The 121,563-nt window shown below is 43.6% G+C and overlaps 1 protein-coding gene across 1 annotated transcript; it reads left to right on the top strand.

Moving 5' to 3' along the window:
* Positions 1-38,865: 38,865 nt before the first annotated feature.
* Positions 38,866-119,327, top strand: LOC140721476 (uncharacterized). Its single transcript, XM_073036302.1, has 18 exons — positions 38,866-38,977; positions 46,381-46,671; positions 54,996-55,256; positions 57,946-58,062; positions 60,974-61,075; positions 63,953-64,066; positions 78,319-78,420; positions 79,158-79,315; positions 83,145-83,208; positions 85,729-85,839; positions 88,234-88,305; positions 94,017-94,115; positions 97,289-97,381; positions 104,777-104,884; positions 106,399-106,491; positions 109,974-110,069; positions 117,037-117,080; positions 117,588-119,327. The coding sequence occupies exons 1-18, from the start codon at positions 38,866-38,868 to the stop codon at positions 117,663-117,665; spliced, it is 2,115 nt and encodes a 704-aa protein (XP_072892403.1). The 3' UTR covers positions 117,666-119,327.
* The last annotated feature ends 2,236 nt before the right edge of the window (positions 119,328-121,563 follow it).

The following is a 121,563-nucleotide window of genomic DNA, read 5'->3' as shown; positions in this document are numbered from 1 at the left end:
TTTCTCCAGAGCCTTGCAGAGACTTGGTCAACGAGTTCATATGAAGAAAAATGTTTGCTAAGTAGGCCAGCTTCTGCAGCCATTCTTCACTGAGCAAGATGAGTCTATTTTCACAGTTTTTATTTTAATAAAGGGAACCATAGGAAGACATGAAGGGTAGGTTGGCTGTGACAGGTTGGGAAAGTACTTCAAATGAATGTCAATGTAGGCAGAAAATGGCTCAAACTCAAAGAAATGATACATAATTTGACACAAATATACCTGTGTTAGGGCAGAAATATTGGTTCAATTTGAATTACAGGAGACATTAAAGATGGATCTGGAACAAAGGAAAGGTAGTAAATCTGGTGATTGGGAACATTAGAATTTATGGAGTCATAGAGCACTACAGCACAGAAACAGGCCCTTCAGCCCATCTCGTCTATGCCAAACTATTAATCTGCCGAGTCCATTGACCTGCACCAGACCACAGCCCCCCCTTACCCCTCTCATCCATGTACCTATCCAATTGTCTCTTAGTTGTCGAAATTGACCCTGCATCCACCACTGGCAGTTCATTCCACACTCTCATCACCCTCTGAGTGAAGAAGTTTCCCATCATGATCCTTTTAGACATTTCACCTTTCACTCTTAACCCATGACCTCTAGTTGTCATCTCACCCAACCTTGTATTCACCTTATCTATGCACATTCTTCATAATTTTGTATATCTTTATCAAATGTTCACTCAATCTTCTACATTCTAGGAAATAAAGTACTAACCTATTCAACCTTTCCCTATAACTCAGATCCGTGATATCCAGAAACATCCTTATAAATCTCCTCGGCACTCTTTCAATCTTCTTTACATCTTTACTGAAGATAGGTGATGAAAACTGTACACAATAATCCAAATTAGACCTCACCAGTGTCTAATACAATTTCAACATAACATCCCAACTCCTCTATTGATTTATGAAGGACAATGTGTCAAAGGGTTTTTCACAAACCTAAAACCCTAACTATCTGTGATGTCACTTCCAAGGAATTATGGATCTGTAGACTGAGACCCCTCTGTTCTACCACAGTGCACTACTGCTCACCGTGTAAGACCTACCCTGGTTGGTCCTCCCAAACTGCAACAACTTGTACTTCTCTGCATTAAATTCCATTTGCCATTTTCCAGATCCCACTGCAAACTTTGATAGTCTTCCTCACTGTCCACTACACCCCCAAACTTAGAGTAAACCCTAAATTTGCTGATCCAGTTTACCACATTAACATCCAGATCATTGACATAGATGACAAACAACAATGGACAAAGCACTGATCCCTGTGGCATTCCCCTGTTCACAGGCTTCCAGTCTGAGAGACAACCATCTACTACCACACTCTTGCTTCTCCCACAAAGCCATCTAATCCAATTTACTACCTAATCTTGAATGTCGAGCAACTGAAACTTCTTGACCAACCTCCCATGTGGCAGCTTGCCAAAGGCTTTGCTAACATCCATGAAAACAAAACCCACTGCCTTGCTGTCATCAGCTTTCCTGGTAACTTACTCAAAAACTCTATAGATTGGTTAGGCACAAATTACCACACACAAAGTCATGTTGACTGGACATAATCAGTCCCTGTCCATCCAAATATATCTGGTCCCTTAGAATATCTTCCAATAATTTTCCCAATATTGATGTCAGACTCACCAGCCTATGGTTTCCTATCATTTTCATAGAGCTTTTCTTAAGCAACAGAACAACGTTACCTATCGCCCAATCCTCCAGCACGTAAGGATGTTTTAAATATCTCTGCTGAGGCCCTTGCAGTTTCTGTACTAGCCTCTCACAGGGTCCGAGGGGACACATTATTAACCCTGGGATTTATCCACCTTAGTTTGCCTAAAGACAGCAAACACTTCCTCCTCTGTAATCTGTGTAGGGTCCATTAACTCACTGCTGCATTGCCTCACATGTGTAGACTCTGTGCCTCGCGTCCATCTCCCAAAACAGATGGAAAAAAATCCATTTAAGATTTCCTCCATCTCCTTTGGCTCCTCAAATAGGTGACCACTCTGATGTCCCAGAGGACCAATTTTGTGTCTTTCTATCCATTTTCTCTTAACATATCTGTAGAATACCTTAGGATTCTCATTCATCATGTCTACTAGAGCAACCTCATGTCTTCTTTTAGCCCTGCTGATTATCTTATTCAGTGTTCTCTTGCATTTCCTATACTGCTCAAGTACCTCATCTGTTCCTGGTCCTATACTTGCTATGCACCTCCTCCTTTTTCTTAACCAGGGCTTCAATATCTCTTGATATTACCAAGGTTCCTAAACCTGTTGTCCTTGCCTTTTATTCTTATAGGAAGATACAAACATTGTACTCTCAAAATTTCACTTTTGAAGGCCTCTCTCTTACCAAGTACATCTTTGCTAGAAAGCAACCTGTCCCAATTCACGTTGGCCAGATCCTTTCTAACACCATCAAAACTGGCCTTTCTCTAATTTAGAATCTCAACCCAAAGACCAGATCTGTCCTTGTCTATAGTTACCTTGAAACTAATGTCATTGTGATCACTAGATGTAATGAACTTCTGCCACCAGCCTTGTCTCATTCCATAATAGTAGATCTCGTACCACATTCTCTCTAGTTGGGACTTCTGTGTATTCATGAAGGAAACTTCCCTAAACATATTTGATAAGCTCTTTCCCATCTAGTTCTTTCACAGCATGGGAGTCCCAGTTAAAACGTGGCAAATTAAAATCACCTACTATCACAACCTTATGTTTCTTGCAAAAGTCTGCGAATTCCCTACAAATTTGCTCCTGTAAATCCCGCAAACTGCTGGGTGGTCTATAATATAATCCCATTATCGTGGTCATACATTTTTATTCCCAGTTCTACCCACAGAGCCTCACTGGACGAGCTCTCCTGTCTGTCCTGACTGAGCACTGTTGTGACATTTTCCCTCACGAGTAAAGCCACACCTCCCACTTTATTCCCTCCTGCTCTTTCACATCTAAAACAATGGAACCCCAGAACATTGAGCTTGTCCCTTCTGCAAACAAGTCTCACTAAAGGTTACAATGTCATAATTCCACATGCTGATCCATGCCCTAAGCTCATCTGCCTTTCTTACAATACTCCTGGCATAGAAATATACGCAGCTCAGGATATTAGTCACTCCATGGTCCTCTAGACTTAACAACTTCCTTCTCCACAACCACTCCACTATCTGTTCTGGTGCTGTGGTTCCCATCCCCCCTGCAACTCGAGCTTAACCCCTCCTGTGCAGCACCATCAAATCTTCCTGTGAGGATATTAATCCCCCTCCAGTGCAGGGGCAAACCGTTCCTCCTGTACAGGTCCAACCTTCCCCAGAAGAGAACCCAATTTTCCAAAAGGGTCAATTCCTTAAAGGATCAGCAAAAAATTGATAAAGAGAATATTTAGTGAGTGTAAATCAGCTTGAGGCAGAACAGGCTGACTCGATATGTGAAAAGGAAGAGAGTGGACGGCAGACATACATCACACACACACACACACACACACACACACACACACACACACACACACACACACACACACACACACACACACACACACACACACACACACACACACACACACACACACACACACACGTACATACTGTACCTTGCACTCAATAGCCACTTTATTAAGTACAGCAGTGGAACCTGGTGGGGTATTCTGCTGCTGTTACCATTCACTTTAAGTTACGACGTGTTCTGCATTCAGAGATGCTCTTCTGCACAGTACTGCTGTAATGTGTGGTTATTCGAGTTACTGTCAGCTTGAACCAGTCTGGACATTCTCCTTTGACCTCTCTCATTAACAAGGCATTTCACCCAGAATCTCAGCTCACTGGATGTTTTATTTTTCTTCCCACCATTCTCAGTAAACTCCAGAGACTGTTGTGAGTGAAAATCCCAGAAGATCAGCAGTTGCTGAGATACTCAAACCACCCCATCTGGCACCAACGATCATTCTATGATAGAAGTCACTTTGATCAAATTTTCTTCCCCTTTCTGATGTTTGAACTGAACTGATTGACCATGTCTGTTATGAATTGAGTTGCAGGCACAAGATTGGCTGATTCGATATTCGCATTAATGAGCAGGTGTAGAGGTGTATCTAATGTTGTGGCCACTGAGTGTATCATGAGGAAGCAGAAAAGGACACATTGATTCAAACAAAGGCTTTCTGTCCATCTACATGAAAGAGAAAAGTCTCAAATAGCAAACTGAGGATCGTCTGATGGAGAAATAGGTATCAATACTGAAGAAGTTAATGAGAGTAAAACTTGTCAAAACCCATTGGGTACATGAACTACAATCAAAGGTTTGAAAGTGCTGGATAACTGAGATAGTGGATCCTCTGGGGATCATCTTAAATAAACATATTCTAATATGTCTTCTGTAGATGGATGCAGGTAAACGTGGCCCATTTCAAAAAGGAGCAAGATAGAAAATATGGAAGTTCTAAATCTGTTAACCTGAAATCAGTATTTGGGGAAAATCCTGGAATATTATACAATATTATGTTGCTTAGAAAACAATCAGCATTGAAATGGGATTCCTGAAAGGGAATCGTGCTGTGATGTAAAAATTCCAACAATAGGTGAGTGAACAAGATTCTCCCACTTAGTATTGTGGGATGGCATATATCAGTGAAGATTCAGAGATGAATGTTGTTACTTTTGTTTCTCAAACACCTCTCAGTCCAGTAAAAATGAACAAACTCTTCAACATAAGAATGGAAATTTTCTTCACTCAGAGGACTGTAAACATTTGGAATCCTCTGTCCTGGTAATTTATTGCATTAGAAATTGTGAATAATTAAACATAAGATGTTTTATGAAAAGGTGGAATCTTGAACTCATAATCTACCTTGCTGTGACCTTTCACCTTGCTATCTACATTGCACTTTCTCTGTAACACTTTATTCTGACACTGTTATTGTAACACCTCAGTGCACAGTGTAATTAATTGATCTGTACAAACAGTATATGAGAAAAGTCCTTTACTTTATTTGTGACACTAATAAACTAATTTACCAGCTTTCGGTGAGGATGGTTGGAACTTCAGCCATGATCTTGTGGACTGACACAGCAGGTTCCAATGTCATAAACTACCCTTATTCCTCAATACATTGTTCAGTTCCATAATCAGACTGAGTCTACCTTCCTTTCATTTTCACAGGTAGCTGAACCACTCCCTGGTTCAATGTTCAACGTTTATGATTGGAAGCTGTTGTCGATTTTACTCTCCACACATCCCCCAGTCTCAGTGTTCAGAGTCTAAAGTCCATAAATCTGAGTCTGGAAATTTCCCTGAATTGTCAGGAAACTTCGGCTCCGCTCAGTGCTCGGATATGTTGTTGCTCGCTCTTCTCTTCACGCTGGGAGTGTTTAACACAGGAGGTAAGGAGATTGTTTACACTCAGTCAGGACACAGGAATGGTTTAGACAGATATCCAGATGGGACATCCCCACTCCGGCACTCAATACCACAGCCCCACCCAGGGACAAGATGGCATCCGCCCGTCATCTCCTCAATAGACTATCCAGGCAGCCTCCTCCTGTACTGTCATGTGGAGGCTAGACACAGATCAGAGGTACAGCACCTCTTATTATTAGAACATTGGAAAGTTTTTGACAAGAACAGGCCATTCTACCAGCTTACCAAATTCCTATTCACACAGTGCGTTGAACTACTATCAACTACATAACTAGGTAGTTTGTTCAATGTGTCTGCAACTCACTGTAGAGAAAAATGCTTCCTGATGTTAGTCTGAAATCTCCCTTTAACTGGTCTCCACCTCGTCCTCACTGATGGATTAATTTTGAAGTAGCAGCTGGCATCCACCTTATTTACACCCTTAATGATCTTGAACACTTCGATCATGTCTCCTCTCATTCTACATCTACTTCGGCTAAAACAATTTAGTTCCTTCAATCTTTCTTCATAGTTCATACCCTGCAGACCTGGAACGAGTCTCGTTGCCCATCTCTAAACTCTCTCCTGTGCCTTCACATCCCTCACAGTACATGGAGACCAAAATCGTTCTCCATACTCAAGGTGTCGCCTCATAAGCACATTATACAGCTAAAGGAGAACGTCTCTAGACTTGAACTCCACTGAGCGCATTATATAGGCCAACGTTCTGTAAGCCTTCCTAATCACTTCTGTTTATTGTCTAGATGTGGATAATGATGAGTCTACCAGGAAGCCCAAATCCTCTCATACAGTGCACTTTCTAACTCAAGGCCCCCATTGTATGTTCATATCTATCATTTCCACTCCCTATATATTTTACATTTATTTACAATAAATTTCATCTGCTGTTTATCTACCCACATCTGGATTTCTACATCTGTCTATCACCCACTCATTCCTCTGTCTGCTTTCCCTCCTCACCTCCTTCCATTGATTCTGTCCTGTCCAATCAGATTATTCATCCTTTCCTCTGTTCAACCTATTACCTCCCTGCCTCTTACACCATTCCCACTTTTTATCCTCCTTCACCTGTTGATCATTCCCCCCATACCTGGATCTACTCTCACCTACCAGATTTTATTCCACCCTTCCCATCCCACATTTTATAGCTCACTCTCCGCACTTTCTTTCCACTCCTAATGAAGGGTCTCAACCTGAAATGTCAACTGTCTATTTCCCTCCAGAGATGTAGCCTGACTCCAGGTGATGGGTACATCACATCAAACCATGGGGATTTATCAACCTTAATGTTCTTCAAGAGACCCAATTTTTTCTTTATCTGAAAATGCCCCGGTATATTAGCCCACTCCACACTGATCTTGCTGTCCTCCTCATCCTTCTCCTTGGTACATGCTCCATCCTTTATCCTTACGAAGATGTTTTCCTGGCAGCTTACAAAACCAATAGATATTGCTTTTTATGAACTACCATTGCTGGTATCTGCCACCTATGATTTCTCTTTAAGAAACATGCTTTTGAACTGTCTAAACAAACTGGTAATTTTACTATCTCCTGAAGGATTCTTAGTTGCTTAGCTTAATTCCATCACCCCTACTGGGGCGTAGCTCACCAAAGTCCTCTGTCCTGGGCCAGTGATTCAAGTATTCCCCAGGTGTAGCCCATATGATGTTTTTCTCTCCCAGGGATAAGGTCTTTGGAGCTTTTGTTGCGGTGTCTGTAGCTCTGGGTTTTTAATGGGATGGGGCTGCTGGCCTGATGCCAAACCCCTCCTTTCTCAGCCCGAGCTTGGGACCATCCACGGCAGTTTCCCAAAGGATTCGGCTCACATTGATTGATTGGTTCATTGATTTATCCATTGATCAATTCATCAATTGATTGATTAATTAAATTTGCACCTTTTGCTTATTGTTGCACATTGGTTGTTTGTCAGTGTTGGGTTTTGTGCATTTTTCATTGATTCTATCGTTATTTCATTGTTCTACTGTGAATGCCTGCAAGAAAATGAATCTTAGGGCACAAACTAGTTTCGGGGCTGACTTTGGTTTATTTCTTATAATTTTCATGTTTGTTCTTGTAAAAGTTATGTTCATGTTTAATATATTTTCTCCTTGTGAACACTGCTTATATTATGTATCAGTGTTGGTGCTGCAAGTAAGTTTCTCATTGCGGCCGTGCACAGATGTACATGCACAGTGACGGTCGAATGGGTGGGAGCTCAGAGAGTGGGTGAAGATATGAAACAGAAAATGGCTGAAAGCATTGATAAGGACATGAGAAAACAGGAGCTGTTAAGGACAGAAAAAAAATAATAGGAACTGTAGTTGGCCATCCAGCCCATGAAACTTACCATCATTTAATCTGACCATGGCTGATAGGCCCCAGGCTTTATCTGACATTTCTTTAATTTGCATATTCTTTAATTCCCTAATCATCCAGAAAATCATCTATTTCCTCTTTAAAAGGCAGCGTCTCCATTACCCTTTGGGGTCGAGTATTCCAGTGAGTCTCTGCCTTCTCTGAGAAGAAATTCCTGTGTACATCAGTTTTAAATCAGTGGCCCCTAACCTGCCTGGCCTGCTGAGTTCCTCCAGCATTTTGTGTGTGTTGCTTGGATTTCCAGTATCTGCAGATTTTCTCTTGTTTGTGATTTTAACAGTGTCACTCTGTTTGAGATTCTGTCAGTACAGGAAATATCTTAACATCTTCCTTGACATGCCCAGTTCTTCTACCTGCAAAGAGCATATAAGCTCTGTCCACAACCGGTAGGAATTCTGGATGGCCAGCCATTTTAATTCCACTCCCCATTCCCATTCTGACATGTCAGTCCGAGGCCTCCTGTACTGCCATGATGAGGTCACTCTCCGGTTGGAGGAGCAATATACCTTGGGGCAGCACGATAGAGCAGTGGCTAGCACAATGTTTTACAGTACAGGCGACACAGGTTCAGTTCCTGCCACTGCCTGTAAGGAGTCTGTACGTTCTACCGGTGACTACATGGGGTTCCTCTGGGTCCTCTGGTTTCCGCCCACAGTCCACAGATGTGCTGGTTGGTAGGTTAATAGGTCATTGTAAATTGTCCCGTGATTGGACTAGAATTAAATCAGGGGATTGCTGGGTAGTGTGTCTCGAAGGGCCAATTCCACGTTATAGCTCACTAAATAAGTAAATAAACCTTTCGGATATTGGTAACATGTATTAATTATATAGAATCCTGCAGGCCAGAAGCCTTGAAAGTTTTGTAGTTCATGTCAGAGGAAGCCTGGATCACCTTTTTGGTTCAGAATGTTGGAAGTTTAAGGTTTACGGGACAAACACAGGCAAGTAGTATTAGCTTTAGATCGGCAACGTCTGGAGATGGGCCAATATGGAGGATGGATTTTTGTTAGGTAGACAAGATTGTTTATGAACTTAAAGCATTTCTGTCAATCTTCACAGAGATTACAAGAAGCTAAGGGAGTGAATCACTGAATGGAATTTGTATTAATAAATAAAAACAGACTGGAAATGTAGAAATAGCAATCGCTGTAAAGAACTGGTACCGGCAAAACTAATGGGATTGAAAGGTGATAAATCTTAAGACTCGATGACCTAAATTCAATAGTTTGAGAAAGGTAATTATGAAAAAGGTGGATTGTGTTTCTGGTTTTCCAGACTTCCATGAATTCTGGATGGCTCCTGTGGATTGGAGGGTGGCAAATGTGAACGCACTAAGAAAGACGGGAGACAGAAAGCAGGAAATGATAGAGGTGTTGACAACAGTAGAAGGAAAACGTTGGAATTTGTGACAAAGGATGTGAACCATTTGGAAAAGTACAAAAACAGAGAATGTTGGTAACATATGAGACCAAGTAGGTTAATGGGACAGTTAAAACAGATTCTGCCTCTCTGTCTGTGTTATGTGTCACTAATCACAGGGCTAAGGCATATCATGACCACCTGACCAGGCTGTTCCAATGGAGTCTGGAGAACAGAGCCAAATCATAGACTGGTGGAAATGGCCAGTCCTGATACAGCCAGGAACAAGTTACCAAACATTGGGGAATTCAATATTGAGACCGGAAGGTTGCACTGTGTAACACTGTGCACTCATTGTAACAGGGCAGGAGGCTGTAGACATTGAGGTGAAAGTGGATGAAGTACTGAAGTGGCAGGCAATAGAGAATGGCTGCTCTCTGTGGACTGAACACCGGGGATCCTAAAGGGATCACACAATGTGCCTTTGATTTTCCCAGTGTCGAGCGCTGAATGCAGTCACTCGATTGGGGGAGGTGCAAGTGAATCACTGATCACCTGAAAGACTGCTTGTGCCTCTGAATGATGGGGATGGAAGTGGGGAAAATATACACTGCATACCCTGAGGGTGCAGAAGAAAATGCCACAAGATGGCAAGTGGTTGGTGAGATAAAAAAGCAGAAAATGCTTGAAATACTCAGCAAGTCAGGCAGCATCTCCAGGAAGAGAAAGTTTCAGTTTGAAGACTGACTATTTCAAGCATTGTTTTAAAGATTTCCAGCATCCGCAGTACTGTAGTATTTAAATGGTTAGTGTGGACAGAGATAAGCCAAGGAGTCAGAGAGGGACCAATATTTCTGAACTGCTGAAAGGAGGAAGGGAGGATGTGCCTGATGGAATTTTGCTGGAGCTGGTGGGAATTGTGAAGGATGTCGAGACCAATGGGGCAGAAGATGAGGAGCAGGATAGTTTCTGTAGCTGCTGTCTTCATGGGTCAAGTAATATTACACAGAGACCCAACTGTTTTCAGGCCAGAGGTGATTATAGGCAATTAATTTTTATTTATGGTTTTAACAACTGTATCTATGAAAGTTGCAGCAAGGGAAGGGTTAAGATGAGGTGCTGACAGAACAGTGTGCAGACATTGTTCAGTTACTGAGCTGAACATGGTTCCCCAAACAAAACTCAATCCCTGAGAGCCCAGCTCCTCTTTGCTCAGCTTCTTTGCCACACTGGGACCCAAGGCCACCGGGCATACCAAGACAAGATAAGAATGTAAACGAAGGCACACTAGCAATTGGACAGTGATTTTACTAATTCTAATGCATGATTGGCCTTTAACTCATACATTTTACTGGATATTAGTACCTGAAAAATGTATTATGATTGGAACATAAATATGCAAATAACGGGATTCAGAAGTACATTAGCTTTTTATTGGATCAATATCTGGATAAATTTGGCAATTTTGAGCTGAAACTTCACAACAGTTTAATGACCCTGACTGAGCTCTTGTTCTTGTGCACAAGTAAATAAAGTGTGATTGACAAACGAGTGCAAGTTGTAAAATAACTGTCCAATAGCCCGGGTGCGGATGTCTGAATGAATTTGACATGGGATGTGTAATCAGACAATCGTTCATTATTGTCTACTCCTCAATGTAAATATTACATGTTATTTGTAAATCAATGAGAGATTTTGTCGTTGTGTTTATTTCCTGTTTCACTGTCGGATATGAACATTTCATTGGAACTGATTTTTCTTTTTGCCAAAATAAATGCAGTGTTTCACACAGACCCAATCAGAACATTGCACAGTTGTAGCAAGACCACTCTACTTTCATACTCCTTTCTTACATTAAAGGTCATAATCATTTTGCTTTTTTTATTGTTGTATTTGAAAATTCACTTTGTGTTTTGTTTCTGAGGGTGTCTGATCTCCCTCATCCTGAATATTCATTAGCCTCACTCCATTTTAAATTCCAATGTGGCTGTTTTTCGATCATATTCCAATTACTATATGGTCCTCACTCTGTAACCATTCTTTATCCTGCCTTAGGATTCTTTTGTCTTCTTGCAATTTATTTTCCAACCTACATCCTTTCATTGTGGTCATTCATACAACTCTAACCAAGACTAACTGGAAACACAAGAGATTCAGCAGTTGCTGGAAATCCAGAGCACACACAGAAAACACTGGAGGAACTCAACAGGTCAGGCAGCATCTGCAGACATAAACAGTCAAGGTTGGGGAAGAGATCGTTCATCAGGACAAATTGTGCCCCTTTACTCGTTCTTCATCTAGCAAAACTATAAAATGATGAATTATATGGTTTCCCTGTTCTTGCACAGTAACAAATCTTCTGTCTATGCTAATACATTTTTCTCAATTGGATGAGTTTATGGTGTGTGATTTTTCCTTAATGGGGTCTCCATCCCTCTGGAGATAATGAGAAGAGGACGTGTTCCAGCTGGTGAGGATCCTGTCAGGGACGGGGACAGGATTGGACCCAAGTGCAGGACGCTGGCACTGAAGACCAGGGGTAGGACCGGAGGGGGATGCCATGGCATGGAAGGGGTAATGATGGGGTTCACGCAGACAGAGAGTCTTAGACAGACAGGCAGAGCAGGATCCCAGATTTCAGTCAGGCAGGGCAGGATCCCAGAGTTCAGTCAGGCAGAGCAGGATCCCAGAGTTCAGTCAGGCAGAGCAGGATCCCAGATTTCAGTCAGGCAGGGCAGGATCCCAGAGTTCAGGCAGGCAAAGCAGGATCCCAGAGTTCAGTCAGGCAGAGCAGGATCCCAGATTTCAGTCAGGCAGAGCAGGATCCCAGAGTTCAGTCAGGCAGAGCAGGATCCCAGATTTCAGTCAGGCAGAGCAGGATCCCAGATTTCAGTCAGGCAGGGCAGGATCCCAGAGTTCAGTCAGGCAGAGCAGGATCCCAGAGTTCAGTCAGGCCGAGCAGGATCCCAGGGTTCAGTCAGGCAGAGCAGGATCCCAGAGTTCAGTCAGGCAGGGCAGGATCCCAGAGTTCAGTCAGGCAGGGCAGGATCCCAGATTTCAGGCAGGCAGAGCAGGATTCCAGAGGTCGGGCAGAAGGCAGGTCTAGAGGTACATTGCTTGGCTGGAGGAGAGCCTGCCCCCGTGCGGGTCGCATATGTCCCGGGTAGGGCCGCCTCCCAGGCGGAAACACGGAGGCCTGGGCAAGACGCGGACTCCTAGGCAGGTGCGGGGCACAACCCATCGGAAGCGTGAGGGGAAGGGGCAGAACCCCCGCCGGGCAGCGGCAGTCCAGCCAGACCTGCCTGACGGAGGCAAAGGGGTAGAACAGGGATTAGGTCCAGGATGACCAGCAGGACAGCCATGATCCCAGGTAACTCGGGAGAGGCAGACAGACAGCGCGACAGTGCGAGCAAGGCAAAACGGGCGGAGTAGCGGGACCAGCGCATGCGAGAAAAAGCAGGGGAACAGGACCAACCTGGACAGAACAAATACAGAGCAGGTCGGAACCCAGTCAGGGTAAACAGGGTGCGGAGCAGATCAGAACCCAGTCAGGGTAAACAGGGTGCGGAGCAGATCAGAACCCGGGCAGGGTAAACAGGGTGCGGAGCAGGTCGGAACCCAGTCAGGGTAAACTGGGTGCGGAGCAGATCAGAACCCGGGCAGGGTAAACAGGGTGCGGAGCAGGTCAGAACCCGGGCAGGGTAAACAGGGTGCGGAGCAGGTCAGCACCCAGTCAGGGTAAACAGGGTGCGGAGCAGGTTGGAACCCGGGCAGGGTAAACAGGGTGCGGAGCAGATCAGAACCCAGTCAGGGTAAACAGGGTGCGGAGCAGATCAGAGCCCAGTCAGGGTAAACAGGGTGCGGAGCAGATCAGAACCCGGTCAGGGTAAACAGGGCGCGGAGCAGATCAGAACCCGGTCAGGGTAAACAGGGTGCGGAGCAGGTCGGAACCCAGTCAGGGTAAACAGGGTGCGGAGCAGATCACAACCCAGTCAGGGTAAACAGGGCGCGGAGCAGATCAGAACCCAGTCACGGTAAACAGGGTGCGGAGCAGATCAACACCCGGGCAGGGTAAACAGGGTAAGGAGCAGATCAGAACCCGGGCAGGGTAAACAGGGTGCGGAGCAGGTCAGAACCCGGGCAGGGTAAACAGGGTGAGGAGCAGATCAGAACCCGGGCAGGGTAAACAGGGTGAGGAGCAGATCAGAATCCAGTCAGGGTAAACAGGGTGCGGCGCAGGTCAGAACCCGGGCACGGTAAACAGGGTGCGGAGCAGATCAGAACCCGGGCGGGGTAAACAGGGTGTGGAGCAGATCAGAACCCAGTCAGGGTAAACAGGGTGCGGAGCAGATCAGAACCCAGTCAAGGTAAACAGGGTGGGGAGCAGATCAGAACCCAGTCAGGGTAAACAGGGTGCGGAGCAGATCAGAACCCAGTCAAGGTAAACAGGGTGGGGAGCAGATCAGAACCCGGGCAGGGTAAACAGGGTGCGGAGCAGATCAGAGCCCGGGCAGGGTAAACAGGATACGGAGCAGAGTACAGAGCCAGCAGAAAGCAGGAGACAGAACAAAACGACCACCCACCTGGTCTCAGTCCCAAGGCCCCTTATAAGCACCTGCAGCTGAATTGGCCACGGGCATGTCTCCTTAAACCAGGAGGATCCTAACTGGCTCAAGGGTTACTGGAGGGCCAGCTGCAAGACTCGGAGTCCGGAGCCTGTGGACCGGATCAAGACCCGGAACGCGGGCTTCGGACCGGACCGGACCCCGACAGATCCTTAATGATGGGTATCACATTCTTGAGGCACTGCCTTTGGAAGTTGTCCTCGATGGTGTGGAGAGCTGTGTCCGTGATGGATCTGATTGAGTCTACAACTCTCTGCAGTCTCTTTCCGCTCATTCCCACTCACTGTTCCCATGCCTTCCCTGATATTCATAAGTTCCTGGCTGGCATTTTACCTTTGTACCACTCTCCTGCACTAATCCCATCATTCTCTTCATATTTAAAATCTTTCTCTTTCTGTTTTGAATAGATTATACTCAATGATGAAGCCCGTGTATGAAGAAACTTGTCATTTCTGTACTGAGTAGCCAACTCCTTATTATGAGGCTGTGGACACCCTTGAAAACGTAATCCTATTTTTAGCAGATTTAGTAAATCTTATTTGGATTATATTTTGTTGTTTAAAACTCTGGCAAGTACAGACCCATTCTGGTTAACCTCTCCCCGTTCAACAAGCTTGAAAGAACTTTCAAAAGAATGCACTCCAAAACTCAAACCAACTGTCATAGTTTCACAACTGGTTTTTGAAACTTAAAAATAAATTTTCATAATACAACATATATACAAAAAGATTTGTTGCAAAAAGAGTATTGTGATTTATTTTTAAATGCTTAGTATCATCTATTCAATGCATTCAGTAGTTTTAACTTCTCTTAAACAATAGCACCATCACACCTGATGTGGCCCTCTAAGGTGATGGTCAATGTTCGAGGGGCTTCCCCACCCAACTCTGCCCCTCCACATGTGGTGGCAGAAGGAGCTTAGACTGTGATCTTTCCCCACAGAGCCTTTGCATTGTCTGCACTGAGCCTCAGCACAAACTCCCACAGCCTGGAATGTGTCAGTCAGAACCATTCCCACATGGAAGCATTGCTGAGAATCCCTACCACCCATCCCACAATCTCTTTGACCCATTACTGTCTGGAAGGAGGTGTAAAAGCATCAGGACTAGGACTGCCCGACTGGATTAACAGTTCTGTGGAGGAAAATTATGCTTGAGAACTAAGGGTTAACAGAATCATGGGGATAACAGAATAAGAAACAGAATGGGTGGAACTTCCTTGTACTAACTAACAATAGATCATGTCATCAGTGAGGCACCGATCGGATTGGTGCTAATTGTCTGAGAGACAACGTGATTACCGGTGTTTTTGGTACTCTGGTCAATGAGAAACCGATTGGATAGGTGCTCATTTTGTGTTATTTTGTGGTGCTGGAGACCAACGTATTCCGTGCAGACCAAAGACAAGGATCCTTGCGTGGGTTTCTATATCACAGTCGTTACAGAGGTGGACGGCCATCTCTTCCCCACCACAGCTGTTCTGAGGGCAGTGTCCCATGGGATTTAGATTTCATGTACTAGCCAAGCGGTGTCTCAGTACGTGGGGAGTTCTTGTGATGAGGCATTCTGTGAGATGGTGCTTGGGAAACCGACCCACAAATCCCTGCCCTGTAGTGTCTAGGACATTCCATACTGACCACCGCCTGATGGACTTGTGCTCAGAAGTGTTTCCCTGGAAGAACTCTTTCACAAAGGACAGGCCGTGCGGCACCGTCCAGCGGACTGTGACGTTGTACGTCAACGGGACCAGACCAGTTCTCTGCAACATTATGGACGAATAAAACCTCTGTACCTGGTGTCCATGTACTTTGCTTCTACACGCACCCTGATGCAGCCACAGAAGGGAACAGGTTACACCTCTGCCAAGTACCACAGAGCTGACAGAACATCTGACGCTGAAGGCTAATTTCTTTGAAGTTACTGACAGAGAACGCCATTTCCACAAAGACCGTTTTTGTTTTACCGTCCCAGTCTGCTCCAGCCATTTTTGTTACATGCTTCAGACACTCCAAACAAGATGTCCGGCTCCTTCAGGTCATTATACCTGATGGTGATTGTGACATTAGATCGGTCCAGTGACCTCGCTCTGACCAATGATGGTGATTCAGATGGTCATAGATGCCGATGAGTCTGTGAACTGACCATGGATCTGAGCACAATACAGTGACATTATGCATGTTGAATGAGGTTTAGACCTGGGTACCTCCATCGCCTGACAACACCACCTCTCTTTTCCCTTTGTTCTTCCTGATGGTTTGCTAAAGGTTTCTACACAGCACACAAACAGGGGAGAGTGAGCACCCGTGTCTGAGACCAGAATCGATCGGGAAGCTCTCTGTTTCCCACCGATTGATTTGGACTGCACTACAGATGTCCATGTGGGGCAGTTTGATGCTCTGGAGGATGAACACGTGGCTGAGGAACTGGTGTAGGGGGTAGGGTTTCAGATTTCAGGATCATTGGGACCCTTTCTGGGCCAGGTGGGAACTGTACAAGAAAGACGAGTTACACCTGAACTGCAGGGGGACCAATATCCTTGCAGGGATGTTTGTTAGTGCTATTGGGGGGGGGGGAGGGAGGAGTTTAAACTAGATTTGCAGTGGGATGGGAACCAGAGTACCAGAGCAGACAGTGGAGTGGGGCTGAAAATAAATGATGTTAAAGTTTCATGCAAAGTCACAAATAGAAGGGTTGTGTGTGGTGGTAATAATCTTCTGAGGTGTGTCATTTCAATGCGAGCATTGTGGGGAAGGCTGATGAGCTGAGGGCATGGATTGGCACGTGGAATTATGACATTGTAGCCATTAGTGAAACTTGGCTACAGGAGGGACAGGACTGGCAGCTTAATGTTCTGGGGTTCTGATGTTTCAGACGTGATAGAGGCAGAGGGATGAAGGGTGGGGGGTGTGGCTTTGCTAGTCAGGGAAAATATTACAGCAGTGCTCAGGCAGGACAGATTAGAGGGCTTGTCTACCGCGGCCATATGGGTGGAACTGAGAGACAGGAAAGGTATGACCAGATTAATGGGGTTGTATTATAGACCACCCAATAGTCAGTGAGAATTGGAGGAGCAAATCTGCAGAGAGATAGCAGACAACTGCAGGAAACATAAAGTTGTGATAGTAGGGGATTTTAATTTCCCATGTATTCATTGGGACTCCCATAATGTTAAAGGTCTAGAGGGGTTAGAGTTTGTAAAATGTGTTCAGGAAAGTTTTCTAAATCAATATATAGAGGTACCGACTAGAGAGGATGCAATATTAGATCTCCTATTAGGAAACGAGTTAGGACAGGTGACGGAAGTGTGTGTAGGGGAACACTTTGGTTCCAGTGATCATATCACCATTCGTTTCAACTTGGTCATGGATAAAGATAGATCTGGTCCTCTGGTTGAGGTTCTAAACTGGAAAAAGGCCAAATTTGAAGAAATGAGAAATGATCTAAAAGGCGTGGATTGGGACAGGTTGTTCTCTGGCAAGGATGTGATTGGTAAGTGGGAGACCTTCAAAGGAGAAATTCTAAGAGTGTAGAGTTTGTATGTTCCTGTCAGGGTTAAAGGCAAAGTGAATAAGAATAAGGAACCTTGGTTCTCTCGGGATACTGGAACTCTGATAAAGAAGTAGAGAGAGATGTATGACATGTATAGGAAACAGGGAGCGAATAAGGTACTTGAGGAGTATAAAAAGTGTAAAAAAATCTTAAGAAAGTCATCAGGAGAGCGAAAAGAAGACATGAGTTAGTTTTGGCAGTCAGAGTGAAGGATAGTCCAAAGAACTTCTACAGGTATATTAAGAGCAAAAGGGTAGTAAGGGATAAAGTTGGTCCTCCTGAAGATCAGAGTGTTCGATTATGTATGGAACCAAAAGAAATGGGGGAGATCTTAAATGGGTTTCTTGCATCTGTATTTACTAAGGAAATTGCCATGGAATCAATGGAAATAAGGCAAACAGATAGTGAGGTCATGGAACCTATACAGATTGAAGAGAAAGAGGTGCTTCCTATCTTGGGGCAAATCAGAGTAGATAAATCCCCAGGACCTGACAGGGTATTCCCTTGGAACTTGAAGGAGACTAGTGTTGAAATTGCAGGGGCCCTGACAGATATACTTAAAATGTCGGTATCTACTGATGAGGTGCTGGAGGATTGGAGGATAGCTTATGTTGTTCCATTGTTTAAAAAATGCTCTAAAAGTAATCTGGGAAATTATAGGCCAGTAAGTTTGACGTCGGTAGTAGGTAAATTATTGGAAGGAGTACTAAGTGATAGGATCTACAAGTATTTAGATAGACAGGCACTTATTAGGGAGAGTCAACACAAAGCTGTGGTAGGTCATGTCTAACAAATCTATTAGAGTTTTTCGAGGAGGTTACAAGGAAAGTGAATGAAGGAAATGCAGTGGATGTTGTCTACATGGACTTTGACAAGGTCCCGCATGGGAGGTTAGTTAGGAAGATTCAGTTGCTAGGTATACATGGTGAGGTAGTAAATTGGATTAGACATTGGCTGAGGCTAGGGGAGAAAAAACCAGAGGACATGGGTTAAGGGTGGAAAAGTTTAAAGGGAACATTGGGGGGGGGGGCTTCTTCACATAGAGAGTGGTGGGAGTGTGGAATGATTTGCCAGATGAAGTAGTAAATGCGGGCTCACTTTTAACATTTAAGAAAAACTTGGACAGTTTGTAAATTGTATTCAATTTTGTATGAAAGATGTCCAGTCAAAATCATTTTTGGTCTTATCAAAGGGCACTGAACGTATCTTCATAATTATATTATAAAGTTTTGATATAAGCCCTTTTTGAAAAGGGTTTAATTCAAACAAACTCTCCAAAATATCTGAAGACACAAAATTTGGGAACGTAGGAAGTACCGTGCTTAAAAAATGCCTAACCTGTAAGTATCTAAAAAAATGAAATCTAGGCAAATTATATTTATTAGATAATTGCTCAAAAGACATAAAACAGTTGTCCAAAAATAAGTCGGAAAATCTTAATAAACCCTTAGTTTTCCAAGCCAAAAAAGCTTGATCTATAATTGAGGGGTGGAAAAAACAATTAGATACAATAGGACTATTTAAGACGAATTGAGTCAACCCGAAAAATTTCCGAAATTGAAACCATATACGTAAGGTATATTTAACTATCGGGTTGTCAATTCGATTCGGCAATTTAGAAAGAGCAAAAGGGAGAGATGTCCCTAAAATAGAACCCAGAGCATAACCAGGTACCGATTTAGTTTCCAAACTCACCCAATGAGGGCCAAAAGGACCATCCCATTCTTTCAACCAACATATCAAATATCTAATATTAACTGCCCAATAATAAAATCTGAAATTAGGTAATACCAACCCACCTTCCTTCTTTGTCTTCTGTAAGTATGTTTTACCTAACCTGGGATTTTTATTCTGCCATATATATGAGGAAATTTTTGAATCGACATTAGTAAAAAAAGGATTTCGGAATAAAAATTGGTACCGCTTGAAAAATATATAAAAATTTAGGTAAAATAACCATCTTAATAGCATTAATCCTACCTATCAGAGATAAAGATAATGGTGACCACTTAGTAAACAAGCCTTTAATCTGATCAATTAAGGGTAGAAAATTAAACCTAAATAATTCTTTATGGTTTTTTGTGATTTTAATCCCTAAATAAGTAAAAGAGTCATTAACTAATTTAAAAGGTAAAATACCATAGCTTAGGACCTGTCTATTCAAAGGAAACAATTCACTCTTATTAAGATTTAACTTATACCCAGAAAACTCACTAAATTGAGCCAACATTGATAAGACTGCTGGAATAGATTTCTCAGGGTTAGAGATGAATAATAATAAATCATCTGCATACAAAGATACCTTATGAATATCTGTTCCACGATTAATACCCAAAATATCCTGTGATTCTCTGATGGCAATTGCCAAAGGTTCTAAAGCGATGTTAAATAGTAATGGACTAAGAGGACAACCTTGTCTAGTGCCCCGAAATAAATGAAAAAATGGAGATCTTTGATTATTAGTAAACACCGAGGCTACTGGAGTTTGATAAATCAGTTTAATCCAAGAAATAAAGGTCGGACTGAAATTAAACTTCTCCAGCACATAAAATAAGTAAGGCCATTCAACTCTATCAAATGCTTTCTCCGCATCTAATGAAATAACACATTCTGAAGTGTTGTGTGAAGGAGTATAAACAATATTCAGTAATCTCTTAACATTGAAAAAAGAATAGCGATTTTTAATAAAACCAGTTTGATCTTCCGAAATAATTTGGGGTAATACCTTCTCCAGCCTGGAAGCCAGTAACTTGGAAAAGATCTTAGAATCCACATTCAATAAAGATATTGGTCTATAAGATGCACAATCAGTAGGGTCTTTATCTTTCTTCAGTATTAAGGAAATGGAAGCTCTATAAAAAGATTGTGGCAAATTCCCCAATCTAATTGCTTCTTCAAAAACCTTGCATAGCCAAGGAGAGAGAGTAGCAGAAAAACATTTAAAAAATTCTACTGTATACCCATCTGGACCTGGTGCTTTCCCAGAATTCATTGAGGAAATAACCCCTTTAATTTCCGCATCCGTGAACGGAGTATCTAATACTGAAAGATCATCGGATGATAATTTTGGAAAATTCAATTTCCCGAGAAAATCACACATGGTATTATGATCCTGAGGGAATTCAGATTGATACAGGGAGGTATAAAAGTCTTGAAAAGACTTATTTATCTCATCATGGTTAACTGTCAAATCCCCATTCTGCTGACGAACCTTAGTGATTTGACGTTTAACCCAAACATTCTTCAGCTGACTAGCTAACAGTTTTCCCGATTTATCACTATGTATATAGAAATCAGATCTGGTTTTCATTAATTGATTTTCAATCGGAGATGTAAGTAATAAACTATGTTCCATTTGAAGTACAACCCTTTGTTTGTAAAGCTCCCTACTAGGAGTAGCCGAATATTTCTTGTCAATCTCTTTAATTTTATCAACCAATAAAAGAGTTTCCTTCTTAATGCGTTTTCTCAGACCAGCAGAGTAAGAGATAATCTGTCCACGTATATACGCTTTAAAGGTGTCCCAAAGTATTCCGCAAGAGATATCTTCCGTGGGATTAGTTGAAAAGAAGAAATCGATCTGCTCCTTCATAAATTTAATAAAGTCCGGCTCTTGCAATAAGGTAGAGTCAAATCGCCATTGTCTAGCACTTAAAGCTGTATCCATAAAATTAATAGAAAGTTTTAATGGAGCATGGTCAGAAATAGCTATAATATCTTAATTACAACCAATTACCGATGGAATAAAACAAGAGTCAATAAAAAAATAATCAATTCTCGAATAGGAGTGATAAACATGTGAGAAAAAAGAAAACTCTTTGTCATTAGGATGACGAAATCTCCAAATATCAAAAATTCCATTATCAGTCAAAAAGGAGTTAATACAAGTGGCCGACTTATTGGGTAAAGTCTGAATAGATGTAGATTTGTCCATCAAAGGATTTAGACAACAATTAAAGTCACCACCCATTATTAACTTAGATCATTTTTACTTTGATGCTCAGTTTGTATTAACTTTCAAGCTGATTTATTTATTCAGTGATACAGTGTGGATTAGGCAACAACCAGTGCCCGTGGGTGGGCTTGTTAAAAATAAAAGTCGTTGGGTGATTAAAAATGAGTGTATGTTTGTGTTCTGTTGCTGATATCGCCAATCCACCACTAGGTTTGATGTGTTGTGCTCTCTGAGATGCTCTTCTGCATACTGCTGTTGTCACAAGCGGTTATTTGAGTTACTGTCGCATTCTCGTCAGCGTGAACCAGTCTGGCCATTCTCCTCTGACCTCTCTCATTAACCCACAGAAATGCAACTCACTGGATATTTTTGTTTTTCACACCATTCTCTGTAAACTCCAGAGACTGTTGTACATGAGAAAACAGGAGATCAGCAGTTTCTGAGATAATCAAACCATCCTATCTGGCACCAACAATCATTTTACAGTCAAAGTCACTGAAATGATATTTATATTATATTGAATTATATTTCTTCCCCATTCTGGTGTTAAGTTTGAACAAGGACTGAATGTCTGCATGCTTTTATGCATTGAGTTGCTGTCACGTGATTGTCTAATCAGATATTTGTATGAATGATCGGGTTTAGGGGTCTATCTGATAAACGGCCGCTGAGTGTGTTAGACAAGATGGATTTCAGTAATCAGTGAAATATCGGAAAGATATTCTTCACAATTCGTTCTTCAGAAGTATCCTCATTACTGTACTTGGTCAGGGATGACAGATAACAGGGATGAAAAGTTGGAGTAAAAACTAAATGATAAAAGAATGATAGAAATAAAATATTTAACATAATCAGTCCCACAAGCTGAGCTTTTGAAGAAATATGCATGAACAGTAGAAAGCAGAAAACCCTGAAGGGAGGCAGAGATAGAAAAACAGCAGCTGAAAGTACACTCGACCAAAACTTTATGAAACTAGATGCATGCTAAAGAAATGTTTACAGAATCAGGAGCTCATCTAACCAGCCCTACCTCTGGGAAAGAAAACCTATTGATTCACTGCTTTCACCAGAATGGAAAGGGAATGAATCATCCCCCTTGTCTGATTTCACACTCTCCAAAACATTCCTACCTGGGGCGAGGTGGGAATTCCCCTGAGTGTGGCACAGGATGTACTGGTTGGTAAACAAAGTGTAGAAAGACACAAATGCCATAGTATGAGTAATAAATGTTTCAAAGTTATCATTTGTACCAAAACTATGTTCAAAGTCAGGAAAACAGACCCTTTTAAAATGTTCCACAGATGGATGATCTGTGAAGTGGACAAGTGTAGTTAAGTGGATAAGTGTAGATGGGTGGGGTAGTAAGTTTATAGTAAATTAACGACTTGTAATGTTGTGGGTAGCATAGAAGACCGTCAGAAATTACAATGGGACATATATCATTTGCAGATATAGGCACAGAAATAGCAGATGGAGTTTAACCCGGCCAGATGTGAAGTGTTGTGCCTTGGTAGATCAAATGTAAAGAGACAGTATGCTGTTACTGGCAAGATCCTTAACAGTGTTGATGAACAGAGAGATCTCAGGGTCCAAGTTCATAACTCATTGAGAATGGCCACACAGTTTGATGGGACGATTAAGAAGGCATTTGGCATACTTGCCTTTATTATTCAAGGCATTGAGACCAGAGTCAGGAGTTATGTTGCCACTTTACGTAATACTCCAGATGCGGCCTAACTAGAGTTTTTCAGAGTTCTGGTTGCTCTTGTAAAGAGAAAGGTCTCTGCTTCCACATTGTTCATGGGTGGTCTCATAAATAAAATCATGGGTGATTTAAAATTGAGCAAACGAATCAGTAAGGGAACGAGACTGATCGTACACTGTGATACTGGTGATACCTAATGAACCTCATAAAGGGGGTGCTGTGTGTGTGTTTGTGGTCTTCTGCTGCTATAGACAATCTGCTGCTAGGTTTCACGTGTTGTGCTTTCTGAGATGCTCTTGCACACCACTATTGTACGTGTGGTTATTTGTGTTACTGTTGCCTTCCTGTCAGTTTTAACCAGTCTGACCATTCTCCACTGACCGCTCTCATTAACAAGGTGTTTTCACCCACAGAACTGCCGTCCACTGGATGTTTTTGTTGTTCACACCATTCTCTGTAAACTCGAGAGATGCTGTGCATGAAAAAAACAGGAGATCAGCAGTTTCTGAGATCCTCTCATCATCACCAGTGATTATTCCAGTCAAAGTCACTATGTTTCTTCCCCATTCTGAAGTTGGGTCTGGACAACCAGTCAACCTCTTGACCATGTCTGCATGCTTTTGTGCATTGAGTTGCTGCCACATGATTGGCTGATCAGATTTTTGCATTAATGGTCAGGTATAGGGGTCTATCTACTAAAGTGCCTGATGTGTGAATAAGAGAAGACAGCAGAGATTAAAAAGTACACTCTACGAAAAGTGTGTGAAACTAGATGCATACTAAATAAATGTTTGCAAAATTCAGGAGCGTATCTAACCAACCCCACCTTTAGAAAAAGAAAACCTGCTGATCCACTGCTTTTTGCCAGAATGGAACGGAAACAAATCATCTCCCCTATCTGATTTCACATTCTCCAGAGCATTCCTACCTGGGGCAGGTGGAGGTAGGGGGTAGGGGGGGAATGCCCCTGAGTTCAGGGTCGGACGTACTGGCTGGAAAAGAAGTGTAGGAACACATAAATTCCATAGTATGAGTAACAAATGTTTCAAAGGTATCGTTTGTACCAAAACTATACGGGAGATGTTCAGAGTCAGGAAAACAGACCCCTTTTAAAATGTTCCACAGATGGATGAACTGTGAAGTGGATAAGTGACCGGGATGAAAGTGTAGATGGGTGGGTTAATAAGTTTGCTGATGATACAAAGACTAATACTACTGTGGGTAGTGTAGAAAACTGTCAGAGGGACATAGAGCAGTTGCAGTTATGGGCAGTGAAATGGCAGATGGAGCTTAACCCAGCCAAGTGTGAAGTGTTGTACTTTGGTAGATCAAATGTAAAGAGACAGTATACCGTTAAGGACAAGATCCTTGACATTTTTGATGAGCAGAGGGATCTTGGAGTCCAAGTTCATAGCTCATTGAAAATGGCTCGACAGGTTGGTGGGTGGTTAAGAAGGTGTGTGGCATGCTTGCCTTTATTAGTCGAGGCATTGAGTTCAAAAGTCAGGAAGTTATGTTGCAGCTTTATAAAACTCTAGTTAGGCCGCATCTGGAGTAATGGAAATAGTTCTATAGGAAGGAAGTCCAGGCTTTGGAGACGGTACAGAGGAGGTTTACCGGGACGCTGTCTGGATTAGAGGGCATCTGCTGTAACGAGCGGCTGGTTAAACTTGGGTTGTTTTCTCTGGAGCAATGGAGGCCGAGGGGAAATCTGTTAGAGTTTATAAGAATATCAGAGGCATAGATAGAGTAAACAGAGAGTATATGTTCCCCAGGGTAGGAATGTCTAATACCAGAGGGCATGGATTTAAGGTGCAAGGGGATCATTTCAAAGGAGATGAAAGGGCAGGTTTTTACACAGAATGGTGGCTGCCTGGGATGGTGGTAGAGGCAGAAACATTAAAGACTTTGAAGGGACATTTCGATAGGCTCATGAATGTGAGGAAAATGGAAGGATATGGACAGTGTATGGAGATTAGTTTATTGTGGGCCGAAGGGCCTGTTCCTGTACTGTACTGTTCTATTTTCTATGGATCATCCACGGTGGAAGTTGAGAGGAAAACGGGGTTCAGTGTTTCTCTTGAGGATTTTTTATTAGCGTGTCGCACCAGACAGTCAGCCGTTCTTGTCTGGCGTGTGGTGTCAGGATTGGTCTCCTTTCGGATTAACCAGGTGCTGTTTATTCTTCCAGTCAATAAAAGCCGATATCTCGCTTCCTAAGTCTCAGCGTGAGTTATTGATGGTGCATCAATTTTATTGACTGGAAGTTAAAACATGGAAACCGTTTTACACCCAGAACGCTTAGATTTGGACCCCCAAGACCCTGAAGCAGCTCTTGCCTTTGAACACTGGCTTGTCTGCTTCCAATCATACTTGGAGGAGGTTCGTGCCACTGACTCAGCTGTTAGGCTCAGACTTCTCCTCTCGAGGGTCGCCCCAAAAGTTTATTCATTCATCAGGGACCTCTCGACCTACGAGGGGGCGCTTGACGCCCTCAAAAGACAGTACCTGCGGCCGGTGAACGCAGTTTATGCCCGGCATCGCTTGGCAACACGAAAACAGTGGCCTACGGAGTCGACTGCTGAATTTCTCCGAGCTCTACAGGCACTCGTGCGGACTTGTGACTGCCAAACGCTCACAGCGGAACAGCATATGGAACTCTTGGTCCGAGACGCTTTTGTGACTGGAGTCAGGTCAGTGTATTTGCGCCAGCGGCTGCTGGAAAAAGCTGATCTTACCTTACGCTCAGCGATAGAGACGGCTGATACATTGGAGGCTGCGCAGCTGTACGCCGAAGCGGTCCAGCCGCGCAATTCCCCGGTTCCGAGCGAATTCGCTAACGCCGCTGCCAGTCGCGGTATCACGAACTCCTCGAATTCGCCGGACATAAAACTGTTACTTTTGTGGGCTTCAGAAACATTCCAGAAACAGCTGCCCGGCTCGCGAAGCGACTTGTTCCAGCTGCGGGAAGAAGGGCCATTTCGCCAAGGTCTGTAAATCTAAACCGTGCCCGGGGTCGAGCAGCGCTGCGTCTGAGACCTGGGGGCCGCCATTTTGCATGCCCAGATGTGGACAACCATCTTTGCTGGCGTCACCATGCCCCGCCCCTACCTACCCGTGTGCGACCTGGGAGCCGCCATCTTGCATGCCCGGATGTGAGCGGCCATCTTTGCCGGCGTCACCAGGCCCCGCCCCCGACTCACCATCTCGCATGCCCGGATGTGAGCGGCCATCTTTGCCGGCGTCACCAGGCCCCGCCCCCGACTCACCCCGTTCAACGCTGGCTTCCGTGACCCTCGATCAAAGCGCTCCGCACCAGCTCGCAAGGTCGATGATGGACATCCTGGTGGAGGGGCACAGGACTAGCTGCCTGTTTGACACGGGCAGCACTGAGAGTTTTATTGACCCGGCCACAGTGAAACGCTGTGGACTCATGACACGGCCGGCATGTCAGAAGATCACCTTGGCTTCTGGGTCGCATTCCACAGACATCCGGGTGGGTTGTGTAGCGACATTGGTGGTGCAGGGCACAGAATATCGGAACTTTTGGTCCGAGACGCTTTTGTGACTGGAGTCAGGTCAGTGTATTTGTGCCAGCGGCTGCTGGAAAAAGCTGATCTTACCTTACGCTCAGCGATAGAGACGGCTGATACGTTGGAGGCTGCGCAGCTGTACGCCGAGGCGGTCCAGCCGCGCGATTCCCCGGGCGCGGTTATTTATTGACTGGAAGAATAAACAGCACTACATCCTGGGGAAAATGAGGGAGAGCAGCAGCCCACAATTGCCTTTATACAGGGGTCTGTGGGACGAGCCACAGGAGCAGTCAGCGGGGGGTCTGTGGGAGGAGTCACAGGAGCAGTCAGCAGGGGTCTGTGGGAGGAGCCACAGGAGCAGTCAGACAGGTATATCTAGTTCACCACACCAGGTCAATCTATGAACGTTCCTGACTCGACCCTTTTTTCTTTAACAAGGCCGAGTGGCTAGCTCGACGCTCACCGGCACGGATGGAAACCGTGCTCGGGGGGGGTGGCCCGACTAGGATTCGAACTCGGGAGTCTTCGCTCTGGAGTCCGGCGCTAATGCCATTGAGGCTGTGAGGACAGACAGGCAAACGATAGGGCAAAATTGCAGTCAGTGGGAAGAGTTAAATTGTAACAGGGGGCCAGAAACAAAAAGGGTGATGAAGGTGTTATATTTCAATGTGCACAGTAGATGGAATAAGGGAGTTGATCCTGTGGCTCAGTTAGAGATTGGCAGGTATGATGTTGTGGGCATCTGAGTTGTGGCTGAAAGAAGATTAGAGTTGGGTGCTTAATATCCAAGTGTACACATGTATGGAAAAGATAGGCAGGTTGGCAGAGGAGTTGGGGTGGCTCTATTGGTAAATATTCAATTAAATCCTTGGAAAGAGATCGACATCAGAAGATGTAGAAACCTTGTGGGTAGAGTTAAGAAACTACAAGGGTAAAAAGATCCTGATGGGAATTATATACAGGCCTCCAAACAGTAGCCAGAATGGGGGCTGCAAATTACAAAGGGAAATAGAACAGGCATGTAAAAAGGGCAATATTTTGATAATTATGCGGCATTTAACTATGCAGGGAGATTGGGAAAATCTGATTGAAAGTTAGGTTTCAGCAGAGTGGACATTGTGTGAGTGGGCCAGTGTTAGAGTGGGATTTGAGGCTTTGCCTCATCGAGGCTTAGGGGAGGATTAGTCCGTAGGTAGATTTTTTTTTGCCATTTATTCTTTCATTCTTTTTTTTTAATTTAGAGCAGTGGGGGTGCCAGACAGGGCAGTGGAATGCTCTTCTTGCAGGATGTGGGAAGGCAGGGAGACCTTCAGTGTCCCTGACGACAAAACCTACAAGAAGTTTATCCAGCTGCAGCTTCTAATAGACTGTGTGAAGGAGTTGGAGCTGGAACTGGATGAACTCTGGATCATTCAGGAGGCTGAGATCATTTGATAGACAGCACACACAGTCAGGTAGTTCCACACACTGTGCAGGACACGGGTAAATGGGTGACTGTCAGGTGGAGAAGGTGAGAGGCAGCCAGTGCAGAGTACCCCTGTGGCCTTTCCCCTCAACAGCAGGTAGGATGTGTTTGATACTGTTGAGGCGGGGTATCACCTAGCAGAGGAAAGCCACAGCAGTCGGGTATCTGGTACTGAGTCTGGCTCTGTGCCTCAGAAGGGAAGAGGGAGAAAAGGCAAGCGGCAGTGACAGGGGATTCAGATTGATGAGGGTAACAGAAAGGAGCTTCTGTGGCTGAGAGTGAGATTCCCAGATGATATGTTGCCTCCTGGGTGCCAGGATCAGGGACATCTCAGATGAAGTCCACAGTATTGTTAAGTGGATGGGTGAGAGGCCAGAGGTTGTGGCCTACGTCAGTACCAATGACATGGGTCGAGGGTGACGAGTTCCAGCAAAGTGAGTCCAGGGAATTAGGTGCCCAGTTAAAGAACAGGATCTCCAGGGCTGTGATCTCAGGATTGCTACCCATACCATGTGCTAGTGAGGCCAGAAATAGGAAGATCATACAGTTTAACATGTGGCTGAGGAGATGGTGCAGGATGGAGGGTTTCAGATTTTTTGATCATTGTGCTTTCTTTGTGGAAAGTGAGACTTGTACAGAAGGTATGGTTTGCACCTGAACTGGGGGACTAATATCCTAGTGGGAAGGGTTACTAGTGCTGCACAGGTGGGGAGGGGGAGGGGGTTGAGTGGTGGTGGAGTTTAAACTCGAGTCACAGGGGGATGTGAACCAGAGTGCCCAAACAGATCATGGAGTGGTTGTAGAGAAAGGTGCTGTTCAGCCCATGTACAAAGTCAGGTAATTGAAAGATTGAGCATAGTGGGGCAAATGTCCTGAGCTGTGTATATTTCAATGTAAGGAGTATTGTAGGAGAGGTGGGTGAGCTTGGGGCATGGATCAGCCTGTGGAATATGACATTGTAGTCATTACTGAGATTTGTTTGCAGGAGGGAGGACTGGCAGCTCAATGTTCTGGGGTTCCGTTGTTTTAGACATGATGGAGCAGGAGGGGTGGCATTACCAGTAAGGAAAAATGTCATGGCCGTGCTCAGTCAGGACAAATGGGAGAGCTCATCTCGTGAGGCTTTTTGGGTGGAACTGAAGAATAAGAAAGGTGTGGCCATGTTAATGGGATAATATCATCGACCATCAGCAGTCCATGGGATTCAGAGGAGAAAATTTGCAGAGATTGCAGACTGTAGCAAAAAGTCAAGGTGGTGATAATAGTCGATTTTATCTTTCCGCATATTGACAGGGACTCCCATACTGTAAAAGAGGTGGATGGGAAAGAGTTTGTCAAATGTGTTCAGTAAAGTTTCCTTAATCAGTGCATAGAAATCACAACTAGAGAGAATGTGATACTACATCTCCTATTAGAAAACAAGACAGGGCAGGAGACAAAAGTATGTGATCATAATTCCATTAGTTTTATGGTAATTATGGAAAAGGATTGATGTGGTCGGGTTAAGAAGCTAAATTGCAGAAAGGCTAAATTTGACGGTATCAGCCAGGATATGGCAAATGTGGATTGGGACAGGTTGTTTTCTGGGAAAGGTATACTTGGGAAGTGGGAGGCCTTCAAAAACGAAATTTTGAGAATAGAGAATTTGTATATTCCTGTCAGAATTTAAGACAAGGATAATAGATTTTGGTAATCTTGATTTTTGAGAGATATTGATGCCCTGGTTAGGTAGAAGGAGAAGCATAACAGTATAGGCAGGTAGGAACAAATGAGATACTTGAGCAGTACAAGGAATAGAAGAGAACAATATAAAGAATTGTAAGAAGAATCTTAAGAAAGAAATTAGAAAAGATAAAAGAAGATACAAGGTTATATTAATAGCAAAATTATAGTGAGGGATAAAATTGGTCCCTTAGAGAATCAGAGTGGACAGCTATGTGTGGAGCCGAAAGAGATGGGGGAGATTTTGAACAATTTCTTTTCTTTGGTATTCACCAAGGAGATGGATATTGAATTGTGTAAGGTAAGGGAAACAAGTAAGGAAGTTATTGAAATTATGACGATTAAAGAGGAGGAAGTACTGGTGATTTTAAGGAATGTAAAAGTAGATAAATCTCCAGGTCCTGACAGGATATTCCCTAGGACCTTGAGGGAGGTTAGTGTAGAAATAGCAGGGGCTCTAACAGAAATATTTCAAATGTCATAGGAAATGGGGATAGTGCCAGAGGATTGGCGTATCGCTCATGTTGTTCCATTGTTTAAAAAGGGTTCTAAGATTTAACCTAGCAATTATAGGCCTGTTAGTTTGACATCAGTGATGGATAAATTAGTGGAAAGTATTCTTAGAGATGGTATATATAATTATCTGGATAGACGGTCTGATTAGGAACAGTCAACATGGACTTGTGCGTGGAAGGTCATGTTTGACAAATCTTACTGAATTTTTTGAAGAGGTTACGAGGAAAGTTGATGAGGGTAAAGCAGTGGATGTTGTCTATGTGGACTTCAGTAAGGCCTTTGACAAGGTTCCGAATGGAAGGTTAGTTAGGAAGGTTCAATTGTTAGTTATTAATATTGAAGTAGTAAAATGGATTTAACAGTGGCTGGATGGGAGATGCCAGAGAGTAGTGGTGGATAACTGTTTGTCAGGTTGGAGGCCAGTGACTAGTGGTCTGCCTCAGGGATCTGTACTGGGTCCAGTGTTGTTATATACATTAATGATCTGGATGATGGAGAGGTAAATTGGACTCGCAAGTATGCAGATGATACTAAGATAGGTGGTGTTGTGGATAATGAAGTAGGTTTTCAAAGCTTGCAGAGAGATTTAGGCCAGTTAGAAGAGGGGGCTGAATGTTGGCAGATGGAGTTTAATGCTGGTAAGTGTGAGGTGCTACATTTTGGTAGGAATAATCGAAATAGGACATTTAGGAAAATGCCCTACCATTTAGGGCATTGAGGAATGCAGTAGAACAGAGTGATCTAGGAATAATGGTGCATAGTTCCCTGAAGGTGGAATCTCATGTGGATAGGGTGGTGAAGAAAGCTTTTGGTATGCTGGTTTATATAAATCAGAGCATTGAGTATAGGAGTTGGGATGTAATGTTAAAATTGTACAAGACATTGGTAAGGCCAAATTTGGAGTATTGTGTACAGTTCTGGTCAGTGAATTATAGGAAAGATGTCAAAAAAATAGAGAGAGTACAGAGAAGATTTACTAAAATGTTACCTGGGTTTCAGCACCTAAGTTACAGGGAAAGGTTGAACAAGTTAGGTCTTTATTCTTTGCAGTGTAGAAGGTTGAGGGGGGACTTGATAGAGGTATTTAAAATTATGAGGGGGATAGATAGAGTTGATGTGGATAGGCTTTTTCCGTTGAGAGTAGGGGAGATTCAAACAAGAGGTCATGAGTTGAGAGTTAGGGGGCAAAAGTTTAAGGTTAACACAAGGGGAAGTTTCTTTACTCAGAGAGCGGTAGCTGTGTGGAACGAGCTTCCAGCAAAAGTGGTAGAGGCAGGTTCGGTATTGTCATTTAAAGTAAAATTAAATAGGTATATGGACAGGAAAGGAATGGAGGATTATGGTCTGAATGTGGACCAGTGGGACTAGGTGAGAGTAAGTGCTCGGCACGGACTACAAGGGCCGAGATGGCCTGATTCCGTGCTGAAATTGTTATACGGTTATATGGTTTATTTACCCTGCACAGAATGCCATTGCAAGAGGTGATTTGTGCAGGTGGATATCTCCAAGGACGAGTGCCAATACTCATGAGAGAAAGCCAGCTTGCTGAAGATGGCCTTCAAGGGAAGTTAGGACTGTGGTGGGTGCTTTCAGGGGGACCGGGGGTTCAGCACCGTGAGTAATGGTTATACCCAGCTTTGGAAAAGATGTGCTCCAATATTTAGACAGGTTTAACTGTAATAAGCCCTTTTTTAACATCTTTCTTTTCTTTAATAACTATTTGATGAATCTGAAATTGGTAAATATACTTTCTTTAAGATATTATGTGGTGTATAATCTGTTATTTCTTGCCAATTGATAACTGGGTTTAGGCAGAATTTACAAAGGATTTGCTCAAATTGAGTGGCTCAAATCTGCCACTTCTCAGCCCAGTTTTGCATCCTATCGATGTACCACTGTAACCTCTCCAGTCCTCCACACTATCCACAACACCTCAACCTTCGTGTCATCAGCAAATTTACTAACCCATCCCTCCACTTCCTCATCCAGGTCATTTATATAAACCACAAAGAGAAGGGGTCCCAGAACAGATCCCTGAGGCACACCACTGGTCACTGACCCCCATGCAAAATGTGACCCATCTACAGCCACTCTTTGCCTTCTGTGTGCAGGCCAATTCTGGATCCACAAAGTGAGGTCCCCTTGGATCCTATGCCTCCTTACTTTCTCAATAACCCTTGCATGGGGTACCTTATCAAAAGCCTTACTGAAATCCATATACACTACATCTACTGCTCTACCTTCATCAATGTGTTTAGTCACATCCTCAAAAAATTCAATCAGGCTCGTAAGGCACGACCCACCTTTGACAAAGCAATGCTAACTATTCCAAATCATATTATGCCTCTCCAAATGTTCATAAATCCTGCCTCTCAGGATCTTCTCCATCAACTTACCAACCACTGAGGTAAGACCCATTGGTCTATAATTTCCTGGGCTATCTGTACTTCCTTACTTGAATAAGAGAAGAACATCTGCAACCCTCCAATCCTCCGGAACCTCTCCCGTCCCCATTGATGATGCAGAGATCATTGCCAGAGGCTCAGCAATCTCCTCCCTCACCTCCCACAGAAGCCTGGGGTGTATCTTGTCCGGTGCCTGTGACTTAATTAACTTGATGCTTTCCAAAAGCTCAGCACATCCTCCTTCTTAATATCTATATGCTCACATTTTTCAGTCCACTGAAAGTCATCCCTACAATGCCAAAGTCCTTTTCCGTAGCGAATACTGAAGCAAGGTATTGATTAAGTACCCCCACTACCTCCTCCGGTTCCATACACACTTTTTCACTGTTACACTTGATTGGTCCTATTCTCTCACATCCTATCCTCTTGCTCTTCACATACCTGTAGTATATCTTGGTATTTTCCTTAATCCTGCTCACCAAAGCCTTCTCATGGCCCCTTCTAGTTCTCCTAATTTCTTTCTTAAGCTCCTTCCTGCTAGCCTTATAATTTTCTAATTCTCTATCATTACCTACTTTTTTGAACTTTTCTTGACAAGATTTTCACAGCCTTTGTACACCATGGTGTTTGTACCCTATCATCCTTTCCATGTCTCATTGGAATGTACCTGTGCAGAACACCACACAAATATCCCCTGAACATTTGCCACATTCCTGCTGTATAATTCTCTGAGAAGAGCTGTTCCCAGTCTATGCTTCCAAGTTCCTGCCTGGTAGCTTCATATTTCCCCTTACTCCAATTAAACACTTTCCTAACTTGTCTGTTCCTATCCTTGTCCAACACTATGGTAAAGGAGGGAGATTTGTGATCACTATCTCCAAAATGCTCTCCCACTGAGAGACCTGACACCTGACCAGGTTCATTTCCCAATACCAGATCACGTACAGCCTCTCCTCTTGTAGGCTGATGTACATACTGTGTCAGGAAATTTTCCTGAACACACCTTATGAACTCCATCTCATCTAAACTCCTTGCTCCAGGGAGATTCCAATCAATGTCTGGGAAATTAAAATCTCCCATCACGACAACCCTGTTAGATCCTAAGACCATAATATATAGGAGCAGAAGTAGGCCATTCATCCCATTATGTCTGCTCTGCCATTTATTCATGGGCTGGTCCAATCCCCACTCCCCTGCCTTCTCCCCACACCCTTTGATTCCCTGGCTAATCAAGAACCTATCTATCTCTGCCATAAATGCACCCAATGACTTGGCCTCCACAGCCTCTCGTGGCAACAAATTCCACAGATTTACCATCGTCTGACTAGAACATCTCTGTTCTAAATAGACGTCCTTCAATCCTGAAGTCGTGACCTCTTGTCCTAGACTCTCCTACCATGGGAAATCACTTTGCCATATCTAATCTGTCAGGCGGCCTTTTAACATTCAAAACTGTTATTACTGGATCGTTCCAGAATCTGTCTCCCTATCAGCTCTTCGATGACCCTGTTACTATTGGGTGGTCTGTAAAAAACACCCAGTAGATTTATCGACCCCTTCCTGATTCTAAATTCCACCCGTGACTTCCTCCTTTTCTGCAGCCGTAACACTATCTCTGATCAATTGTGCCACGTCCACACCTCTGTAGCCTCCCTCTCTGTTCTTTCTGAAACATCTAAAGCCTGGCATTCTAAGTAGCCATTCCTACCCCGGAGCCTTCCAAGTCTCTGTAATGGCCACAACATTATAGTGGTGATCCACGCTCTAAACTCATCCGCTTTGTTCATGATACTCCTTGCATTAAAATAGACACATCTCAAACCATCAGTCTGAGCACATCCCTTCTCTATCACCTGCCTATCCTCCCTCTCACACTGTCTACAAGCTTTCTCTATTTCTGAGCCACTTCCTCTGTCTCTTCAGTTTGGTTCCCACCCCCCCAGCAATTCCGGTTTAAACTCTCCCCAATAGCCTTCGAAAAATTCCCATCCAGGATATTGGTCCCCTTCAGATTCAAGTGCAACCTGTCCTTTTTGTACAGGTCACGCCTGCCCCAAAAGAGGTCCCAATGATCCAGAAATCTGAATCCCTGTGCCTTGCTCCAATCCCTGAGCCACGCATTTATCCTTCACCTCATTCTATTCCTATACTCACTATCATGTGACACAGGCAGAAATTCTGAGATTACTACCCTTGTGGTCCTGCTTCTCAGCTTCTTTCTTAACTCCCTGTAGTCTGTTTTCAGGACCTCCTCCCTTTTCCTACCTATGTCATTGGTACCAATATGTACCACGACCTCTGGCTGTTCACCATCCCACTTCAGGATATCATGGATGTGATCAGACACATCCTGGATCCTGGCACCTTGGAGGCAAACTATCATCTTTGTTTTTTTCTGCATCCTTGGGCAAAGAATTCCTTGGATTCACCACTCTCTGTCTGAAGAAATTCCTCCTCATTTTCCTTCAATACATGATTAAGTTTTTTATGGATCCCCAAAATCAAAGGGCTTTCTACAGGGGCACAATTGAGAACATCCTGACTGGCTGCATCACTGCCTAGTTATGGGAACTGTACTTCCCTCAATCGCAGGACTCCGCAGTGAGTGATGCGGACAGTGGTGAGTGTAGATGTGGAGTGCAGGTAGTTTTGAGGAAATGAGGCTACAGAAGGACTTGGACAGGTTAGGAAAATGGGGAAAGAAATGGCAGATGGAATGTGGTGTCGGGAAGTGTGTGGTCATGCACTTGGGTGGAAGAAATGAAAGGGTTGATGATTTTCTAATTGGAGAGAAAATGCAAACATCTGAGGCACACAGGGATTTGAGAGACCTTGTGCAAGATTCCCTGAAGTTTAATTTGCAGGTTGAGTCTGTGGTGAGGAAGGCAAATGTGATGTGAGCATTCATTTTGAGAGGACTAGAATATAAAAGCAAGGTTGTAATGTTTCCAGTCAGAACCGTGGGAATGATTGTATTAAACACTGAGCTGAGGCCAATAAACAACATCCTGATGTAAGTATTAGTGTTGTCCAGGTGACCAAGGCTACAGATCAAGTTGCCCTACACAGCTTGGTCCTGAAACTGCAGTAAAATGTCCAATAACATCTGTTCATGTAATATTACTCCTGTGCTGTAGTTGTCTCACTCTCACCTGCTCTACAGTTTAAATGATTATATTTTCCTTTTTTTCTTATCAGCTGAAAGGGAAGAAGTGGTTGGTGTCCCTGGTTCATCAGTTTTACTGGATCCTGAAATCACCGTTGATTCCAGCAAGAATGATATCCTTTGGACTTTCAAAGCCAGCAACAAAAGCCATGATGTTATTTTGGATCACGTCCCAGGTGTCGCCACATTGGAACTGAGTGAACAGTTCAAGGACCGTTTACAATTCAACGCTTTGAGTGGTGCGCTGACGATAAGCAGATTAAATGCCCGTGACCAAGGAGATTACACCTTCACTGTTGATGGGGAAGAGTTGAAAATAATGGAGTTGCTTGTCATTGGTAAGAAGTTTCACGTATTTGTGATGTAGTGTGTGATTTATTAATGGCAGAATCCACTATAGAACCTACGATCTGTGATTTTTATTTCCATCAAAGTCTAAGCAGGATAACCTCTGCTGTGACTCATCAACTGAGTCATCGGAGAGACATTGAAGCTGGTGATATAAAAACAGCAGAATTTCTGCAGAGAATCTGATTCTCCTCTCATCACACAGTCTTACATTTTTCAAACATAAATAAAGTGAAAAATGAGTCACCACAATTTCAATAGGTATAATTTCCTACCGACCTCTAAAATTTTGAATATTTGTAGAATTACATACCGGTATTTACAATAGTCATACGTACCAGCTAGTAGAATCCTTTTGAAAGCTTCAGAGCACAAACTCCAAACACCCAAAATACATCTCTCTTGTGAAAGTGCTGAAGGATGGCTCTCTGAATACAGAACTGGCCAGAATATTAACTATGTATTGCTTTGAACTGCTGCTGCTAAGTTAACAAATTTCACGTCACATGTCGGTGATAATAAACCTGATTCAGATTCTGAGAAAACAGACCTGTCCCATTGTGACAGGGATACACATTGATATTGTACTAATGCAGAGAATGGCCACTTAACGACTTCCCTGATCACACCCTGAGGATTTAAATGACCACCAATCAACATGAACATTCATGTATTGTCTTCCCCTGGGGCCGAATCAGAACGTCCCAGAAGCTCCAAAACCTGGGCCTCTGTACCTCCCTTCTTGACTTCCTCACTGGGAGACCAGTCAGAGCAGATCAGAAATAACATCTCCACCTTGCTGACAATCAACACTGGAAGACGTCTAGGATGAATGTTTAGCCTACTGTTGGCGACAAGAAGGCGTACAAGAGTGAGGTAGATCAGCTGGATGAGTGGTGTGATGACAACAACCTCAAACTCAATGTAAGTAAGGCCAAGGAATTGATTGTGGACTTCAGGAAGGCAAAGACAATAGAGAATACTCCCCAGTCCTCATCAATAGATCAGCCATGGAAAAGGTGAGCAGTTTCCAGTTCCTCAATGTCAACACCACTGAAGATCTGTCCTGGGCCGAACATATTGATGCAATTACAAAGAAGGCACAACATCGGCTATGTTTCATTATGAGTTTACGGAGTCTTGGTATGTCATCAAAGACTCATGCAAGTTTCTACAAATGTACGTGGAGAACACAGGATCAGAAAAAGCAGCAGAAAGTTGGAAACTCAGCCAGCGCCGTCATGGCCACTAACCTAGTATCAAGGATACCTTCAAAAGGTGATGCTTCAAAAAGATGGTATCCATCATTAAGGAGACCCATCACCCAGGATGTGCCCTCTTCTCAATGTACCATCAAGGAGGAGGTACAGGAGGCTGAAGACACACACTCAGCATTTCAGGAACTGTTTCTTCCCATCTGCCATTACATTCCACAATGGACAATAAACCCATCAACACTACCTCACTTTTTTTTTTGCTCTCTTTTTGCATTCTTTATTTAATTTATTTTTAATATGCACTTATTGTAATTCATTGCGTTTTATTATTATGTGTTACAATGTACTGTTGCTGTAAAAGAACAAATTTCATGACCTTTGTTGGTGATATTAAACCTGATTCTGATTCTGATTCAATGATTAGTTTCAGTCGCCTTAAACTGTCAGTTGAAGGTGGAGGGGCCGGTCGTGTTGAGGAAGCAGAGAGGCTGCGGAAGGACTTTGACAGATTTGGAGAGGTGTCAGATGGAATACAGTGTCAGGAATTGTATGGTCATGCGCTTCGTTAGAAGGATTAAAAACATAGTTCATGTTCTAAATGGGGTGGGGGGGGAAATCAAAAATCTGAAGTGCAGAGTGACTTGAGAGACCTCGAGGATTCCTGAAAGGTTAATTTGTAGGTTGAATTGGTGGTGAGGAAAGTGAATGAGATGTTCACATTCATTTCAAGAGGACTAGAACATAAACACAAGGATGTAATGCTGATGCTGTATAAATTACTGGTGAGGCCTCACTGGGAGTATTGTGATTAGTTTTGGGCCCCTTATTTAAGAAAGGATGTGCTGACATTGGAGAGGGTTCAGAGGAGGGATCACAGGGATGATTGCTGGAATGAAAGAGTTATCATATGAGTAGTGATTGAAGTTTCTGGGCCTGAACTCAGAGGAATTTAGAAGAATGAGGGTGATCTCATTGAAACCTTTTGAAAATTGAAAGGCCAAGATGGAGTGGATGTGATGAGGATGTTTGCTTTTGTGGGAGAATCGAGGACCAGAGGGCACATCCTCAAAAGAGAGGGATGTCCGTGTTGGCTGAGGCTGAGTGACCTGGACAAGAAATGTAATACAAGAACTAAGCATAGATGCAAAATTGGCGTCTTTGAATGTGATCAGTGTAAAGAGAACGGTGTGATGTGTCAACGCCTTACAATAACTGGCCAAGGTCAAGGCTGATGTGAGTTTTTTACAGGAGTGTGGGCTAACACACTCTGCAACTACCAGAGTTGGTAGTGATGGTGACCCCATGGTCTGTCTGTGTGATTGGGGGCAACAATTGTCATCCTTCTGGCCGGGAATTCTGTTACAGGGTGACAACTTCTCAATCACCCAAGTCAGAGAGGTGGTTGGGGTGTGGCTCCTTGTGGCATACATAATGTACTGAAACACTCTGCTCTGGTTAATGAACATGTACACCTCACCCGTGCGGAGCGAGCGGCTGGCCATCCTCGAGCCGCTCCCACCACTGCCGGTGATGTCACAGCTGGTCATTCTGGTTGGTGACATCATCGATGCAGCCGGTAGTGCCGACAACAGGCTGGACAGCACCTCCAGATTCCTGATGGAAACAGTTAAAATAGACAAGCTGCTCAATGCCTTCAGCACCCCTTCAGAAGGATGGTGATGGTTCACTGACTGAGTTGTACTCGGCTACGTGGGACTGGAAATGTGGAGTTTGCAAAGATTCAGCATGACATCTAAAACTCTGACAAACCTCTATAGATGTGTGGTGGAGGGTGTATTGACTGGTTGTGTCACAGCCTGGTCTGGAAACACCAATGCCTTTGAATGGAAAATCCTCCAAAAAGTATCGGATATGGTCCAGTCCATCATCAAGGAAAGCCCTCCCAACCACTGAGCACATCTACACAGAGTAATGTAGCAGCAAAGTAGCATTCATCATCAGGGACTCCCACCACCCAGGTTGTGCCCTCTTCTCACTGCTGTCATCAGGAAGAATTACAGGAGCCTCAGGGCTCACACCACCAGGTTCAGGAACAGTTATTACCCCTCAACCATTGTCAGACTCTTGAACCAAAGGGGATAACTTCACTCAACTTCACTTTCCCCATCACTGTAATGCTCCCACAACCAATGGACTCGCTTTCAAAGACTGTTCGTCTCCAGGAGGTCTCAAGATGGCGCTTATGGAGTGAAGCGGATTTAGGCTTTGCTCCAAACCTTTTACTTTTTTTTAACCTACAAACACCCCCTAATTGATCTTTTTATACCTATTCTAAAGGGGTTTAAACATATGAAATTTTTTTCAACTGTTTGAAACATCTTCAACTCGCTGAAATGTCTAAAGCAAAGGAATCGAAACAGACGAAAGAACTGTTAACTTTAGAAGCCATTGCGAATCTTATGGATGACAGACTTGGAAAACTGGAGAGTAAATTAACCGCAAAGCTTTCTACGTTCGATGAAACTTTAAAGTCATTTGATGCAAAACTTCAAGCACTTACACTGGAGTCACAAAAACAACAAGCAAGTATTTTAGTTCTTGAAGAAGCCGCTCGCCAGAGAGATCGTATAATTGAAACTTTGCAGCAACAGCAAACTTCGACTTCTTTACAGATGGATCGTTATAAATTTAAAATTACTGATCTTGAAAACCGCTCTCGAAGACAAAATCTTCGGTTAATTGGGATTCCGGAAAAATTTGAGAATGGCGATCTCACTGTTTTTTTCTCCAAATTTTTAATGGGTGTCTTTGGCTCAGAAGTACTGGATTCTCCTCCAACAATCGACCGTGCACATCGCATCTCTCGTTCTCATTCAGATTCAAGTTTGAAACCACAACAAGTAATTCTCCGGATCCATTACCCTCACACCAAAGAGCGTTTGATTCGGGCTGCACGGAAAAAGGGTATGATCAGCTTTCAAGATTTTAAATTCCGTATTCTGGAAGATTACAGTCCCGAAGTTCTAAGGGCAAGAATGGCTTTTAAATCGGTTATGTCGGAAATTCATCAGAAAGGCTACAAGCAAGCGCAAGTTATTTCCAGCACATTTGAGAGTTACTCTTGATGACGGAACTTATCGGTTGTTCAAATCTCCAGCGGATGCTCAAAAATTTCTGGAAGAATAACATTTTATTGGGTTGACTAATGTAATAATTAGTCTATAGATTTGGATCCACTATAAAATGATGTTTTTTTTAATGCATGGCTTACATGTATTTTTACACATGGTAAAAGTTCATTTTTGGTTTATTTTGAATTTGTTATTTTTTCATATTATTAATCTGTTAGTTTTGAAAGTAATTTATTAGGGTTTTCTTTTAAGTTCGTATACACTTTTTAATATATTTTAACATTTAAATATTAAGATTTTTAAAAAAATAAAATGTCGTTTCTTCTTCCCGAAAGGCTTTAGTGCTTGGAACGTCATATCTGTTTTGATGTGTTTGAATAAGTTTTAAACTTTCTTTTAAAACACTAATTTAGTATTATTCATTTATGGGTTTTATCATTTTAATTCTTTTTTTAAAATCCTTTTGTTTTATATATATATAATACTAACTTTATATTTTAATTTTTGTTATACCCACCCTCTCTTATAATACGGGTGGTTTTTATCTTTTATTCAACTTTTTTTTGTTTGGGTTGCCGTCTTGAGACATGGGGGTAATTTTAGTGTTAGATTGCTTGCTTGCCTCTTTTTGGCTTTTTTCCTGGGGTTTTGAGGGTGGAGGGAGGGTTTTTTTTCTTTTTTCTTTTCTTTTTGCTTGCTTTGTGCTTAGTTTTACTTCATGGGCTTATATGAAACTACAAAAATGGTCGCAGTGTCATGACTTCCGGTTCCTCCTCGAACTTTCCTCTTCCGGATTCATGAGTTCATCTTTTTTTCAACCTATGTGTTAATTGTAATAAATATTGTCAATATGGATAAGGTTATTAATTTTGTTTCTTGGAATACTAATGGTTTAAATCATCCGATGAAACGGAAAAAAATATTCAAAGTATTCCATAGAATGAATGCTAATGTTATCTTTGTACAAGAGACTCATGTAAGGAAGGTGGATAGTCAACGCTTTTTTAGGTTTTGGAAAGACCAACAATATCACTCAAATTCTCAAGCCAAAGTAAGAGGTGTTTCTATTTTTATAGATTCTTCAACCTCCTTTATACATCATGAAACAAATTCAGACCCACAAGGTAGATTTTTGCTTATTACTGGTCTACTTTTTAATCAAAATGTAGTTTTAGTTAATGTTTATGCTCCAAATACTGATTGTCCTGAATTTTTTAAGTGTCTATTTACATCCTTTCCCAATTTGAATCAGTATAGACTGATAATGGGTGGGGATTTTAACTGTTGTTTAAACCCTTCGATGGACAGATCCAAGTCCACACAAGTTCTTCCGAATAAATCGGCCTCTCTTATCAACTCCTTTATGACTGATTCAGCAATTTGTGAAATTTGGCGTTTTTTACACCCCAATGACAAAGAGTTTTCTTACTTTTCTCATGTTTATCATAATTATTCAAGAATTGATTACTTTTTCATTGATCACCGTTTACTTACAGATGTTATAGATTGTAAATTTGACTCTATTACCATTTCTGATCATGCACCTTTGAAGTTATCTATTAAGACAATGGATTCATCTATTAATACTAAATCTTGGAGGTTCAACTCTATTTTATTGCAGGACTTAGACTTTGTTAATTTTATTAAACAACAAATTGATTTGTTTTTCTCAACAAATTCTACAGCAGAGATCTCTAGTGGAATTTTATGGGACACTTTTAAAGCATTTATTCATGGACAGATTATTTCATATTCTGCTGGAGTTAGGAAGCGAACTAATTCTAAAATATTAACATTGGTTGACAAAATCAAAGCAATTGATAAGATTTATTCAGTGACTCCCAGCAAAAAACTTTATAAAGAAAGAGTGGAACTTCAAATGGAGCATAGCTTGTTATTATCCTCTTTGATTGAAAATCAGTTAATTAAATCTAGAACCCAGTTTTATGTATATGGAGATAAGTCTGGTAAATTATTGGCTAGTCAATTGAAAACTGCTTTGATTAAACAACAGATTACTAGGATTCGTAAACAAGATGGCACTCTGATGATCGACCATAAAGAGATAAATAAAGCCTTTCAAGATTTTTATAATTCCTTATATGTCAGAATTTGCTGAGGATTCTTCTATAATAGATGAATTTTTAAGGAAATTGAATATTCCAAAATTAACAGTAGAGGATAGTGTATTCTTAGATACACCTATCACGGAAACTGAAATAAAAAAGGCTATTTTTTCAATGAATTCCGGTAAAGCTTCTGGTCCAGATGGTTATTCTGCAGAATTTTTTAAATCTTTTTCTTCTATACTTTCTCCTTGGCTTTGTAACATTTTTAAAGATGCGTTAATTATAGGTAAATTGCCACAATCTTTTTATGAAGCTTCTATTTCTTTAATCCTTAAGAAAGATAAAGACCCTATTGAATGTGCATCCTATCGGCCTATATCCTTGCTGAATACAGATTTTAAGATTTTTAGTAAAATTTTGGCTACTAGATTAGAAAATATATTGCCTCAAATCATTTCTGAAGATCAGACTGGATTTATTAAAAATCATTATTCATCTTTTAACATTAGAAAATTAATTAACATTATTTATACCCTTTCATCCAAAATACCAGAATGTGTCATTTCTTTAGATGCTGAAAAAGCATTTGATAGAGTTGAATGGCCATATTTATTTAATACGATGCAGCATTTTAATTTTAGTTCAAAATTTATATCATGGATTAAGTTAATATACTTATAAACCTTTGGCTTCGGTTTTTACCAATAATCAAAGATCTCCTTTTTTTCAGTTATTTCGTGGTACAAGGCAAGGCTGTCCTTTAAGTCCTTTACTATTTGACATCGCTTTAGAACCTTTGGCTATAGCCATTCGTGAATCACCTAATATTTTGGGTATTACTCGTGGGGAGGGGACGTATAAATTATCATTATATGCTGATGATTTGTTACTATACATATCCGACCCTGAAAGATCTATTCCTGCTATTTCGTCTTTGCTTACTCAGTTTAGTAACTTGTCTGGTTATAAATTGAATTTTAATAAGAGTGAATTATTAGATATGCAAGTTCCAATTTATAAACATTTACCATTTAAAATGGTTACAGATTATTTTACTTATTTAGGCATTAAAATTACTAAAAAACATAAAGATTTATTTAAAGTTAACTTTCTACCCTTAATTGACCAAGTTAAGCAACTTGCTATCAGGTGGTCGCCGTTATCTTTGTCATTGGTTGGTAGAATTAATGCTATTAAGATGATGGTATTACCCAAATTTCTATATCTATTTCAAGCATTACCAATTTTTATTCCTAAATCTTTTTTTGATATTATTGACTCTAAAATATCTTCTTATCTATGGCAGAATAAAAATCCTAGACTAGGTAAAAAATATTTACAGAAGCCTAAGAAGGAGGGCGGTTTGGCCTTGCCAAACTTGAGATTTTACTATTGGGCAGTTAATATACGATATTTAATATTTTGGACACAAGAATTGACTGCAGTTGCCTGCCCACCATGGGTAAATTTGGAATGTAAATCTGTACAAGACTTTTCATTGTTTTCAATCTTAGGATCTTCGCTTCCTTTTTATTTATCTAAATTGAATAAACAAATAACAAATCCTATAGTCAAATATACATTGCAAATTTGGTTTCAATTTCGTAAATTTTTTGGTTTGAATAAGTTTATTTTGTCATGCCCTATAATATCTAACTATTCTTTTCGGCCCTCTTTTATGGATCAAGCTTTTCTCTTATGGAAAACAAAAGGTATAACATGTTTTCGTGATTTGTTTTTAGATGATAGTGTTATGTCCTTTGAACAACTATCCCGAAATTATGTCCATTGGACATTACCGAAAGAATTTTAGCTCTGAACCCTTGCCAAAAGGGTTTAGTAGCTATTATTTATAATATGATCATGAAAATACAGCCAGAAGCATCAGAAAAAATTAAGAAGGAATGGGAAGAAGAACTTCATTGTCTTATATCCGTTGAACAGTGGGAGAAAATTTTACTATTAGTCAATTCGTCCTCTATTTGTGCTAAACATGCCCTAATACAATTTAAGGTTGTACATAGAGCTCATATGTCTAAGGATAAACTTGCTAGATTTTACTGTTATGTTAATCCAACCTGTGACAGATGTCATTCTGATGTTGCTTCAATGAACCATATGTTTTGGTCTTGCCCTTGTTTACAAAATTACTGGAAAGATATTTTTAGTATTATTTCAAGAGTTCTGAATATCAATTTCCAACCACATCCTTTTACTGCAATTTTTGGTTTACCAATGGTGGATAATAGTCGTTTATCCTCTTCACCTCGACGATTGATTGCGTTTGTTACATTAATGGCTAGAAGATCTATTTTATTGAACTGGAAAGAAATTAATCCTCCAACTATATTTCAGTGGTTCTCTCAAACTATCTCTTGTTTGAGTTTAGAAAAAATTAGAAGTGTTGTTTTTGATCCTTCAGTTAAATTTGAAGAAACTTGGAGACCATTTATTCAACATTTTCATATGAGTTAAATTGTCTTTTCCTAAACCTCACTCTGATTATCCTTAATTATTTGGATGGAGGTTCGGAGTTATTGGCACTACTGTATGTACTTAACATTATGCAATGGCCCATGTTGGTTAGTTTTTTTTTCTTTCTCTTTTTTTGGGGGTTATTTTTTTTTCTTTTTGTCTCTTTTGTTCATAAATACTTTGAGTTTGGGAGGCTATATATACTGATTATTATATATTTGAATGTCTACCAAAACTATTAATTATGTACTCTCAAACACTTTGTATTCATGGTGCATTTATGTTTGGTTTAAAAATTAATAAAAAGATTTAAAAAGAAAAGAAAGACTGTTCATCTCATGTTCTTGATATTTATTGTTTAGTTATTACTACTATTATTTTATTTGTATTTGCACAGTTTGTTGTCTTTTGCACATTGGATGGGGGGGTCATTTGTGTTTCTTGTAGTTACTGTGAATGCCCGCAAGAGAATAAATCTTATTGTTGTATATGGTTACATATATGTACTTTGATAATAAATTTACTTTGTATTTTGAACTTTGAATAATTGCCTGGACTGGACTGAGAAGATAAAACTGAAATTGGGACTGTGGGGAGGACGCTCCCTATCGATATCTGGGAAGAACCTGGTCAACAAGTGTGAGGTTCTCTCAGGCTGCTGTACTTGGTGCAAGTGTTGCCCATGCCCCGCTCCTCCAGCTTGAGAATCACCCGAGCTGTTTTCAGGTTCATCTGGGGGTCCGAGATGGAGTGGGTGAGGTGCAGATCACAACGCACAAATCCCTGTATAACGGGCGCAACAATTTACCCAATGTGTCCCTCACCCTGATGGCCAACTTCATGTGTGGCTGCATCAGGCTGTGTGTGGAACCTAAATACATGGGCACCAGGTACCACTACGTGCTGAGGTTCTGCCTGTCCCCTGTGTTGCCAAGGTGTTGAAACTGAGGGATGTTTCTGAAAAGGGGATGAATGAAACCCAGAGAAATCTGAAGGTGAGGCAATTCAACTTTCTGAGAGATGGAGAATAGAGAAATTGGAAGCCAGTGAATTGCCAGTTTTGGAGCCAGTATAGATCAGAAGCACTGGGGTCTGGCTTGAACACGTACAGTGTGAGAGTCTTGGATCAGCCAAAGTTGATGAGGGGTTTGAGGTGGGAGGCTGGGCCAGAAAGAATTTCCACAACATTCTTGTCTGAAAGACAAGTTCCTGTAACCCCAGTAAAGAGTGGCACAATATCTATTCAGTAGTATTTTCTCATTTGCTGGAGTTTCACAAAGTTCTCTGTATAAGTGTTTCACAGCCACCACATTTTAAATGAGTACAAATATTTTTATTAACAGATAAAGTTAAAGAAGAGGTTGGTCTCCTTGGCTCATCAGTTCTACTGGATCCTGAACTCAAAGTTGATCCCAGCAAGAGTGAAATAGTTTGGATGTTCATCGACAGGAGCATTTTGCGTCATGTCCCAGGTCACAGCTTAGTGGAACCGAGTGAGCAGTTCGAGTTTCGTCTGCACTTTGATACTTCTAATGGTGCTCTGACTGTGAATGAAGCAGAACATGGTGACCAAGGAGATTACACCTTCATTGTGGATGGACAAGAGCTGAGAATAATACAACTACACCTTGTTGGTAAGTAGCTTTATGTTTCATAGAACGTAGAATAGTACAACATAGTTCAGGCCATTTGGCCCACAATGTTATGATGACTTTTTAACCTATTCCAAGATAAATCTAATCCTTCCTTCCCTCATAGACAACCATTTTTCTTTCATCCCTGTGTTTATACAGGATGTGATTGGGTACAGAACTCGCCATAGTTTTTGTGGTTGTATTTTCCAGTCGAGGCTAAGTTGGGTGACTCACCTGATAGAATAAACACTGAGGTGTCAGATATTGAATGCAGCTGTCATTCAACCCCCATCTCTGTGAGTACCTGCCATCCCAAGGAGGAGCCCGTTCGGGATTTGATCCAACACTCATTGCTGCACTGGTGGGATGAGAGAAGAAGACCTGTTTGTCAAACCTGAGGCTTGGGTTTTCTGTTGGAGAGAACAGAAGGAAATGGTTGTGAAGTGAAAGTGTGGATGGATGGAAAAGGTGGAGAAATGGAAAAAGTAGCAAGAGAAGGGATGGGAGGGGGGGAGGTACAAAATGCATTAGATTAGTGTGGGAAATGGGGAAAGGGGTGTGACGATGGTGAAAGAAACATCAATAACAATGATAAATGAAAGAAGATGAAATCTATTTATCGAGCACTTTTCACATAGATGATGTAGTTCAAAGTTGTTTGCAATGGGATAAAAGTACAAATATGTAAAATAAAATAAAATGTAAATAAAAGGCAAAATGATGCTCATTAAAAAGCAAGATTAAATAAATAGACTTTAAGCTCTCATTTAAAGGTGTCAACTGAGTCTGCATCCCCTATGGTTTTAGTATTGAATTCAACAATTGAGGAGCGCAGTTCAGAAAAGCTGACCTGCCTATTTTCTTCTGAGGGAGATTTTTTTTTAATTTAAGAGACCGGTGGCAGAAAACCTGAGAGCCTGAGCAGGATTATGAAAGGAAAGTGATTCTGTGATGTTCTCTGGTCACAAACCACTAAGAGTTTTAAAAACAGGGAAGACAAGATTAATATTAATTTTAAAAGATACTGAAAGCTCCTGGAGCTGCCAAATTTCACCCCACCAAATTTTTATTGGCGTATTTATGTGGGATAAAGCCATTCTCTGCACTGTGAAGTCAGCAATGTATTGTAATAAACTTTTTGATTCTGTTTGGTAAGTCTAGGTACTGAGATGAGGACTAGAATTTTGGGAAACTGACCAGGAAGGAAGATGGAGGATATAAAAAGAATTAAGATTGGAGTCTCTGTTTATGTTTTTGAAATCCATACAATGCTCACAATGATCACATTAATCTTATTGTTTAAACCCTGCTTCTGACATAAACATTCAGCCCCTGGTGATCTGTGAGAAATATTTCGAGCCTGGCTGACAAAAAGGCAACAAACCTGAGGATGTTCTCTGAAATAACAAGACCAGAATCTTATTGAAAAGGCTGAGATGTCAGGGTATCGATGTTCCCTGTGCAGATGGGTCATCGGTGGGTCAAAATGCACTAATGGAGTGTGATGGAGGGGGTAATTCCACAGCCTATTAAATGTACACCTTCCCCTTCCTCCTGAGGTGCCGAGTCTGATGGTTTCCACGGCAGGGCCCGTTTCATTGATTTCAATGTCTGTTCCTCATGACAAAAGTCAGTAAAGCATTTCCATGTGTGAGGCTGCTCAGTCCCACTGGGAAAACAGCAAGAGTTCTTGGAGCTGGTGGTGATTCTGGGATGAAAGGTGGTGATGAATCAACATATAGGAGGGAGACTGAATATCTGTCTGAGTGGTGCCACAGCAATAACCTCTTCCTCAATGTCAGCAAGACCAAGGACCTGATTACTGACTTCAGGAGGAAACCAGAGGTCCATGAGCTGTTCCCATCAGAGGATCAGAGTCGGAGAGGGTCGGCAACTTTAAATTCCTTGGTGTCTCATTACAGAGGACTTGTGCTGGGCGCAGCAGTTAAGAACAAAATGAAGAAGGCACAGCAGTGCCTCTGCTCCCTGCGAAATTTGTGGAGATTCAGCGTGACACCTGAAAATCTGACAGACTTCTGTCGATGTGTGGTGGAGAGTATATTGACTGGCTGCATCATTGGAACCACCAATACCCTTCAACAGAAAATCCTACAAGGAGTAGTGGATACGGCCCAGTCCATCATGGGTAAAGCCCTCCCCACCATTGAGCACATCTACATGGAGAGTTGTTGCAGGAAAGCAGCCTCCATCATCAGGGACCCCACCACTCATTCAGAAACAAGTTTTGACCCTCAACCATCAGACACTTGAATCAAAGCGGAGTGAGTGGGAAGATGGATGATTGGGAAGCTTTTAAAATCCAACAAAAGGCAACTGAAAAGCTATATGAAGGGAAAAGATGAAATATGAGGGTAGATTAGCCAATAATATAAAGCAGGATACCAAAAGCTATTTCTGTTATATAAGGAGTAAAAGGGAGGTGAGAGTTGATATTGGTCCACTGAAAAGTGATGCCAATGAAGTAGTAATGGGAGACAAAGAAATGGCAGATGAACTTAATCGGGACTTTGTATCTGTCTTCACTGTGGAAGACACTAGCAGTGTGCCAGAGGTCTGAGTGTCACTGCTATTACAAAGGAAAAAGTGTGCGGCAAAGTGAAAGGTCTTAAGGTGGATAAGTCACCTGGGACAGATGGACTACATCCCAGATCTCTGAGAGAGGTTGCTGAAGAGATAACGAATGCATTGGTCATGATCTTTCAAGAATCACTTGATTGTGGCATAGTCCCAGAGGACTAGAAGATTGCAAATGTCACTCCACTCTCTAAGACCATAAGATATAGGAGCAGAAGTAGGCCATTTGGCCCCTTGAGTCTGCTCTGCCATTCAATCATGTGCTGATACAATTTGTCCAATCATCCCTTCTCCCCATCCCTTTGATGCCCTGACTAATAAAGAACCTATCTATCTCTGCCTTAAATACACCCAGTGACTTGGCCTCCACAGTTGCTCGTGGCACAAAATTCCACAGATTTACCACCCTCTGACTAAAGTAATTTCTCCGCATCTCTCTTATAAATGGACGTCCTTCAAACCTGAAGTCCTGCCCTTTGTCCTAGACTCCCCTACCATGGGAAATAACTTTGCCATATCTAATCTGTTCAGGCCTTTTAACATTTGGAATGTTTCTATGAGATCCCCCCTCATTCTCCTGAACTCCAGGGAATACAGCTCAAGAGCTGCCAGACGTTTCTCATACGGTAACCCTTTCATTCCTGGAATCATTCTCGTGAATCTTTTCTGAACCTTCTCCAACGTCTGTATATCCTTTCTAAAATGAGCCCAAAACTGCTCACAATACTCCCAATTGTCAAATCACGAGTGCCTTATAGAGCCTCAACATCAAATCCCTGCTCTTATATTCTATACCTCTAGAAATCAATGCCAATATTGCATTCGTTTTCTTCACCTCCGACTCAACCTGGAGGTTAACCTTTAGGGTATCCTGCACAAGAACTCCCAAGTCTCTTTGTTTCTCTGCATTTTGAATTCTCCCCCCATCTAAATAATAGTCTGCCCGTTTATTTCTTCCACCAAAATTGATGATCATACACTTTCCAACATTTTATTTCATTTGCCCATTCCCCTAAACTATCTAAGTTTCTCTGCAGGCTCTCTGTTTCCTCAACAGTACTCGCTCCTCCACCTGTCTTTGTATCATCGGCAAATTTAACCACAAATCCATCGTAAAAAGCAGCGGTCCCAACACCGACCCCTGTGGAACTCCACTGGTAACCGGCAGCCAGTCAGAATAGGATCCCTTTATTCCCACTCTCTGTTTTCTACTGATCAGCCAATGCTCCACCCATGCTAGTAACTTCCCTGTAATTCCATGGGATATAATCTTGCTCAGCACCCTCATGTACGGCACCTTGTCAAAGGCCTTCTGAAAAGGGGGGATGGGAACAAGTGCAGAGAGACAGAGTGGTGTAAAATGAGGGTAGAAGCAAAAAATAGTACGGTGAAAAGTAAAAGTGGCAGGCTGGCAAATCCAGGGCAAAAAGCAAAAAGGGCCACTTTTCAACATAATTGTATAAGGGCTAAGAGTGTTGTAAAAACAAGCCTGAAGGCTTTGTGTGTCAATGCGCGGAGCATTCGTAACAAGGTGGATGAATTGAATGTGCAGATAGTTATTAATGAATATGATATAGTTGGGATCACAGAGACATGGCTCCAGGGTGACCAAGGATGGGAGCTCAACATCCAGGGATAGACAGGAAAGAAAAGGAGGTGGGGTAGCATTGCTGGTTAGAGAGGAGATTAACGCAATAGAAAGGAAGGACATTAGCTTAGAGGATGTGGAATCGATATGGGTAGAGCTGCATAACACTAAGGGGCAGAAAATGCTGGTGGGAGTTGTGTACTGGCCACCTAACAGTAGTAGTGAGGTTGGGGATGGCATTAAACAGGAAATTAGAAATGCGTGCAATAAAGGAACAGTAGTTATAATGGGTGACTTCAATCTACATATAGATTGGGTGAACCAAATTGGTAAGGGTGCTGAGGAAGAGGATTTCTTGGAATGTATACGGGATGGTTTTCTGAACCAACATGTCGAGGAACCAACTAGAGAGCAGGCCACTCTCGATTGGGTATTGAGCAATGAGGAAGGGTTAGTTAGCAATCTTGTCGTGCGAGGCCCCTTGGGTAAGAGTGACCATAATATGGTGGAATTCTTCATTAAAATGGAGAGTGACATAGTCAATTTAGAAACAAAGGTTCTGAACTTAATAAGGGTAACTTTGAAGGTATGAGACGTGAATTAGCTAAGATAGACTGGCAAATGATACTTAAAGGGTTGACGGTGGTTATGCAATGGCAAGCATTTAAAGATCACATGGATGAACTACAACAATTGTTCATCCCAGTTTGGCAAAAGAATAAACCAGGGAAGGTAGTGCACCCGTGGCTGACAAGGGAAATTAGTGATAGTATCAAGTCCAAAGAACAAACATATAAATTAGCAAAAAAAAGCGGCACACCTAAGGACTGGGAGAAATTCAGAGACCAGCAGAGGAGGACAAAGGGCTTAATTAGGAAAGGGAAAAAAGATTATGAGAGAAAGCTGGCAGGGAACATAAAAACTGACTGTAAAAACTTTTATAGATACGTGAAAAGAAAAAGATTGGTCAAGACAAATGTATGTCCTTTACAGTCAGAAACAGGTGAATTGATCATAGGGAACAAAGACATGGCAGACCAATTGAATAAATACTTTGCTTCTGTCTTCACTAAGGAGGACATAAATAATCTTCCGGAAATAGTAAGGGACCGAGGGTCTAGTGAGATGGAGGAACTGAGGGAAATACATGTTAGTAGGGAAGTGGTGTTAGGTAAATTGAAGGGATTAAAGGCAGATAAATCCCCAGGGCCAGATGGTCTGCATCCCAGAGTGCTTAAGGAAGTAGCCCAAGAAATAGTGGATGCATTAGTGATAATTTTTCAAAACTCCTTAGATTCTGGATTAGTTCCTGAGGATTGGAGGGTGGCTAATGTAACCCCATTTTTAAAAAAAGGAGGGAGAGAGAAACCAGGGAATTATAGTCCGGTTAGTCTGACATCGGTGGTGGGGAAAATGCTAGAGTCGGTTATCAAAGATGTGATAACAGCACATTTGGAAAGAGGTGAAATCATCAGATAAAGTCAGCATGGACTTGTGAAAGGAAAATCATGTCTGACGAATCTTATAGAATTTTTTGAAGATGTAACTAGTAGAGTGGATAGGGGGGAGCCACTGGATGTGGTATATTTGGATTTTCAAAAGGCTTTTGACAAGGTCCCACACAGGAGATTAGTGTGCAAACTTAAAGCACACGGTATTCAGGGTATGGTGTTGATGTGGATAGAGAATTGGTTGGCAGACAGGAAGCAAAGAGTGGGAGTAAACGGGACCTTTTCAGAATGGCAGGCAGTGACTAGTGGGGTACCGCAAGGCTCAGTGCTGGGACCCCAGTTGTTTACAATATATATTAATGATTTAGATGAGGGAATTAAATGCAGCATCTCCAAGTTTGCGGATGACACGAAGCTGGGCGGCAGTGTTAGCTGTGAGGAGGATGCTAAGATGATGCAGGGTGACTTGGATAGGTTAGGTGAGAGAGCAAATTCATGGCAGATGCAATTTAATGTGGATAAATGTGAGGTTATCCACTTTGGTTGCAAGAACAGGAGAACAGATTATTATCTGAATGGTGGCCGATTAGGAAAAGGGGAGGTGCAACGAGACCTGGGTGTCATTGTACACTAGTCATTGAAAGTGGGCATGCAGGTACAGCAGGCGGTGAAAAAGGCAAATGGTATGTTGACATTCATAGCAAAAGGATTTGAGTACAGGAGCAGGGAGGTTCTGCTGCAGTTGTACAAGGCCATGGTGAGACCGCACCTAGAATATTGTGTGCAGTTTTGGTCTCCTAATCTGAGGAAAGACATTCTTGCCATAGAGGGAATACAGAGAAGGTTCACCAGATTGATTCCTGGGATGGCAGGGCTTTCATATGAAGAAAGACTGGATCGACTAAGCTTATACTCACTGGAATTTAAAAGATTGAGGGGGGATCTTATTGAAACGTATAAAATTCTAAAGGGATTGGACAGGCTAGATGCAGGAAGATTGTTTCCGATGTTGGGGAAGTCCAGAACGAGGGGTCACAGTTTAAGGATAAAGGGGAAGCCTTTTAGGACTGAGATGAGGAAAAACTTCTTCACACAGAGAGTGGTGAATCTGTGGAATTCTCTGCGACAGGAAACAGTTGAGGCCGGTTCATTGGCTATATTTAAGAGGAAGTTAGATATGGCCCTTGTGGCTAAAGGGATCAGGGGGTTTGGAGAGAAAGCAGGTACAGGGTTCTGAGTTGGATGATCAGCCATGATCATACTGAATGGCGGTGCAGGCTGAATGGCCTACTCCTGCACCTATTTTTTACGTTTCTATGAAAATGTAAGTACGCCACCTCCACTTCATCTGCTTTGTCTACCCTGCTTGTAATTTCCTCAAAAAATTGCAGCAGGTTTGTCAGGCAGGATTTTCCTTTCAGAAAACCATGCTGGCTTTGGTCTATCTTGTCATGTGCCTCCAGATACTCTGTAATCTCATCCCTCACGATCGATTCCAACAACTTCCCAACCACTGATGTCAGACTAACAGGTCTATAGTTTCCATTCTGCTGCCTGCCACCCTTCTTAAATAGCAGAGTAACATTTGCAATTTTCTAGTCATCCAGCACGATGCCAGAATCTATCGGTTCCGTCAGGTGCAGGAGTTCTATCCACCCTCAGACCATTAAGCTTCCTGAGCAACTTCTCAGTTGTAATTTTCACTGCACATACTTCACTTCCCTGACACTCTTGAATGTCCGGTATACTGCAGATGTCTTTCACTGTGAAGACTGATGCAAAATATTTTCAGATTTTCAGAAGGCATTTGATAAGCAACCACAAATGAGGCTGTTTAACATGATAAAATCCTATGGTGCTACAGGAAAGATTCAGCAATGGATAGCAGAACGGCTGGCAGGCAGGAGGCAGTGAGTGAGGGGAAAAGGGGCTTTTCTGGTTGGCTGCCGGTGATGAGTGGTGTTCCTGGGGGGTGGGGGGGGATGTCAGTATTAGGACCACTACATTTCACATTGTTTGTCAGTCATTTAGATAATGGAATTGATGGCTTTGTGACAAAGTTTGCAGATGATATGAAGATAGTTGGAGGGGTAGGTAGTGCTGAAGAAACAATGTGATTGCGGCAGGACTTTGACAAATTGGAAGAGTGGGCACAGAAGTGGCAAATGGAATATAGTGTTGGGAAATATAAGATAATGCTCTTTGGTAAAAGGAACAATAGTGCGGACTATTATCTGAACGGGGAAAAGATTCAAACATCACTTCCTGAGCCACTCGTTCATCTGTACCATCATCCTATCCCTGCTCTGACTGGCACGTCTATGAACTTGCAAATGAACGTCTAAAACAGAGATGAAACAGTTTTGAGTTTTTGCTTCCACAGCTCTGAAGAAGATAGTTTGGAATCTGAATATTTTTGAGGCAGAGGTAGATAGATCCTGGATAAGCAGAGAGGTGAACTGTTATCGTGGGAGATGGGAATATCTACCATCAGGTTAGCTGTGATCTTGTGCAATGACAGAGCAGAGCTGTGGGGTTAAATGGCTTTTATTTCCATTGTTGTGTATGTATTTGGTGTGCAGAACTGACTGTGCTTTCGTTCCTTTGTACATATCTGGTACAATGTCACACGGTAAGATTGCATTCTAAATCAAGATAGGAATATCATGGTTTCATATTCTCTCCTTTAGATGAGCTGTCAGAAGCTTCCATATTTACCAACATTGAATCACTGGGTGTCACGGTCGAGCTCACCTGTGAAGTCTTTGGAGATTCGATTGTGTATCAGTGGCAAAAGAATGGAGGGGAAATCTCCCAGCGTCACCAACTAACAGATGAAAACAGAACACTTGTTATCCCAAGCGCTTCATCTGAAGACTGTGGAGTGTACACCTGCATCACAACCAATCCTGTCAGCTCCATCCAGACAAACTACACCTTAATGTTGCGAGGTGAGCTTCATTTATGAATGACATTTTGCAGTTAACATTTAGACCATATTGGTGGGCTATTGAATGCAGTCGATGCAAATCAGTGTTGCAGCAGAGAGAGGCAAAAGCTGAATTAATTGGGTTCACAGAATCCCAGAACAGTTATCGGAGAGAAGAAAGCCATTCAGCCCTTTAAGAATGGATTGGTTCTATCACTGAGCAAACAACTGAATCCTATTGTTCTGTCCTCTCCCCACAGCTCTGTAATTTCTTTCTTTCAGATAATTAACCAGCCCTCATATGAAATTACAGTTGAATATCCCTTCACTATTCCTGATGATAAATTCTAGACCCTGTCCACTACTGTGCATTAAGAGAATCTCCAAGTTATTTTCTGTTCTTCTCCCAATCACGACTGGTTTTAGAAAGTTTCACAATGATCTTCTTCCACTTTATGCCTCTATTCATGAAGGCAAAGATCCTAACTTTAAGCTACTTTCTTAACCCTTTCAACAAATGTCTTGTTGGTGTAACCCTTTTAGAATCGGCTCCTTGAGTTTGTATGCTCTTCTCATTCTTCCTACTCTTGGGATGGATCAATCGGCAGATAATGCACTTCACCGATCAATGAGAACAAACTGCCCACATGTGCATTTGTGTAGCAGCCCCTGACATCAGGTGGAAAGTAGCACCAGAGTGTGTGGTGACACTTGCAGGCTGCCCTGCCCTCAGCACATCCTCAGCTTGTGTTGGTTGTTAATGCAAACAATACATTTCATTGTATAAAAAAACACAAAATGCTGGCAGAACTCAGCAGGCCAGACAGCATCTATGGGAGGAGGTAATAATGATGTTTCAGGCCAAAACCCTTCATCAGGAGTGAAGTAACATGGGATGGTCGAGGGGGGATAAGAAGTGGGGGGAGGGATAAAGTAGAGAGCTGGGAAGTGATAGGCTGGAGGGAAATGGGCTAGGGGGAAGGTGGAGAATTATGGGAAATAAAAGAGAAAAAAAGGTAGGGCTGGGGGGAGAGATTATAGTGAGGGGGGGAAAAGAGAGAGAAAGAGAACCAGACTAAAATAATAGATAGGGATGGGGGTAAGGGTGGGGGGCAGGGGTATCAACGGAGGTCTGTGGGTTGGATGTTTATGCGTAGGCAGGAGATAAGGTATTGCATTGCTCCATCGACCTGCGTGTGGCTTCATCTTGACGGTAGAGGAGGCCATGGACAGACATGTCGGAGTGGGAGTGGTCTTTGGAATTGAAGTGTGTGGCCACAAGGAGATCCCGCCACTGCTGGAGGACTGAGCGCCGGTGTTCGGCAAAACGGTGTCCCAGTCTGCGGCGAGTCTCCCCAAGCACTTCTTCCGTTTGCAGGGATCAACTCTGCCCTCCATCGCGACTCCCGTATTTCACGCACCTCTGCCCTCACCCCATCCCCCCACCAGCCCACCTGGTCCTCACCTATCACCCTACCAGCCTACAGATCCAACGCATAATCCTCCGTAACTTCCGCCACCTCCTACGTGATCCCACCACCAACCACGTCTTCCCCTCCCCCCCACTCTCAGCTTTCCGTGGGGATCGCTCCCTACGCGACTCCCTTGTCCATTCATCACCCCCCCCCCCCATCCCTCCCCATGGACCTCCCTCCGGGCACTCATCCCTGCATACGGAAGAAGTACTACACCTGCCCCCACACTTCTTCCCTCACCACCATCCCCGGCCCCCAGACAGTCCTTTCAGGTGAGACACCACTTCACCTGCGAGTCAACTGGGGTTATATACTGTATCCGGTGCTCCCGATGTGGCCATTTATACATTGGGGAGACTCGCCGCAGACTGGGAGACCGTTTTGCCGAACACCGGCGCTCGGTCCTCCAGCAGTGGCGGGATCTCCCTGTGGCCACACACTTCAATTCCACAGACCACTCCCACTCCGATATGTCTGTCCATGGCCTCCTCTACTGTCAAGATGAGGCCACACGCAGGTCGATGGAGCAGTACTTTATCTCCCGCCTAGGTAGCCTCCTACCTGCTGGCATGAACATCCAACTCACTGACTTCCGTTGATACCCCTGCCCCCCACCCTTACCCCCATCCCTATCTATTATTTTAGTCTGGTTCTCTTTCTCTTTTCCCTCCTCACTATAATCTCTTCCTCCAGCCCTACCTTTCTTTCTCTTTTATTTCCCATAATTCTCCACCTTCCCCCTAGCCCATTTCCCTCCAGCCTATCACTTCCCAGCTCTCTACTTTATCTCTCCCCCCACTTCTTATCCCCCCTTGACCATCCCATGTTACTTCACTCCTGATGAAGGGTTTCGGCCCGAAACGTCGTTATTACCTCCTCCCATAGATGCTGTCTGGCCTGCTGAGTTCTGCCAGCATTTTGTGTTTTTTTAAATTTATTTCCAGCATCCGCAGATTCACTCGTGTTGCCTTTACATTTCATTGTATGTTGTGATGTACATCTGCTAAATAAATGAATCTGAATAATCCATTCTTGACGGGTATAACGATGCATTGTGATTAATGATTCTCAGAGTAGAGTCAGTTGGTGTCGGCCTGGGTCACAGATCGGTGAGATTAGACCGGGGTTGGAACATTCCCTTCTCGGCAGGAAATTATGGAACATTATGGTTGTTGCATCATTTGTCATCCACTGCCCGTGAGATGTTTAATGATTTGAATTTAATTTTAATTTCAGGGCTTTCCCTCAAGGATGTTATACTGATCGCTGTATTGACTGCAGGACAGGTGATTTCTGCACCATCTCTTCGTTCAGCCGTGTTACCGGACCAGTGGAGTTGGAAAACCCTCGGAGGTATCTGTCATTGATTAATTTGCTCCTGCATGAACTTTCAGACACCACCCAGTAAACCTGAATGAACTTTAACATAAACAAGGGAAAATGTGGGTAGTCAATTACACCTTTGACCCATCCCCCCACTTCCCCTCTGTCCCTGTGACCTGTGGGATGCAATTGCCCATTTTTTTCCCAGTTTTGAGGTGCTTTGCAGTGACACGGAATACCTGAAACAGTCCTGGAGTCACCTCTGACCAAACTGCAGAAGATATTTGAGAGAAGTGGCCATGAGAGGAGCCGTTTTCATTCGCTCGTGTTTGCTGCATTGTGTTGTCTCATCTCACTGTGTCACCAAGTCTGTTTAGAGGTGGGACTGAGGGAAAGATGCCCTTTCATCCTGATGGTGGCTGTGCCTTTGGAAACAGGGACCTCATTCACATAGAGGGCAGAGTTGTGAAGGGAGTTCTACTCCCCATCTAGTGTCAGGGGATTGAGCAGTTGTCTCTCAGACCTGCTGGTGAGCGTACAGTACATGTGGCTCTTTCTTTCAGACTTGGTGGCAATTTCTCTTGTGTGTTTGCAAAAGTTTATTTTGAAAGAACCTCTCTTTCCAATGCAGTTTTCCACATGGGACACCTCTGTCTCCCAGAACCAAAGAAGATGCAACACCTGCTTTATCACCTCTTCCCTTTCCCCATTCCTGCCACACATATAACCCTCCAGGTAAAGCAGTGAGTGACTTGTACTTCCAATTCTGTGTCCTCACAGCAGTTTCCTGCACATTGGAGAAACCATTACAGGTTGTGTGACCACTTTGCAGAACACCGAGGGTAACAGTGAGCTTCCAGTTGCCAATCACTTTAGTTTTCTTTCTGATTTCCCATCTTTAACCTCTTCCCCAGTTCCAGCAAAGCCCATTGAGGAGCAGCATCCCTTATTCCACATTGAGTCCCAGGAGCTGCAATAATGAATTCATCAATTTCAGATAACCAGCCATTCCAGTTTATGTTAGAACTGACCACTTCTGATACAAGTTCAGAGTGTGTGACCAAAACTCTGTTTTCCACTCTCCACAGATGCAGAAATGGAAATCCGGAATTCTTTTTTATTCCAAATTTCCAGCAACTGCAGTGTATCGTACTCCGTTGTTTTCCTTTCTCTTGTATTTCTCAGGATTTCTCTCACTCTTCTCTGTGACTAGAAACATCAGATCTCTGCACAAATGCGGCTTCTACTGCAGTGTTTCTCCAGCATTTTCTCTGATACACTCAGTGACCACTTTATCAGCTCCCTCCTGTACCTAATAAAGTGGCCACTGAGTGTGTGTTCATGGTCTTCTGCTGCTGTAGCCCATCCACTTCAAGGTTCGATATGTTGTCTGTCAAAGATGTTCTGCTGCACACCACTGTTGTAACACGTGGTTATTTGAATTACTGTCACCTTCCTGTCAGCTTGATACAGTCTGGCCATTCTCTGACAAAACAGTTTCAGCCACAGAACTGTCACTCACTGGATGTTTTATTTTGCTTTTTGGACCATTCTCTGTGAACTTTAGAGACTGTTGTGCATGACAATCTCAGTAGATCAGCAGTTTCTGAGATTCTCAAACCACCACATCTGTCAGCAACAATCATTCCGCAGTCAAAGTCACTTAGATCACATTTCTGCCCCATTCTAGTGTTTGGTCTGAACAACAATTGAACCTCATGACAATGTTTGAATGCTTTTATGCATTGAGTTGCTGTCACATGATTGGCTGATTGGATATTCACATTAACGAGCAGGTGTACAGGTGTACCTAATAAAGTGGCCACTGAGTGTATTTCAGATTCTCAGTACGTTGGGTTTTCCAGTCACTATATTGTTTTGGACACATTGTGTTCAGCTCCAGTCACCAGGCAACCGGATGGATTTGAATGACCAGAGAGTGATGTTGCCATGGCTGAGCTGCAGGATTTTGCTTTTATTTAAATGCAAGGAGGTGACGATGGGAGATTTCAAAGTAGGAGGATCAATATCTGAGGAGAAGGAACCATTAACAATGTCAGTTAACATTTGCCCTGGAAGAGAAGTTGGCAGTGAAGAGGATCAATTGAACAAGAAGGGGCCGGATTAGAACGGGGATGGTACATCAAAGTTCAAAGTACATTCATTATCAAAGTATGTGTACGATATACAACATTGAGATCCGTCTCCTTACAGGCAGCCCCAAAACAAAGACACACAATAGAACCCATTAAAAAGAAGATCGTCAAACACCTGATGTGTAGGAAAAAAATACAAACAATAAAATTAAACAGATAACATTCAGAACTGAAGTTGATGAAAGTGAGTCCACAGACACGAAGCCTGACACAGACACACGGTGGCTTTGTAGAGAAACTGAAATTAGAACTGAGATGGGATAGAATCCAGTGAGAGAGAGATGCAATTTCAACACCAGGGCAACAGGAACATTTGGGAACATTGATCCAGGGGGCAAAGGGATGGGAGGGAACCACAGAGACAGGTGGACAGTCTCAGTCACACCCATCGATGGGCATCGAACATGTTGTTGGAGCAAAATTACAGAGACAAGAGCAAATCAGGGATTATTCTTGCACTTCAGGTTAATCTTTGAACAAATAATTTAGTGATGGGGAGGAAGACTGATGATGCTGAATCAGGTGCAGCTGGATCTGATGGTTTAAAACAGTTCGCACCAAGAGCATTTACTGTTATGTCTTTTACATTTGGGGAGATGAGATGGAGGGTTTGCCATTGGTAACAACTGGGGTGAGAGAGTAACAGTTAAAGTAGGGTCAACGGTGGGATTGTGATTGCTTCCTGGGGAGCTAGCATTGATTGATGTCCAGAATGGCCTCCAGTGTCATAATCAGTCTGCATAGATTGTTAACGGCTTTCACATGCTTTTTTTATTTCTCCACAGGACATCTGGGATACAGATTTTATTTTCTAATCCTGTGGATCTGTAATACTTTGTCACTTATCGCCATGTACATTGTGTTAGTGTATTGGTCTGTGGTTGGAGGTACGTGACCAATACTCTTATCATTCACAATTGTTTAATTCAGAATTTTTTAATGTTGTTTCCTTGTACACAAATGTTAAGGAGAGCAAAATAATTATTATTCTGGAATGATGCAGCTAAATCATAATATTTATATAATAATAATAATATTCACTTCAGAACCCATGGTACTGAGGTGGAAACAGATCAACCCTAATCCTGAGGGGCTGCTGATGTGTTGGATTTGATTGAGGTTTAATTGTGTTCATACAATGATATCACAGTGTCAGCACACAGAGACCAGTAGTTTATTGTCTCTGGGTTAGTTTCCTGGAGTCTCTACCCAGTTCCCATCATGAGAGATTCCAGTGGGATGCTCAATATCAGCCTCTCAGGACAAGCTGAGGGGAGTAACTACAGGACCCACATCCCCCAAACCAGTGCGAGGGAAGTGTTGCATTTTCAGAAGTCTGGTCTTGGCCATTTAAACAAGTGATGGGGACTTCAGACGGTGTTACTGAGGCTACATTTACTCACTGAGAGGAGACCATGGCAGGTAGTCAGGAGCATCTCCAAGTTCCAGTCTAATGACACTGCAGTTTCCCGACAGGAGGATGTTGCACAGGAAATGACATCACCAGTGTTCCGGATGTGGAAACCCCATTAGGGTGTGAGGATGACCACTGTACACAGCACACTATTGAATTTCTGTGGACGGCATTTCCACTCTGGAAAAAGTAAATCCCAACTGTAAAACACTGAATCAAAATGGTGCTTTGTAAGGGAATTTCTGTGGTAACGTTTCTCAGTCCCAACGTGTGGAAATAGCTTCCATCTACCATTAATATCTTGAAAACTCCAATTACACCTGAGTAAACTGCAGGGAATGCAGTCCTGGTCTGTGTAATCTCTGATAATTTAACACTCCAGTACACCTCTGCCTTTGGATGAGACATGAAACCAAGGAACCATTTATGTTCCCTGGGAGAATGTAACGGATCACCTGGTGCTATTTCCTAAAGAGAAACAAACTTCTCACCAGTATCCAAGAAAATAATTCTCCCAACCAGCATCACTAAAGCAGATTTAGCTTGGTTGTCAGAGGCAGAGGTGGCAATGGATGACAAATAGTGTACTGCCGTGATTGGTGATTGTTTGTCATTGACGTTAACGATTTGGACAAAAATGTAGGTGACATGATCAATATATCTGTGGACAACAGCAAAATTGGTGGGATAGTGGATAGTGAAGAACGTTGTCTCAGTGTACAACAAGACCAAGATCATCTGTGTCAGTGGGCACAGGAATGGCAGATGGTAATTAACTTAGGACAAGTACATTGTTCCCTGGAAGTGGTGACACAGACAGACAGGATTGTAAAGAAGGTGCGTGGTGTGCTTGCCTTCATCGGTAGGGCATCAAGTACAAGGTTAAGATGTCACGTTACAACTGTACAATCTTTAGTCAGGCCACACCTGGAGCATACTGTTCCAATCTTGCAGACATAAATAAATATTACATAAATGTAATCATAAATATTATATAATCAGAATTAGGTTTATTAACACCAGCATGTGTCGTGAAATTTGTTAACTTAGCAGTGGTAGTTCAATGCAATACATAGTATAGAAGAAAATAATATTAGTAAATAATTAAGTAAATCAATTACAGCGTATGTATATTGAATAGATTAAATATTGTGTAAAAAAAATGAAAGTGAGGTCATGTTCAAGGGCTTACTGTCCATTTAGGAATCAGATGGCAGAGGGGAAGAAGCTGTTCCTGAATCACTGGGTGTGTGCCTTCAGGCTTCTGTACCTCCTACCTGATGGTAACAGTGAGAAAAGGGCATGCCCTGGGTGCTGAGGGTTCCTTAATAATGGACGCTGCCTTTCTGAGACACTGCTCCTTGAAGATGTCCTGGGTACTTTGTAGGTTTGTACCCAGGATGGAGCCAACTAAACTTACAACCCTCTGAGGTTTCTTTCGGTCCTTTGCAGTAGCCCCCACCCCACCCCCCACACCAGACAGTGATGCAGTCTGTCAGAATGTGATTAGTCTAGAAAGAGTGCAGAAAAGATTCACCAAGATGGTGGGCAGAGTTAAAGTAGATTTTCACTGTGGCTCCCATTCACAGAATTTGTCTGAATTTTTCTATCTACGTACATCAGTGAATAGATATGCAGAGTCAAAGCAGCTGTCAGAAACACTCCTGTTTCCTTCCTCTGTTCACCATCTGACATTCCAACATAAACATCTGGAGTGATGGAGCTGGTGACAGTGACTGACATGTCTGAGTGTTCGATGTTTTCTTCTCCGATGGACTGTTGACCACATCAGGAAATGAGGGAAATTAGGTTGCAATCACACTGAATGCAGCCAGTGAGGAATTTCCACCAGTGAAGAATTGGTATCGAGCTCCAGTTATGAATAGCAGACACTATGGAAACTGGTCAGAATTGGAATGGAAATTTCAGCAACTTTCTGTGAAATTTATGTTTTCTCCATAATCAGTTGTTGTGGATGTTGGGAGGAAGAAACTACGGACCTTAATGAACTCCTTAAGGTCTGGCCATTGGAACCAGAAGGAGCAGCCAGTGCAGAAATTGGCAGCAGGTGACATGTAAAGACTGGGCTGGAGACCCACGTGGAAAATAGAGTGGGCACCGTGAATTATTCATTCTTGCCTGGCACTGCAGTTCAGTGTCTTGTTAATCTATATAGGGTCTGCTGGTGCAGGTCTGGGTCACAGGTTGGCACACTGGGTGGGAATTGGCATGTTCCCTTCACTGGGACATCAGTGTAAGAGTTTGGTTGTTGCAACCACTGGAAGTTTTCATTGACATTTCTCTGGAGCTTTGTTACATGTTTGCTTATTTGATTTATTTTTAATTGCAGGTCTTTCACCGTTGGACTTTGTTGTGATTTGTGTGTTGATCGTAGGATTGCAGCTTTCCTCATTTTATATCAATGTACTTCGGTATGTGACCAAGATCAAGGAATTACTGAAAGGTATCTGCCAATGTTTAATACACACTTGCATATCGAGGGAAAGGTTCCCCCCATGATCCAGACAGTGGCAAAGTTGGGAAGGAGTAGGACTGTCTCCGTTGTGTCTCTCTTGGATACTTACAACAACATTTTCATTCAACAGCAGCTTTCAGCTCTGTGGCTTTTACCCGCAAGTTCTTTTCCAGCTTATAAAACATCAAAGTTCAAAATATTGTTATTCCTTCCTCATGTCCTCATTCAGGAACTTCCTGGCCAAGTCCACTTCACAAATAAACTTTCAACATAGATTATAGTTCAAGAATAGTAGCAAAACCTCCAGCTCCTGGTATTAATATAATGAATTATATTAATTCGTAAGGTTGTGCCTTAAGAGCCTGATTGAATTTTTTGAAGATGTGACTAAACACATTGATGAAGGAAGAGCAGTAGATGTAATGTATATGGACTTCAGCAAGGCATTTGATAAGGTACCCCATGCAAGGCTTATTCAGAAAGTAAGGAGGCATGGGATCCAAGGGGACATTGCTTTGTGGATCCAGAACTGGGTTGCCCACAGAAGGCAAAGAGTGGTTGTAGATGTGTCATAGTCTGCATGGAGGCCGGTGACCAGTGGAGTGCCACGGGGATCACAAATCTTTGTGATTTTTTATAAATGACCTAGATGAGGAAGTGTAGGGATTAGTAAGTTTGCTGATGACACAAAGGTTGGAGGTGTTGTGGATAGTGTGGAGGGCTGTCAAAGGTTACAGCAGGACATTGATAGGATGCAAAACTGGGCTGAGAAGTGGCAGATGAAGTTCAACCCAGATAAGTGTGAAGTGGTTCATTTTGGTAGGTCAAATATGATGTCAGAATATAGTATTAATGGTAAGACTCTTGGCAGTATGGAGGATCAGAGGGATCTTGGGGTTCGAGTCCATAAGACGCTCAAATCAGCTGTGCAGGTTGACTCTGGTTAAGAAGCCATATGGTGTATTGGCCTTCATCAATCGTAGAATTGAATTTAGGAGCCGAGAGGTACTGTTGTAGCTATATAAGACCCTGGTCAGACCCCACTTGGAGTACTGTGCTCAGTTCTAGTCACCTCACTACAGGAAGGATGTAGAAGCCATAGAATGGTTGCAGAGGAGATTTAAAAGGATGATGCCTGGATTGGGGAGCATGCCTTATGAGAATAGGTTGAGTGAACTCGGCCTTTTCTCCTTGGAGCAACAGAGGATGAGAGGTGACCTGATAGAGGTGTATAAGATGATGAGAGGCATTGATTGTGTGGATAGTCAGAGGCTTTTTCTCAGGGCTGAAATGGTTTCCACAAGAGGGCACAGGTTTAAGGTGCTGGGGAGTAGGTACAGAGGAGATGTCAGGGGTAAGTTTTTTACTCAGAGAGTGGTGAGTGCGTGGAATGGGCTGCTGGCAATGGTGGTGGAGGCGGATACGATAGGGTATTTTAAGAGACTTTTGGATAGGTACATGAAGCTTAGTGAAATAGAGGGCTATAGGTAAGCCTAGTAATTTCTAAGGTAGGGACATGTTCGACACAACTTTGTGGGCCGAAGGGCCTGTATTGTGCTGTAGGTTTTCTATGTTTCTATGAAAAGTTCTGTGAAGCTTCAAAGGCAAATTGCACAATAATATGTCAGCAAGTCACAGGGAACAATAATGATGCCGGTGACCCTGGACTGAACATCGAGTTCGGTTTGAAAGGAGGAGCACAAGTGCAGAGTTTCAGACAGGGAAATTCAGAGTTTGGTCTTTGTGGTAAATCAAAGCACACACACCAGTGGTGGAGAGATGAAGATCAGGAGTTCACAGGAGAAGAGTGTTAGAGAAGTGAAGGAATTTCAAATGCATCTGGACTAAACTGTTGTAGAACTGGGTCAGGGAATGTGAGGTATACAGATTCAGCAGGTTCTGAGAGCACAGATGAGATTTTTTTCAATCTTTTTATTAATATCAACATGATAAGATTAATACATAGATATTGGGATTACAAACTTACAAAATTGAAATGAACATAAAAGGATACACAAGCAATAAGTACAATATAGTTAAGTCTTCCCAAATCATGAATGATACAAATATCATATAAACGAAACACAAAAAAAAACTAGGTATAGCATGTTGAAAAAAAGCAGAAAAGAGAAAAAGAAAAAAATATATTATTACCCTAAGAAAAACTAATCTAACAAACTAACCACTAACTAATAAAGGAAAAAAAACGGCTGTTTATAGTATCTATAAAAAGGTAAAAAACCATCAGTGTCCCCAACTTCGATCCTCTCAACATATATATAATCAAAACTGGAAAAACAAATAGGATTGGAACAGGATCAAATTACATAATGTGAAAATATTGAATAAATGGCCTCCAAATCTTTTCAAATTTAATAGAAGTGTCGTATACGACGCTTCTAATTGTTTCCAAATTTAGACATAACATGGTTTGAGAAAACCAATGAAATATGGTAGGGGGATTAATTTCTTTCCAATTCAACAAAATAGATCTTCTAGCCATTAATGTAAGAAATGCAATTATCCGACAAGCAGAAGAAGATAAATGAATTGACTCCATCATTGGTAAACCAAAGATTCCAGTAATAGGATGAGGTTGTAAATCAATGTTCAATACCATGGAAATAATATCGAAAATGTCTTTCCAATATTTTTTCAAAAATGGACATGAATGACCAAAACATATGAGTTAAAGAAGCTATCTCAGAATGACATCTGTCACATATAGGATTTATATGGGAATAAAAACGAGCAAATTTATCCTTGGACATATGAGCCCTGTGCACAACTTTAAACTGTATTAATGAGATTTTAATCATTAGGCATAATAACAGGACACCTAAAACAAACATCCCTGAATCAGTAAATATCAACATGGTTTTGTGAGAGGGATATCATGTTTGATCTATTTATTGGCCTCTTTTTACAGTGATAACGTGATGTGGGTAAAGGTGGATCTGCTGTGTTTAGATTTCCAGTGAACATTTACTATGGTGTCATATCAAAGGTCATTGTGGAGAATGTGAAACAGGAAGAAGACAGTCGGCATAAATGGGTCTTTTCTGGTTGTCAGGATGTAAAAGTGGATGCCGCTGTGTTTGGTTCTGGGAACAGATTTTCATAATTTTCTGTAATGTTCTTGCTGTGGGAGATGAAGGTACCAATGATATGGTGGTTAAATTTGACACCAGTATAAGGAGGAAAGTAAATTGTGATACGGGCATATGGAGGGTCCAAAGCGATCAGAATGGGTAAATCATCTGACAAATGGAGTGTAAGGTGGCAGAATGTGGAATTGTTCATTTTGTCAGGGAAAACGAAGGAGTGTATTATTGAAATGGGGAGAGGCTGCAGATGCAGAGGGAGCTGGGTTCACTGGGCATCATTAGCAACTGGGACAATTTCAGCTTCAGCAAGTAATCAGAGAAGGTATCAGAATGTCACATTTATTATAGAGTGAACTGACTACACAAGAGTTAAAATTATCTTCAGTTAAACTGGACACGTTCAAGTTTATTGTCATCTGACTGTACATAATACAACCAAATGAGACAAATATTCCTCCAGACCACGGTGCTCCCACAAAACACAGATCACTCACAGCACAGAAAACAAAATATTACCACAAATACATTAATAAAACATAATTCAGAGTGCATGTAGTGTGCAGCACAGGTAAACAGTAAACAGCTTGCTGAGGGGGAGCAGTTTCAAGTTGCTGGGTGTCAACATCTCTGAGGATCTATCCTGGCCCAACATCTTGATACAATTACAGTGGCAGCGGCACGACAGCGGCTATATTTCCTGAGGAACTTGAGGACAGCTGGGATGTCACCACAGACACTCACAACTTTCTGCCGATGCACTGTGAAGAGCTTTCTAACTGGTTGCATCACCGTCTGGTATGAGGGGTCACTGTACAGGATCGGAATAAGCTGCAGAAAGTTGTAAACTCAGTCAGCTCCATCATGGGCACCAGCCTCCCCAGCATCCAGGACATCTTTTAAAGGCAATGCCTCAAAAAGGCGGCATTGACCCTTCAGGCCCCCCAACAACCAGGATATGCCCTCTTCTCATTGCAAAGATCAAGGAGGAGGTAGAAGATCTGAAGACACTGACGTGAAGTTCCAAACCAAACCTGAATCAACGATGGGATCCTCGACAGCTGAGGCAGGGTTTGAATGCTGTCACCTCTTATAAAGTTAAATCAAGTGACATGGGAGACAGCAGAGCTTCACTTCCAGATGAGCTCAATGTTTTCTCTGCTCACGTTGACTATCAGAACATGGAGGAACCATCGCAAACTCCCACATCCCCCGATGATCCGATGATCTGAAGTGTGGGTTGTCTTCAGGAGGGTGAATCCCAGGAAAGCATCTGGACCGGACTGGGTAACTGGCCACGTACTAAAATGCTGATCAACTGTCTGGTGTGTTCACTGAGATCTTTAACCTCTTGCTTCGGCAGAGTGTGGTACCACCTGCATCAAGCAGGCTTCATTCATATTGGTGTTCAGGAAGAGCGTGGTGACCTGCTTCAGTGACTATCGCCCAGTTACACTGAGATACATCGACAGTGATGACGTGTTTTGACAGGTTGATGATGAAACATATCAGCTCCTGCCTGAGAGGTGACTTGGATCCACTCCAATTTACATCCGGAGCAACAGGTCTACAGCAGATACCATCTCATTGGCTCCTCACTTAATCCTGGAACATCTGGACAGCAAAGATGCAAACATCAGGATGCTCGTTATTATCTACAGCTCAGAATTCAATACCATCATCCCCCTCAAATCTAATCAATAATCTACAAGACCTTGGCCTCAATATCTCCCTGTGCAATTGGATCCTGAATTTCCTCACTTGTAAACCCCAGTCAGTTCGGATTGGCAACAACATCTCCTCCACGATCTCCATCAGCACAGGTGACCATAGGGCTGTGAGCTTAGACCCTGCTCTACTTGCTTTACACTTATGACTGTGTGGCTGAGCACAGTTCCAATGCCACATTCAGGTTTGCTGACAACACCACTGTCACAGGCCAAGTCAAAGTGTTGATGAATCAGCATACAGGAGGGAGATTGAAAATCTGTCTGAGTGGTGTCACAACAACAACCTCTCTCTCAATGTCAGAAAGACCAAGGAGTTGATTACAGACTTCAGGAGAAGGAAACCAGAGGTCCATGAGCCAGTCCTCATCAGAGGATCAGAGGTGGAGAGGGTCAGCAGTTTTAAATTCCTGGGTGCTACTATTTCAGAGGACCTGTCCCGGGTCCAGCATGTACAGGCAGTCCCCGGGTTACGTACGAGTTCCGTTCCTGAGTCCGTCTTTAAGTCGGATTTGTACGTAAGTCGGAACAAGTACAACCGGTATTATTTAGCGTCAGTCAAACGTTTGTCTTAGTATATAGTATATATTTTACCTTTCTGTGCATATAAAACACTTAAGAAACATATGTATTCCAATAATTAAACTACTGCATTGCTTAGTAATAATTGTAGCTTTCATCGGGGCAGGGCGTTTCACACGCTCCATTATTCTCACTTTATTCGTTATCCTTTAAAATTGTTCCGATCATTGACCGACTGTAGCCTAACGCTTTTCCAATGACTGATGGCGTTTCACCTCTTTCCAAACGCTTTATTATTTCCACTTTATTTTCGATCGCGATCGCTTCCCGTCAATGGAACCGAAACACTGTGGGCGGCGGGTCCCGAGCTCCGCCGGCTTCAGAGGTCTGCAGTGTCCTAAGGACCACCTCACTGAGACAGGCTAAATGGGAGAAGTGGGGGCTGTGCTGGGCTTCGGTATTTGATCCTCCACATATTCCACGTGGGAATTTAAACTGGAGGTGGCAGTGTTTTATTTAACGAGGTCGAGTTGTGAGCTCGACATCAACCCGGCAGGGACGGCACGGGAGTCACTGGATCCACATCAACCCGGCAGGGACGGTACGGGAGTCACCGGATCGACGTCAACCCAGCACGGACGGTACGGGAGTCACTGGATCGACGTCGACCCGGCACGGACGGTACGGGAGTCACCGGATCGACGTCGACCCGGCACGGACGGTACGGGAGTCACCGGATCGACGTCGACCCGGCACGGACGGTACGGGAGTCACCGGATCGACATGAACCCGGCACGGACGGTACGGGAGTCACTGGATCGATGTCAACCCGGCACGGAAGCGATCTGTCACTGGATCGAACCTCGCTTCTTGAGCCCGGCACTGATCTCACTGCGCGACCAGCTGACCGGAACCGGGGGGGGAGGGGGTTGGGCGGTGTGGGGCGGGGTCAGGGTGAATCTTACTCAGAAAAATTTAAACTAAATACAAAGTTAAACACTCATCACAGTGGCAACGACTTACAATAGCGGACGGTGTTCTCCTTCCTCGGTTCGTAAGTACGAGTTGTCCGTAAGTCGGACGTTCGTAACTCGGGGACTACCTGTAAATGCAATTCTGAAGAAAGCATGGCAGCGCCTGCACCATTTCCTTAGCAGTTGGCAGAGATTCGGCATGACATCTAAAACTTTGACAAACTTTCGAACATCTACACTTCTATAGATGTGTAGTGGAGACTATATTGACTGGCTGCATCATAGCCTGGTATGGAAATACTAATGACTTTGAATGGAAAACCTGACACAAAGTAACAGATTCATCCCAGTACATCACGGGTAAAGCCCTCTGAACCATTGAGCACATCTACATGAAACACTGTCGTAGGAAAGCAGCACCCATCATCAGGGATTCCCACCAACCAGGTCATGCTCTCTTCTCACTGTGGCCATCAGGTAGAAGGTACAAGAGCCTCAGGACTCACACCACCAGGTTCAAGAACAGTTACTACCTCTCAACCATCAGGCTCTTGAACAAAAGAGGATAACTACACTCAACTTCACTTGTCCCGTCCTTGAAATGTTCCACAACCAATGATCTCACTTTCAAGGACTCTGTCTCATTATCTCATGTACTTGTTGTTTATTTGCATTTGCGCAGTTGTTGTCTTCTGCACTCTGGTTGATCTTTCATTGATCCTGTTATCATTACTATTCTAGAGATTTGCAGGGCAGCACACAAGAAAGTGAATCTCAGGGTTGTATATGGTGATATTTATGTACTTTGATAATAAAATTGACTTTGAACTTTGAACAATTGACACTCTGTCAAGACCCTCAGGATTTTCTCGTAGAACAGTACAGCACAGGAACCGGCCCTGAGGCAGAGTGTCTGTGCTGAACATGATACCAAATCAAACTCATCCCTTCTGCCTAAACACGATCCATATCCCTCCATTCCCTGCAGATTCTTCTGCCTGAACACGATCCATATCCCTACATCCCCTGCAGATTCTTCTGCCTGAACACGATCCATATCCCTCCATCCCCTGCAGATTCTTCTGCCTGAACACGATCCATATCCCTCCATCCCCTGCAGATTCTTCTGCCTGAACACGATCCATATCCCTCCATCCCCTGCAGATTCTTCTGCCTGAACACGATCCATATCCCTCCATCCCCTGCAGATTCTTCTGCCTGAACACGATCCATATCCCTCCATCCCCTGCAGATTCTTCTGCCTGAACACGATCCATATCCCTCCATCCCCTGCAGATTCTTCTGCCTGAACACGATCCATATCCCTCCATCCCCTGCAGATTCTTCTGCCTGCACACGATCCATATCCCTCCATCCCCTGCAGATTCTTCTGCCTGAACACGAACCATATCCCTCCATCCCCTGCAGATTCTTCTGCCTGAACATGAACCATATCCCTCCATCCCCTGCAGATTCTTCTGCCTGCACACGATCCATATCCCTCCATCCCCTGCAGATTCTTCTGCCTGAACACGATCCATATCCCTCCATCCCCTGCAGATTCTTCTGTCTGAACACGATCCATATCCCTCCATCCCCTGCAGATTCTTCTGCCTGAACACGATCCATATCCCTCCATCCCCTGCAGATTCTTCTGCCTGAACACGATCCATATCCCTCCATCCCCTGCAGATTCTTCTGCCTGAACATGATCCATATTCCTCCATCCCCTGCAGATTCTTCTGCCTGTCTAAATGCCTTTTAAATGCCTCCCCCACCCCTGGCAGCCCACTCCAGACACTTGACACTCTGTAAAATAATTTGCCCTGCACATCTCCTTTAAACTTTTACCCATTGACCTTCCAGCTACAGCCTCTAGTTTTCGACATTTCCACCCTGGGGAAAAGGCTGACTGTCTACCCTATCTACTCCTCTCATAATCTTATAAACTTCTGTCAGGTATTCCACCTCACCCCTCAGCCTCTGACACTCCAGATAAAACAATCAGAATTTGCCCAATCTCTCGTTGTAGCTCATACCCTCTAATTCAGGCAGCATCTTGGTAAAGCTTTTCTGCACCCTCTCCAAAGCCTCCACATCCTTCAAACAAAACTGCACACAATATCTGTACAATGTCTGCAACTCTGTCAGTATTCTTTTTTTGTCATCAGAAAAGTTACCATCTAAATTTCCATCCAAGTCACTTCTGCATTACAAACAACAGAGGTCCCAGCACAGATACCTACAAAACACCACGAGTCACAGACCCCCACCCAGAATAACAACCATGCTGAAGAGTAGAGGTCACCAAACTTTTTAAGCCCAAGATCCCCTACCTCGGCCTTAGTGAAAGGCAAGATCGACCCCAGATCGATTAGTTACACGCATGCGCACCGGGGCAGGAAAGACCGGAAGTAAAACCCAGCAACCCGGAAGTAGAAATAATGCATGAACACCAGCGGTCACTACAATTTTTTGCACCGCGGACCGGTTTAATATTGACTACATTCTTGCGGACCGGCCGACAGGGGGGAGGAGGGTGGAAGTGGTTAAACCATGACCGGAATACAGCGATACTCGAAGCAGGTTCCTTATGTCCAGTCTATTCCGCAATTTAGTTTTCGTGGCTCTCAGCACTTAGCTTCTGTCCCACTTGCTCATGTTTTTGCCACTGAAAAAACTCAGTGGGTTTGTCTTTAAGTGCAGAGTGCTTGGAGTCAAGGTGCCGAAGCAGTTTTGAGGGATTAATTGCCTCATTACACAACCGCTCGCCCGTCCGCCCCCAGGTGCCTTGGCCAGGTGCAGCTGTTCCCGTACTGGGGCCGCAGTGGTCGCAGTCTGGAGAGTGACCAACCGAGCGGGGAGTGTGACAGGACGTGCGTCAGCCCCCCTTGTAGGATCTATCGGCTGACAAAAGTTTGGCTCGAGGGATGACTTTCAGTAGATCGCAGTGAGGTAGCGGCTCTGCCTCTTACGAAACCCTGAGCCCGAATTAGGTCGTCTGTGAATATTTTAGCACCAGGTTCATGAATACTTGGTGTGGTAAGCAGGTTTAGAGGCAGCGCCCATCTGTCCGTGCTCCTGGCCAGTAGCAACGGCACTTCCCGCTGGCCGCATGTGGCGGCCAGTTACCCGAGGCCAACCAGTGATCCCTGGCGCTAGGGTATCACTGCGTTTAGGTGACTGATGACCTCGTGTGTATTCAAGTTCAACAGTGGGCGTGACAGGGAATGAGGAAAGGTGCAGCTGACGCATCGTTGCCTCACGGCCCGGTGGTTGGGGACCACTGAAGTACACTGTAGTGCGGAGGAGCTACACGCATGCGCACTGGGCAGAAAGAACGGAACTAAAACCCCACAACCCGGAAACAATCTCTCAACAGTATTTGTGTATTTATTTTTCTTTTTTTTTTGCGATCTACTGGGAAAGTCTCTAAGATCGACCAGTCGATTGCGATCGACAGGTTGGTGACCACTACTGAAGAGCGTGGCCTCACTCTTCCCGTGCTTGACCCTGGTCCCCGATGCCAACTCAGACTGGTTGCAGATGCTCATCAATCTGTAATCTGACCAAATGTGGTTTCTCATTACCCATGCAAAGGTGCAGGGCCAGACAACAGACCTGGTGGGATGTAGAGGGATTGTCCAACCCAGCTAACACAGGTCCTAACAGACATCTTTAACATCTCTCTGAAACAGTTCACTGTCCCTGCAGGTTTCCAGGCAGCCACCATCATTTCAGTGTCCGAGAGAGACAGTAATTGGCCGAATTGATTACCACTCAGTGGCATTGACCTCAACAATCATGAAGTGCTTTGAGCAGCTGGTAATGGATCGTATGAAATCCCACCTTCCAGCTACATTGGACCCTTCCCAGATCACCCACCACTCAAACCACTCATGTCAGAGAGTTAACCATGAAACACACACCTTCTCCTTTTGCCTTCCCCGAGTCAGCAGTTGGGTCCATTCTGTGAATCGTGAATCCCTCTGGTCTGTTTGCTGCATCCGGCGTGTCTGGAGAAAGCCACGTTTCCATAAAGCATACAATTGAGCCGACTCTCAGCTGCCTCTGATGCAGCAGTCTTGCCCTCAGATCCGTGATTTTGTTCTCCAGTGACGGCACATTTGCCACAGGATGCCGGGTAGAGGAGGCCTCATCCCCCTGTGTTTCAGCCTGGCTTGGATTCCCCTCTCCGGCCTCACTTTCAGACATAGCGATGAGCCTTAAAGGCACCACACCTGACTGGTCCGGGACCTTTTAAGTGTTATTGATGTTGCTGCCTCAAACACAATATGCAGGTTGAGTAACCCTTCTCTGAAATGCTTGGGGCCAGAAGGTTGGTCAGAAAGGTTGAGACACTTGGCTTTCAGGATGAGATAGTAAACTGATTAGACATTGGCTTTGTGGGAGAAGCCAGACAGTGGTTGCCTCTCTGACTGGAGGCCTGTGACTAGTGGAGTGTCACAGGATCAACACTGAGTCTGTTGTTTCTCATCAATATCATTGATCAGGATGATAATATGGTTAACAGGATCAGTAAATATGCAGATGACAGCAGGATTAGGGAATCATGGGAGGGCACTGAGGAATGTGGGAGAACAAAGGGATCTGGGAATACAGGTTCCATAATTAATTGAAAGTTGTGTCATGGGTAGATAGGATCATAAAGAAAGTTTTTGGCACATTGGCCTTCATAAATCAATGTATTGAGTACAGGAGATGCTTAGATTGAAGTTGTCTAAAACTTTGGTAAGGTCTAATTTGGAGTACTGAGTGTAGTTTTGGTCACCTACTTACAGGAAAGATGTAAATAATTTTGAGAGAGTACTTTTCATTATATTAATGCCAGGAGCTGGAGGTTTTGCTACTATTCTTGAACTATAATCAGTGATGAAAATTTATTTCCACAGGGATCGGTGCTGGGTCTCTTGTTGTTTATCATCTTTGTCAACAATCTGGTTGATAATATGATTCACTGGATCAGTAAATTTGTGGCTGACACCAAGCGTGGGGGTGTTGTGGACAGCGAGGAAGGCTGTCATTGCCTGTGGGGGGATCTGGACCAGCTGGAAAAATGGGCTGAAAAATGGCAGATGGAATTTAATGCAGACAAGTGCTTGTTGATGCACTTTGGGAGGACCAACCAGGGCAGGTCTTACTCAGAGAATGTTAGGGCACTGAGGAGTGTGGTAAAACAAGGGGGGACCTGGGAATACAGGTCCAGAATTCATTGAAAGAGGTGTCACAGTGAGGGAGGGTCATACAGAAACCTTTTGGCACATTGGTCCTCTTAAATCAATATACTGAGTACAGGAGTGGGAAGTTATGTTGAAGTTGGATATCGAAATTGGTGAGGCCCAGTTTGGAGTATCGTGTGCAGTTTTGGTCACCTACCAACAGGAAAGATGTAAATAAGGTTGAAGGAATGCAGAGAAAATTTGCAAGGATGTTGGAGGACCTGAGTTACAGGGAAAGATTGAATAAGTTGGGATTTATTCCTTGGAAAGTAGAGGTTTGGGGGGAGATTTGACAAAGATTTTGAAGGGTACAGATAGGGTAAATACAAGCAGGTTTTTTCCATTGATGTTGGGTGGATCGACAAATAGAGGTCATGGGTTAAGTTTCAAAGTGCATTTATTGTCAAAGAATGTGGAAATTATACAAGGTTGAGATTTGTTTGCTTACAGGCAGTCACAAAGCAAAGAACTCGAAAGAACCCAATTGAAGAAAATGAGACCAACTCCCCAGTGCCCAGAGAGAAAGAGAAACAGAAACACCAAAACAAATCATATAAACAATAGAAGCGAGCAACAACAACAGCATTCCGAACCAAACTGAGTCTTTAGATCCAAATCCCTGGAGCAGCCTGGAGTAGGCCCAAAGCCTCGGTATTCACTTCATCATTTTAACGGGGTAAACAGCTGCAAAGTTCACAGACACGAAGCACAGCAACCGGGGACAGTCTCACAACCTTAGCCTCACAGAGAGAGAAACCCCCAGACTATCTGAGCCGGTGTTTAAATTCAAAGTTCAAAGTACACTTTATTATCAAAGTATGTATACATTATACAACCTTGAGATTCGTCTTCTAACAGGCAGCCATGAAACAATGAAACACAAACACTAACCCCATATATCTGAAAAAAGTCTAACACTCCAATGTGCAGAGAATTACAAGAAACATGTCAGAAGAAAGTCAAAGAATAAATTAACCCACAAAAAAGACCTTCCCTTCCCTTCCAGCTCTGAATGTTAACAAATTTGACAGGACTGATCATTCAATGCTGGAAGGGAAATTGGTAATGAATGGAAGGTATGCTTCATGGGTAAGTTTATTGTGGGGAGGTAGTGGGATAAAATCTAGACTGAGATAAAATTCCATGATGGGGCAACAAGGACAGAGAAAGGAGAGAGGCTGATGAATAGTCAGACCCACAAGTCTCCATGGAGACGGGAGACTGATGACACTGGGATCAGGAACAGAAAACAAGTTGCTGGAGGAACTCGGTGGGTCAGCAGCATCTGTGAAGGTAAAGGGGTTTCACACACAAAATGGTCCTGCCGAAGGGTTTCGGCCCGAAATGTTGACTCTGCTTTTTTCTTCCTGGCCTGCCGAGTTCCTCCAGCATTTTGTGTGTATTCCTCGGATTTCCAGCATCTGCAGATTTTCTCTTGTCTGAGGTAAAGGGGTTGTGAACATTTCAGGTTGAGACCTGATGTATCTTGTTTTATTTTTACACAAACATTCACGGTTTGGTTCATATTGTTGAAAAACGTCAAGGTGATGACCTGGGGGATAACTTTGAATTCCAGTTCATCTTTAAACTGTTCACTGGGCAGGAGCTGAAGCTATTTGTGATTAGTTAAACCAGTTTATCAGACAGGGTGTTCAGACCTGTTAATCTTGAGTGTATAGTGATGGAAGTTGTGCCAATGGGCAGAGTCTCAGGTGAATGAGTTATAGTTATAATGGGGAAAGGGGATTTGGTGATATGAAGAGGGTTTGATTCAACACCTCAGTAACTCCTGCGATGTGGACGATAAGGTTGGGAATGTGAAAGAACATTTGTGAGGAAATTGAGAGAAATTCTTTTTCAGTAATGTGGGGTCTGAAGAGGGTGGGAATTTATGTGGTGGGTGCAAAATAAGAAACCAGCTCTTCCATCCCCCTTTCTTGAGAGCAATTGGAAATGAACAAAAACCACTACAAGAGGTCCTTGGATCGTGTGCTCTGCTCACCACTGGATGTGCTGGACAACCTCTCCCCTTATCTGTATGAAATATCCCAGCATTTGGACAGTTCAGCCTGTACCCTTGAGCTGTTTAGTTTCAATGTTGGAATAAGCCACTGCCTGATGCTGTGAGCAGCTGTTCCAGTCCTCGGCATCAGAACAGGATTCACAGTCAAACAGTGGAACCTCAGTGTTACAGCTGGGGTTGGTTTTTGTTAACACTGGCAACTTGATGTCAGTCTCAGCCCTTGAGATCATGAGGGAATACAGCAGAGAATATCGACAGTGGCTGTTGCCTTATCTGCTGGACATGTCCAGAGGGAAGCTGCAGTCTATCTGTTTCCACATGCACAGTCACTGGCTGAGGGTTTATCTAAGTTATCAAATGTAAAACAAATGCTGGTAGCAGCCACAAACTGTGTTTTGTGTCTCTCTGAGCTCCCCATTTGCTGCAGTGGTGAGTGAACTCCTGAACCTCCTTCAATCCAAAGCTCTGACATCTGATCCATTTCAGAGTTGTTTGGGTTGCTTGATGTTTAGGGCATGCAATATCATCACCAATCGAAACAACCCTGAGTCAAGGTCTGTTACCGGGACATTTGTCCATTGACGCATGTGTTAAATCATTTATATTGTTTGGTTATCAAATGTTGTAAATTTCTTTTTATTTTTGAAAAGGTTCTCAGATGATCACAATTTGGTGGAAGTTGAAAACCGTCTGTGATATTGTCCTCATCAATTGTTTCGTCATTGCCTGGATCGTCAGCGCTACGACTTTTGGTATGTGGTCAAATAAACTTGTATGAAAATGATGAACTCAGTTCTCTGCAGGGTGGTTGGAATGCATTGAGTATCTCAGTCAGTACATTGTCAGATGCTTTATCAGGACCACCAGCATCTGCAGTCCTCAGCCCCACAACTGGGTGCAGGGAAACCTGCTGGAGGTTCAGACAGTAATGGCCAAACATCAACAGTTCAGACCCACCAGAAACACAGCACAGGTCAGCTGAACACATACAGGTCAGATAAATCACTGGAGGGCACATAGGTAAACCGGACTGAGTGATGGAACTTGGGTGATTCGGTGAGTTTCCAGTGAAATTGTGAGACAGCCGCATAACCAATTGTTGTGGATGTCAGGAGAGTCAAACCATGGACCATGTGGGATGGCTGGCTGCAGTGTCGTGCACTCCTCAAGGTGTGGCCATTGGAACACCAGAAGATGCAGCCAGTGCAGAATATTGACAGCAAGTGACCAGGATAGATTAGACTGCAGGGAATAGTTCAGGTCTGGAATAACAGGTCAGCGTGTTGTTATCCCACATCGGAGGTCATGCAGAGTCAGTTGGTTCAGTCATGTAGACAAAGTTAGCAAGTCTGGGCAGAGGCTGGTACATTTCCTGCCCTGTGGCGATAAGTGGAATAGTTTGGTTCTTTGCATCAATAGGCAGCTGTTATGGTCATTTACCTGATGAATTGTTACAGGTTTACTTATTTGAATTTGTTTTTAATTACAGGCCTTTCCACCACGGGAATCGTCACTATTGTCTTATCAATCGTACTGCCAATTGTGTTCGTTTTAATTTGGATGTACCGGTACATAAAAGTGTATTTGGACAAAGGTATCTGTCATTGTATTTTCACACTTGTGTATCAACTCCAGTCATATCTCCAAGTAACTTTAGACTCATTTTAATAAAAAGATAATAAGAAAAAAAAGCTGAATAATCCTCACCCCCACCGAACCCTCTGGATTCCTATGACCTGTGGGATGAAATTTTCTGACATATTTCCCAGTTATGAAATTCTGATTTACAGTGTCACCACAGCTGGAATGATTCTGGAGTCACCTCTGATCTGACTCCAGAGGGTCTTTAGAAAAAGTAGTCTGGAGAGGAACGTGTCTCAGCTCACTGGTGTTTGATCATGGTGTTGTCAAATTTCAGCATCATATCAGGTTGGTGTAAAGGATCCCAATGATGGTGAGGTGAGTGAGTGAGTGTTTGGGGCCTTTCTCATCCTTGATACAGTTGGGTGTGGGAAGGCCTCTCCTTCAGGCTGTTAATCATCTTGCTTAGATATTTGATTAAATATTCTTGTTTCAGACTGAAACAGCTAAAAAGCACAGCTACTTCCAAGGTCAGTATAATGTCTTAATGCATTTAAACTAACTATCGCTGCTGAAAACTGACGGAAACGACTCTGATTGTGGATGGAACTGCCCACGTAGCTGTAGGTCGGGGTTAAAAGTGCGTTTAAGGAAACGGGGATTTAAACTCCCAATACCGACTCTTGCTGGCAAACATTAAGTCTCTGGTGAACAAAATCGATGATCTCAGAGCCTGAGTGCTGAATCAGAGGGACATTAGGACCGCGTGTGTCCTTTGTTTCATGGAATCCTGGTTAATCAAACCCTGTGTGGATGAGTGTGTGCCTACAAAGACTTACTGCACATTCTCAAACCAAAAGCCGTGGATGAACCAGGAGGTACGTCGTCTGCGGAAGATCTGTGGGATTCAAGGCTGGCGATCCAGACTTGTACCAGAAAACCAGGTATGATTTGCAGAGAGTTATTTGAAGGGTAAAGGGATAATTTCTAACGAGGTTGAAAGCGACATCGGATGTACGACAACTCTGGTAGAGTTTGTAAGACATTACTCCTGCAAAGTGAAACCCAATAGCATGAATGGCAGCAATGCTTCATTACCCGATGATCTCAATTCCTTCTATGCCCGATTTGAAAGGGAGAACACAACTACAGCTGTAAAGATCCATGCTGCACCTGGTGACCCTGTGCTCTCTGTCTCAGAGGCCGATGTTAAGCTGTCTTTAAAGAGAGTGAAACCTCGCAAGTTGGAAGGTCCCGATGGAGTACCTGGTAAGGCTCTGTAAACCTGTGCCAACCAACTGGCGTGAGTATTCAAGGACATTTTCAATCTCTCACTGCTACGGGCAGAAGTTCCCACTTGCTTCAAAAAGGCAACAATTATACCAGAGCCTTAGAAGAATAACGTGAACTGCCTTAATGATGATCGCCTGGTAGCGCTCACATCAACAGTGATGAAATGCTTTGAGAGGTTGATCATGACGAGACTGAACTCCTGCCTCAGCAAGGACCTGGACCCGTTGGAATTTTCCTTTTGCCACAATAGGTCAAGGGCAGATGCAATCTCAATAGCTCTCCACACGGCTTTAGACCAGCTGGACAACAGAAGCACATATGTAACGATGCTGTTCATCGACTATAGCTCAGCGTTGAATACCATCATTCCCACATTCCTGATTAAGAAGTTGCAGAACCTGGGACTCTGTACTCCAGTCTGCAATTGGATCCTCGACTTCCTAACCGGAAGACCACAATCTGTGCGGATTGGTGATAACATCTCCTCCTCGCTGGTGATCAATACTGGTGTACCTCAGTGGTGTGTGCTAAGCCCATTGCTCTACTCTCTATATATTCATGACTGTGTGGCTAGGCATAGCTCAAATATCATCTATAAATTTGCTAATGATGCAACCATTGTTGGTAGAATCTCAGGTGGTGATGAGAGGGTGTACAGGAGTGAGATATGCCAACTAGTGGAGTGGTACTGCAGCAACAACCTGGCACTCAATGTCAGTAAGATGAAAGAGCTGATTGTGGACTTTCGGAAGGGTAAGACGAAGGAACACATACCAATCCTCATAGAGGGATCAGAAGTGGAGAGAGTGAGCAGCTTCAAGTTCCTGGGTGTCAAGATCTCTGAGGATCTAACCTGGTCCCAACATGTCGATGCAGTTATAAAGAAGCCAAGACAGTGGCGATACTTCATTAGGAGTTTAAATAGATTTGGTATGTGAACAAATACACTGAAAAACTTCTATAGAAGTACCATGGAGAACATTCTGACAGGCTGTGTCACTGTCTGGTATGGAGGGGCTACTGCACAGGACCGAAAGAAGCTGCAAAGGGTTGTAAATTTAGTCAGCTCCATCTTGGTTACCAGTCTACAAGGTAGCCAGGACATCTTCAGGCTGCGGTGTCTCAGAAAGGCAGCGTCCATTATTAAGGACCCCCAGCACCCAGGCCATGCCCTTTTCTCACTGTTACCATCAGGTAGGAGGTACAGAAGCCTGAAGGCACACACTCAGCAATTCAGGAACAGATTCTACCCCTCTGCCATCCGACTCTTAAAAGGACATTGAACTCTTGGACACTACCTCACTTTATTTTTAATATACAGTCGGCCCTCCTTTTCCGCAGGTTCTGCATGCGCGGATTCAACCAACCGCTGATCGGGAAAACCCGGAAGTTCACTCTCCAGCACTCATTGTTTGAGCGTTGTTCACCTCGCGTCTCATTTGGTCGTGACTTTGTTTCTGTGAAAAAATGGCTCCTAAAAAGCAATTAAGTGGTCAAAGCAATTCCTCAAAGGCTAAGAGGGAGCGTAAAGTGCTATCTCTCGCCGAGAGAGTAGAAATCTCAGATCTTTTGAAAAGTGGCATGTCGCTTGCGGAAGTGGCCGTAAGAATGAATCGAACATTCACACCATAAAGCAGAAAGAAGCTGAAATTCATGGAAGTGTTAGTTCTGCCCCGACAACGGCAAAAATGGCCTCTCTGGTTCGTGACTGAGAAAGCATTAAGTGTGTGGCTAGAGGACATGTCACAGAAGCATATCCCCGTTGATAGCAAAATTATACGTGAAAAAGCACTTAGTCTCTATGAGCACTACTCTGACGGGGTTGAGGAGAGTGAGAGTAAGGGATGCTGGCTAACTCTGTAAAGCGCTACAGCCTCAAGAACTTAAAGATCACGGGAGAATCGGGATTGGCTGGTGCCGAGGCAGCATCAGCGTTCCCAGAAGAGCTCAAGAAACTCTTGTCATTATTCCCTAAACAATCCAGTATAACAACTATTTACATAGTGTTTACATTGTATTATGTATTATAAGTAATCTAGAGATGATTTAAAGTGTACCGGAGGATGTGCGTAGGTTATATGTAAATACTACGCCTTTTTATATAAGCATCCGCGTTTTGGTATCCGCGGGGGGTAACAGAACCAAACCCCCGTGGATAAGGAGAGCTGACTGTATAGTATTTCTGTGTTTGCATGAATTTAATCCATTCAATATACGTTTACTGTATAAAGTATACTGAATAAGATTGACTTATTTATTATTATTTATCTTCTTCTATTTTATGTATTGCATTGAACTGCTGCTGCTAAGTTAACAAATTTCATGTCACATGTCGGTGATAATAAACCTGATTCTGATTTTTGTTTTCAACAACACCTTCCAGTGAATTAATGCAAGGGAACACCACCTTCTCCCTCTTCCCCCTCAAGTTATAAACCATTCAAAGTTCAAAATATTGACATTCCTTCCTCATGGCCTAACTTTTGCAAGTCCTGGCTAAGTTCACTTTGAGAATAACTGAACCACACAGACTATAGTTATCCAAGAACAGTACCAGTAGCTACTGGTGTTTGTAGTGTAAATGTTCTCTGCTGATTCACAGACAAATTACCAAATGAAGTCTGTCACCGAGAGACAGGAATCAGGAAAAGGGCCGATGTCCCCAGGTTTGGTCAGGGAGTTGTGTATTAAAGAAGAGTTTAATGGATCAGGGAGGGATAGAGAGCTTTATTGGGGGTAAATTGAAGATAAGGAACAAGACAGCTCAAAGCACAAAGTGATGACGATCAGGTTGTCTCAGGTGGACAGGAGGAAAGGGATGCAGAAATACAGAAATTTGTAGACTGAGAGAGACGGGGAGTGAAATGTAAAGTCAGAGGGGTCTGAAAGAACAGATCAGCATTTTAATATTGAGCCATTGTCTGAGGGAGAACCATGTGGGTCAGTAAACTGGGTACATTACCATCACCAGGGAAGAGGTACTGAGCACATTGTCAGAGCTTCCATCTGCCAAGCCCCAGGTCAAGATGGTCTTCATCCTGGGGTCTAAAAGAACAAACTAGAGTTGTAATTTATGATCGGTATTAATTTTCTTAAGTTCTCTTGATTGGGAGAAGGTTCCATTAGATTTGAAATCCATTTGACACTCCTCAGCCCTCTTCCCTAAATGGTCAAAAATCCCCCTGAAATCCACAATAGCTGCCCTCACTATCAACGACAACACCTAATTTTGTGTAATACGCAAACTTATTGATCAAGCCTTGTGTTTTTGCATCCAAATCACTGATAAAAATATCAAATAACTAGAGTCCCTACACTGATACCTGCATCACACCACGAGTCACCAGCTTCTACAATGGAAAACAATTTTCTACTTCGGAACCAATTTTGAATCCTCCTGGAAGCCCCTGGATTCATGTCAGGATCATGTCAAAATAGATAACATTCATTGTCCTATCTACCCTTTTGGTTACCTCTTCAAAAACAATTTATCAACTATGACTTCCTGTACATAAAGCTATGATGTCTCCTCCTAATCAGATTCTGTCTAATGAAATCCTGGTGGATCCTATTGCTCAGAATTCCCTCCAGTAACTTCCCCACCACTGATGTCAGGCTGACCAGGCTGTAGTTCCCTGACTTGTCCTTGCTGCCCCTCTTAAACAACAGACCAACATCCAGCATCATCATGAGAACAACAGAGGTTCCAGTGGGAGGCTCACCATCCCCCTGTCAGGGTAAACGGACAGGGAATATCTGTGGCTTTACCAGCATCACCCACATTCTCAGAACCAGTGTGGAGGAAGTGTTGCACATTGAGAGATCTCCACTTTTGGATGAGACATTAAGCCAGAGTCCCATCTGCCTTCTTTGGGAAGGTGTAAATGATCCTTTAGTGTTGTTTCCAAATGGGCAAAGGATTTCTCCCCAGTATCGGAAAAATAATTCTGTTAACCAACATCACAAAGCCATCTTTTATGTAACTGTTTGTTTCTTCCCCCAAGCCATCAGACTCCTCAATAACCGAAGCCTGGACTGACACCTTGCCCTACTGTCCTGTTTATTATTTATTGTAATGCCAGTACTGTTTTTTGTGTACTTTATGCAGCCCAGTGTAGGTCTGTAGTCTAGTATAGCTTTCTCTGTTTTTTTATTACATAGTTCAGTCTAGTTTTTTGTACTGTGTCTTGTAACACCATGGTCCTGAAAAATGTTGTCTCATTTTTACAATGCACTGTACCAGCAGTTATGGTCGAAATGACAATAAAAGTTGACTTGACTTGACAAAGCCAGCTTTTACATGACTGTTTGTTCAGCCTTACTCCGTACAAACTGAGTCTCATTCCCTCCAACTGTGACTGCACTTAAAGTACTTCACTGTCTGGACCAGAGACTGGTAAAAGATGCTGTGAGATTACAGGTTCTGTTTCTCACGTGGAGAAGTTCACTCTGCCCCCGCTCACAGGAGTTGGCTGAATTTTTCAGTTCCTGTGTGACGTCATTGAAACGATATGAAGAATGTAAAGAGCTGTCAGACACACTCCTGTTCCTGGCACGATGCAACATCAGACCCTGATATCTGAAATAAAGTAGCTGGTGACAATAAGTCTGATGTGCAGGTGTCAGTCAGCTGTCTGGGCATCAACCTGCCCTTCACAAGGAGACTTTCTCTCCTCAAATGTGCCCCTGACCAGATTGTGGATATCAGCCTGAGCTCCTCTGGCTAAATGAGTGGGAGAACTTTTGTGACAAAATGTGGAATCGAGTCAGAGGTTGAGAGTTTCAGTGACTTTCCAGTGAAATTGTGGGGTAACTCCATTACCAATTGTTGTGGAAGTTGGGAAAATCAAACCCTGGATCATGTGGGTCAGTGTAGTGCACTCCCAGAGGAGTGGCCATTGCTACACCAGAAGGAGCAGCTGGTGCAGAATATTGGCAGGAGGTGACCTGGAAAGATTGGACTGGAGACCTCTGAGGACAACTGATCAGGGTCGTGAATTGTCTGTTCCAGGTTTCCCACCGTACAGGACATGCAGTCGATAAGACTGGGCAGAGGTTGGCACATGCCTGTCCCTGCAGGATGAAAGTGGAACAGTTTGGTTATTTGCAACATTGTGCAGCTGTTGTGGTCATTTCTCTGGTGAATTGTTACATGTTTTCTTATTTGAATTTATTTTCACTTGCAGGTGATTCCATCAAGGATGCTTTAATTAAAGCCTTGCGGTTCATTGGCCTGATGTTGCCATTGGTGAATGTTATGATTCTGTTTTACTTGATCTACAAGAAGAAGTTTTATGGTATGTGACTTTACCTTCGTCTATGAGCTCCAGTTACCTCTCCAAGTAATTTGTGACTAATTTTAACAAAGACATTAATGAAATGAAAAACTTGAAAAATCACCCCCCTCCCCACACAGAACCCCCCCCCCCCACAACACACTGTGACCTGTGGGATGAAACTGCATCATTTTTCACCCAGTTGTGAAGTGTTGGTCACAGTGATACCATCTCTTACCTGACTCCAGAGGGATCTTTAGAAGAAGTTGGGTTGAGAGGAAGCTATCTCAGCTGTCTGGTGTTTGACACGTGGTGTTGTTCAACTTCAAAATGAAATCAGCTGAGGAATGAGGGACAGAATCCCCTTTATCCCAGTGATGGTGAGGTGTTTGCATGATAGGTATCCCTCTGACCCTCGATAGAATTCAGTGTTGGGAGGCCTCTCACCGATCTTTCCTGGTATTTGCAATAGTTTTGTTTTCAACAGCATCTTCCAGATAGTCAGCACAAGGGAACACATTCCCCCTCTTCCTCTCCAAGTTGTAAACTATTCAGGGTTCAAAATATTGACATTCCTTCCTCATGGCCTAATTCAAGCAAGTCCTGGCTAGGTTCACTTTGAGATCTACTTCACCGTAGAGGCTAAAGTTGTCCAAGAATAGAATCAATGTTTGTACAGTAAACACCCCCGGCTGTTTCACAGGCAAATGACCAAATGAAGTCTGTCACCAAGCCAAGTAAAGCAAGATGAGGGCAGATGACCCCAGGCTCGGTCAGACAGTGGGGTATCAAAGAAAAGCTTGAAGGATTAAGGAAAGGTAGTGAGCTTTAGTGGGGTAAATTCAGAGATAAGGAACAATTTGCTGAAAGCACAAAGATCAAGCTTGCTGAGAAGGAGGGGATTAGAACAGAAATATAAAGGTTTATACACTGCAGAGAGGAAGGGGGAAGCAAGTTGTAAAGTCAAAGAGGTTTCTGAAAGTATTGATGAGCATTGAGCTGTAATCTGAGTGAGAACCAGTGTCGGGCAACAAATCTGAGAAAATGACAATCACCAGGGAAGAAATACTGAGTCAGTTGTTGGAGCTGCCATCTGACAAGTTGGATATCCAGATGGACTTCATCCTGGGGTCTAAAAGAGGCAGCTAATGACATACTTCATGCAGCAATTTAAATGTTCTCCCTGTTCTGAAAAGTTGCCATTAAATTGGACAACAGCAAACGTGATTGCTTTATACAAAGATGCCAAGAAACGGCAGGAGAGTATGGGTGAGGGTTATGTGTGGATGTGAAACTTGGCAAGGAGATGGGGTAGAATATAGAGACAGATGAATCTGGAGACAGATACAATTTTCAGTACTGGAGTGATGTGTAACATTTCGAAGGGTTGATCCTGTGGGCAGATTGAAGGAGCAGAGACAGATGTATGATCTCGATCACAACCATCATGGCATCCTGATAAGTTGCTGCAAAAGTTAAAGGATGGAACTAAGGGATTATTTTTACATTCAGGATAATCTTTCAACACGTCTACATAAAATGTTCCAGCATGTGGACTGTTCAGCCTGCACCCTCGTGGAGTTCAGTTTTCAATTTGAACCAGAACACTGTCCGATGCCATTGAACAACTGGAAACAGTGATGTTGTGATTCTCTGCATCAGAACAGGCTGTAGTGTCAGACATGGAACTCAGTCACTGGCAAAATGTTTAATTACAGTCCTCCAGGTCACTGGGATAATTCAGCAGAACTGATTTACAGTGGCCTGATATCCCATCCACTGGATGTACACACGGACAAACTACAGAGTACCTGTCATTTCCACATGTGATGCCTGTGGGTCAGTAAGTTATCAAATGTAGTGTTTCCAGAGGGAACCAGAAGATGCTTTTGGTCCCCCCCTGGTCTCTCCACTTGTTGCCAGTGTGTGAGAGCTCTCTGAACCTCCTTCAGTCCAATGCTTGAATGTCTGGTCCAGTTCTGAGCTGGTTGATTGCCTCATGTTCGGACACTGAATATCACAATGAACCTGACCAAGCCCGGGTTCATCTCTGTTCACTGCAGCACTTCATTGATGCAAGTTTTGAATAAGTTGTGTCGATTGTAACTCAGGGGGATTACTACCATCAGGGAGGAGGCACAGGAGCCTGAAGACACACATTCAATGATTTAGGAACAGCTTCTTCCCCTCTGTCATCAGATTTCTGAACGGTCTGTGAACCCATGAAGATGATCTCACTATTTTTGCTCTCTCTTTCACAACTATACATCTCAGTGTAATTTATAGTCCGTTTTATTTATTGCTCTGTACTGTTGCCACAAAACGACAAATTTCATGATGTATATCAGTAATGATTAACCTGAGTCTGAATTCTGATTCTGAGAATTTCAAATGGTTTTAATTTCTTTCTTTTAGGTGGGACATTCTTCCAAACTATCTTTAACCTGGTATTCTTACTTGGCATTTCTGTCAGCAATTCAATTCCAGGTAAGTGCTTGAACATAATTCTGTATTTACATGAAATGATGTACTTGGTACTGAGCAGAGGGATAGAATGAAGTGTCTCTGTCAGAACATTGTGAGCTGCTTCATCTGGACCACAAACACATACAGTCCTTGGCCCCACAGCTGAGGACTGGGCAACTTGCTGGAGGTTTAAAATATCTGAATGTCCATTTTAGTTTAAATCTCCGTTCAGAACATCTGGCCGCACAATATTTCAGACAGGCAATGATCTACTACCTGTAGTCTGTATAGAGTCCATGAAGTTGATGCCATTTTGCCTTGCTTGTATAGCCTCTGTGTCTGTCTGCTGAGTAAATACAGATGTAAAATATGCATTTAAGATCTCCTCGATCACTTTTGGCTCCACACATGTATTACCATTCTGATCTTCCAGAGGGCCAATTTTGTCACTTGAAATCCTTTTGCTCTGAACATATCTGTAGAGACCCTCAGGATTCTCCTTCCCCTTGTCTGCTAAAGCAACCTCAAGCCTTCTTTTCACCCTCCTGATTTCTTTCTTAACTCTTCTCTCATTTCTTATACTCCATCAGCCCTCATTTGTTCTTACCTGCCTGTACCTGCAATGTACCTCTTTCTTTTTCTTAAACAAGGCCTCAATATCTCTTGAGAACCAAAGTTCCCCACACCTGTTATCTTTACCTTTTATTCAGACAGGCTTTGTATTCTCAAAACATTATTTTTGAAGACCTCCCACTTACCAAGTGCACATTTGCCAGAAAAAATCCTGTCCGAATCCACACTTACTAGATCTTCTCCTACACCATCAAAACGGGCCTTTTTCCAATTTAGAAACTTAACCTGCAGACCAAACCTATCTTTCTGCATATTTTCTTCAAAACTAATGACATTGTGATCACAAGATGCAAAGTGTTCTCCTACACACACTTCTGTCACCTTTCCTATCTCATTCCCTAACAGCAGATCAAGTATCACACACTCTCTCGTTGGGACTTCTAATACTGATTAAGAAAATTTCCTGAACACATCTGACAAACCCTATCCAGTATGGTCCTTTGACACTATGGGAGTTCAAGTCAATATATTGAAAGCTAAAATCAGCAACTATAACAACCTTATATTTCTTGCAACACTCTGCGATCTCTCCATAAATTTGTTCCTCTAAACCCCACAGATTTTCGTATAATCTGTAATGTCTCCCATTAACGTGTTCACACTTTTCTTATTCCTCAGTTGCACCATAATGCCTCACTAGATGAGTTCTCCAGTCTGGCCTGGCTGAACACTGCCAGAATATTATCCTTGAATAGTAAAATATCCCCTCCTCCTTTAATCCCTCCTGCTCTGTTGTGTCTAAAACAACGGAACCCCAGAATATTGAGCTGCCAGTCCTGTCCCTCCTGCAACCAAGTCTCCCTAATGGCTACAATACCATATTCCCAGGTGTTGATCCATGCTGTGAGCTCATCTGCCTTTCCTGTGATACTTCTTACATTGAAGTATACACAGTTCAGGACATCAGTCGCTCCATGCTCAACCGTCCGATTCCCGTCTGTCTGCACAACCTCTCCAATATCTGTTCTGACACTCTGGTTCCCATCCAGATGCAACTCCAGTTTAACAACTCCTCCTCAGCCCTGTGCAGCACTCGAAAACTTTCCCACTCGGATATTAGTCTCCCTCCAGTTCAGGTGCAAACTGTGACTTCTGTACGGATCTCATTTTCCCTGGAAGAGAGCCCAATGGTCCAAGAATCTGATACCCTCCCCCCTACACCAACTCCCTAGCCAAGTGTTAAACTGTATAAACTTCCTATTTCTGGCCTCACTCACACGTGGCCTGAGTAGCAATCCTGAGATCACAACCTGGAAGTTCTGCTTCAACTTAGCACCGAACTCCTGAACTCATTTTGCAGAACCTTTTCACTCTTCCTACCTACACGGACCACGACTTCTGTTTCACCTTCCACAGATGCTACACAAACTGCTGTGTGTTTCCAACATTTTAATTTTTTCATTAAACACGGAGCTGATAGATTCTAAGTAGTAAATATTGTTACGTACCCGTAATGAGTTAAAAGAACCAGCAGAAATGGAACACACCTGGAGTCTGGTTTTGCTAGAAACAAAACACTGTTTATTAGTATCTACATAGTGTGTAGGCCTCCGTTAGTCTCGATAGACCATGGATTTACACCTTGGAAAGTTTCCAGGGCGCAAGCCTGGGCAAGGTTTTTTTATGGAAGACCGGCAGTTGCCCAAGCTGCAAGTCTCCCCTCTCCACACCACCGATGTTGTCCAAGGGAAGGGCATTAGGACCCATACAGCTTGGCACCGGTGTCATCGCAGAGCAATGTGTGGTTAAGTGCCTTGCTCAAGGACGGACACGCAGCCTCAGCCAAGGCTCGAAATAGTGGCTTTCAGATAACTAGACGAACTCCATAACCACTTGGCCACACACCAACACTATCTGCCTAGCATAGTATTACAAAACCAGACAAATCAAACAGGTTAGCAAAGTTTATGCATATATAAGTGTGGAAATATAAACCCCAAACTTCTTTAAGCTTAGGTGGTAAGAGTTACAGTCTTATGATGGTGTATAAGGAAAGTTCAGTTCAATGCATGAGATTACTGTTGTTGGTAAGAGAGAGAGATTTGTAATCCAAAGGTGAATGTTGTGAGAAGGTGATTACGTCGAGATTCTCCGACAGCAATACAAAATAACAATAGCAGTAGGTTTTATCTCCAAAGTTGTTCCACTCCACACACGAAGTATCACCGACAGTGACTTTCAACACAAGTGGTACCACACCTGAATTCAGACACGGGACATCTCAAAGTGGTGGCCACAGGATACTCAAACAGAATCCACGTGTGGATTATCACCAACAGTAGCTTATCACAAACGGGACCATCTTCAAGGGAACCACCACCCAGGCAAGGGTCGACACACTGGTAGATTCCACAGGGTCACCCCAAACACACAACGTGAAAGCCACTTATCCAGTTCCACGACATACGAAATAACTCCAACAGTGATTTGCCACAGGGGTGCCTTTCTTCAGTGAAATACCACACCCAGACAAAGGGTAAATAAACACGTGGTACTCACAAAGGTTTTCCCCTCACCAGAGAACCCACTCCTGTAGATTAACTAAGTGACAATCACACTTCCATAGCTGAATGGAAACAAACTCACCCTTAGGGGCTACTTAGAGAGAGAGTCCAAACAGCAATGTCTTTGTCACTAGGCTTCTTCTGTTCCAAACCTTCTTCTCCACTCTTCTCTTCCTGCAAACTTGTTCTAGTTGCAGAAAACTTGTGAGAGTCATATATCAAATACTCAGGATCAATCTTAACTCACCCCTTTTGGGCCACTGAAAGTTTAAATCAGCGACCGACTCACTGGTGTCTTTCATTGACCGAATCCATCTTGACTCTAACTGTGTGTGTCTGTGTGTCTCTGTGTCTATAAGAGGAATCACCTGACCTCGCTTATTCAAAACAAGCTGCCACTTGTATGAACAATCACTGCTCACCATAGCAACCCAGCATTTCTGCAGTCAGTAGAAATCCAAAAAAAAACAAAAGTTAGTTTCAATTCTTTTGGCGTTTTAAAGTGACGGACCACAGAAAAAAAAAGAACCCTTAGGGGTACATAACAATATCTAAAAGCACCAGTGATCCAGTACCCACGGGAGAGCAGAGTTTCTAATTATTGATTAATGTAATGTAATAAACGGATACTGAAATTCTTCAAAACTGGAGGAAAAGCAAGTTCCAATGAGGAAATTCGGACTGTACAATAGGATATCGATAGATAGATATCCACACAGATAGATATAATGATAGATATCCTATCATTACAAACTCATTCGTAAGGCCAGTGATGTTGTGGGGGTGGAACTGGACTCTGACGGTGGTGTCTGAAAAGAGGATGCTGTCCAAGTTGCATGCCATCTTGGACAATGACTCCCATCCACTCCATAATGTACTGGTTAGGCACAGGAGTACATTCAGCCAGAGACACATTCCACTGAGATGTAACACTGAGCGTCATAGGAAGTCATTCCTACCTGTGGCCATCAAACTTTACAACTCCTCCCTCGGAGTGTCAGACACCCTGAGCCAATAGGCTGGTCCTGGACTTATTTCCACTTGGCATAATTGACCTATTATTATTAAATTATTTATGGTTTTATATTGCTATATTTCTGCACTATTCTTGGTTGGTGCGACTGTAATGAAACCCCATTTCCCTCGGGATCAATAAAGTATGTCTGTCTGTCTGTCTGTCTGTCTGTCAATGAGTGGGTGATAACTCAGCACATGGAGTTTAATACAGGAAAGTGTGAGGTAGGGCCCTTGAGTAAGAGGAATCAGACTGTTATGTCAATGGAGAGGAATTGTAAATGAGTGAATTGCAGAGGGATCAAGATGTTCTTGTAAAGGAATCACAAAAGATCTGGTGCAGCAAGTAATTAGGAACGGGGTGACGTATAAGGATTTGGAGTTTAGAAATGGGGATGTATTGTTACAGTTGTGCAGAGTGTTGGGGAGTCCACTTGATCTATGCAGATCCCCTTGTTTAAACACAATTGCACTGACACTGCAGGCAGTCCAAAAGTGATCCATATGAGTAATTCCTGGGATGAGTGGCTTTTCCCACCACAAGCAGTTGGGAGGTATTTAAAGAGATGAATGAATATTTGAAAGATTGGGGAATTTGGGATTGTGTGGGACTGGGACAGAAGAGGAGATGGATAAATATTTGAAAGATTGGAGAATTCGGGATTGTGTGGGACTGGGACAGAAGAGGAGATGGATAAATATTTGAAAGATTGGGGAATTCAGGATTGTGTGGGACTGGGACAGAAGAGGAGATGGGGCCTGAGGCAGATCAGCTCCAATTGTATTGAATGGTGGGGCCGGTTTAAGGAGCTGAGTGACCGACTCCCCTCTTATTTTCTTGTGTTTGTTATCTTCTTGCAAAACACAATGGATTGTGGTCCTTAACACAAGAGATTCTGCAGATGCTGGAAATCCAGAGAAACACACACAAAATGTTGGAGGAACTCAGGAGGTCTGACAACACCTATGGAAATGAATAAAGAGTTGATGTTTCGGGCTACCCTTCATCAGGACCAGAAAGAAGGGGGAAAGAGCCAGAATAGGAATGTGGGGGGAGGGGGAAGAGTACAAGGTGAAAGGTGAAGCCATGTGGAGGGGGAGGTAGGTGGGTGGGGGAGGAGTGAAGTGAGAAGCTGGGAGGTAATAGGTGCAAAAGGCAAATGGCTGACAAATGAATCCAATCGGACAGGAGAGTGGTCGATGAGAGGAAGGGATGGAGGAGGGGCAGGGGCTTCTGATAGTGAACTCATCAAAATTTGGCCGTCTCAACACCAGAAGGAGCACCCAGTGCAGAATATTGACAGCAGGTAACAGGGAAATACTGACTGAGGAAGAGAGAGTGAGTCAGTCTATTCTTGGCCGGTGTAACAAATCAGTGGCTTGTTCACCCAGCACAGCCGGTAGAGTCAGTCGGTGCAGACCAGAAGTCAAGGTTGACAAGACTGGGCAGTGATGAGCACATCTCTTCCCTGCAGGAGATAAGGGGAACAAATTGGTTGTGGCAACAATTGGCAGCTCTCCTGCTCATTTTTCTGGTGTATTGTTGCATGTTTGCTGATTTGAATGTATTTGTAATTGCAGGTTTTTACAGCGAGGACACTGTCACATTTGCTGCGTCAATCACAATGGTGGTGTTGCTTGTAGTGGCTTTTATTTCATTTGTGATTCTTTGGTGGACAGGTAAGTGTTAATGTCTACATTTGGGTTTAAACTTCAGGCATCTCTCCAAGGAAATTGAGGTTAATTTTAAAAGAAAAATCACCCCCCACCACCTCTCTGGGTCCCTGAGACATGAGGGATGAAATTCCCCTGTATTTTTGCCCAGTTGTGGAGTGGTGTTTCACTGTGACACCACTGCTGGAACGATTCCAGAGTCACCTCTGACCTGGCGTCAGAGATGGTACTTGAGGGTAAAATGTCTCAACCATTGTGTTACACACATTATGCTATCAGAGCTGGTGATGGGAGATGTGAAAGGGTGAGGAACAATACCTGAGGAGAGGGAACTATTAGCAATGGCATTAACATTGGAACCAGGAGAGGAGGTTGGTGATGAACAGGATCTAACACAGGGGTGTCAAATTCATTTTAGGTCACGGGCCGGATTGAGCAAAATGCAGCTTCATGCGGGCCGGATCAGTCGGACGCGTGCGAACGCAGCTTTTGTTGCCTCCGTTTTTTCAGCCTGCTCTCATGTGTCTCAGTCTCTGCTATAACTACAAAGTGTTTCACTTTACAAATTCCGTTTCTTATGAAGAAGACTGCCAAGCAAGACTGCTGAATAAACACTAAAAACCCTGAAAACCTGGTACCTGAATAAACTCAGCATTAGCCATATCATACGCCATAGGCGCTTTGATTACTGGGGCCAGCTTTAATAGTAATTAGATATTATCTCGCGGGCCAAAGATAATTCCACCGCGGGCCTTGAGTTTGACATATATGATCTAACAGAAGGAGGGTTGAGCATGAAAAAGAAATGGATAGAATCCAGACTCAATGCAATTTCAACACCAGGGCATCGAGGGACATTTGGGAGGGTTGGTCCAGTGGGCAAAGGGAAGTAGGGAAACTACAGGGGCAGATGAATAGTCTGAATCCCAGCCATTCCTGGGTTCAGTGCACATTGTTAGAATATTTCAGCATGGTGAATTGTGGAAACAGTGGTGAATTAAGGGTTCTCTTTGCGTTTCTGCATACTCTTTGAATAAACAATTGGTGAAGGAGAGCAGCACCTGATGATGCTGAATAGGGTGCAGCCAGATCTGACGATGGACGTTTAAAGCCATTTTTCACTGAGGACACACCCACACTTGCATCTCTCATTTGAGGGAGTGCAGATGGAGGCTCCACCACAGCAGACACTCAGATGAGGGATTAATGTAGGTTTTCACAAATAAAATGAAGTGAGACGTTTAAAGTTTAATGAAACCCATAACACATTTTATTGAACTCCCAAACCAACACACAAAAACGTGCTAAAACTCTTTACATAATAATGTCATCTCGTCAGACCAGCCTCTTAAAGTGAAACCCCAACTCAATGTGGATGGTTCTGAATTATGTACATTTCTGCCAATCACGTTACCCTACACAGGACCCTCTGGGATTAACTAAAACCAGCATTGTGAGCCTGTCTGAAGCTCGAATCAGCAGCCCGGCTCGGGTCCTGTGCTCGTCCAGAGGTGATGGCAGGGGCATGGCAGTGGAATACTCCAAATCTCGGTGGGCTGGTTTAAGGTGATCTTCTGAAGTATGTTCAGGTTTATCCCTCTTACCAATGATGAAAGTCTTTTCCCTCCATTCCAAAACGCAGAATGGGCCATCGTAAGGGGGCCTAAGGGGATGTTGGTGTGCAACGTGGTGGACAAAAACAAACGAGGTGGAATGTAAAGGCACTTGGGAATCCTTGTGCAGAACACCCTAAAGTTTATCTTGCAGGTTGAGTTAGTGGTGAGGAAGACAAATGCAATGTTAACATTCATTTCAAGAGGACTAGAATATAAGAGCAGGGATGTGATGCTGAGGCTTTATAAGGCACTGGTGAGGCCTCACCTTGAGTATTGTGAACAGTTTTGGGTTCCTCCTCTAAGAAAAGATGTGCTGGCATTTGAGAGGGTTTAGAGGAGGATCACAGGGAGGATTCCGGGAATGAAAGGGTTATCCTATGAGGAACGTTTGATGTCTCTGGGCCTGTAATCACTGGAATTTAGAAGGATTTTGAATTTTGAAAGGCCTAGACAGAGTAGATGTGGAAAGGATGTTTCCCATGTTGGGGAAGTGTAGAATAAGTGGGCACAACCCCAGGATAGAAGGGCATCCATTTGAAACAGAGATGCTGAGAAATTTCTTTGGCCAGAAGATGGTGAATTTGTTAACACAGGCAGCTGTGGGGGCCAGGTCACTGGTCGTATTTGAGGTGGAAATTGATAGATTGTTGATTGCCCAAGGCATTAAAGGTTACGGGGAGAAGGTCAGGGAGTGGGACTGAGGAGGGGTAAAAAAGAATTAGCCATGATTGAATGGCAGAGCAGACTCAATGGGCCAAATAGCCTAATTCTTCTCCTATGTCTTATGGTCTTGTAGCCTTCTAAACAACAATTACTGAACCCATCAGTCTGAATGAATTAAAAATCTAGGTGAAGGAAAAGTGTCCCTTGGATCTTATGGTGTACAATCCCTCAGATATGTATCACTGGTTACCGATGGACTTCCTGGACAACCACTATCCTTATCCATGTTAAATGTCCCAGCATTTGGACAGTTTAGTCTGCACTCACATTGAGTTCAGTTTTTTCTTGGACCAGAACACTGTTTGAAGCCTTGAGCATCTGGGTGTGGTGATGGTTCAGTCCTCAACAACAGAACAGGCTTCACAGTGGAACTTCAGTGCTGTAGCTGGGGCTGGGTATTGTCACCACAGGCAGGACCACATCAACTGAAACCTTCACCATCTCTAGAATAATACAAAGCTGATTTGCAGTGGATTGTTACCTCATCTGCTGGATATGTACACAGGGAGACTGCAGGGTATCTGCCAATTCTGCATGTGCAGACCCTCGATAATAGATTACAGAAGTTATGAAATATGTGTTTGTTTGTGTTTATCTGTTGTTTCCAGGATTCTCTGCTTGCTGCCAGTGTGAGAGAGATCCCTGGACTTTCTTCAGTCCGGTGTTTGGATTTCTGCTCCATTTCTGAACTGGTTGGGTTTCTCTGTGTTTAAGAAGCCTGACTGACTCAGGGTCCATCTTCATTACCAAGAACACATTGTAACTTGATGCTTATGTGAAATAATTTGTGTAGATCTGTTACTATGGCTTTCAAACTGATTAATTTTCATTTATCCAAAGACGATGATACATTTCAAAGATGGATGTCTGTCTATAATGTTGGTTTTCTCATTGTCGTCATCATTGCTACAATTTCCTGGATGGCGTTTAAAGGTATGTGCTGAAATATTATTCTGTATTTTCATGTAAATGATGAACTCTTTTCTCTGGAGTTTGGTTGGAATGATGTGAGTATCTCAGTCAGGATGTTGTGAACTGCTTTACCAGGACCACCAGCACCTGAAGTCCTCAGTCCCACAGCTGAAGTCCTCTCCCACAAGGGGATCTGCTGGAGGTTTAGACTTTAATGGCATTTCACTGATGCTCATGGAACTGAAGGCAAAATGTTGACCTGAGCAGACAGTTGCCTCAATGGGACAAGGCAGAGTGTGGGGATAATTTGCAGGAGATTACGTGGCCCATGTTGGGAGAATGTGACTAATGGTGTCCTGCAAGGATCTGTGTTTGGATTACAACTTGTCTCAGATTGACGGACGGGTGACAGAATGCTTGACCACATTTCCCAATGAAGCAAATCTGGTTCATTTCTCGAGGATAAAAGGCAGCAGCAGGTGACGATTTAGTGACCAGTCGCCAATCGATGTTTGGGATTGATTAGCGAGAGCAAGTTAAAGGAAGGCAGGGACAAGCACAGTGTCCATCGTCAAGAGTGGTGATCTTGAGACTTTAGTTCTTCGAGGCTTTAGCTCTTCAAAGAGAGGCTTCACTCAGAGAAAGCAATGAAAACACAATTTTAAGTTTTTTTCCCCTTCTCTTCTTTCTATATGCCCAGTTAGAACAGCAGAGATGTCAGGCAGGATAGTGAAATGCTCCCCTTGTGTGATGTGGGAAGGCAGGGAGACCTCCAGTGTCTCTGTGACTACAACTGGGAGAAGTGCATCCAGCTGCAGCTTCTAACAAACAGTGTTAAGGAATTGGAGCTGGAACTGGATGAATTCCAGATCTTTTTTGATGCTGAGGGGGAGATAGAGCAGACATATCAAGTGGTAGTTACACCCAAGATACAGGTCACAGGAAACTGGGTGAAAGTCAGGAAGAGGAAAGAGGTTAAGGAACCAGTGGAGAGTAACCCTGTGGCCATCCCCTTCAACAACAGGTGTATCAATTTGGTGAGACCAATACAGAAGGGACGATTTACCCCTGAACTGGAGAGGGAAGGTTTGTTAATGCTTCATGGTGGGATTTAAACTGGAGTTGCAGGGAGATGGGAACCAGAGTGCCAGAACAGTCAGTGGAGAGGTTGTGGAGGCAGATGTTGGTAAGACCGCAGATGAAGATAGAAAGCTTGAGCACAGTGCGACTGGTGTCCTGAGCTGCATATGTTTCAATGCAAAATGTATTGCAGGAAAGGCAGTTAACAGTGGTGACTAGTGGTGTTCCGGGGATCTGTGTTGGGACCGATTCTTTTCACGTTATATGTCAATAATTTGGATGATGGAATTGATGACTTTGTTGCAAAGTTTGTAGACAATATGATGATAGATTGGCAGGTTGTTTTAAGGAAGTAGAGAGACTACAGGACAGTGAGATTAGGAGAATGGAAAAGAAATGACAGATGGAATACAGTGTCGGGAACTGTATCGTCATGCTCTTTGCTGGAAGAAGGGAAAGGATTGACTATTTTCTAAATGGAGAGAAAATACAAAACAATGAGGTGCAGTGGGGCTTGAGAGTCCTTGTGCAGGATTCCCTAAAGGTTAATTTGCAGGTGGAGTCTGTGATGAGGAAGACAAATGCAATGTTAGCATCCATTTCAGGAGGACAAGAATAGAAAAACAAGGATGTAATGTTGAAACTTTGTGAAGCACTGATGAGTATTGTGAGCAGGTTTGGGCCCGTTATCTTAGAAAGGATGTGCTGAAACTGGAGAGGATTCAAAGGAGATTCACAAAAATGATTCCAGGATTGAATAGCTTGTCATATGAAGAACGTTTGATGGCTCCAGGTCTGTATTCACTGGAATTCAGAAGAATGAGGAGTGACCTCATTGAAACCTATCGAATGGTGAAAGGCATTGATGTAGTGGATGTGGAGAGGATGTTTCCTATAGTGGGAGAGTTGAAGTCCAGAGGACACAGCCTCAGAATAGAGCGGAGTTCTTTCAGAATGGAGATGAGGAGGAATTGTTCAGACAGAGAGTGGTGAATCTGTGGAATTCTTTGCCACATGCAGCTGTGGAGGCCAAGTCTTTGTGTATGGCATATTTAAGGAAGAAGTTCATAGACTCTTGATTGGTCAGAGCATGAAGGGATACAGGGAGAAAGCAGAGATTGGGGCTGAGAGGAAAATCGGATCAGCCATGATGAAATGGCAGAGCAGACTCGATGGGCCAAATACTTAATTCTGCCCCTATATCTTATGGTCTGAATAAAAGTCACGGGGAGATAGAGAGTCCTGCTGCTGCTTGAGGGCATCTGGACTGGGAAACGTGGGGCAGGAAATTTTATTGCAGAACATTGGTTTGTTCGTGTTTTCCAACTGGGAATCCCTTTTCCTGGAGTGAAAAAGGAGTAACACACACTGTACAAATGTAACCGGGCACTGTGGGTGCTGGTCACCCTCATTGCCCCATCATTTCCATGTCGGGGGCACGTGATGCCATTCCCTGTGCAACACTCCCCTCTAGTGGAGCTGCTGGGTAACTGCATCATGTGTTTTTGGCCTTCCCTATAACAAGACCTTCATCCCTCAGGGCTCCCGAACACCCTGACAACAACCATTTGTTGTGGTCGTGGTACATATTGGGACCAATGATATAGGTAGGAAAAGGGAGGAGGTCCTGAAATCGGACTACAGGGAGTTAGGAAGGAAGCTGAGAAGCAGGACCTCAAAGGTAGTGATCTCGCGATTACTGCCTGAGTTATGTGATAGTGAGTATAGGAATAGAATCAGGTGGAGGATAAATGCGTGGCTGAGGGATTGGAGCAGGGGACAGGGATTCAGACTTCTGGATCATTGGGACCTCTTTTGGGGCAGGTGTGACCTGTACAAAAAGGACGGGTTGCTCTTGAATCCGAGGGGAACCAATGGTCAGCTTTGCTAAGGCTGTTGTGGAGAGTTTAGACTAGAACTGCTGGGGGGTGGGAACCAAACTGAAGAGACGGAGGAAGAGCTGGTTGGCTCACATATAGAGAAAGCTTGTAGACAGTGCGAGAGGGAGGATAGGCAGGCGATAGAGAGGGGATGCGCTCAGACTGATGATTTGAGATGTGTCTATTTTAACGCAAGGAGTATTATGAACAAAGAAGATGAGCTTAGAGCGTAGATAAGTACTTGGAGATCTAATGTTGTGGCCATTACAGAGTCGTGGATGACTCAGGGGCAAGAATGGCTACTTGGAGTGCCAAGCTATAGATGTTTTAGAAAAGACAGGGAGGCAAAAGAGGTGGGGGAGTGGCACTGCTGATCAGAGATAGGGTCACGGCTGTAGAAAAGGAGGAAGTCATGGAGGGGTTGTCTGCAGAGTCTCTATGGGTGGAAGTTAGGAATTGGAAGCAACACACACAAAATGCTGGTGGAACACAGCAGGCCAGGCAGCATCTATAGGGAGAAGCACTGTCGACGTTTCAGGCCGAGACCCTTCGTCAGGATTAACTGAAAGAAAAGATAGTAAGAGATTCTCTTACTCAGAAAATGACTTGGCGGCGAGGAAGTCCACCCCTCCTACAAATGACCAGGTGCTGTGTCTCACCGTGCCCGATGTGAGAAGAACCCTGTGCAGGGTCAACCCACGGAAGGCTGCTGGACCAGACAACATTCCTGGTAGAGTGCTCAGAGGATGTGCAGACCAGCTAGCAGATGTTCTCACTGACATCTTCAATATCTCCCTGAGCAGCGCCACCATTCCAACGTGCTTCAAGGCCGCTACCATCGGCTCCATGCCGAGTGTTCAGTGTCCTGTCTCAATGACTACCGTCCCGTTGCACTCACATCCATCATCATGAAGTGTTTCGAGAGGCTCGTCATGAGGCATATCAAGACCCTGCTGCCCCCTTCACTGGACCCCCTGCGGTTTGTGTACCATCCCAACCGCTCAATAGATGACGCCATTGCCATCACCCTCCACCTGGCCCTAACCCACCTGGACAAAAAAGACACTTACGTTCGAATGCTGTTCATAGACTTCAGTTCAGCATTCAACACAATCATCCCTCAGAAACTGATTGGAAAGCTGAGCCTCCTGGGCCTGAACACCTCCCTCTGCAACTGGATCCTAGACTTCCTGACTGGGAGACCTCAGTCAGTCCGGATCGGGAGCAGCATCTCCAACACCATCACACTGAGCACGGGGGCCCCCTAGGGCTGTGTGCTCAGTCCACTGCTGTTCACTCTGCTGACCCATGACTGTGCTGCAACACACAGCTCAAACCATATCATCAAGTTCACCGATGACACGACCGTGGTGGGTCTCATCAGCAAGAACGACGAGTCAGCTTACAGAGAGGAGGTGCAGCGGCTAACGGACTGGTGCAGAGCCAACAACCTGTCTCTTAATGTGAACAAAACAAACGAGATGGTTATTGATTTCAGGAGGGCACGGAGCGACCACTCCCCGCTGAACATCGACGGCTCCTTGGTGGAGATCATTAAGAGCACCAGATTTCTTGGTGTTCACCTGGCGGAGAATCTCACCTGGTCCCTCAGCATCAGCTCCATAGCAAAGAAAGCCCAGCAGTTTCTCTACTTTCTGTGAAGGCTGAGGAAAGTCCATCTCCCACCCCCCATCCTCATCACATTCTACAGGGGTTGTATTGAGAGCATCCTGAGCAGCTGCATCACTGCCTGGTTTGGAAATTGCACCATCTCGGATCGCAAGACCCTGCAGCGGATAGTGAGGTCAGCTGAGAAGATCATCGGGGTCTCTCTTCCCACCATTATGTATATTTACACTACATGCTGCATCTGCAAAGCAAACAGCATTATGAAGGACCCCACGCACCCCTCATACAAACTCTTCTCCCTCCTGCCGTCTGGGAAAAGGCACCGAAGCATTCGAGCTCTCACGACCAGACTATGTAACAGTTTCTTCCCCCAAGCTATCAGACTCCTCAATACCCAGAGCCTGGACTGACACCTTGCTGCCCTATTGTCCTGTTTATTATTTATTGTAATGCCTGCACTATTTTGTGCACTTTATGCAGTCCTGGGTAGGTCTGTAGTCTAGTGTAGTTTTTTTTCTGTGTTGTTTTTTACGTAGTTCAGTCTAGTTTTTGTACTGTTTCATGTAGCACCATGGTCCTGAAAAACGTTGTCTCATTTTTACAATGTACTGTACCAGCAGTTATGGTCAAAATGACAATAAAAGTGACTTGACTTGATCAAGTTGGATAAGTCACCAGGACCGGACAAGATATACCCCAGACTGCTGTGGGAGGCGAGGGAGGAGATTGCTGAGCCTCTGGCAATGATCTTTGCATCATCAGTGAGAGGTTCCCGAGGATTGGAGGGCTGCAGATGTTGTTCCCTTATTCAAGAAAGGGAGTAGAGATAGCCCAGGAAATTATAGACCAGTGAGTCTTACTTCAGTGGTTGGTGAGTTGATAGAAAAGATCCTGAGAGGCAGGATTTATGAACATTTGGAGAGGCATAATATGATTAGGAATAGTCAGCATGGCTTTGTCAAAGGCAGGTCGTGCCTTATGAGCCTGATTGAATTTTTTGAGGATGTGACTAAACACATTGATGAGGATAGAGCAGTATATGTAGTGTATATGGATTTCAGCAAGGCATTTGATAAGGTACCCCATGCAAGGCTTATTGAGAAAGTAAGGAGGCACGGGATCCAAGGGGATGTTGCTTTGCCCACAGAGGGTAAAGCATGATTGTAAATGGGGCATATTCTGCATGGAGGTCAGTGACCATGTGGTGTGCCTGAGGGATCTGTTCTGGGACCTTTACTCTTCATGATTGTTATCAATGACCTGACTGAGGAAGTAGAGGGATGGGTTAGTAAATATGCTGATGACACAAAGGTTGGGGGTGTTGTGGATAGTGTGGAGAACTGTCAGATGTGGTTCATTTTGGTAGAATATAGTATTAACGTTAAGACTCTTGGCAGTGTGGAGGATCAGAGGGATTGTGGTTTCCGAGTCCATAGGACACTCAAAGCTGCTATGCAGGTTGACTCTGTGGTGAAGAAGGCATACAGTGCATTGGCCTTCATCAATCATGGGCTTGAGTTTAGGAGCCGAGAGGTAATGTTACGGCTATTTAGGACTGGTCAGACCCCAGCTGGAGTACTGTGCTCAGTTCTGGTTGCCTCACTGCAGGAAGGATGTGGAAACCATAGCAGAGTGCAGAGGAGATTTACAAGGATGTTGCCTGGATTGGGGAGCATGCCTTATGAAAATAGGTTGAGTGAACTAGGCCTTTTCTCCTTGTAGCGACGGAGGATGAGAGGTGACCTGCTGGAGGTGTATAAGATGGTGAGAGGCATTGATAGTCAGAGGCTTTTTCCCAGGGCTGAAATGGCTAGCACGAGAAGACATAGTTTTAAGGTGCTTGGAAGTAGGTACAGAGGAGATGTCAGGGGTAAGTTTTTTACACAGAGACTGGTCAGTGCGTGGAATGGGCTGATGACGACGGTGGTGTTGGCATTCCCTGTACAACACTCCCCTCTAGTGGGACCACAGGGTAACTGCATCATGTGTTTCTGGCCACCCCTGTAATTATTGGATTCACTACGGCAGCTCTGAACTGGGACACCTGCAGCTATTAGTTACTGACCTTCATCCCTCAGGGCTCCCGAACACCCCGACAACAACCATTTACTCTGCTGGTGCTGATTTTCTTTCCCCCTCCCTCCATTCCTTCCCGTGACTCTGCTGATTCTCTCTGTTTTAGTTTTGCCATTTGAGTGAGTGTGGTGTAGATTTCCCAGATCTGTATCTGGATCCCGGGGGTTCTGGTCTCAATCCCCGTCCCCACAAAGCCTCTGTAATGCTGGCCATGTGGAGCTGGGTCATTTCTCAGCCATGAACAGTTCGAGGGACTAAATCACCTGCTCCTGGAATTAAAACCTGAATCTGCTGGGAATCCTCAGCAAGTAGCAGGTGAAGCACGGACAAGAAATAGGTTGCAGGGGAATAGGGGGGTGGTTGGGAATGGGGTTGATGAGATTTGCTCTGAGAACTGACAAAGTGTCAGTGACGTCCCTCTGTATCACGAGGAAATATGAAACCAGCATCACTCATCAGCTTGTCGGTTTCTGTCACACTGCTTTTTGTTCAGCCTTGCTCAGTATAAACCACGTTCCACATCCCCTCCCACACTGACTGCACGAGATCATTGGCAGAGATCTGCTCTTGAACAGAGTGTGATGAAAGGTGTGTGAAATTGGAGAAGGTCACTGCTGTCCCTCTTCACAGGAAATTAGCTGAGTTTTTCAGTTCATGTGGGCATCAGCCTTCTGTTCAAGAGGCAGCATTCTCTCCTCTTATCACCTTGATTTGGTTACAGATACAGTTATTCAACTGTTTTTAATTGCAGGCCTCAGACCAGAGGAAGTAGGAGTTGCCATTACATCGATGGTGGGACTGGTGTTTTCTGCAGCATATGCTATTATATTCATGTGCTGGTCATGGAAAGGATCTCCAGGTATCTGTTATTGTCTAATTTGCATTTCAGCAGAAATACCAAGTGACTCATGTTGACAAAATGAACTCCTCCCACACCCCCCCCCCCCCCCCATCCCCACAGAGTCTCTGGATTCCTGTGGTACCCAGAATGCAATTGTCCTACATGATTGACAGGTTGAGATATGAAGTGGTGACACAGAATGTCTGGAGTTGTTCTGGAGTCAACTCTGACCCGACTGTAGAGGGGTTTTAGGAGAAGTGACCCTGAGGTGGGAGGGTCAATCCATTAATGATTGACACATCATGCTGTCAAATCATAATATAACACCAAGTTAGCGTCGAGGTGAGGATCAAATCAAATGAAATCAGGTTTAATTTTCATTCAAACCATACAGCTGAATGAGACAGTGTTCCCCTTGGGCCAAGGTGCAAAAACATGTCCGCGCATTCAAAATAACAAAAAAGTAAATAAAAGTACATAATCACGTTGGAAAACACATTTTTCAAGACCCTGCATGACAAGTCCATAAATGATGGTTCCCAGCAGTCCAGCCTATAATTCCATCAAGCCAACACCGGGGTGGGGCAGCACCAATGGGAGAGCCCACCCCCACACTGTAACACAAGCCCAAGGACGGAGGCATAGACATCACTACAACTGAGGCGACACTGCTGCCTCGCTGCCTGGGAAGCAGCCCTGCGGCAATCAATGTCCAACAGGGTCTTGCGATCACAAAAGAAATGTCCAAGACAGTCACTCGTGGTTTCACTACACGCTGCCATCACGCCAACTCGAAAGCAGCAACTTCAAGTAGCCGGCAGCTGCGTGGTCTGCTCTCCGATCAGCCTCGACCTTCATTTACCGTTAAATGCCCAATCTTTCATGCTGACCTGCCTGTCCCCATATTGTCACGTTTTCACCTTGGATTACAGCATCACCTCTCACCACCGACACCTTTGAGCATTGAGGTGCCGTAATGTTCCAATATTCACCATGGGGACAGGGTTCCCAGTCAAACAGTGTAACTCCATTGCTGAAGCTGGGACTGGTTATTATCACCACTGGCAAGACCATGTCAATTGCAGCACTGGATCACTGGGATAATACGACTGAGCTTATTTACAGTGGGGTCTTGTCTCATTGGCTCAGTATGTACACAGAGAGACTGCAGTCTTCCTGCCATTTCCATCTTCACGGCCTGAGGATAATGGATACCCAGGTTTTACAATATATTTCCAGAACTAACGACAAGGTCTTTAGTCTCTCCGGGGATCTCCACACACTGACAGTGGAGTGAACTCTCTGAACCTCCCTCACTGCATTGCTCTGACACCTGGTCCTTTTCCAACCTGGTGGGATTGTCTCATGTTTAGGACATTCATTATCACAGCCAACCTGACCAATCCCAGTCCATGTCTGTTATCTGGAACACTTGACAACTGAAACATATGTAGAACTGTTTGTGTTGATCAGTTTTGAAACAGTTTGAAACAGTTCTAATGTTGTTGTTCATTTCTCCCTGTGGACTCTAGGAGACAAGCAGTGGTGGTGGTGCCTGAATATTTGTAACATTGTGGCTCTTGTCTTCATCCTCATTGCCCTCATTTGCTGGATTGTGTCGAAAGGTATGTGCACAAATATTCTTAAATTACATTAAAATGGTCGCTGTGTTACTCAGTGCAGGAATGGAATGAGTATCTCAGTCAGTACATTGTGAACTGCTTTATATGGAACACCAGCACCTGCAGTCCTCAGCCCCACAGTCTACAGCTGGGGACTGGGAGACCTGCTGGAGGTTTGACCCAATATAGATCGGTTACAGACAGTGTGTCAGGGATTTTGCCACCAAGTTGTAGGCAAGAATTTGAGCTTTGTCGTATCGGGATTATCCCCCAACGTGCAGGGAAGCAGACAGGCCAGGAGAATTGGGGAAAAGGGGAGCTTTTCATAGATACTGGCGCCAATGCTGGGATGGCAAGAACTGTGCCAACTGGATAGAGTCCACCTGAGGTAGGACCTGTGTTGTAATGAGAGGGAGGGTGGTAAACGGGGAGCTGGCAAAGTCCATAATCGGTAAGAAGGGGGAAGGATCTACAAGAAACTAAGCATTCTAAATATAAACAGAACAGAAGTGAAAGGATTACTGGAGTTCAGAAATAGTTAACGTTAAAATGAGAGGAAATCCTGTTCCAAATGAGTCAAACATTCTCTTCAGTATTCATCACTATCATCCTCTCGAAGATAATCACTAAGTTCCAAAACCTAGGCCTTAATACTTCTTGTACAACTGGATCCTCAATTTCCTCACTTGTAGACTCTAGTCAGTTCAGATTGGGAGCAACATCTCCTCTGCAATCACATCTGTACAGCTGTGCCACAAGGCTGTGTGCTTCGCCCACTGCTCCACTCGCTTCATTGAATTGAATTGACTTTATTTCTGACATCCTTCACGTACGTAAAGAGTAAAAAATCTTTACTTTACGTCTCCATCTAAATGTCCAATGTGCAATCATAGTAAATTTAATATAATTGATAATAAATAGAACAGACAATGTAATATAGAGTACACTCAATTCAGTGTGAGTTCATCAGTCTGATGGCCTGGTGGAAGAAGCTGTCCCGGAGTCTGTTGGTTCTGGCTTTTACGCTGCGGTACCGCTTCCCGGATGGTAGCAGCTGGAATAGATTGTGGTTGGGATGGCTTCGGCCCCCAGTGATCCTTCGGGCCCTTTTTACACACCTGTCCTTGTAAATGTCCTGAATAGTGGGAAGTTTACACCTACAGATGCTGGACTGTCCGCACCACTCACTTGTGACTGTGAGGCTAAGCACAGATCCAATGGCATTTTAAAGTTTAAAGTGGTCAGATTGGCACCAGGTCCAATGCTCCCTCAGTCAACATCTTCCAGTAAGCCCACAAAAATGTCTGTTTTACTTCTTTTACATCTGTTCATATTTAATGTGCTTCTGGAACAGTTTGAGCCTGCAGTTTACAGTCAGGAGATCGTTTGTGTGATCCGGCACTTCACTCTCTTCAAGAAGATTCCAGGAAGCAAGCATGTAGTCGGAAGGCCTCAAGGTGAAGAAACTTTGAGACGGGATGTGAGCCAATGTTCGACTCCATTTCACCGATTAAAGCGTCCACTAATTGTTGATGAAAGCGCGAGGAAGATTGAGACATGGAGATGAATGCTGAAGGAGCGCGAGAGCTCAGTGCCGACTACCTTCCTTTTGATGGTAGTCGGGAAGGAGTCTGTGAGCGGCCTATCACTGTGTGGCTCACAGTGGCAGGTGGGGAGGCCTCTGCACTCGCGGGGTGTCTCCCTCTTCAGGAACAGTTATTACCCTCAACCATCAGGCTCCTGAACCAGTGTGGATAACTTCGCTCACCTCAGAGAAACAAAGATAGATAGATAGATACTTTATTCATCCCCATGGGGAAATTCAACATTTTTTCCAATGTCCCATACACTTATTGTAACAAAACTAATTACATACAATACTTAACTCAGTAAAAATATGATATGCATCTAAAATCACCCTCTCAAAAAGCATTAATAATAGCTTTTAAAAAGTTCTTAAGTAGTTTACTTAAATACATTGAGTCCTAACCCCGGCACTTTAACATATCTTACTCCTGGCGGTTGAATTGTAAAGCCGAATGGCATTGGGGAGTATTGACCTCTTCATCCTGTCTGAGGAGCATTGCATCGATAGATAGATACTTTATTCATCCCCATGGGGAAATTCAACCTTTTTTCCAATGTCCCATACACTTGTTGTAGCAAAAACTAATTACATACAATACTTAACTCAGTAAAAATATGATATGCATCTAAATCACTAACTCAAAAAGCATTAATAATAGCTTTAAAAAAAAAGTTCTTAAGATAGCAACCTGTCGCTGAAACTGCTTCTCTGTCTCTGGATGGTGCTATGTAGAGGATGTTCAGGGTTTTCCATAATTGACCGTAGCCTACTCAGCGCCCTTCGCTCTGCTACCGATGTTATACTCTCCAGTACTTTGCCCATGACAGAGCCCGCCTTCCTTACCAGCTTATTAAGACGTGAGGCGTCCCTCTTCTTAATGCTTCCTCCCCAACACGCCACCACAAAGAAGAGGGCACTCTCCACAACTGACCTATAGAACATCTTCAGCATCTCACTACAAACATTGAATAACGCCAACCTTCTAAGAGCTGATTATGGACTTTAGGAGGAAGAATCCGGAGGCCCATGAGCCAGTCCTCCTTAGAGTGGATAGAGTCAGTAACTTTAAATTCCTGGTTTTATCACATCAGGACCAGCATGTAGGTGCCATCACAAAGAAGGCTTGACAACTCCTTGACTTCCTTAGGAGTTTGCAAAGATTCAAAATGTCATTTAGAACTTTGACAAACTTCTATAGATACACAGTGGAGAGTATCCTGACTGGTTGCATCATGGTCTGGTATGGAAACACCAATGCATAAAAATGCAAGAGTCCAGAAAAAGTAGTGGACACAGCCCAGTCCATCACTGGCAAAGTCCTTCCCACCAGTGAGCACATCTTCGAGTACTGAAACAAGAAAGCAGCATCCATCACCAAGAACCGCCACCGTACAGGACAAGCTCTCTTCCGACTGCTGCCATCGGGCAGGAGGTACAGGAGCCTTAGGTCCCACACCACCAGCTTCAGGAACAGTTATCACCCTCAACCATCAGGCTCCTGAACCAGTGTGGATAACTTCACCCACCTCAGTACCGAACTGATTCACAAACTATGGACTCACTTTCAAGGACTCCACGACTCATGCTTCTTTTAGTTTCACAGTTTGTCTTCTGTTGAACTGGCTGTTTGTCTGTCTGTGTTTGTGTGTAGTTATTCACTGATTCTATTGAACTTCCCTGTTCTACTGTGAATGCCTGCAAGAAAGTGAATCTTAAATTAGTAAACAGTGACGTATACACTCTTGGGTAATGAATTTACATTGAACTATGATTAACTTTTTGCTTTTTCTCATAAATGCCATTGGACATATGACTGTGTTAAATGTACCTTAAACTGGGAGTGGGTGTGGAGAATCAGTGTGAATTTACTCAGTGGGTTCACTTCTGTCCATTTCAGATCAAAGCTGCAAGATCAACATTCCAATCTGGATCCTGTTCACTCTATTAGGGGTCACATTTGTGATAGCATTGTCCAGATTCTTTCCAGTTTGCAGTAAGTATCAAAATCAAAGCTTTTTCTAAAAATCTCAATCACTGTGACAACTTTCCCCTGGTCTCACCATCACTTCAGCTTCTAAAGGGAGTCTTTGTGGGGAAATCTCCAGCACATTATCAACTCTGTCCCAACTGGCTGCTGTCACTCGGGAACAGATCTGGCCCAAATTTTACTGTTTCTGTTGAAAGTTCTGCTCAGAGATGCTGGAATCTCACAGTCGGTGAGCTGATGGGGTTTCGGTCTCTTGCTGGAGTGTGGAAGTCTGGAACTTTTGGGCTGAGTTCAGGTGATTTCCTTCTGTGCCTGCCAGGAAATTATTGGAGGGAATTCGAAGGCATTGAAGTTGTGTACAGTTGAAAAGGTCAGGATCTGATTATGGATTTGTCAGTAAGGCCCAGAGTCAGGGAAACCCAATCTCTCTAATCTGAGGAGACAGCGAAGAAAATTGATGAAGGCAATGTGGACTTCATCATGTTCTCCATGTGGACTTCAGTAAGTCATTTGACATGGTCACACATGAGAGACTGATCCAGAAGCCTAACACACCCGGGATCCAAGGTGACAGAAGGCAGAGGTCGTGTTGGAAGAATGTTTTTTTCTGATTTGAAGTCTGCACCTACTTGTGTACAGTAGTGAATGGTTGTAGGACTTCTGCACTTTGTGATATATATTAATGACTTAGTTGTGAGTGTAGGAGGTATGATCAGTAAGTTTACAGATGACATGGCAATTGGGGGTGTTGTGGATGGTGAGGAATGTTATCCAAGTCTGCAATAGGATATGGAGCAGATGGAAAGTTGGGTAGAGCATTAGCAACTGGAACTTAATCCTGACAAGTACAAGGCTGTGCATTTTGTCGAATCAAAACAGGGCTTGGACAACTGCGTAACATGGTAGAAATGTTGAACAGAGAGACTGAGGATTCCAAGTTCATAGCAACAGACACAAAATGCTGGAGGAACTCAGCAAGTCAGGCAGTATCTATGGAAATGAATGAATAGTTGACGTCTCAGGCTGAGACGCTTCTTCAGGACTGGAAAGGAAGGAGAGGAAGCCAGGACAATGTGCTGGGGAAGGGGAAGGAGTACAAGCTACAATGTGATATGTGAAACCAGCTGGGTGGGGGAGTGGGATGAAGTAAGAAGCGGGGAGGTGATAGCTGGAAAAGGCAAAGGGCTGGAGAGGAATCTGACAGGAGAGGAGAGTGCACCATGGGGAAAAGGGAAGTAGGAGGGGCACTGGGGGAGGTGATAGGCAGGCGAGGAGAAGAGAAGGGGTGGGGTGGTGCCAGAGTGGGTATAGCAGAAGAGGGAAGGGGAGGGGAAAAATTATTGGAAGTTGGAGAAATCGTTATTTATGCCATCAGGTTGGAGGCTACCAGATGGAATAATGGGTTTTGCTCCTCCAGCCTGAGAGTGGCCTCACATTACAGTGGAGGAGGCCTTGGACCGACATGTCAGAATGGGGAATAAAATTTAAATGGTTGGCCACTGGAAAACTCTGCTTGTTTGCAGATGGAGGGAAGGTGTTCAACAAAGTGTTTCCCGATCTGCATCGTGTCTCAGTAACGTAGAGGAGGCTGCATCAGGACACCAGTTACAGTAGACAAGCCCAATAGAAGGGGAGGTAAAAATGTCGTTTGGTGGTTGGGTCCCATTGAAGATGGCAGAGGTTGTGGAGAATGATCTGCTGGATGTTCATGAGTGGTAGGTGAGGACAAGGAGAACTTTACCCCTGTTAAGGGGCTGAGATGATGTGGTGAGGGTGGATGTCCAGGAAATGGAGAGGATGCAGGTGAGGGTAGCATCAATTGTAGGGGAAGGAAAACCCTGTTCCTTGAAGTAGGACTTCTCTGATGTCCCGGCAAGGGAAACCTCATCCTGGGAATAGATGTGGTGGCATTTTTACAGGAGACTGGGTGGGAGGAGCTGCAGACAAAATAGCCAAGGGAGTCAGTAGGATTATGAAAGATATCAGTAGATAGTTTATTCCTAGAGATGGAGACAGATAGATCGAGAAAGGAGAGAGAGGTGTCAGAAATGGATGAAGTGAATTTAAGGGCAGGGTGGAAGTTGGAGACAACTATCCAAGTTCATAGTTCCCTTAGTGTGGAGAAGATCGTACACGGCATGCTTGTCTTCAGAGTTTGGGCCACAGAATATAAGAATTGGGACACCAAGTAAGGTCAGAAATAGAAAGATGGGCCAATGATTTCATGGTGGAGGAGCTGAGGCAGAGGCAGAGGTTCAGGTTGTTGGGTAGTTGGGATTTCTTCTGGGGCTGGAGGAAACCTGTAGAAGAGGGATAGTTTACACTTGAACCAGAGAGGGGCAATATCCTTGCAAGAAAGTTTGGGAGTGGGATAGGACTCTGAGCTGGAGCAAGACATGGGGAGAAAGCAGTAACTTGCAAGAGCAAGTTTAGTCATCTGGATAGCCAGGGTGGTCTGTTATAGCACAGAGGCAAAATTCACCAGGGTGAAGAATGCAGGACTGAAGGTGCTGTATTTAAATGCACGTATCTCTCAAAATAAGATGCATGAACTCGTGGCAGTATGAGAGATTACTCGATATGACATTGTGGGCATCACTGAGTCATGGCTGAAAGAAGGCTGTAGTTGGGAGCTTAAGATCAAAGGATATACTTTGTATTGAAAGGAAAAGCAGGAAGACAAAGGCAGTAGTGTGGCTCCATTGGTAAGAGATGGAATTACATCTTTAGAAAGAGGTGACATGAGGTCAGAGAATGTTGGATCTTTGTGGGTGGAGATAAGAAATTGCAACGGGTAAAATTGCAACGATTATGGGAATCGTATATAGACCTCCAAATAATAGCCGAGATGTGGTGTTAAGATTGCAAAGAGAGCTGAAAAAGACATGTAGTAAGGGTAGTGACACAATTGTAAGGATTGAATTCATACTGCAGTTTGACAGTGAGAAGCATAACTCACATGTATCTGTATCACAAGGGAATAAAGGGAATTAGCGAGGCATGAGAGAGGAGCTTGCCCAGGTGGATTGGATGATGATACAGGCGGGGATGACGGCAGAGTAGAGATGGCTGAAGTTTCTGGGAATAGTTCACAAGGCGCAGGATAGATACGTTCCACAGAGGAAGAAGTTCTCAAATGGCGGGTAGGCAGCTGTGGCCAACAAAGGAAGTTAAGAACTGCATAAAAGCCAGGGAAGGGGCATATAAGGTAGCAAAAGTGAGTGGGAAGTTGGATGATTGGGAAGCTTTTAAAATCCAACAAAAGGCAAATCAAAAAGCTATAAGAAGGGAAAAGATGAAATATCAAGGCAGACTAGCCAATAGTATAAAGCAGAATACCAAAAGGGTTTTTACTTATATAAAGTAAAAGGGAGGTGAGAGTTGATATTAGACCACTGGGAAATGATGCTGGGGAGGTAGTAACTGTGGAGAATGAATTGGCAGATGAACCTATTGGGTACTTTGCATGTGTCTTCACTATGAAGACTCTAGCAGTGTGCCAGAGGTCCGTGAGTGTCAAGGAGCAGGAGTGAGTTCCATTGCTATTACAAAGGAACAGTGCTTGGCAAACTGAAAAGTCTCAAGGTGGATAAGTCACCTGGACCAAACTGACAACATCCCAGAGTCCTGAGAGATGTTGCCGAAGAGATTACGGATGCATTGATCATTATCTTTCAAGAATCTCTTGATTCTGGCATGGTCCCAGAGGACTGGAAGATTGCAGGGTGTTTAAAGGTTGTTTCTTGGAAAGGGGACCAGTGATCAGTGGTGTGCTCTATGGGTCAGTGTTGGGACACTTGTTATTTGTTATTTATAGATAGATAGATAGATAGATAGATACTTTATTCATCCCCATGGGGAAATTCAACCTTTTTTCCAATGTCCCATACACTTGTTGTAGCAAAAACTAATTACATACAATACTTAACTCAGTAAAAATATGCTATGCATCTAAATCACTAACTCAAAAAGCATTAATAATAGCTTTAAAAAAAAAGTTCTTAAGTCCTGGCGGTTGAATTGTAAAGCCTAATGGCATTGGGGAGTATTGACCTCTTCATCCTGTCTGAGGAGCATTGCATCGATAGTAACCTGTCGCTGAAACTGCTTCTCTGTCTCTGAAACTGCTTCTCTGTCTCTGGATGGTGCTATGTAGAGGATGTTCAGGGTTTTCCATAATTGACCGTAGCCTACTCAGCGCCCTTCGCTCAGCTATCGATGTTAAACTCTCCAGTACTTTGCCCACGACAGAGCCTGCCTTCCTTACCAGCTTATTAAGACGTGAGGCGTCCCTCTTCTTAATGCTTCCTCCCCAACATGCCACCACAAAGAAGAGGGCGCTCTCCACAACTGACCTATAGAACATCTTCAGCATCTCCCTACAGACATTGAATGACGCCAACCTTCTAAGGAAGTACAGTCGACTCTGTGCCTTCCTGCACAAGGCATCTGTGTTGGCAGTCCAGTCTAGCTTCTCGTCTAACTGTACTCCCAGATACTTGTAGGTCTTAACCTGCTCCACACATTCTCCATTAATGATCACTGGCTCCATATGAGGCCTAGATCTCCTAAAGTCCACCACCATCTCCTTGGTCTCGGTGATATTGAGACGCAGGTAGTTTGAGTTGCACCATATCACAAAGTCCTGTATCAGTTTCCTATACTCCTCCTCCTGTCCATTCCTGACACACCCCACTATGGCTGTGTCATCAGCGAACTTCTGCACATGGCAGGACTCCGAGTTATATTGGAAGTCTGATGTGTACAGGGTGAACAGGACCGGAGAGAGTACGGTTCCCTGCGGCGCTCCTGTGCTGCTGACCACCGTGTCAGACCTACAGTCTCCCAACCGCACATACTGAGGTCTATCTGTCAAGTAGTCCACTATCCAATCCACCATGTGAGAGTCTACTCCCATCTCCGTTAGTTTGTGCCTTAAGATCTTGGGCTGGATGGTGTTAAAGGCACTAGAGAAGTCAAGGAATGTAATCCTCACAGCACAACTGACCCCATCTAGGTGAGAGAGTGATTTGTGCAGCAAATACGTGATAGCATCCTCCACTCCCACCTTCTCCTTATACACAAACTGAAGAGGATCCCGGGCGTGCCTGGTTTGTGGCCTCAGATTCTGTATTATCAGCCGCTCCATGGTCTTCATCACATGCGACGTCAAGGCAACTGGTCTGAAGTCATTCAACTCCTTTGGTTGTGGTTTCTTCGGTACCGGGACAATACAGGATGTTTTCCACTGTCTGGGTACTCTTCTCTGATCTAGGCTCATGTTGAAGATGCGCTGTAGTGGTTCTCCCAGCTCAGTCGCACAGGCCCTCAGCAATCGTGGGGAAACTCCATCCGGTCCAGCCGCCTTGCTGGATGATTTGGATGTGAATACACAAGGCTTGGTCAGCAAATAAGCAGATGACACAAAATGAGATGATGATGATAGTGAAGAAGGTATTCGTAGATCACACAGTGATCCTGATCATTTACAGAAGTGGGCTGAGAAGTGGCAAATAGATTTCAATACAGATAAGTACAAGGTATTGGATTTATTTTGGAAAATCAAACCAGTGTGGGACTGGTACTCTGAATGGTCGGGCACCAGGGAGTATAATGGAACAGAGAGACCTCAGAGTACAAGTACATCGTTCATTGAAAGTGGTGTCACAGGTAGACAGGGTGGCGAAAAGGGCATTTAGCACGCTGACCATCTTCAGTCAGGACATTGAGTAGAGGAGTTGGGACATTATGCTGCAGTTGTATAAGTCATTGGTAAGGCCACACTCGGAGTACTGTGTACAGTTTTGTTCAGCCTGTTATAGGAAAGATGTAATGAAACTAAAACGAGTGCAGAAAAGATTTATGAGGATATTGCCAAGACGAGAGTTATAGGGAGAGGTTGGCCAGGCTAAGTCTTTATGGATTGGAACATTGGGGAATGAGGCCTTGTAGAAATGTTTAAAATAATGAAAAACATAGATAAGGTGGATGGAATCAGCCTTCCCCAGAGAGGGGAGCCCAAAACTAGAGGGGGGAAGAGATTTTGGGTGAGAGGGGAAAGATTTAACAGGGATCTGAGGAGCAACTTTTTCACACAGAGGTTGGTGAGTAGATGGAATGAACTGCCAGAGGAAGTGGTTGTGGGAAGTACAATCTTTTCATGTGGGAAATACTTGGATCAGTACATTCAGGGACAGTGCTTGGAGGGATATGGGACAAATACAGAAAATTGTTAGGAGCTGGGAGAACAATGTGGTCAGCATGGACTGGTTGGGCTGAAGGGCCTGTACCCGTGCTGTATTCTCTATGATTCTACATTGCAACTTTACAAAACACTGGATAGGCCACACTGGGAGTACTGTGTGTAGTTCTGGTCACAACACTACAGGAAGGATGTGGTTGCACTGGAGAGAGTGCAGAGGAGATTCGCCAGGATGTTGCTGGATTGGAGGAGTTTGGTTCTGGGGAGAGATTGCATCGGCTGGGCTTGGTTTCCCTGGAGTGAAGGCAGCTGAGGAGTGACCTTTATAAGTATACAAGGTTGTGAAAGGCATAGATGGGGTAGAGAGTGAAAATCATTTCCCGTGGTATGGCAGGGGTATCAGAAACAACTTCAGGTTTTAAACTGAGAGGAAGAAGTTTTGAAGGAGATCTGTAAGTTTTTTGAACAGAGAATAATTGACATCTGGAACACACTGACAGAGGAGGACATGTTATGTTTAATATTACAAGAAGGATTTAGAAAGGCATTTAAATAGACATGGTTCAGAAGGGTATGGACCTCATGGACAAATGGGATTGGTGTCGATGGGCAAAATGCACAGCATGATGAGATGGGCCAAAGGGCCTGTTTCTGTGCTGTACAAATCTGTGACTCAGCTGTAAACAAATGGTCAGTTAAAATAGCAACAAATAATCTTCAAAAAGTATATAACTCATTCGAACTTACAAAGGATAATTTCATTCATTACAGGCAGAAACGAAGGAACTAATGAGAACAACACTGATAAAAAACAGGTATTTTGTTCATATAAATTCCTGCAGTTTTCTTGTGTTTAAACAGTTTGTAAGTTCTCTGTTATTTCTCCCTTTCTCAATTCACACATGTATAAACTCTTGGAATCTTCCTGCTGTATTTATAACGCCACTCTCTCTCATTTATTGACACATGGGTTAGCGGGAATCATGACCTCTGTTACTGTCGATAATATCTGGTTAAATTTAATTTAATGGACAGGATCCCTTAGTGTTTCATTACATTCTTGTTTGGACATGATTATGGAAATTTACCATTTCTCCCAGTCTGTGTCTGGTTCTGTAGAAAGTGGTTGTCTCTGTCTGAACCCTTTGTAACATCAGTTATGTCCAATTTGTCACCTCTGCCTCTCCCTCGTCCCACTCCCCTCCCCTGTCCTGTCCCACACCCCTCCCCCCACTCTGCCCATCACTCTGTCCCATCTTTATCTCAGTGAACAAAGTGAAGATTTGTCATCATGTATAACAAACACATTCTGTCCATTTTAGGATCGTGGAGAAGTGCAGGAATTACAAACTCTCAGCCCAGGTCATGAAGCTGAACCTGAAAATCATCCGGTCAGTTAGAAGGGACACGACAGCCTTCAGTTCCAGAGGTGACTGTGAGGGCAGGTTCTGTGTCCCTGCTGTAGACTGGAGCCTGGAAAATCCTTCCCTCCAACAGTGGGGAACATGGTGCTCTGCAGCTGTAACTTGTCTCACCCTGAGTGAGAACAACACTGCACTCATTTCAGCTCTCAGCTTCCGGTGAGAAATTCAATCCTTGATAATCCGGCAAAATTCTCATTGGCACCGGAATCGTTTTAAGGAACCATGAAAGAGGAGCCCAGAGGGGCTCGGTCCACAAGACCTTATGGGTTTGTCTCTGATTTAGATCTCTGGAAGGTGCAATAACTACATAATATGTGCTTCAGAAGACAGTCCTGACTGCAGTCTGGGACATCAAATGCAGGCTCCCACACACAGCTGAACTGCTTTGCCTGATGAAGACAACCACAATCAGGTTTATTGTCACTGTGTTATGAGATGAAATTTGTTGTTTTGTGACAAGATCACTGCCTGTCAGATTCCTCGCCTCGGGATCATTCATCGCTGATCTCTACCACATCTCACACTTTACTCCTTGCTGCTGCCTGGCTGGAGCCCTGGAGGGTCACCAAGGCCCCCTTGTACAACAAGCACCTCTTGTGGTTAATGTTCCCCACCAGAATGACAAGGTCTCTCTGAGTCCCTCTCCTTTCCCATCATTTCCAATCTGTTTGTGAAGCAGCAGCACTTCCTATTGCTTGTATTTGTTTGTGCCATCGAGGCTGACTTCCCCTGTCGTAGCAGAGAGGTGAAGTGCTGGCAGCTGAGAGAGATCAAACTGAACATCCCGAAGTCACCATTTTCACTCTCGGCCATGGCATTGCTCTTCCATCACGTCGGTGTTACAGGAGTTACCCTTTGTACCCTCGCAGGAGTCAGTTGGAACTGGAGTTCCTCTGTTCACCTGTTTACTGGAATCTGTGCAATGAAATCACCCGGCTACAGTTTCAGGACAATAATCCCCATTCATACACGCATCGTTAACCCTGAGTATAATAATGAGGCCGGCATCATCCAACTCGGAGTGACACATCAGTGATGAGCATTTTCTTCATCAATCTACAAACATCCAACTATTACTCCTGGGCCATCCTGAGAAGGGTCACAGAGTCACACAGCACAGAAACAGGCCCTTCGGCCCACCAAGTCCATGCTGACCTTGTTGCCCATCTACACTGATCCCGTTTGCAATCATTGTGGGATCTACATCAAATTTGTCATTTTCCTGCCCAGATTGTCTGCTGTCAGTCAAACTGAGGACAGTGTGTAGACTCCACCCCTCCTTTGTGTTGTTGTATCAGACTAAACCAGTGAATCCAAGCCCAGAAATCCTTTCCATTTTGTACAAGTATTAAAACTGCTCTGGCTGTTACACTAATACTGTCATCAGAAATCCCATAAAGATTGTGATTTTCCCCAGTACCAATACCAGGTACAGCATTTCCTCACAAAGTCCCTCCCATTTCTGTACAGTGAGCAGTGAAACTGCAATAAAACTCCATGAGTTTGAATGTTGTATTGGAGGGTGATTTTGGGATATTTTAATCCTATACTGTATGTACATGTGTACATTTGTATTTTAAACATGTTGCCTGATGCCTCTTTATGATCATTGCTGATTAAATAAACCACTTCTGTTTTGCTGTTGGTGATAATTCTTCAATGGGATCAGTCTAACTATGAGATAATTTACAATGTCTAATTAACCTCCCACCTTTGGACTGTGGGAGGACAGTGGAGCATCCGAGGAAACCCACACAGTCACAGGGAGTGTGTACGAACTCCTTACAGATAGCAGTGGGTGTGTATTGCTGTGGCTTTATTTATTGATTTCCTCAAGCAAGATTTGTTCACTGCCTCTGATTGACGGTTTGAGGGTAAGAGGGTGAGGTGAGGAGAATTGAGGGTCAGTTCCATTGTGTCAGAAAAGGATAGGACACGGGTGTTCCAGAATTGACCAGGAGAGGGAGCCCCAGGACTATATGGATGCGTTAATCCTAAAGAGAAGACAGATGCTGGAATCTGGACTGTAATCCTTACCTTTCACACAGTGTTTGTCTTTGAATTATCCCTCTTCCCTACCCACACCTGTTTCCCTGTGCCTATCAGTCCCCATCTCTTATCGTCAGACCATGTCTCATCCCTCCCTCTCAACCCTCTGCACAATCTTCCCTCCACATTCTCTGTCCTGATGCAAGGTCATAGTTAGAGACCTCGACCATTCCTTTGTCTCCACAAATGCTGCTTTCTCCGGCAATCTTTTTTTAATACTTGCCTCCGTCCACAATGTTTCAGAGGGACATTTGCTCATCTGATTCTCCAGAATCCAGATGATTTCAATTCAAAGTTCAAAGTAAATGTATTATCAAAGTATATATAGCTCACCATATACGACCCTAAGATTAATTTTCCTCAGCCATTATGAAATTGTCATCATCCTGTTTTGATCCATCCACATGTGTGTATCTGTCAGGAGTTTGTATGTTCTCCCTGTCACCACATGGGTTTCCTCCAGGTGCTCCAGTTTCCTCCCACAGTTCCAAGACACACCCATTGATCGGTTAACTGGTCATTGTAAATGGTCCCATATTGGGCCAGGGTTAAATTGAGGGATCGCTGGGTGGTGCGTAAGGGACTATTCTGTGCTGTATCTCAGTGAATCAATAACACGTAATGTTGAGGCATTGGTCAGATTGCACTTGGACTATTGTGAGCGGTTTTGGACCCTGATCTAAGAAAGGATGAGCTGGCATTGGAGAGGTTTCTGAGGAGGTTCATGAGAATGATCCCAGGAATGAAAGGGTTCATGGATGAAGAGTGTTTGTTGGATGTGGACCAATACTCAGAGTTTAGAAGAATAAATGGGGTATCTCATTGAAACCTTTGAATATTCAAAGTCTGAAATAGAATGGATGCCGAGAGAATGTTTCCTATAGTGGTGAAGTCTAGGAATAGAGGGCACAGCCTCAGATACAAGGACACCACTTTAGAACAGAGATGAGAAGGAATTTCTTTAGCCAGAGGGTGGTGAGTCTGTGGAATTCAATACGATAGATGGCTGCTGAGGCGAAGTCATTGTGTATGCTTAAAGCAGAGGGTGATAGGTTTTTGATTAGTCAGGGTGTCAAAGGTTATGGGGAGAAGGCAGGAGAATGGGGTTGAGAGGGATATTAATTTAGCCTTGATGGAATGGTGGACTATACTCAATGAGCTGAATGATCTAATTCAGCTCCTCTGTGTTATGGTTTTATTTTCATCCTGAAATAAACAGCATTTAGTGATTACATTCCAGTGTTTGTCTACATAGACTGAGTTATTTAATGATCTGTTTGATGTGAGGTTGAGGAGAGTGCTGAGGTCTGAAAGCAATTCAATACAATATCCATCATAGCATCATTTGGGGAATTATTGAGTGAGCAGAGGCCAGCATTCAATACCATTTCCCTAACCTTGGTTTTTACCTGCTGGGCACAGGGGTCAGACCACCCCACCATTTGGCATTTATGAATCACCCAGACTTTGGTATATTCAGTATCAGCTCAGTGTCTGCAGGTGATGTGAAATCAGAGATGAAGTCAGCAGTGAGGTGGGTGGAAAAACGATGTAATCCATTTGAATGATACCATACAGCTTTGTGATCCTTTGATTTATTAAGAGACAGAGAATGGAATAATAAGGATATTGGAGGATGCTGACACATGTTATAGTACAGATTCAGGCTCAGCTGGAATGTGTGTATGAAGGGCAACAGACAGGATGCAGAAGAGACTTAATTGATCGGTCACAGGGTTGGAGGAACATCAATTTCATGGGGACAATGGAGAATTTGAGGGCTGCTCCCATGGAGAGGGAAGATTATGAGAGGATTTGATGGAGA

Source organism: Hemitrygon akajei, chromosome 2 (genome assembly GCF_048418815.1).
Source record: "Hemitrygon akajei chromosome 2, sHemAka1.3, whole genome shotgun sequence".
NCBI classification, from domain to species: domain Eukaryota; kingdom Metazoa; phylum Chordata; class Chondrichthyes; order Myliobatiformes; family Dasyatidae; genus Hemitrygon; species Hemitrygon akajei.
The sequence above is the reverse complement of the archived record's forward strand: the minus strand, read 5'-3'. Positions and strand labels throughout refer to the sequence as shown.

What these genes read in the sequence shown, in the direction of transcription:
- LOC140721476 (XM_073036302.1), top strand. Translation starts at nt 38,866, where the DNA reads ATGTACACCTCACCCGTGCGGAGCGAGCGGCTGGCCATCCTCGAGCCG. An exon ending in AATACAACTACACCTTGTTG is followed by an intron (nt 46,672 to 54,995) that starts GTAAGTAGCTTT and finishes TCTCTCCTTTAG; the next exon opens with ATGAGCTGTCAGAAGCTTCC. An exon ending in GATCAAGGAATTACTGAAAG is followed by an intron (nt 64,067 to 78,318) that starts GTATCTGCCAAT and finishes ATTTTTGAAAAG; the next exon opens with GTTCTCAGATGATCACAATT.